Genomic DNA, 144,179 nt, shown 5'->3' with positions numbered 1-144,179 from the left:
GAATTCATATTTGGGGCCCGCTTGCCTTATAAGCAATTGAATAGTGAACTGCGTTCTATAGAACGCAGTTCGCAATTCAAAATTTAGAGTTCATACTTGGGGCCCGCTTGCCTTATATGCAATTGAATAGTGAACTGCGTTCTATAGAACGCAGTTCGCAATTCAAAATCTAGAATTCATACTTGGGGCCCGCTTGCCTTATATGCAATTGAATAGTGAACTGCGTTCTATAGAACGCAGTTCGCAATTCAAAATTTAGAATTCATATTTGGGGCCCGCTTGCCTTATATACAATTGAATAGTGAACTGCGTTCTATAGAACGCAGTTCGCAATTCAAAATTTAGAATTCATACTTGGGGCCCGCTTGCCTTATATGCAATTGAATAGTGAACTGCGTTCTATAGAACGCAGTTCACTATTCAATTGCATATAAGGCAAGCGGGCCCCAAATATGAATTCTAAATTTTGAATTGCGAACTGCGTTCTATAGAACGCAGTTCACTATTCAATTGCATATAAGGCAAGCGGGCCCCAAATATGAATTCTAAATTTTGAATTGCGAACTGCGTTCTATAGAACGCAGTTCACTATTCAATTGCATATAAGGCAAGCGGGCCCCAAGTATGAATTCTAAATTTTGAATTGCGAACTGCGTTCTATAGAACGCAGTTCACTATTCAATTGTATATAAGGCAAGTGTATATAAGGCAAGTATGAATTCTAAATTTTGAATTGCGAACTGCGTTCTATAGAACGCAGTTCACTATTCAATTGCATATAAGGCAAGCAGGCCCCAAGTATGAATTCTAAATTTTGAATTGCGAACTGCGTTCTATAGAACGCAGTTCACTATTCAATCGCACTAAATTTTGAATTGCGAACTGCGTTCTGTAGAACGCAGTTCACTATTCAATTGCGAACTGCGAACTGCGAACTGCGTTCTAAAAACCGATTGCCCTTAGGTGGCACGGGATAGTTTTTTTTTTTTATACATTTCATTGTAGCCAGGGGATGTCTGTCTTCGGAACTCTGTTACTAGAATTTCCTCAGTTCCCATTCAGCACAAATACCTTTAATTCACTCTTTATAAGGCCAATCACCAATTTCTGAAGAAAATTACCAGTCAAATCCTGTAAAATTTTCTACATACTGGTTTTTATGAAATTTTGACCCTTTCATATTTCGCTAATTTTCATAATTTTTCAGCTTTTTAGACCCCCCCCCCCAGCCAATTCCCTGCAGAGAGTTGACCTTCCGTACCCTGTGCATGTTGCACCATCACGTGTCAGAAACTTACCGGTGTATAGTTTACAATGTCCAATCCACCTACTTTTCGTGTTATTTAACCTCACGTCTGTAACTTGCAATTTCACTGTGTAAAGTCAACACAACAGTCATAGCCGCAGGTCTCGCATTTTACTTCTGAATCTCATGTACCTATCATATGGGGCCTACATATTGCATATTAATTTTACAAGAGACATCCCTCTAACTAATGATAATCATAAAAAATCATTTCATGAATTTTAGCGACACTCATAAGCCTTATAGACCGTACAGCAATTCTCAATTTTACAAAAATATTGACCGGGTACTTTATCCGAAACTGTCCCTTGCTACCTTAAAGGAATCTGGGACATAGAAGTGTTTTTATCCGAGTAATTTAAAAAAAATGAGTTTACGAATCCTTTTATTCAATCTTTTACAGTTCATTCGGTAATTTGAATTATTACTAAAAAAAATTCAAAAATGAAAAAAAAAAACGCTCTACGTAATGTTTTTAAAGTGTCGTACAAGCAGTTATAACGCTAGCGGATTGATTAATTGCAGCAAGCAAATGAACGAAACTTTCTTTTTTTTCAGGATTGAATTTAACAAGTATTCACACGAATTAAATTAGGGTTGGGGCATTATACACGTGCAAACCGCATCAGGTTAAATGATTTGTAATGTATAACACTGAATGATGTAAATTTTGAATGCTTTTGGGCCAGCAAAATATTATATATCGCATTACTAGTATTTATTATTTTGGCCGAAATCAAATAAAACTTTTTCGAAGACAGCACTTCTCTGTAAAATCAAGACAGCCCACGAATCCAGACCAATAACAACTAAAAACGGTTGTCAGAAGTGGGATTCGAACCCACGCCCACATTCGTGGACCAGAACACCCGCATTCTCCGAGTGGAGAACGAAGAGTTATCTCTCTTGAGTCTGGCGCCTTAGACCGCTCGGCCATCCTGACAGTTGTATTACTACCCTGATTTATATCATCCAGTGTATTGTGATAAATTGCAATATCATTTATTAAGATATATAGCTGTATGGTCGTCACCATTTATAGGTTATGTTTACTTTCTTTTGACGAAGAGCTCTAGAGATATAAAAAATGTTAAAATTTTCAAGCTAAATAATTTGGATTATTTCTTTACTTATATTATTTTATTGTCAAACATATTTCATCTGAAAAGTTTAAGATGATAATCCGAGTACAATATTTTTTAACAACCCAGTGCCTCCTTAAATTTCGAGTTAATCCTATCAGACATGGGAGTTGTAGAGTACATATTTGTAAGATATACATGTCAAATCAAAATATAATTTATCCAACTAAATGTATTCATTTCATTCAGAATAACCGTACTAGGCTTTTACAATATATGAAATGAGAGAAAATTTACAAAAGAAAAAAGACATTTCGAAAATGACATTAAAAATGCAGATTTCTAATCAGCGATTATATGTACATGTAATATAAGAAATTTTCTCCTCAAGCAGTCTCAGGTAGTAGGAGGGGTTATACTGCAAACTGCTGTAAATTAAACTCATGCCAAATAATAAAGAAAATAAAAACATTGCAATGATCATATCCCCCTCCACCCCCACCCCCCATGACATAGAATAAAGCGGATATCATAACTTATCCATATTTGGGAGGCACGTCCGCGTCATGTCTAACGTCACTTGCATGATTCATATAAAATTATTTCTTACAAAATTAATGCACATTATTTAGATTCGAATCAGGGGTTTTACTTAAAAAAATTATTGAGAAAAAAGCAGAATGCGTCAAATTCTATGAATTTTTTGTGGTGGAAAAGATAATTTCTACCCCATCTAGGTTCCATTGATGATATATATACAGAAAACATACTTCATATGGATAGTCGGTCTTTACTGTAGAATAGAAATTTGACATGCCTCTGACCTACTGGTATCTACAACATTTTATGAAACTGCTCTGTAATTGTTTATCTAAATTGTAGTTGAGTGAAAAAATTTAAGCACCACTTAATTTGTTTTTAATATCATGGTTTATTTTCCCTCTGTACTAAAGGGAATAGAAAATGGTTAATGGGAGGGGATAATCCGATATACTTTCGTCACCTTAATGAAATATACAACAAGGCAATTCACATTACTCGAATTTTTTTTAAAAGTAAAAATAGAAAATCAAATTTAGATTTGATTTAAACTTACACCAATACAACACATGTGTAAAAAATGATTATATTCGAGCTTTGTTTACAAAACAAAGAATTATGACCACTCTATCTTGCTTATAACTTGATATTTGACTTTCAAATTTTGACATAGCATCAAAAACTTCTATATTTATCAGTTTAAACATTGAAAATGGAAAATAAAATTTGAAAATTTTAAGTCAAATCGTGTCCAAGTCCCTTTAATTACATTTTTCACCAATTGATCAAAACTGTTGATACTTTAGAGGCAGCAAAATACATGAATCATGACACAACAATCAAATAGAAATCATTTTGTAGACAGCACTTTAATTACATTTTATACCGATTGATCAAAACTGTTGATACTTTAGAGGCAGCGAAATACATGAATTATGACACAACAATCAAATAGAAATCATTTTGTAGACAGTACTTTTCCGGGAAAGCCCACGCATACCACGAATCCGGACAAAAGTTGTGGCTATTTTTGTGAAGATGAACATGAAGAAGAAAAAAGCTATTTGTCAGAAGTGGGATTCGAACCCACGCCCACATTCGTGGACCAGAACACCCACATTCTCCGATAGGAGAACGAAGAGTAATCTCTCTTGAGTCTGGCACCTTAGACCGCTCGGCCATCCTGACATATATCAATAAAAAACAATATTTACTTCTTTTGATTTAAAATTAATTTTATTAGTCATAGGAGTGATATTGCTGATAAAGAAAGTGTTTGTAAGACAATATATGATAATTTATTACGTCAATATTCTTTTCATTAAAAATTACATGTATCATATAAAGCTTTAATTTCATTCTTTATATGATATCGGAGTTATTATGTGATATTTAAAGAAATATCAACAATATGATCGACGGTCAAGAATAGCACTGAAGTACGAATTATTTCGCACAATTTCCTAATCCTTGAAAAACGAATTAAGATTTTAATTCGTGTGATAAAGTACGGATTTAACCACCGTTTATTTATTTTTTTTTTGTCGTGTGATGGTTTTGAGACATCAGAAATCGATAAATAGCATTAAAGGAAACACAGATTTTCTTCTACGTACGATACAAAATTTATCAGTAATTACATGTATATGTACATGCACAAATAATGTAAAGGGGTTTTCTCTTCTTCAATCTCAGGTAGGGTAAAGGCGTATACTTATCTCAAGTCGAGAAAAAAAAATGAAAATAATAATTGTAAAATATGAAAATGTTTAATAACTGTAAAAATGATATAAGACATCGAAAATAGCTTATTTATATACATATTTGAAATCAGATCATGTATGAAGTCACGTCATATATATATGATCTATATATATATATTTGTACAATATGAGTTTAAAATCAGGGCTTGTTCTGATCATTACAAACACAAGATATATTCACTTGTTAATTTGTTGAAAACGAAGCAACAACAATTATATAATTTTCTTTTTGTGATTAAAAAGACCATATTCACTCCATGTAGATTTCATATTTTAGAAAAGGGAAGAACTCGTTAGGTGTGCGGACTTGCTTTTGATCCTTTTGAATATGTTCCATTCAATTAATATTTTAGAAGACATACCTTTCACCAATAGTCACTCTTTGCAGCTAAATAGAAGCCCGAAACCTTTACTGTCATAGAACTAGAAACCATCAGATATGGTTTTCCAAACCACGGACCAGGGCTGCGTTTAACAAAAGAACTTACGACAATGTCGTACATGTACAAGATAGATATTTTCAACATTATGGAACAAGCTTTAATGTATGAAATTAAAAAAAAACACACCAAAAAACCCAGTAATTTACAGCTATATTTTGAATTCTATTTATTTTGAATTCTATTAATTATAATTATATCTTTTTTTATATTGATTAATATCTGATTTATAAGTATTCAATATTTTGTCATAAGTCGTAAGTTCTTTTGTAAAACGAGGTCCAGATCAGCCCCAACTCGGTCAGCGGACAGAGACGCAAGTTGATCGTTTCTAGTTCTGGCGCTTTAGACCAATCGGCCATCTATGTTCTCGAATAATCCAGCAATGCATTTGAACACTTTTCTGTGAGACTAGTACGCCGCATATATGTGTCCTTAATATTTTTAAATATTTTAAAAGCCTTCATCAATTTGTCCAGAGATGAGATGCGATGTGACATTATATTAGTATACATGTAAAAATGGTTGAGTAGAATAGTTTTTAGAATTTGAGCAATGAATGATTGCATAATAACTGTTATCGTCTAAGTATGAGTACATTTGTGCTTTTTATAATCAAAAGAAAAAGAGAAAATAGTTGTCAGAAGTGGGATTCGAACCCACGCCCACATTCGTGGACCAGAACACCCGCATTCTCTAATAGGAGAATGAAGAGTTATCTCTCTTGAGTCTGGCGCCTTAGACCGCTCGGCCATCCTGACATTGCTGTGAAAGCTTTTTTTGATTGTCAAATTATTGAGACATATTTTTGCAATATTTTTCTTCACTTTTATACGCAGAATTTTAGTTTTTAAGTTACCTGTGTTTAGAAAATATAAGTCGGGCAAAAAGATTAATCGTCACCAAATAAAGGACTAAAATATTTGGTTTAAGACCATACCAAATAAAATCTATCTATCTAGAGTTACATGTACCTTAATGATTCATTATACAAAGCTTCCTAAACACTAGAGTTTTATATCGCATATTAACCGTATATTGGGTTATCTGGTTCATTTTCAACATAGGGTAGCCTAGGAGCCACCCCCACCCCCTAGAAACACCTTTTAGGTTGTATGGGACATCTGTCAATATTAATTTAGATAAAAGTACACGTACATGTTACATTGTAATTTAAATACTTTCACTGGTTTAGATTTTTCAAATTTTACAACATTTCACAAAAAATACGTTTTAAAATTTTTTGGAAAGGTTTAAAATTTAAAATACTGATCGGGATTCGAACATGACTCTCAGATTCGTAATGAACCCCCTAACCCAATGCGCTACACTGTTAGGTAATAATTGCGGGAAATAAAATTACACTTGATTTTACTTTACTGTTTATTCGATAAATAGTACGTTACAACATGGAGGTGTCCCGTACCACCTTTAAAACAAAACATCGGCCCCTCTTAAATTTTATCTTTGTCCTTTCTTAAAATTTCAGATTGTAACAATGGAAAAAAAAATGTTGGTTGTCTTTAGAAAGGATTTTTTAAAATGTGTTTCTATACATGTATCTCTAGTAAAAAAGCATGCGCATTCGGTTTTAGAGTGATTATTAGTGTATCGGATCACCATGCCAGGATTTTTTATTGGTAAAAATTTGAGTTTTTTAAAGTTACAAGCAATGAAGCAATTATATTTGAATACAACAAAAATCGACGAATGAACCAAGTCACGAACATTTAAAATGCCGGCATCAACATGATTTTTAATAATACATTGTAAAATCTGTTTGTCGAATATCAAGCAAATATTAAAATCAATATTCTAATTACATGTACATAAAAGTACATGTTTATATATGGAGTCAAGGAATAAAAGATAAAGGTCATCATGAAACACTTTTAGCTTTCCTATAGACTGAATCATAATTATACGTCGAAGGGAAAGACTAGTCTTGGGTATCTCCACCAGAACCAGATCCATAAGTTATGATTTCCCATGTACATTTGTTATACGGAATTTTTAATTAATATATTTGTGTTCGTATCATGGAAATTTCATTTCAGGGCTATACACTGACAATGTCAGAATGTATAATAATTTTAATACATATTTACATCCACCAAGCATGTATCCCTCTATTTCTAACCACAGATGTTTGAGGACAGGAACCCTACCCTTCAGAGGCTCAGTTGTCGGATAGTGGACTGGAGTTCTTTATTACATTTGTATTTGTTATCGCAGACAAAAATGATTAAAATTAGTAATCTAAAGCGTATTTCTGTGGACAAACTGATCTCACACCGGTGTTAATGCGAGAAACCTTTTACATATATGTACTTATTTTCAATATGATTTCAACTATCTCATCTATTTTTAAAGCTCTTCATAGAATTTTGAATTTGGAGACGAGAACACATATTACCGCATGTAGTCCTTTATCATAATAGTTTGTAAATTCTCGTATAAAAATTATTACATTTCTACATAAATCTAAATATCAATCGAAATGAAAATGAATTTTATGGACCGCATGACTCTCCACAGATTCAGCTATAATTTGTAACAACAGCGATGTTTGGTCGGGGTCACGAAGTAGTGAAAGTGTGAATTTATAGATGGACATACGTCTTTTAAGTGAGAAAAAATAACTGTCAGAAGTGGGATTCGAACCCACGCCCACATTCGTGGACCAGAACACCCGCATTCTCCAAGAGAAGAATGAAGATTTATCTCTCTTGAGTCTGGCGCCTTAGACCGCTCGGCCATCCTGACTGACTAATTTAAACTAATATGTGCGGTTTTTTTTTAAATAATAAAAGCAGCACGTACTTTTAATTTGAATTATTCATTATTCATATACATGTATTGATTTCACTTGTGTATTGCAAAAAAATTATAGTTTTTAGGAAAACAGACGATCGAACCTGCCGTCTTGACAAACATTATTGACGCCAAAGAGTAAGGCATTAATTACATAGATAAACATGGACGAAACAATATAACCAACAACGTTCAATATCAAATGGATTTTAATGAATACATTATGTACGGCCATGATAAGAAGTAAAGGTGATTGTTTTAATAATTCGCGTAGAAAGATTTTGGCACATTAAAGATATCATATTTATTCCTCGGTTATCCGCTAGGTGTCGCCCTCGGATTCAGAAGATGAGCTGTCCGTCAATTTCTTCAATTCCTCTGCTAAATCGCTCTTCGTCCTGAAAGTACGTTTATAGTATTTAAGGAGATGCATGAGCAAATCTAATTACTCAGAACAAATGACACAGGCAGAAAAGTTATATTCAATGCACTCCATACACGATCCATAAAATACCAGAAATGTGTTATGAGTTATCGGGTAACATTTTATCACTTATTTTAAAAAATTGAAAATAAGGCTTTGAAGGTTTAATGTTTCTTGTTTTTTTATATGAGAGACAGCTTTGGTAATTGCATTCATAGTTCATACGCAAAACGCATAATAATACACATGTAATACTTTAATCATCCCTTATACCTACCTTGGTTGCAATAGGTGGTCTGGAACTGTTTTGGGTCGCTCCGTTTTTCTTGATGAGTTAGACATTGGTCTGGCAGACATTTGTGAAGCCGGGCGTGACGTATTTGATGCCGGTCTGGATCTTGCATTTGACATTTTAGAGGCGGGTCGGGAGTTTGACTTCTTGTGTCCAAATGGCAGTTCCGCGCCGATTTTTTCTATGCGCTTGAGGTATTTCTTTTCGCCGAGTTTCAATTCACTAAAATTAAGAAATTAATTCATCATTAGAATTATAGACGTTTATCGTTGAGCTGGATTTTTGATATCTTGTTCAATTATTATTTATTCACGTTTCCATATCAAGAACATTTTAGTTGCAGGCTTTTAGTTTTACGGGAAAATTAGAGTCTGTCAACCCGAATTTCCCCGTAGAGGTATACATGTATATGTCTGCAGATAGAGATGCATTCAAAAGATGGAAACTTTACCCAAAATCGATTTCACCATCAGCATCGACGTCTAACTTTTCCACGAGCTGTTGGATTTGTTCATCGTTCATTGGAATCCCAGCTTTCTGCAAAATATTAACACAAAGCCTTAATTAATGTCGAATTCCACCAGAACACAACAATGAAAAGTCACGTGATTTTGCCCTACCTTGATTCCAGCAACGAACTCCCCCTCACTGATCGTCATACTCCTGTCTGTGTCAAACTGGAAGAACAAGTCGGCTAGTCGGAGTTTCCGTTCATGGACGTACTGCAGTAACCTCATCATGGGGTCATTCAGCACGGTCTCCATTCTCTGCTCCATTGAGTGATGAAGGATGTCAGAGGCGATGACGTAGCCGCCATGTTTGACTTTGAACTGTGGTTTGAATTCGTTAATTTTTGCAAGGATCGGTAGAAACTGTCGAGGAACACACATGTCCTACAAAAGTTTAAAAACATAGGTTTTGATAACTCAAAATTCTTATTTTCTTGTCAACGAAACATGTATTTTATAGATTTTCGATGTAGTTTTCATTCTAGATTATAAGCAATTGCCTTTTACAACTTAGTTACGGTCTAAATAACTATCATTCTCGGTAATTACCCGGAATTCTATAGATTGTAGACCACATTCTGGGTGCTCCAATATTGTTTGGACGGCGACAACTGGTCCTTCAAATGTTATAGGATTTCGACTCACCTATTTGATAGGATAAAAATTAATGATCTCATACAGCTGCACAACTTTTCACATATCATGCACTTAAATTTTTGTCAAAAAAGCTGCTCACATTTAATGATTTTATTGATTTACTGCTAGATAAGGCCTTCAAAACAAGCCCAAGTCCTGTCATTCCAATTCTATTGGCCGATATATTTAAATCAACCATGACGTCATTAGCTGATATTGCTGACGCAATCATCTCCGACCCAACGTCTTCTAATCCGTTCCATGATACATCCAAAACCTTCAGACAAGAATTTTCCTGAACAGAAAAATGAGATCTGTTACAATCATGTAAAAAAATTACGGTGTCTGTTAAGAATTTGCGTCATATTCTTGATAGACATAAAAATAAGCAATCGGAATACCTCTAGTCCTTTAGCGATTGCCTTTGCTCCATTTGGGCCAAATCCATTCCAGCTGATGTTTAGTGTTTCAATTGTGTCATTGTTACCTACGATCAAGTTAAAACATAAGTTAAATTTCAATTTTGATAGAATGGAATATACCTGAGTGTATTCGAAAGGTCTTTCTTGAAAAATCACGTTACAGATCAAATGTGCTTACCAATAGCCTCGCCTATAAGTTTACCACCATATTCTCCAAAATCATTGTGAGAAAGGTCTAATTCCTTTAATGTACATCTCTAAAATTAAGATTGTTAGTTAGTTATATTACGTCATTTATGCAACAGTAATACACAAAGGTCGTATTTTACATTCAATTGCAAGAGGGAAAATCAGACTTGGTATTAAAAGCAAAAGAAATCAGCTTATAGAATTTATTATACATACATAGTAAGACATCATTGTGTGAAATAAATGTGCATCCTGAGGTTTGAAATTGTTCCCTGCAAAAAGATAAATAAGACATTGTGAACACGTAGTGTATATATTGAAGTGCCGTAGTCCATTTAACTCGCATTACATGCAAGTATATGCTTTTTTCGGAGACACTTGATCATTCGGTTCAATAAACCTAATCTATATAAAAATTATTGATTTTGCGCATTACTTATTCCATTTCATTATTCGGCAGTGTTTAATATCAAGTGTCATTTTTAAGTTCACATTTCCAATCATATTCGGCCCATGCTGCGATTTCAACCTGCATTTAATTGTCCCGGTCATATTTTCATACCGAATTATAATTTATGTCGGTGTGTTTACTTGATTTGTACTCTGGTTATAGGTACACACGATCTTTAATCACTACCTGAAACATTGAGGGATATTATTGCGTCGTTTTCATTGAGCACCTCACACAACAGCTGGGCTCCGTACGTCTGCAGCTCATTGTCTGCCAAATTCTGTAAACAAAATCAAACCTGTCACTGCTTAAATCGCAATAGGTTTATTGGATAGAACATCATTCTGAAATATTTCAGTCAAGCTGGAAGGCCACTTAATAAACCAACTCATGTATATATTCGCATGCTACAAATATTCGATCGTTGTTTTCGCGGACATCTTGAAACACTGCAAATACTGATATATGTGTACCAAATTGGTAGGTTTACACTTCAATCGAGAAAAGGACTATATATGATAAGGGCCTAAAATGGCCCCCTAAAATGAACATCATCATTTTCCTATCATTCTTTGTTTTCTTTGTACAGATATGTATGTGATATGTTTACATAATATTCATTTTGGTTCAAGTGCCCACAATTTAGAAATATGACATTGTAAAGACAACCTTTTCCCGCCATTTTGGCATTTTTAGCGTAAAACAGCTTGTTTTCAAGCAGTTTTTCCTTCCGAAAACATAGAGCGCATTCTTGAACAAATAAAATATTTTAATCAGAGATGTATCTAGCCAAGACTAATAAGTGACAAAAATATTTTCCTTGTTCAAGCATGCGCTCTATATTTCCCATTCATAAGTAGATAAGAAAAATGCTAATTTTTGGCTAATTTTGATTGAATTATAGAAATGGCGACACTTCTGACGTCATATACTACCAGTGAGTGCAAATAAATCAAATAAATAGATGAAAAATATGTTTTATATCAACTCTTCTAAAAAATTAGTTAACATTTTATTGTACCCGAAACACTTAAAAATTGGCGAATTATGGGGGCCAAATTTAACTCTTATCATATATAGTTCTTTGTTGCAATTTTGATTTGAAATTGAGAAAAAATTGTTTTGCTTTATAAACGTTGGTTTACAGTAATTGAAAAAAAAATTTTTAAACGAAATAAATCGGATGCAAAATAGCAAGACCGGTGTACAGTTTTCGGGGCAATTTAGATAGACTTCCTTCATCTCCAAATGTGTTTACGGTTTTGGTTTGGAATTTCTTAATATTTCATTCAAACTAATTACTTTTTCAGCTTTTTTAATAGTTAAATAAATCCAAATTTAAAACAATAAAAAACAAATCAAGTTCCATTGACTTTTGACAATAGTGATGCTACCAGCACTGAGACGTTTTATAGACTATTGACAATAGTGATGTTACCAGCACTGAGACAGTCTATTTACTATTGACAATAGTGATGTTACCAGCACTGAGATGTTCTACTGACTATTGACAATAGTGATGTTATCAGCACTGAGACGTTCTATTGACTATTGACAATAGTGGTGTTACCAGCACTGAGATGTTCTATTGACTATTGACAATAGTGATGTTACCAGCACTGAGACGTTCTATTGACTATTGACAATAGTGATGTTACCAGCACTGAGACGTTCTATTGACTATTGACAATAGTGATGTTACCAGCACTGAGACATTCTATTGACTATTGACAATAGTGATGTTACCAGCACTGAGATGTTTTATTGACTATTGACAATAGTGATGTTACCAGCACTGAGATGTTCTATTGACTATTGGTAATAATGGTGTCAACAGCACTGAGATGTTCTGTTGACTACTGGCAACAGTGGTGTTACCAGCAATGAGATATTCTACTGACTACTGACAATAATGGTGTTACCAGCACTGAGATGTCCTATTGACTATTGACAATAGGGGTGTTACCAGCACTGAGATGTTCTATTGACTATTGACAATAGTGATGTTACCAGCACTGAGACGTTCTATTGACTATTGACAATAGTGGTGTTACCAGCACTGAGATGTTCTATTGACTATTGACAATAGTGATGTTACCAGCACTGAGACGTTCTATTGACTATTGACAATAGTGATGTTACCAGCACTGAGACGTTCTATTGACTATTGACAATAGTGATGTTACCAGCACTGAGACGTTCTATTGACTATTGACAATAGTGATGTTACCAGCACTGAGACGTTCTATTGTCTATTGACAATAGTGATGTTACCAGCACTGAGATGTTCTATTGACTATTGGTAATAATGGTGTCAACAGCACTGAGATGTTCTGTTGACTACTGGCAACAGTGGTGTTACCAGCAACGAGATATTCTACTGACTACTGACATTAATGGTGTTACCAGCACTGAGATGTCCTATTGACTATTGACAATAGGGGTGTTACCAGCACTGAGATGTTCTATTGACTATTGACAATAGTGATGTTACCAGCACTGAGAAGTTCTATTGACTATTGACAATAGTGGTGTTACCAGCACTGAGACGTTCTATTGACTATTGACAATAGGGGTGTTACCAGCACTGAGATGTTCTATTGACTATTGGCAATAGGGGTGTTACCAGCACTGAGATATTCTCGTTCTCCCTGAGCATGTCTATCAGGTACTTGATGCCGCTCTGTCCAATGTTGTTGCTGGACATGTGGAGTTCAGAGACCGTCTCACACAGCTACAAGGAAGGAGATATACAATGTACAGACAACAGATATCCTACGTGTTCTCGGTGTTTGTGAAGAGTGTGAAATAGAAGGATAAAAAAAGTATAAGAGATGAAGAAAGGCAGAGAGAGAGAGAGAGAGAGAGAGAGAGAGAGAGAGAGAGAGAGAGAGCAGGAAGAGAGAGAGAGAGAGCAGGAAGAGAGAGAGAACAGGAAGAGAAAGAGAGGGGCGAGTACATTATGTTATGGAAATATGATAATTGCTTATTTGATTATAATAATTACATCTAGTTACAAGTATGTTCAACTGCTAATCAAATGCAATGTGTAGTTTACCACAAGACCAAGGGCAACAGTTCTAGCGCCATCTGGACCCAGGTTCTGGTGGTTCAATTTCACGACCCCTGACGTCAGTCCTTTCAGGAAGGATGAAGATGGCGTCAGGTTAAATTTGTGACATGCTCTCATGTAAATCACTCGGGGACGTTCCTCCATTGGCACCGTATAACACCGAGGGTATTCTAATTAGTCAGAACAATAGCTTGTGAGATTATATTGCAACTGTTTGCTGTAATCATCCTTAATTATAAGAATTATAAATCGGCAAATTACACAAATAAATTGATCTCTTAATCTTCAAATAAAATTGAATATTCTGCTTTCACCTACTAATGAATACAGCTAGAAAAATTTTCTAGTAGTTTGCAGTTTTAGAAGACAACAAAATCAATACAAGTCCAAATCGCCAACAGTACACCCAGAAACCTATCTTCTATGGTCTGTTTTTTTTCCCAAAAGCTTAAGAATATTGAAATGGTTTGAAAAGAATGAAAAAAATGAAACAATATAAATATAATTATATATAAAGGGACTTGGACACGCTTTTAGATCAAAATTTTATTTTTTATTTTTTAGATATAAAATGGTTTACTTGCACATTTTGAATGATTGACCAAAATTTTAATGTTATAATTTAAGTTATAAGAGAGATACAGAGGTAACAATTCATTGTTATGTAAACAAAGCTCGAGTCTTACATTTTTTTACAAATAATGTAAAGTATAGAATTACCATTTCTTTAACTTAATAACTCATAAGAAACAAGGCAATGTGTTTATTAAATATATTATTAATAGAAGAAAGCAACATTTGATTGAAATTTATAACAATAAAACAATAACAGGGCTCGAGCTTTGTTTACAAAACAAAGAATTCCAAACTCCGTATCTTGCTTATAACTCAATACCTGACTTTCAAATTTTAACAAAGCATTAAAAATACCCATATTAACCATTCTAAACATTAAAAATGGAAAAACAAAGTTTGAAATTTTGAGCTCAAATCGTGTCCAAGTCCCTTTAAAAAGTATGCCACTATTGTGATGATGATAAACAATATGCTGGAAATATCAACAAGTTCAATAAAATTTTAAAAGAATTCAATGAAATCTTTTTATGAAATTCTATAAAGATACATGTGCTACAATCACCAGTGCTAGGAAAGCACCATGATTCTGATATACCAAAAATGGGATGAAAAGTGAACTACGACCTTTGAACTATGACCTTTCACCATCATTACCATGTCTCGGTTGTTTGCTCTTTCGGCTGGCCCGAATTAATTTACCTGTGTTTAGAACCTCAAAATAGTCAATGATTTTGTCTCCTAAAAAATCTGATAGCCAAACTTATCTAACAAGGTATTTTTTCTGAGATTTAAAATATCCCTACTCGCGACAGTACGCTGAAAGAAAGTGTTAAAGAAAATATATTTGCATTAAGGGGTCTTCTTACGAGACAAGCTTGTCGATAAATGTTATGACATCAACTTGCTACAAGTGTCCTCCATGTAAGAAATATCACTTTATAACTGGTTATCTGACAACTTTAGCCTCGTTTCGATGAAGGAAAATCGCGAAAGCGTCTCCACAAGAAGCCGTGTACAAATATCAAAGAGAAGGACATATTTCACTACCGACCAAAATTAAATATCACATATACCTGGGATGTATTTTAAGACATGTATTGAAAAACTGTGTCAACATATCTCTAATTCTTTGATCGAATGATATTTCAAAACGGGTCAACTATGTAGATCTTGTCTTTAAAAGGTGTTGTTGTCGTTCCTTTAAAATTGTGTAAAGTCAAACGGTAAAGGTCCTTGTGGAGTTTTTTGCTGTAATGTACTCAATACTTATCGCACTTACAGTTACGTAATAAAAATATCTTGAGTCTTATCAAAAGATTTAAAAGATTAATAGTCAGGTAAAAATCTTTCACCGTCTTTTAAAAAGTAATGAGCTACACGCAAAAATTAGTTATAAATGCTTGCAAAAATCGTCACCTTTTTCAATATGCCTTTGCTGATTATACAGAATATATTCAAATTATTAAATTCGAACTCGATCAGAGGAGGACATTGGGAGAAAAATTAAATATTCAGTCTAAATTCATGTGTCTACCATATAATGCAGCCCGTCATGCACAAAATTTTGATCACTTCAGTATTGAAGGAAAAAAAATTATCTATTGAAATTTTTGTTGGCCGCAGAATGACATGAGAACTGGATAACAACTAGGTTTGTTCTCGATTACTTTGCCAATTAGCGGGTTTAAATTAGTACCGATATTGTGTGTTTTTCTTCTAATAGAAACATTGATTTGCCTATTGTGGTTCCCTTCCTTTACAGTCAAAACCGGCAGTGCTCAGCTGAATCCATTGGTACTTTAGACTAAATCAACTTGTCAATTCTATTTGCACAGAACTCTTGCTTTACAATTTTCGTACATGTAACAAAAGTAAACCTCGATTCTCAACTATAAACACATTTTTACAGGCAAACAAAACTTAACGTTATTGCATAATTAAGCATCAATTGAATATTCTCAACTCTCGTCTAAGATCATGAAATACATAGACAAATATATACTACAAACGTGAACCTTTTCTGACATATGCATGTACGTATAGAAAAGAACAATTAGTCACTTACTCTCTTCCTCTAGATCCGTGTCGTAGTCTTCCGGTTCCGGAACATGTACTTCCGGTGCCCGGTTATTAGCTACGGTCACTTGCTTTATGGCGTTCATTTCTGCTTCCATTTCTTTCGCCACTTCAGGGGCACTTTTCTCATAACCCTTTACAGCACTGGTTTCCGAAATCATAATTCTACACCTCTATAGCTTGTCGTTTTAATTCTTCAGAGATGTCTTTATATTTATCTTTGATTACGATGTTTACACATAATCCATTCGGATGTATGGCGATTTCATTCAAACCTTTGTCACTCGTCGAGCACCTGAAAAGATGGATTTTCATATGATCAGAAAAACATATATTAATTTCCGATTGGGGGTTTAAACAATTTATCGAAGCGTTTAACTAGACAGGTTCCAGATGAAAATATAACGGGTTTGTAATTGCATCAGAATTTCAAGTTCCTTTCTGGGTTTGTCGTTGGTTCTCTATAGGGGGTTAACGATGAGAGAAAGTAGCGTGGAATCAATAAGAAAAGGGCCATTTATTCACCAAAAAGTAACCCGTACGGCGATCTGTTCTCTTCAAAATAAATCGATCACAGGAGGCCGACAGTTTAATACATTGTTTGAACGTGGTATTACTGAGATAAATGCTGAAGTGGGAGCAACCAAGAAGTTTTTGTATCTGAATAATGACTGTTGACTTAGTCCTTCTGTATCTTGTTAAGGTGACAATCCGGTCTATTTTACGCTTGTCTTTTAAAATAGTCAATTTGATAATATATCTTACAAATTAACACAAGGTAAATGTTGAATATACGAGAGTACATACATGTATTTCATTTGATTTCAGCCCCCCTCTCTCCAATACTTTAAAATATCTCTCTCTCTCTCTCTCTCTCTCTCTCTCTCTCTCTCTCTCTGGTATTTTTACTCACCACAAATAGTTAATCCTTGGAATGGTTAGTTTTCCACATAAGTTAACTAGAACTTTATCATCCCTTACTTTTTCGTTAGTTTTTAAATGAAAGTCCTTAAAAGTAGCTCAATATTAAGGCAGTTCGGGTGTTCATTCAACAGCTAAATAAAAAAGAGTAAATGAAGTTGTTCTTTAGAGGAACTTTCCTATCCATTTAAATTTCCGATAACCGTTTACTTATCTCAGGGCGTCCAACTGATCTTTATTAAAAGATTAGAAGACTGAAATATTAAGTCAGCGGCTGACAAATTTATATTACTTCGCACTTTCTATTCAGATATGACTTTTAATATCAAAATGTTCCAAGTAAATCTCTAAATGGAGAAGCATGCTTTATCAAAAAGTGGAGCTTACCGTGTCACATTTGCAAAGAATTCTTACAATCAAATCTGTTTTCTAGAAAAATATTTTTTCATTGCTAAAGCTTGTGTTTAAATACGTTTCATAAATGATCATGAAAACCTCGAAACGTAAAATTGTTCTATACGCAAAACTTCGTCGAGAGAATTTAAAATAAAAAACAACAAAAGAAACCATTCTTACCTGTGGCAGGGGTACATGTATCCCAAAATGACCGCTCCATATCTTTCTTGTATTGTCTACCTGTGTCTGAGGGTATTGAAAATACTTCACAGGGATTTAAGGATACCTTTATAGCTTAAAGAAAGGAAATATATGTTTCAAAGACCCACCTAAGAGAATAAATCAATATTTTCTTTTAAACTTTGTCAATAGTTTCTGCTCGCAGCGACCATGGGAGAATAATAATAGAAATGTACTTCTTTCTTCAAACTGTAATTGAACATAATTATCGTATTTTCCACCCAAGTCTATAAACACTAGCACAATTATAATTATTGGAAAGCAAATTCCTAACAACTCTTCTTGATTCGGGTTTTCGGCCCGTGTGACAAAACGTTAATGAGATGAGTAGAAGCGAAGTACTCAAGCCCATAGTGTGTAATTTACAACGGTTCCCACTAAACCCATATAGAATTTGTAACAAACCTGAAACAAATTCCATTAATATGGAAACATTGCCATGACTCAAGGAAAAATTATGAAATATGTTTACTCTTTTTATAAAATATCCTTTGGAAACTACCTTTGACTAAGAGCTCTGTAAAAAATATACAGGTATAATCCATCTAATTTCTGCTCTTATGGTCAGCTTTCTATAGAAAATTCTTTTATTTTATAATCTTTGATTGCATGAAAGATTAATTCTATAATCCATGCTGGTCCACCATAATCTTTAACCTCTTGTCAAGTAACCGCTTCCAGTCATTCTTACGTCATTTTAAGCGTTAAATACAGCAAGAATTTGATGGATTACTTTAATGTAAGTAAGTGTACGCGGTTTTTTATCATTGCTTCTCTAACCGTGATAATGAACACAGGGCTCAATGAATACATGTAATTGTTCTAGAAATGTTTGAAAACCTTTAAGTTATTATATTTCGGCTTGCAATGCTTGTGGTCTTATTATCAATCTTAAAATACGTTACTGGTTGTTTTCCTTTAATATCACCCGTTTTGAGGTATATTGAACCTCGACAATATCAACCGTAATATTAAACTAAGGTTGTTTTTTGTTTTGGGTCCACGCTTTACAATAAATTATTCCAATACTGTCATATGAGGCTACAGATGTTGTCTATCAAATACACACCGGGGCTGCGCCTTATTTAAATGCATAGGAATTAACTGTTAAGGTATCTAGTAAGGGTCACGTGAATTATGACAAATTCCTGCTAATCTATCTATAATCCTCGTTAAATTTAACCAGTCCAAGGTAAGACTAGTCCTTACAATGTCCGAAATTCTGACTTACAGTGACCACAAATTTCATCCCCCAACCGTCTGTCACCGAGGGGGGTGGGTCAAAACATAATTGATTTCATCAAGTTTTCTGACTTACATGTACATCTGTATCTCAATATTTTATTTATAAGACGATTTAAACTTCCACATAATATCGTAAATACATTAAATAAAACCACAAGATAATTGATTGTGATATGCTAAGCCCGAATAAGATTAAGGTGATTATCAAGTGTAAATATGGTTGGAATATTGCCATTTTTGCAGATATTTTTGTCACAATTTATAATAGAACAAAATTTACAACATGACATATGTTTGTGGAGTCCTGATAAAGATGGCAGCTTTCTGACACAAATTAATTCAGCAGGAATACAGTGGAAGCAATAGTCAGACAACAAGTAGTATTTACTGCCACACAGTAAATTCAAAATTTACAACATGACACATACGTATGTCAAACTATTTTCTTTAAAATGGGTTTTACCGGTAACAACCTCCATTGAAGCAGCTGGTAGCGGTTTTTCATTCAAATCATTTTAGCTGTCACTTCCCAACGTTATTTCCAGTACTTTGATTTTTATTCAGAAAATTTTCAATTCACTTTTCTACTGAATTATTCCGTTGGCGAGAATTTGGAATTTATTTCAATACTTTCATTTCTTTTGTTAAATGCATCAAAGTATTTGATTGCTTTGTTTCTCGATTAATTTTCAACGATGATTTCTAAATAAGAGATATTTTAACAAGACATTGAACTTTCGGTAGGATGTAATTATTTTTTTCTTGCATCAAAACAGGTTAAAAATGACCCTAATTTTGAGTGAAATATGCATAGATTGCATAGTCTTAGCTCAGAAGCCATACAAATCTCGCTGATTTCAAAGAGCCATGGCTTAGTGACCAACAATGAAATAGACAGATCTGCATGTACGTTGTATTGCTGTTTGACACAACTACCCAAAGTCCAAGCTCTTGTTTAGGTTGTTCTAAAAGCATCAATACCAAATCTAAAACATTCCAATTTATGAATTTAGGTCCTTGACCTATACAGATGGCTGCTAGTGTAATATTTTTAGCTACCTGTGTTAATTGCCAACAGTAAGAATGAAATGTTTTTATTAAAATTAAAAATTAATCATAACCCATCGTTGAAAATCGACGGCCAATCTCGCTTACGCTTACTAAAGGTGGAGCTACTCATTAATTTTTTCTCGACTTCATTAATTATTAAAGCTATAATCCGATTGGCTCCTTTACACTTTTGTGAAAGAAATCTGGCCAATCACATGAGCGCCATAATATTTTCATTAAAATTGTTTTGTTTTTTTATAATATGATGTCTTGGTGGTCAAAGGGTTTCGACAGTGACCTTAACCATGCAAATTATGTTGCAAATATATATATATTTTTAAAGCATAAATTGATTCAATTTGTGCGAAGCGAAAAAGAGTTCTAGAAAAACAGTTTTTAAAAAAATCCTCTCTAGTTCCGGCCATTCATGAAAACAATATTTATCAACCTGTTTTAAAAAAAATAAGCATGCAATCTACTTGTATATATGTATTTATTAATGTTACTTAAACACGTGGTAGTGTTTGTTTATTCTTTACATCTATTGGTTGTTATTATTGTCACCTAGTCAGGTGACAATATTGGTATTCATAGCACGGGCTATGAATGACCGTGAAAGTTATTGTGTACTAGTAAAGCCATTCGAAGGCTCTTTTTCGTGCAGTCAAGACACGTTTTGTCATGGACGACTCTGGCGACGAAATTTCCTTATTAGAAAAAGGCGAAACCAACCAAACTCAAAAAGAAGCTGCTGGAAATCCTCCACTGGATATTGCTGATGTGGTGAAGCTCGTCACGGGCGTTTTGCAGACCCAATTTCAAAATTTATCAGGTCAGCTCAAAGCAGAACAGTCGGAGTCTATCACTAAAAAATTAAAAGAAAATTCTATTTTGAAAATTAAATCTGAAGGGAATCGTGCACAGTACGAATTTAATGCCGAGATTTTCGAGGGTCTAGATAAACTAGAAACAAGAGCTTTTGACACTAAAGATAGCGACTCAGTTACTATCATAGGAGATTTGCGGAAAAAATAAAAAACGCGCCAGAAACATATTCGAATCGCCGATTCCTCTCCAGCCGGGTGGAAAACAGTAAATGAATACCAGTCAAGAGAAATTGCGGACAACTCGGATGACGAGAAGAAAATTCGAAGTGCGGAAAACCGCGCCCTCCGACAACAAAAACAAGGGCAGAACAGGCGTTTTCACCCATATGGCACCTACAAGACTCCCCCAGCGGCGGCGGCAGGCTCGGCAGCCCAGCTTAGTTCTTCTGTGCCTTCTGCTACTTCGTTTCAGCCATTCACATACCAGCAACAGCCCTTTCGTGGCAAATCTGCACGGCGTCAACCACAGCCCAGTGACGTGTGCTTCAACTGTTTTTCCACAGGACACTGGAAAACCAACTGTCCCAAAAACAAATTCTGGAATCCTGAATCAGAGGCTGTAGACTGTTTTACAAAAAATTGGGAGGGGGAGAATAATTGGCTAGTTCCTCCCATTCATTTAATAGTCTCTTCCATAAAACATTTACTAAATTGTAAGGCCTACGGTGTTCTTGTAGTACCAAACTGGCCGTCTGCTGTTTTTTGGCCAATGTTATTTGATGAAAATTTATATTATAAGACTTATGTGAAAGACGTGTTATTGTTTAAAGATACAAGGGAGATAATCATTCAAGGTCAGAACAAAAACTGCTTATTTGGTTCTATATTTTTCGGTTCTGGAATACTTGTGGTACGATTGGATGCTACTAATTTGAAATGAATGAAGGTGTATTGCAGATGACATGGGTCCTGGTACATCTTATTTTAAATTATGGTTCTTGCTTATATGTGGCGAATACGAACTGTTGATGTATTGCAGTTGAATAATGGTCCTGATACATCAGAGGGTGTATTGCAGATGATGAAGGTCCTGATACACCACAAATATTGTAATTTGAAATGAAGATATTGATGTTCTGTTTGTACAAACACATTTTTCAGATATATTTAAAGTGGGCAGATGGATGGGCATTAACAACGAAAGTAAAGATCGCCGTCTTGAGGAACTCGCATCAGAACTACCTCGATATTGTATAACATCCAAGGCTGACAACACAGCAAAACAATACAGGTACGCTTTTAACACCTTTTGCAAATGGTGTAACAGCTATAATCCTGTGATTACTCCTCTTCCTGCTTCGGAAACCAACGTTGCATTGTATATCATTCATTTGGCAAAGCAATACAAATCATCGGGGAAAATTCATTCAGCTGCACATGCTATTAGCTGGGCACATAGCCTAGCAGGCTATGTAGACCCATGTGATTCTATCCTCGTCAAAAATATTAAGGAGGGGGCAATCAGAGAAACATCAAAACCTGTGACCAAAAAAGAACCTATTACGCCAGAACATTTGAAGGCCCTGGTTTCTACATTTGGAAAGAATGACAATTAGTATAATTTGAGAACGTTGTGTATGTGTTTTTTAGGTTTTGCTGGGTTCCTGAGATTCTCAGAAATTGTAAATATTCGTTATTTAGATATATGTTTACAGAATAATTGTGTGGAAATTAACATTGTTAAAAGCAAGACAGATGTGTATAAAACTGGTCAAAAAGTTTGTATAGCTAGAACATTCTGTGACACATGTCCTGTGAATATCTTAGAAAAGTTCTTAAGATTGTCAAATGCTGACATGCATTCTTCTCAATACTTGTTTAGATCGGTGTCTTTTTGTAAAAAGTCTAATTCTTATAGACTTAGAACGGATAATCGTCCGATTTCATATACAAGAGCAAGGGAGATAATATTGGACGCACTAGAAAAGATTGGTTTAGAGAAGTCAAAATTTGGTGTACATAGTTTAAGATCGGGCGGTGCTACTTCTGCAGCAGCCGCAGGGGTTTGTGATAGACTGTTTAAAAAGCATGGGCGGTGGCGGTCGGATAGGGCAAAAGATGGCTATGTGAAAGAAAATTTATCTGAAAAACTTAAAGTCACAAAAAATCTTGGCATTTAGCGCGTTTTCTTTTCTTCTTTATCTTCGAATTAATTAAAACTGCACTTTCAGAGCGCTTCACATCCTACTCACGAGTTTGTGTTTATTTCATAAATATTTTATGTTCGTTTGAGTGAAACAAATAAGAACATAAATGTATTTATTAATGTTACTTAAACACGTGGTAGTGTTTGTTTATTCTTTACATCTATTGGTTGTTATTATTGCCACCTAGTCAGGTGACAATATTGGTATTCATAGCACGGGCTATGAATGACCGTGAAAGTTATTGTGTACTAGTAAAGCCATTCGAAGGCTCTTTTTCGTGCAGTCATTTAAGTCCCACCCACCCGCCCTTTGCTTCATATTGTATAATATATAGATGTATCCACTGTCTAAAATTTGCAATTTTATTTTGTAGATGTGGAAGATTTGGTTAAGAAAGAAAGAAATTTTTGTTATATTGAAATTAATTAAAACTGCACTTTCAGAGCGCTTCACATCCTACTCACGAGTTTGTGTTTATTTCATAAATATTTTATGTTCGTTTGAGTGAAACGAATAAGAACATAAACACTGTATATAAACTCTTTCGTTCTCATGTTTGTTTGATTGTTTTGTTTTATTGGTTTGAACTTATTTTATTGTATTAACACAATGGGATTCAGCCCAAGTTCCAAAACTTATTAAGCCCCATTTGTTTTATTACTGTTCCCTGTCAATCGCACGTACACTTTTTATTGCATTTTATCGACTTTTAAATGTTTAAGGTTTTTTTTACAACTTGTACATTCTAAACTCTATTGCTGTTTATCCATAACGGTTGAAATTAAAAGCTTTTGTTCAAAATTTTACTTTATAAATTTCTGTTCGGCATATTTTTGTGAGAAAATAAATTGGTTCGTATATTTCATACTATTAAAACATATATTCCGACGAAATTCGACGATTTATTTTCAATTGTATTTACCATAAAGTTTCTTTTAAGAAATATGATATCATACAACGATATGATATTACTGAAATTATATATAAGATATTTGCATAGTGTATGAATAATTTGAACAAATTACTCAGTAATCAAAGGGAAGAGGGCTTTTCAGGAAAAAAAAACGTCGAAATATTTATTTGTTAGAGTTATCTTTCTTGTTTCAAAGGACAGAAGTAAATCAACGAAAGGGGGAGGGCCGTCTCCTTTAAATATATCCAATATGCCTTATTTTTTAAGAAGATATGAATTATTTTCAACTGTCAGTAGCAGCGCTGAAGCGTGACAAAAGCACACACTCTGACACCAATTCACTAAGATTTCCCCGTCATGCATAACTTGATAAATAATTAGAAGACGTTTAGAAAAAAGGTAAGTTTTTAGCTCGGTCCATTCACTAGAATTACAATTTAACTGGTCAACGAAGAAACTGCTTAATCACAAACAATGTAATCACTAATCTGCAGATGACGGAAGATGAGGATATAGGATTTGCTGATGGTTTAGCGGAGATAAAGAACAAGTGTCGACACCTGATAGTCCTTAATGAGGTTTACCGTGTTGGTTTCTATCAAGGACAATGTGGCAAGCCATTCAGCTCAGGTAAATGACAATATATACAATATCGGTTTTCACTGTAGTACCAAATATCTACATGTGTTTAAATGAGTTACATGTAGCAGAGGAGATGACATTATGCCATGATCTATGAAATACCCAATTATATCATTTAAATTTTAAGTTAGATTTATTAGCAACGATCGTTTAATTGAACAAAAATCACTTATCATTTTTGGACGCACATCTATTGATATTTAATACTGGGCTTGATTATAGACAGAATGAATTTTTACAACTTCCAAAAAAAAAAAGAAGCAAAAAGTTGGAACTTATTAACTAATGAAAACAAATTAACTTGTAACGGACATCAGATCCGTAATAGTAACATTGTATATACGTAATCATCTAAATACTTAGATCTAAGAGCTGAACGCACAGTACATGTACATTCGGTAGATGTATTCCTGATTGCTTGAGTTGTTTCAATATGCAAATTATGTTATGTTATGTTTATGTTAAATATATATGTAGCCGGTGTTTTATAAAGGAAAACAAGTCCGGTTGTGGGTTATCTCACTTTATTGCCTGACCCCAGGACTATATTATATATGGGATCAGCCCTACAATAGTCAACATAAATATTAATATACAATATGACAAACAATAATTTCATTTGCACGCTAACATGTATTTGTTATATAAGTAAAACACACAGTCCCACAGCCTCTAACATTGGTAATAAAAATATTACGTTTATGTTATTGAACTTAATAATTTAAAATGGATATCAGCAACTATATACTCAGTTACTTGCTATAATTGGCTATAAAATAGTGCTCTAGAATTACATATAATATAAATGTAATAATGTGCATATCTAAGGATATCGTACCGATTTATGGAATCGAGCTGAATCTAATCTAACTATATCTGGGCAATGTAGCTGTCACATATACCTGGAACAGTGCCGTATTTCAATTAAAAAGTACATGAAATATTAGAGGATAGAATACAGCGTTACAAGTAAACTTCAACATTACGTTTTCATTATTTATAAAGTAAAATTATCAGAATACTAAATTAATATATACGTCTGGCAGACTATAAAACTATTCATTCATTCACTCATTCAAAAGAGGAAATATTAGTAGGAGATAAAAACTACTTACTGTGCGTTCTGTATGAAACTATTTATATGTACGTAGTGGCTAGAATATGCTCTGCCTACGCCCTGAGTCGTAACTGGTCTGGTCACTCTCAGAACCTGTTGACTGGTTTTTGTAAAATGCACGACCCGCCAAAGTGGCTAGGCCAATCAAATGCGTTGATATTTTTACATACAACTGTCTCGTCGATCAGGTCGTTTAGTTATTAATAGTAACATGCAAAAGAAGAAGATGAATATAGAATGAAATGATGATTTGATGAAAACAACATGAACATGAGCACATATTTTATTTTATTTAAACACACATATTGATCTTTTGATTTAATAAACAAACACACACAAAATCAACACTACCACATACTCCCCCCGACTGGAAAATGACGTCCCAGAGCTAGTAGGAATGCCATATACCTGACTGTTTCCAGAACTTTGCCCCACAGGCATTGGCACTCCAGGAGAGTCGGGACGCCTCTTTCCTTGGAGGGGGACAATGTGGTAGAGTCAGGTATATGGCATTCCTACTAGCTCTGGCTAGCGGGTTAACCCTTTAGCTCGATCGGTAGAGTGCTGGACTGGCGTGCCAGAGGACCTGGGTTCAAACCCCAGCAGAGGCAATAAGTGTCTCTGTTACGTTTGGCGCCCACGTTTGAACCCAGGTCCTCTGGCACGCCAGTCCAGCACTCTACCGATCGAGCTAAAGGGTTAACCCGCTAGCCAGAGCTAGTAGGAATGCCATATACCTGACTCTACCACAATTTAACTACGCATATTATATCGAACACGTTTTATAAGATTATAGTTACGAGGTTATCATATGAAACCATACGCATAACTTTCACTATTTACAGTAAACGCAATTGCTTCTCGCAAACGGTATATTATCATCGGCATAAAAACAGCTAAAAATAAAATCAATGTTTAATAATATCGAGCATCGTTTCGATTATCTTATTCTCAAACCCTTTACAGGTACCTGTTAAAAGCATACTTTGGAGGTATTTCAACTTTTCACCTTGTTTCCACTCCAGATCTTTGGTTTGCTTTTGTTGAATTGTGTTGACGTACTCACCGCTTCTTAACCATGCTGGTTGTTTTCTTGTTCTTGTGCTTCTTCTTACATCTCTTTCTTGTCTCTCTTCATTTTCATATTCCAGTGCTTCCAATTCCTCATCAGATAGAGCATTAACTGCATCTGTTTCTTCTCTTTCCTCAGCTAAAGGTTGCTGATGTTCAGCAAAACGGTTTTCTGTGTCATCAGCTTGTTGGGCGTCCCTAACGTTCTCCCTTTGCTGATCTTCTCCAGTAACATCTTGAACATGTACATCATGTGGTGTGTACTCCTCTGTTACTGCGTATTGTACCGGTACAACTATTTCTGATTCACTTTCACTGGATTCGTCACTAAGTTCTGATTCATCCTCTCTGATTTGATGCTGGTCATTTTGCGGTGTTATAGCAGGTGGTATTTCTTTGGTAGTATATTTCGACTGTTTTTGCCGAAATCCATCCAAATGACCAATGGGAAGAAGTAGATTTCGGTGGAGTGTCCTTTTCCTTCCTTCCCCATTTTCCTTGAATACCATGTAAACAGGAATTGTCGGGTTGGGCTGCTTCTGGACAATGTAAACATCTTCTTCCCACCTATCTGCTATTTTATGTTTACCCTCGAAACTTACAATTTTTACAAGCACCCGATCTCCTTCTCTGATGTTGCATTCCCTTGCTTTCAAATCATAATAATCCTTTTGCTTATCACGTGCTTGTGCTGCTGCTGTTGATGCAAGCTCATATGCCTTCTTCATCCTCCCCCTAAGATCCTCCATGTATTTTGTCAGTGTCTTTTGTTCTTGCACATTGATTCCAAATGCCAAATCAATCGGGAGTCTGGGTTCACGGCCGAACATTAGACAATACGGCGATTCGTTTGTACTCTCATGATGAGTACAGTTGTAAGCGTGAACCAGCGGTGCAACATGGGACTTCCAATTGATTTTCTGATGTGGTTCAAGGGTTCCCAACATATCCAAGAGAGTACGGTTAAATCTCTCAGTCATGCCGTTCCCCATGGCATGGTAGGGTGTTGTCCTCGATTTCACCATCCCCGTGATGTTACATAACTCTTTTATGATCTTGCTCTCAAAGTTGGCCCCTTGGTCGCTATGTATTCTAGATGGTATCCCGTAATATGTTATAAAGTTGTTGTATAAAGCTTCTGCTGTTGTCTTTGCAGTCATGTTGCGTGTAGGTATTGCGTGTGCCAATCTAGTAAAGTGGTCTGTGACTACTAATATGTGTTGGAAACCTCCCTTAGATTTCTCAAGCGTCAAAAAGTCCATACAGACAAGTTCTAACGGGTAGTATGTTTTGATTCCAATAAGTGGGGCTCGCTGATTAGTTGATGTTTTCCTACAGACGCATCTCTGACAATTTCGTATCCAGTCTTCCGTATCTCTAAACATCCTGTTCCAATAGAAACGATCTCTAATCAAGGACATTGTTCTCTCTCTCCCTCCATGTCCAAACCTATTATGCAATTGTTCTAATACAGTATTGACATAACACTTTGGAAGAACAAGTTGTCTTTTCTCATTTCCGTGGACTGTTGTTTTCCTGTACAACACACCATCTTCGATGTACAGTCTTTTGAAGTTCTTGATTAAGGCGTATGAGTCCTGGCCAAATGACAACTGGTGCATCTTAGGTTTCTTCCCCAACTGAACATGATGCTTCCATTCCATAAGTATAGGGTCAGTATCCTGTTTTTCTTTCCAGTCTATTACAGTTGCTACTGCTGAGCTGCTTGTATCACTTTCAAGGGTCTTTGTATTTAAGGATATGCTACAAATCAATCCTTCAAAATACATAGAGTGGCATATGGCTTTGACAGAATCATTACCTATAACCTCTGTATCATGGGTCATTCTGCTAAGTCCATCTGCATCCTGATTTTTCTTGCCTGGTCTGTATACTATGTTAAAATTAAAGTTGGATAGTTCTGCAAGCCACCGATGTCCTGTGGCATCCAGCTTGGCGGAAGTTAACACGTACGTCAGCGGATTATTATCCGTATATACAGTAAAGGAATTTCCATACAAATAGTCTTTAAATTTTTCCGTTATGGCCCATTTGAGCGCAAGAAATTCCATTTTGTGGGCAGGGTAATTCCTTTCCGCTCTGGAGAGACTCCGACTGGCATAGCTTATCACTCGTTTTGTTCCGTTTTGGTTTTGATATAAAACAGCACCGAGTCCCTGTAAACTTGCGTCAGTGTGTACCTCGAACGGTTGAGAGTAGTCTGGAAAACCCAGGATTGGCGGTGATGCTAAGCAATCTTTCAGTCTCTTAAAAGCTTCCTCTTCTGTGTTACCCCATTTCCATTTCTGTTGCGCTGATTGCTTCCCCTTCTTTTTGTCATTTGGTATTGGCATGAGCGCTGTTAATGGCTTGGCTATCTTACTAAAATTTTTAATGAATCGACGATAATAGCCAATGAAGCCTAAAAACCTCCTCACATCCTCAGGTGTCTTTGGTGTTGGCCAATTTCTCACTCTTTCTGTCTTCTCTGGATCTGTCTCTATTCCTTTCTTAGAAACAATGTGTCCTACATATTTGACACGCTGCATCAAAAAGCTGCACTTCTTAGGTGATAGTTTGAGACCTGCTGTTCTTAATCTGTTGAACACTTCTTCTAATCTTTTCATGTGTTCCTCATACGATTTCGCAAAAATGATTATGTCGTCCAGAAAAATCATGCAGGTGTTAAGGTGTAAATCGCCAAGGATCTCTTCCATTAGCCTCTGATACGTCGCAGGACTATTTGACAAGCCAAAGGGCATCCTGTTATATTCGTAAAACCCCAGAGGGCCGACTGTAAATGCAGTGCGCTCTTTGTGCTCCTCTTTGATGTTGACCTGGTGGTAGCCTGACTTTGCATCTAAGACAGTGAAGAAAGAATTTCCACTCAGGTTCTGCAAAATTTCTTCAACTATAGGTAGTGCATAGGCGTCCTTCTTTGTTCTGCTGTTTAATTGCCTATAGTCAACACACATCCGCAGTTCATTATTTTTCTTCCTGCATAGCACGACATTGCTGGTGAATGGAGATTTACTCTTTCTGATGATTCCAGCATTTAGAAGTTGTTGAAGATGGTCCCTCACCTCTTGGTACATAGCAGGAGGAATGCGTCTCGACCTCTGATTAAATGGTGTGTCATTTTCCAGTTCAATGCTGTGTTCTACTGAAGTGACATGTCCAATATCTGTACTGTTCCATGAAAATAAATCCAGATTCCTAGTGAGAAACTCTTTTGCCTCTTTATACTGATTAGCTGTTACATTTTCTATGTCAATATTAAAGCTGTCTACTCTAGGATTGATTTCACTATTTCCAATAGATAAATCCTCTATGTTCACTGCTTGTAATTCGCACAGTATTTCTCTGGGTGAAATGGTTACTGTTGAAGTTGTTATATTACAAATGTGAACAGGTACAGCATCCTTTCTCCCATATTTGTAGTTGATGATAGTAGGAACTATGTCCAAGTCTTTGGGTATACGAGATTCATCTGATGCTTGTAGCATTGCACATGATTCCTGATACCGCATTTGTTTATCAACATATCCCATGACAGTTTTCTGGCTGTTTGGTGGAATAGTGATCTTTGCTTCCTCTGCAGATTTTACAATTCCAAGCTTGTAGCCATTCCTTCTCAGCTCTTTCTCTCTCTTGGACAGACATTGAAAGGCTAAAACCCAGGGTGTATGAAGATTGGCTTTCTGTAAATACCTTTCTCCGTGAATTTCTTTTGTATCTTCTAGCAAAGTTTTTAGAATATTTGTTCCCAATAGTAATGGTACTGATTGGTGATAATTAGTGTCTTGTACTATCAGGAACAAACAAGGATAAACTCTGTCATTCTGCAGTCCGGGAACTATGATCTCTGCTTCTATGTATCCTTCATATGGCAAAGACTTTCCATCCACACCCTGTAATTCTAAGATTCCATCAAAACTTCTTATTTCCGTCTGTGGAAAATTTTCTTTGTAAAATGATAGCGCTAGTGTTGATACTGTCGAACCGGTGTCTAACAATGCTCTTGTCATTTTGTTTTCAATAATCAAATCTACTTCACATGCTTCTCCAACTAAATTTTCTCTGCTGACTTGACGCATCTGCTGTATGCGACCTATCGTCCGCGCCTTGACAAAGGTCGTCTGAAGTTTAAAGCTCTGTTTGAGTGGTCCAGTCTGACTCTACAACCAATAGCTATATGTCCCTTCTGATTGCATCTATGACAGGTAAGTTCTTGGTTATCTTCCGTATTTCCCATGCTTTGCTGATTTCCCATCATGCTTTGCTGAGGATCCCTATCCTGGATATATCCTCCTCTAGGCCTCCACTTCTGGTATCCCCTGTTGTAGGGTCTATTCCACCCTCCTCTGTAATATCCTCTGTATCCATCATTTATCTGTTGTATTTGAGTACAACTGTCCTGTGTACTTTGTTTCCCTTCATTTATATCTTTTTTCATGTCTGTCACATCCAGTGATAGTTTCTGAACCATGTCTTTTAGTTGATCTATGTTAGATTGAGACTCTGTTGTTGTAACTTGTTTTACTTGACCAGATGTGAATGTTTTCCTCTTGTTCATTTCTTCCTCTTTCCTTCTTACAGTTTTTCTGAGTTCATCAAAGTCTCTTATTTTCTCAAAGATGTAACCTGTAGTATCCTGCAATGTTGACTTCATTCCCTCATAGAACATATTCCGGAGCATTTCATTTGCCTCTGATGGTTTGACTTCTTTTAAATGTATGGCCTTATTAATCAGATCTTCTAGTCTGCATCCCCAGCTTGCTACATCTTCATCATCTTTTTGTTTTGCACTAAAAAATTCTGAAAGGATGCTTGACTTTGTGTCAATTGTTCCAAAGATGCTTTCCAGTTTGTACAAAATGTCATCAACTTTTGCATCTGCTCCTAGTCTCATGATGACTCTGGCGGCCTCTCCTCGAACGGATCTACGAATTGCTTGTGTTATTGTGGCATCTGAGTACTTGTCCTTGCATAAACACTCAACTTCGTACTTCCACAGATCAAAGGTGGCATCTCCTTTTTTATCTCCAGAAAAGTTAGGAAGTCTTGGAGTTTGGTATGTATTCGGAGATTTGTCCTGTGTGGATGCGCTGGCAGTTGCCCCATCAGATTTTGGTTTTGCTCCTGTGGAGAAATCAAGTAACCACTTTTGAAATTTTTCTTTAGATTGCAGGTTAGGTTTGACTCCCATCTCTGTAAACCCTTCCGCCATGGTCTTAAGTTCGTCATCCTTGAACTCATCTGTCAGTGGCATTCTTAATTAAGTACAATATTTCTCAATCTAACCCAAAAAACAAAATCAACAATGTGACAATAGAAATAATCAGGTTTCAAACATCAAAAACACACCTGAATCCAGTTCAAAAAAATTAAACAAAATTAATCCTGCTATCAAACAATTGGTTTGGGCTCCGAGTTGATTAAAAATTAATTTCAATCTATGAAGAAAAAAAATTTCTGAATAAAGGAAAAAAATTCCAAAAATATCAATAACAGAAAATAATGGATAAGTTTTTTTCAGGAAAAAATCAAAATAATTTACTGAGTAAATTTAAAATGTGCCTAACAAAATTTAAGTTAACTGATCAAAGGGAGGTAATCCAAAATTTTGCGATGACTCAAGGGTACACAGGTAAAATATTTTCAGAAAAAAATTAAAGAAAAGATAATAAACACAAGATAAGCAAAAAATCAACTATCTCTATCCAAACAATACCTTAAAATAATTTGGTCTTAATCAATAAAGAACAAAATTCTGTGTTACAAAAAAATTGTTTTCAAAATTCAGATTCAATACACACAAGTAGAAAAAATATTTGACCGGTCAGTATTCAAAAAAAATCACCACAAAAAATCTAAATCAAATATGACACAAAACTATCTAATCTACAAAAATATTGGAGAAAAAAATAACTCAATATGAACAACCCAAGTACCTTTTAGAAATTAAAATAGCGCAGCTGTCTTCACTGTCAAAACGCCGATCACGCGAAGTGCACTCAGTCGGAACCGAAGGTCGGAAACTAGAACGATTTTTTTTTCCGATTCGAACACGTTATGGATCTGCGTACAGAATGGATTTGCGATTTAAGCAATACTGATATGGACTACAAGTATGCAAAGTGAATGAAACAATGAAATGATTTAAAACATGCAATTAGAAGGAAATTGTAAGTTTCGTCACAGGTATACTCAATCTATTGACAACAGACAAACTTTAAATCAGACGCTTCCTATCTATTCGCTCTGTCGCTATACAAAGGGCAGTGTACTTGATGTAATGTGGTTTAAGTGCTATGGGATGAAGGATATTAATAGAAAGTATAGTATTTTCGCTATCACCCTCTTTCACTACTTGACAAGTAACAATTATTCGAAATAAAAATATGCTACGATATCAGCCCAGGTGAGACTACAATATATCAATCAGCTGATTCTCTGTGACTCAAGTAAAATGATTACTCTAGCGTAACGATGAACACAATAGTAAACACTGTAAAAAATTACAGACCTTACTCGGTGGGACTGTGGAATTTCACATATTCAATAAAACAATGAATCACAAGAATGCGTGCAATATAAGTTGAAATGTGTCCGTGATGAGAGAAAGTCCGGATCGTCACACGTTCGGGCTCCGCTGCTGATCCGAAGAACGAATCCGTCTTGTCCTCCTATGGCAAGGAAAGTCCACCATTCACGGCCTTCACAAGCTAGTAGTGGGTCGAGTGGATGGTCCTCATAGTCCGTGGTCAATCACGTTGGGCGCCATTTGTAGCCGGTGTTTTATAAAGGAAAACAAGTCCGGTTGTGGGTTATCTCACTTTATTGCCTGACCCCAGGACTATATTATATATGGGATCAGCCCTACAATAGTCAACATAAATATTAATATACAATATGACAAACAATAATTTCATTTGCACGCTAACATGTATTTGTTATATAAGTAAAACACACAGTCCCACAGCCTCTAACATTGGTAATAAAATAATTACGTTTATGTTATTGAACTTAATAATTTAAAATGGATATCAGCAACTATATACTCAGTTACTTGCTATAATTGGCTATAAAATAGTGCTCTAGAATTACATATAATATAAATGTAATAATGTGCATATCTAAGGATATCGTACCGATTTATGGAATCGAGCTGAATCTAATCTAACTATATCTGGGCAATGTAGCTGTCACATATACCTGGAACAGTGCCGTATTTCAATTAAAAAGTACATGAAATATTAGAGGATAGAATACAGCGTTACAAGTAAACTTCAACATTACGTTTTCATTATTTATAAAGTAAAATTATCAGAATACTAAATTAATATATACGTCTGGCAGACTATAAAACTATTCATTCATTCACTCATTCAAAAGAGGAAATATTAGTAGGAGATAAAAACTACTTACTGTGCGTTCTGTATGAAACTATTTATATGTACGTAGTGGCTAGAATATGCTCTGCCTACGCCCTGAGTCGTAACTGGTCTGGTCACTCTCAGAACCTGTTGACTGGTTTTTGTAAAATGCACGACCCGCCAAAGTGGCTAGGCCAATCAAATGCGTTGATATTTTTACATACAACTGTCTCGTCGATCAGGTCGTTTAGTTATTAATAGTAACATGCAAAAGAAGAAGATGAATATAGAATGAAATGATGATTTGATGAAAACAACATGAACATGAGCACATATTTTATTTTATTTAAACACACATATTGATCTTTTGATTTAATAAACAAACACACACAAAATCAACACTACCACATATATCAATCTAAAAATACATAATCGATTTACCGAAACATGGATCTTATAGGCAAGAAATCAAGTTTGCGAATTAAAGGAAAATTTATTTGCTTTTGTTTTTTATATACCTTTCCTTTTAAAAGAAATCCTCCATGTAAAAATATTTTATTGGCAGACGAGAACGAGGTGCTGGATGTACAATATCTTCACCAAGCCGTGTTCGATGGCAACTTGGAACATACTCAGCTATTGATAAAAGCGGGAGAGGATCCAAATCAAAAACTCATGGGAGGACCCAAGATATTCACTTGTGTTCAAGATGGATGGAAGATGATGCACGCCTACTTCGAAGGAACAACCCCTCTGATGATAGCTAGCCAGAGAGGACACCTTAAGATTGTCAAGTTCCTGCGAAACCAAGGGGCAATAATCGGAAAAACAGACTGTTTGGGATTCAATGCGTTCTTAATGGCTTGTGGATCGAATCAGCTTGACGTGTGCCGATATTTATTTCGTCATCGGACGCATTTGGAATTCCGAGACGAGTTGAATGGTATGACGCCTCTTCTTGTCGCCTGCAGGGCTGGAAACGAGGCAGTTGCAAAATGGCTGATAGAGGAAGGCGCCAACGTGCACGTTTGTGATTTTACAGGAAAAGGGGCTTTACATTTTGCAGCGTGGAATTATAACATCCCTCTTATGCAGTTACTTGTGTCTAAATTTGTAAAAATTAACAGCAAAGATCGCGATGGCAACACCCCTCTTCATCTTATGCTGTCTGATTCACCACTGGAACCCCCAGCTACTGAAGAATTTCTGGAGCAGAAGAAAGAAGTGGATACCATTAAAGGCATATTGGAAACAATGGCAAAGATGAAGGAGGCCAATATCATTGTGGATCTTGGATTAACGATTTGCAGAGGAACAGAAGACATAATGGTCAAATCTTACGAGAAATGGAAATCGTTGTCAGTGTTCCTTAAACTGGGCGCCGACCCGAACGTTCGAAACAGGGAAGGGAAAACGCCATTGCAAGTGTTGCTGGAAGGTCTTCCAGAGGCCTATATATCTAAAGGAAGAGTCATCGTCTTCCAGCCAAACAGAAACCAGGAACTGTTGGTTCTGCTGCTCATTCTTCTGAAACTTGGGGAGGATCCAGAAATGAAACTCGCGGGCGGAATTACATCGAACGATTTGTGCCAGCTGCAAAAGAATGCTTTGGCTCAGCGTATTCTAAATAGGTACAAGAACAATGTGGACGATGTTATTGAAAATGACGATGTTGTTCAGAAAACGATTGCTAAGTTTGGTAGTAAATATTTGTTGAAACTGAAACAAGTAGAGAGTGAAATCGAAAGCCTGTCGAACATGATTATAGAACCAGTGAGGCGACGTTCTTTATTTGAATTTATGTACGACGGCATCACAGAGCTCTACCGGTATGTGGACAGTGTTGTGAGCGGTTAGAGTTATCGCGCTTGAATTTGTACAAGGATAGTGTTATAGTTTAAAAACAGCGTATTTACATTTACATATATAATTTACCTTCCAAATCAATGAAAATTCCATCAAGTGGGTAGGTAAACGGACACCTTGCTACCCAGAACGAGCAGATTAATGACACCCGCTGGGTATTTCGATTTTTTAGTTAATATTTGATTTTGGGTTAAACAAAAAGTCACGGACAACAGATATTGAGATTTTTCTCTATGACTTTGTGCCAAAATGTATTAATTACTAATGATGGGCTAAAATGGCCCATACACCATTTGAAGCAAAAAGAAGAATAAACCAAACATAATCTGACATTTGCTCCAACGTATTAAATCTGTGCTTAATTCAAGTATGCTATATTACTGTAAGAACATGATAAGTTATAAAACTCTAAATGAGTATCTATTATTCCAACCCATTTATCAGTGTTTTGTTGTCTTTTCAGATTTTTTTCTAAACATGATCTTTAGAAAAGTACAATCTGTGAACCCTTCATGTCAATGATAAAGTCCATCCAGCCTTCCTAATTAATAAAACATTTTCATCTTTTAACAGAGGGTCTTAATCAAGCTGGTCATGGTTAAATCACAAATGTGTATTAATTTTAAAAAATGTGAAAATAAATTTGCGCTAAACTGTTGCAGTAGATTGGTCCTCGTTTGGCGGTTGCCGTACCATGTATGTAAACCCAGTGTAAAATATACTTAATTGATCATGGCAATCAGTTTACTTTTCATATTCTAACACATCTCATAATTACTATCGCTTTATGATAGAGCCCCATTCTCTTGAAGTGGTTTCTCACTTACATCTCAATCAATTTCCACCCAGAGTAAGATAAACTCGTTGCATATCCAATGATTCGATCATTGTTATGGTGAGATTGTTGCAGAACACGAGCGCTCGATCGATTTGGACATGAAAGCAAGCGCAATACGTCAATAATCGTCTGCCGAAGGATATTTTAAGATTGCATCACACGACATTTGTCATGAAATGTCATTGTTATTTGTATACAGGTTAAAAACCTATATTGATTTAAACAATTATTTATTACTGACATAAATAATGGAAAACAACCCTCCCCAAATGTATCTCAAAATTTTGTAAATCTGGATTTTTTTCCAAACTAAGCAAATCGATACACTGTATACGTATAAATCAACGTTTCTGAGGTATTTGTTTAAAAATGTTTTAAAATTTTAGGTAAATTTCTTGTTTATAAATGGGATGGATTTTGGTGAAAAGAGTAAATATGAACTTTGACAAATTAATATGGCGAAGCTTAATCAATAAGGCCTATAGCAACTAGAAGGAGAGTCTAATAACACACTGTCATTTCACTGTTAATTTTTAAATGTCCGAATTCATTGAAATCGACAAGAACTGTTTGTAGTAACTCGGGTCGTGTGTCAATATTTACTTCTCGCTCAACTAGGTAAAGTCACGCGTGATTTGACCAAAAACACGTATATGTGTCTTATTACATAGATCACACGAGAAGATAAATTGAATGCTAGATTATTTTAAAGAGCACATGTTATTCGATTTAAATTATGCTATCGATGCATTTAAACATAACTTCACATAAAGTCTGTGTCTTATGTTCTTGAGTGCCTGGAATATTCAGCCGCACTGAATTGATTGTAGCAAGAACGGTTTCAGTTGCTGAAGCAAGAGGAAACAGAGGAGCGAAGGCTGATTTTTAATGAATTCCCTCGGTTAGTTATCTTCTGGAATCAATAGAAAATCAGCTTAATGTTATACATCGAGTACCTTTTCTTACCCTGGGACTATTGTTGATAAAAAAAAATGCTTTAATTCAAAAGGAAAACAAATCCGCTGTCAAGATGTGACAAACGTAAGACAGAATTGAGGTTCCTAGCCATGAATACGACTTACGGAGACAAAGTTCCATGATAGTAAGCAGAAGATTTGTGTCGGAGAGGGATTAGATTCCAGTATGGCAGATTCAGAAGAGACAGAACGGTCCGAAAGTTCGGAAAGGACCGGGCAAGATGAAGAGACAAAGGCCAGCATTGCCGAACTCATGGAAAACATGTGGACGGCCGTGGAGACGGGCAAAGACAAAGAACTGCGGAAGTTCTTCTCTAAGAACGAGGAGAGGGACATCCCCCTGAATAGGGACAACGAAGAGTTCGACGAAGATGGAGGCCATATTTTGATATTCTGTGTGAAGGAAGGGTGTAGTAGGGGTAACTCATTCGGCAGGGATTTCGTGCAATGTGTTCGGATATTGTTAAATAATGATAACTTAGATATCGATGTGCAGGATAAATCAGAGAGGACGGCCCTACACTGGGCAGTGCTGGGTAAGAATACCCAATTCACCTCCCTGTTAATGAAAGCAGGGGCAGACCCCACCATTCACGACCATGATGGGCTGTCCCCATTCCACATCGCTGTACAGAAGGGCTACAAGGAACTTCTTAAGATACTCGCCAGCAACCAAGACAAAGAGGTAACGTTACTGATCTGGTTCAAGCCGAAATATAAATTAAACTTTAAGGTTCAAAGGGGTTCAAATAACCTAGCCCAGCACACAATTGGTCGTCATTCCAACCCTTTGCTGGCACAAGAAGTATATCTTGTTTCCAAAGTCTTGTATTAATTAACGGCTGAATAGGATACCGGAGTCGGGGACAATGGCGTGCGGAGATCTGCATTTTGTGTATTAGCCTGCTGTCATCGCAGTCATTAAAGCTTGACCACCCCCTGTATATATGGTTTGTTTTACACGGTGATCGAGGCCAATCGGGCTAATCAATTTGGCGATGATAGTGATTTCAAATCAATCTAGTGTTATGTGGGTCAAGTTTTAAATTGATATGAAAAGCACCATAGAGTACTTATGACGATGCATGTCTGTTGATGAATTGCCCTTTCGGCTTTCAGTGTATGAACAGTTTATATGCCGTTTGGAAACTTCGCTTTTCGGTCTAAACAGCGTGCAAACATTACAATATTGAGAGCGCCCTTTCAGTGTTTACTTTAAATCGCTTGTAATGTCCATAGAATTGATGACATTATTTCCCTTTTTGAACTATCCAACTAATCTAAGCATAATACCCACTACTATAGAACCCTCAGAATTCCTCCTCGATCACGCTGATAAAACACATTGAAAAAACCTGGTTCTAGCTGCCTTCAATGTATATACACCTGATTTTGTTTAGCAAGTACGTGAAGCTTTTTTAAGGAATTAAATTTGAATACATATTGTACAGTTGTTAACATCTTTGATATTTACCGCCCAATACAGTAATCATGCCCATTGTCAAATCGTCAGAAGCAATAGAGAATATGAAAGCTATGTTTCTGCCCTTTTAAGTCCATTCATTTTTATGTCAGATGCACAGCCATCCACAATGCACATTTAAATCGTCGCTGAACTTGTATTGTTCAGATTTATAATTTACATTTGTGCATAGGCTCTAGGTAAAAGACCAGAGTACATGTATGTTTGCATGTGCATGCACTTGAATAAATTGTTCTGCTCGCCTGGAATCAACATATTTACTATTCGACCGGCTAAACAAAGAGCAAACATTTCAATATTTAATTCTCGTTCAGTGTTCAACGTTAAACATTACATGTCTACATATATAGCATGTCATTAAACTACAAGTACACGTGCGTTGTACATGAAGGTGCACTGTCTTTTCAGAATATCCTTCAGTTATTAATATTTTGTACATGTACATTTTGAATCGTCGAGATCGCAACTCTCAGTCAAAGGAGAAATAATATCAGACATGCACGCAAAATCCTAATCGTTTCAGAGATTCTATGGTCCCTTTCTATGGCCATTGGGACCTTTTTCAGACGTTTCTTTTTAAGCCATGGATTGATCCAGCGGCTTTTTATCTTCATTCCTGTGTGGGGTGTTGGAGGTAAAACACCTGGAATAGGTGAAAACGTTCTCTCATAATTGAATACAAGATATTGATTGTCTTGAGGTCGAATTTTTGAGCAGTGGTAGCTGTATGCTTTGACTTAATACATGATCTGAAATTCATTGAAACACTACAAAGATTACGACTCGACAACCAAAAAATAAGTCTAGTGGATGTTTATCCTATAATCTCACCATAATTAAATTTTGTATTGAATTTTATTATCTCATTGTCAATTTACTTTTTAATCAAATGTCAGATATCGATATCGTCTGAGACACCAAAGTTCTGTTCAATGATCGATTCCCCAGATGTTAAACTATTACATATAGTGTGCCTTACCGGTGTTGTATAGCAGTTTTTCCCCCATAGTAGCTTTTCCCCCCGGAAAACCTACTATATAGTAAACTTTCCCCCCGGGGGGAAAAGCTACTATATAGTAAACTTTCCCCCCGGGGGGAAAAGCTACTATATAGTAGCCTTTCCCCCATAGTAGGGTTTCTCCCTCACGTTCTTGGTTCAGATTTTATAAAAAATATTTATGGAAATCCAGTAAGGATTAAAATCAATGTTTCTACACTCCCAGGTTGCATACATGTATATCTGCATTCATCTGTACAGGTTAAGTTTCGTTTTGCCGATTTATTATTTTCATAGACAATGCTGAAAGTTGAACATGTGTGTAACGGAATTACACATAGAACTTAATTTAGTTTTACAAGTTATACACTTATATGCATAATTCTGTGTTTCTGAAATTGAATTAAACGAGAATGTTTTAAGAATTTCTTGATAAATTTATCAGACTGTTTGTCTGTTTGTGAAAATTTCATCAAGGCTAAACCACTGTTTTGGAGAAATTTTGTTTCCGATGTTTCAGAGCCCGATTTTTAAAATCCTATTATAATAATTATAGTGCATATTCTTTAGGGTCCAATGTCTCATAAACTAGAGATGACCATATCACCATATTTTTATAGTGGCAGTGGTTTACCACTTGAAGATGACTCTGAAAATTTCAGTCCTCAGGGTAGGGGCCTTTGATGTTTTAGGGCCCGATGTTTAAAACCCCATTATATTGATTGAATAGTGTTCTATAAGTGTGGACCCGAATCTCAAATTCTAGAGATGACCAATTAACCATATTTTCACAGTGATAGTGGTATACCACTAGTAGATGACACCGAAAATTTAAGCCCCCATGCAGGGTAGGAGCCTTTGTTGTTTTCGAGCCCGGTGTTTGATATCCAATTATAAAGAATATGTATTTTTTTGGGCCCCATATCTCAAAAACTATAGATGACCACATGAACATATTTTTACGGTCATTTAAAAGTAAAGAATCATTTAAAAATACACAATCACTCATATATTTCTTTATCAAAATGATTGAAAATTACGTTTAATTCTGTTGCTTTTTTTTTCGATTTACAAACAAAATTTTTTTTAAAGGTAAGCGGGTAAAATTCATTATTCTTCAAAACATTTAATCAATTCATAAGATGACTAATGATATAATAAATAATTAGATGAATAAATCAATGAACTTTTATTCATAAAAGGAGAAACCGAAAATCAAAAATAAATAACCAACCTAAGCGCATATACGACTTTTTTACTTGTTAGTTGATTAGAAGAACAAGCTTATATTTAAAAAAAGTCAGCTCATCACAATATATGTATTGGTTGTTTTTTGTTGTTTTTTTTTTTAATTACAATTGTTTAATTGTTCGAAGAAATAATATGGTACACAAGTAAATCTTTATTGCAAAAATATGAAACAAATAGTATAAATTTATACTTATATTTATATATTTTGTATATCTTGATTTATATAGCATCGTTTTCAACATTGTATATTTATAAATAACGTTGCAAACTTAAAAGTGAAAAATTAGCAAATAGTGAGTGACAATATAAACATAAAGTTAGTTCAGGCTCCATTTTACATTTTCCAAAGTAACCAGCAAAGATACCGACATTGTTCTGGTTGTGAAGACATTTCATTGTTTTTTAAAATGTTTACATCATAATATCTCGCGTTTCGTAGAAATGTGCTTAAAAATATGAATATGTGTAACTTTACAAATGCTTTTAATACATAATTAAAATACCCCTTAACCATGATTTAGAACCCCATCAATCCAAGTAAAACTAAAACATTTCAGTTTCCCATTATATCATTGCATCCTGTCTCCCGTTTGATATTTAGAAGATGAAATATATAATTGTTTTTAAGATCGTCAATTCTAACGGTATTAATTTAAAATTAATAGCCTTTTGGACGAAGGGAGTAATACATTTCCAGTTTTTATTCCCTTCCTCTACAAAATTAAGTCAAGATTGGTCAGTTAGTTCCCTGGGAGAAGCTTATACATTGATGGCAATACATTGGAAAATTAAATTTCCAAACCGGCGTATTTTCACTCAAATATGTTCTCACGTGTTCATAACGTCGAAGTCAAAACTGTAGATAAGCATCGATTAGATGAAAAAGATTCGAGGTAATTCGAAATCCGTGTAAAAGGTGTTCCAAAAAGGGGTGAGAACAGGTGAAATAAACGATGATGACACATGCATGTTATGAAGGCGCATGCTAAGTTCATATTTGGGGTTGAAAAACCATGTATTTTATTCTATGTATTAATAAATGCCATAATTATTATCCTTTTTTGTGAGAAATTAATATCATATCAGTTATTGCAAATTATTGTCACGAATGGTCCGCAATAAACATGGCCGGAAAGTAAAAATGGGGGAAAATCCACTATATAGTAGGTTTTCCGTGGGGGTAATCTGGCTATAAAAAGGGGGAAAGCCCACTATATAGTCAGCTTTCCGTGGGGGAAAAACTGCTATATAGCCATTTTTCCGCGGGGAAGAACTGCTATATAGCCATTTTTCCGGGGGGAAAGATGGCTAGGGGGAAAAGGCACTATATAACACCGGTATTATATGTTCTTCTATATACATGTATGTATCGCACGTTGTACTGAAGAAATGATATAACCTCATTTTAATTTAGTCCCCGCCATCCTTACCCCTGAATCCTAACGCATGTTAGAAACTTACATTATATTTCTCAGTTTTATTCTCCGTTGTATTTTGACAACAGGGTACATTTACCAAACTTTAAATCAAAAGACTTCAAGTTTTTAAAACATGATAGTTCATATAAACAGTCCCTATACCCATAACTTCTTATACTCGTGAAGTATCGTTAAAATTATTGAATTTAGGCCTTAGCGCATTAGCATGGTACCCGAAAGCTTTTTAAAAGATTTAAAAAGTTCAAAACTATTTGGTTTGTCAAAGCAGAGATATGGCTACTCGTTGTATTTATACTACTTTTGATATTGTGATGTTGCCCGATTCAAAGTTCTAATGATATTTTGACTTCCCGATGCAGTACTGGGAAATAACTGATATTTATTGATATTTCAACGTTGTATTGTCTATTTGTTAAGAGATATACATGAAATGATAGTTACTCGTTTTTTAAACAAGATACAAGGTCTGCAAAACGACAGAAATGACTTCTCATAACGAATTCGAAGTACATGTACTAGTAATTAATTCGTGGACAACACTATAACTATAACTACACTGTAGCTACAACAAAGTATTTATTAATTCGTTATTACGAGATACCTCCTTAATATACTAGTAACGGGATTACGGCATTGTTATCTCTTTATAACAAATTGAATATTATAATATTGTTACCATCACAAAGCAAGTATTATACAATATTGTGAGGAAACACTCTCTCTCTCTCTCTCTCTCTCTCTCTCTCTGCCTGTCTCTCTCTCTCTCTCTGCCTGTCTCTCTCTCTCTCTCTCTCTCTCTCTCTCTCTCTCTCTCTCTCTCTCTCTCTCTCTCTCTCTCTCTCTCTCTCTCTCTCTCTCTGCAATTCATATCACTTTAATTTTTTTTAAAAATATCTTCAGCTGTATGCAAAACATCACTGTAGAAATTAGAAATTTGATTGACTTAATAAAAACCCACTTAAAAACCAATTTCTCTATTAAACAGACGAGAGGGAGAAAACCCTCCTCAGATTGATGCGTGTCAGCTTCCGCCTTGGGTGCTGGGTATTGGGGGTGGTATCAATCAATAATTCAAAGACTGTTTCTATTTACGTTTTACAACTATAAGTAGAATCAAAGAGAATTCCGTCAGTATAGATTTTCTCCATGATCTCCGCAAATATTGATGGATCTTCCCTAGAATGAATCAACTAAAGATAAAGAAACTGAAAAAAAGAATATTCGCTATATTTGTTTAAATTTCTGTTGTTTGTTATGGTATCAACTAGTATTAGTAGCATGAACTTTCTGTAATTGATATCGTTAAAATATAGAGTATTTATTTACAAACCAGGCATATAAAAGTTGGATAGGATTTATCCATTATAACCTGGCACAATTCCTTTGAACAAAACACCTTTTGTTTAATTAAAACATTTAGAATATTTAATATAGAATGTAGATATGCTTGATGCACGGCAGATCGTTCTAATAATGTCCTCCTTTATGACATGGTTCGGTAACTGACATAAAAGGCCCCTAGAAGAATAAGATCACAGGCCCAAAACAATGGCCCTCTAACAATAATCTCTAATAATAATCCACGCTGTATTAAATCCCCATTTATTGGTACTCCGATACCGTGCACAGACATCAAGTTATACATTTATCCTCTGTTGGTTCGTCCGTACTCACCTGTTAGACACTTGGTAACTTTTGTCCCTTTGATAAACAAATATATTCATACAAGAAGTTCATACATAGCGATGGCGAGTTTTTGGACCAGGTCTAGAAATTATAAGATATATTTTTTCTAACTTGGGAGTGTAAATGTTTTAAGTACAGGGGTTTTAATTTCGTTCCTAAACATACATGTATAAAAAGGAAGAATTTAACGAACTCTTACAGCATTGCTGTTTGTGAGAAGCATCATAATTTTTACAACGACCTGCATTGGTGTACACACAAGTACTTGAGGACAGGACCCCTACTCTCCGATTTTGACCCCCGGGGAAGTTGACGCTTTTTTATACAGAAATTCCTTTAAAGTCATGTACACAACATGTTTCATATCAAATATCTGAATATTAGTTAAAAATAAAGGATTTATTAAAACTACACGAACCTGCTTATAATTGTTTATTCTCAGTTAATTTTTAGACATTTAGAATGGAACATTTTGTGTACATGAATTTAAAAGAATTTATTTTAAAAAGCCAACTACCTCGGGGGTCAAAATCGGTGGAGGGGGAGCTGGATCCTGTCCTCATGCACATCTTTGGTGTACGGTATTGTGGGTGGAGTTTTTGCAGACCATTTAAATACAAAAAATACAAATGGCATATGTTGCATTGTATAATATTTTTAAAAAAGAAATACAACAATGAGGTCAAACCAGATTTCTCAATTGGACTAAATTACATTTTTAGCTATACTATTTTATAGTATAAAGTAAAAATCCATATATTTTAGCCTCAACGTTTGAATATTTTTCCCCTCTATCTTCATACCGAACTCTTCTTCTCGAGGAGATCAATATAGTCAAAGATATGGCCACGACCATCCAGCCCCTTAAAGATCTTCTCAAAATATGAATATATTTGTATTGAACCAACATAGATCATTTGTTATAACAAAAACACTTAGAATTGTTTAGGAAGGGTCTGTTGTCGGCTTTAGGCGTACAAAAGGTGGGTCAATATTTGTAAAAATGACTGGGCTTGACTTCTCTATAAACAAAAAATTCGGAAACGTTGATTCTCACATTTGACACTGTGTGTGTTTTTTTTTTAAACAGTGATTACAACTTGAGGGGGATAGGAAGGGAGCTTGATTAAAGTATCGAAATGTTCAAACTGGGAGGAAATAATGCTCGATTTTATATACCTATTAAACCTTAAATCCTGAAATGACTGATATCAGGAACGTTTATATAGGTCCCTGCAAATATTTGGTGAAAATATTCACTTTCGTTCAAGAGAATACTTGATATCATCATTAGTAACTTTATAACCACAAATACTATAGTATATACGATGAGCAAACTATGTTTTCATTCCATTGTACAAACAGCACTTTGAGTCATGCTCAAATCGGCCATCTTTCAATTCACTTATTGAAGAATGGTTTTAAGGCTCACATTCACTTTTTTGGGGATTTGGACTATCGATTTTTTTAGATAAAGTGTATTTTACTAATTAACAATTTTTAATTGTCAATGAGTCCATGACTATGGACCCATTGACAATTAAAAATTGTTAATTAGTAAAAAAACAAAAGTATTGGGGAGTCCTCTCTTAGTCCACAGCGTTATGTTGGCAACAACATTTAATCTGTAATTGTAGACTTGACTTGCAGTCACTGTTAACCATGATGAGTACATATTAAAATGTTTAGAATAAAATGCAATTGATCGTTTTGTTTGAAGGCCATTTGCAAAATGAATTATTGAATAACACACAAATTATGCACCATACTCAATAAGACATTTCTTTTAAGAATTCCACTTTGTTGTCGTCTTTGAATAAATTATGCAGCCATTATACTTGAAAAGGACAAACAAATTTTATTCAGATGGAAAACAAGAAAATATGTTTGTATGAATATTTTTTTTTTATCAAATTCCACTTGTAAATGGTCTGTTTCGTGCTGAATTTTTTATTCTGTGTCTCCTTTCTATATTGCTAAAATTTTCATGTTTATTACCATCCAAAATTAAAACTAATTAGAAGATCAATTTTTAACATATATCCGTTTGCTATCATACACGGGAAATATTTCTGGTGGGAAGCATTCTGTTTATATTCTGCAGAGAACTCGGTAATTATTACTGAAATCAATAATTCACAGCTCTAGAGAGTGACAATTATTAATTCAGAGATTTAAATGATGGGTGATTAATTCATATAGACAATCATAGTGACTATGCGTGTGTATCAACAGCCATTTAAAGCTCCCCCCCCCCCCCCCCCGAAATAAGAGAGATAATCTTTTCCAGAATGCCTGCATTGAGTGAAGAATAAGGGTTACTCACTGCTTGCATTGGATGGCTGCAAATATGAGTAAAGAGTTGCTAAATGCAGGCATGCTCTTAGAGCAGCAAAAACCAGGGTCAGATGTTCAACAAAACTTCCAAAAGCATAGGAAACCGTTATTTTGGGAGGTGCAGAACCCAAGATCAATGCCAACGCAACATCAAAGCAATGTGACCTTGGCCCTTCAAGGTTCAGAGGTCAAGATCAAATTCAACGATAACCATTTGACACGATTCCAAATTGTCAGTCGAGCCAAAGTTTTGGGGTTGGAGATGGTTGATATGCAAAACTGGAACAAACAGAACCTTGTTTGAGTCAATTAGAGTAATAGCAATTATGATGTAATGAAGAATGGGTGGGTTTGGTAGTTGTCATGTTGTGAATTTTGTTTTTACAACCATTCAGTAAATTCAAAATTTACAATATGACAATTGGATTGAAATTGAGATTTTTTAAATTAAATATTTTCCATATTTTCTTTAAATAAATAGCACCAACCTTACTGTGGTCAGTGATTATATGAAAATGGAATTGACTTAATTAAGTGCATATGTCTAATATATACCTAAAGGGAGCCAATGGAAGGGGAAAATGTGCAACTATTGTATATTTGCACTCCTTTGATAACTGAATGTTTTGACTTCACACTTAAAGTATTCATGGAACGTTAATAAAACGTACTTTGTTAGATCGTGATTTAGTTTCGTCAGTAGTAAATGTAGAATGTACACAGTTGGATTTCTTTAGGTCGAGGAGAAACTGTTCAGTGGAGCTACATGTTTCCCTTTTTTAGCAATCAGGGACTTTGAGAAGGATCTACATTGTATGTGTGTCGGTCCGTACTGCAACGCGGGGAAATATTTTTTTCCAACTTTTTAATTTAAACCAAGCGAAGAAGCGTACGTTTGTTAAAGCACATTATCAATATTAATACTTTCAAAATCGAAATAATTTAAAGAATGGAAAAATAATAGATTACAACTTAGCTGTTTTCTTAGGAATGTTATTATTAATTTGTCATTTTCTCTTCTTTCCATTAAAATATTTCCACCCCCGCTAACATATCATGTTCACAGGGAGGTGGAAGACGATGCCAGTAAACAACAGCATGATCACATTGTTGGATGACGTGTACCAAAAGTCTGATATCACACTACGTGATTTACGATTGGAATCAAAATTGCGAACTAGTTGTGTGTATTTTAATTAATTTTATTTTTCAAAAAGATTGAAGGCTGCTCATTTATAAATTTTACACCAGGAAGATCCATAACTTATCCCGAGCAATACTTCATAGTAAAAAGGAAAAACCACGGGGGTTGTCGTTCTTTACATGTGTCCCAAACCATGCAGACCCCTAGCCTCGTTTTTGAAAGGGGAGCGGGATGTAGACTGAACAGAAGACTGATAAACGCATAATAAAAAAAAATCGTCTTGTTAGTTTTGTTAATTTTCTCTCTATTTTTTTTTCATGCTCCAAAAAGTGGTGGAACAGTTTATTTAAAATCTAATATTCTGTATGTAGTTTAAAAAAATGTCTTTTCAAAGACACCGCCCCCCCCCCCCCCCCCCCGAAGCGTAAAATTACTGATGTTTAATATAATAGTTCATTTTGTATTCCAACATAATTATAAAGTACACAAACTGGAGATTGGAGCTAGTTCAAGGTGGCATGGGACCCTGTCGATACTAATAAGGTTAAAAGTATATATAATCGAAATACAATGTTCTTTCACCGGTTTAGAATTTTCAAGGCAACAACAATGGAAAAGAATTCTGTTAAAAATTTTACTTGATTTTAGTTTTTATTTTGATAGGAATACTCAAGAAGGTCACATTATGGAGGTGTCTCATACCACCATAAACCGAATCGACAGCAGATTCAGAGTTGTCGCTCTTTCCAAATATTAACTAATAGCATAGTGGCGAACAGTTTTGCATTCTTTTTGAAATGTTTAATTGTAAAATGAACAGAAGACACAGATATCATGAAAAGCTTAAGAAGCTGTCTTTCGGACGATAAGTAGCACGTTGCTTTGATACAGAACGATATTTGGAACCATTTCCTTTTAGTCCGAGAGTACATAAGATATATATAAGACTTTTGTCAATAAAACTCCTAGTCGCCATCGTCAACCTCAAAGTGGCGAGGTCTTCTCAACCGTCAAAGGGCGAAAATATTGGCACTTGAAATTCCAAAACTGATCAGGGCAACACACAGAATTATAATAGTGAGGGGTATTTAAAAGTGGAAACTGACGATTCCTATATCAAACGAAACTCGTCCAGACTCCCGTGGTTTTTTTTTCTCTTGAATGGTAGAGAAAAGAGCCGTTGTAAAGATACCTGCTTTTATCGCTCTGGAATTAACAATTCTGTCTTTTTTAGAACACGAAGTGTCGCAAGAATTAATCAATGACCGCCCATTATAAAATCAATTGACGATTCAACTTGAGTAATGAAATATCGATAAAAGTTAATTGGCATGAAATTCAGTTTTGGTTTATATGTATTTAAAATCTCTCTCTCTCTCTCTCTCTCTCTCTCTCTCTCTCTCTCTCTCTCTCTCTGGAATACACGGTGGTTATTTTTGTTACCTGCAACGGCCAATAATTTTCACAATTAACTTCATGATATTTCTTTGCATGCCGCTGAACGTTTTCCTAATCATTCTCTGTCTTTTAGACTTAGATCAAATCCCTAAGCTAGTTTCAGTCGGCTGAGGTATTCTCCCGAGTTTCTATGATCACGCTGAATTGATACGAACTGTCTTGTATCAATATTCAATTGCGTTGAATTATCAATATGTCACCGAGACATTTACCGTTAATAAAATACCCGCATTACCTGACAAATATTTTACCTGCACGGTATGCTTTAAAAAATAAACATCAAATTAGATAACTAAGAAGAGCAAGGTGTAATATATAGAGGTATTTGTTTCCAATCCCCGCGCCCATCCGCGGTATTGCATGAACCCAGGTTAACTTAGTGATTTTCTTCATCGGTGCTACGTTTTATTGAGTGGATTTGATTCGCATACCTTCGATAATGTCCCTAACAAACAAGTGTCTGAACATTTTAATAAAGCTCTTCTGACTGGATGAACGCGCTGTGTGAAAGGTATAGGAATTCACAAAAAGAGCTGACAAAGTAATGGCTAAAACCTCACAACACTCACCATTGTTGTTCCAGTAATTACGGCGGAATAAAGTCACGCAATGTAAAGTGTAAATTAGAACGATAAAATTTAAGTGAAAAGTTCGCTTTTTGCACGTTGACAATTAAAACCGTGTCCTGTATTTGGCGCTAGTTTTCGTTCTCAACCCACCTCCCCGTTTTACGCACGCGCTTTTGTTCCTGACCAATCACGGATAGCAGGCCTAGGGTTTGTCACAGTGCAGATCGGCGGGTACAGGCCGGCATTGTTTGCAATCCAGAAACACGGGGTATCGTGTAACGGTCGCTAGCAATTGCCTCAATAAAAGATACCCCGGCACAACATAGAAACCGTTAAGTCGATTCACCAACTTCTGGAGAACACTCGTTTAAATGGCCAACCGATATTAATTGAGATACTTTAATTAAAAAAAATCGCCGTTCCAGATTAGTGTGCCATAAATTGGTGAAAGTGTTTTTTAAATCATTAAGCCCATACGGAATCGTCAAAGCGTTTTAAAAAACGTTTGTGGATACGGTATTTCTTTTGGATTGTGTATTCTCGGGACAATATTGCAATTTGGATTGGTTAATATAAATTACAAGTAAGTTAGATAGATACGATCGTTTTATTGATTTTTAATGTATCGTTTATCGAAAGAAATGAATGAAGGTTGTCACGAATTATGATTTTTTACGGCTTCATGACAGTTCTTGTTGTGTATTGGTAACACATGTTTACAGATATATAAGAAACACGTCCAGCAGTTATTGTGGTCACTGTTTTAGACATGTGAGTAGTTTTATTGAAAGAGAAAATTGTTAAAATTTTGTCGTAGTACCACTACTGTAAAGAAATTGGACTGATATAAAGGGACAAATAAAATAAACCCACAATAAGTTTTCCATTAATGGTGGTTTACCATGCTATGTAGACAGTTAATTTAATGCCGTTGTTACTTATAATTGATACAAACGAGTTGTTATGGACAGGTTTACCACATTTATACTCTGAGTACACAAACGAATAAAAAAAGAAAGAGGGCAAAAGCATATGACACAGAAGTAGATATTTCTGGTATCATGGAGGAGACACCCTAAACTTTCGTAAGATTAGGAATTTGAAGCAATCTCTCGTGTCTTGGACAGGGTATTGTCTCACGTCTGGAAACACGTGATATCACAAACAAGTTTCAAAATCCCCCACTATTTTACTCATTAGTAAAGTTCTCTATGGTAACCTTCTTATTAAACCTAGGGAATATAATTTCTCTCTCTCTCTCTCTCTCTCTCTCTCTCTCTCTCTCTCTCTCTCTCTCTCTCTCTCTCTCTCTCTTCCACCAGCTCTCATTTTTAAGTTTGTAACATCAAAGACACATAACAAATTATTGCGCCTTTGTATTTTTATATTATCAATCAGTAAACTAAAAGAATCATATTTTGTTTTTTTATATATCATTTTAAACGAATCTTATTTTTCTTCTATAAGAAAGAAAGAGAGAAAAAAATAAGTTTTGATGCATGGTGTATACCGAGGTGCACACATGCCTTTTCAATGTCTGTGTTTATATAATGGTTGGTGATATGGTATTTCTCTATTGCATTTATTCTGCAGATTAAAGAGTTGATCCATTGTCAACTCTCGACATTATAAGAATGGCTGACTACATTTGTTAAACGAGTAGTTTTAAATCATATACCCGGATCGGTTTCCTTTGTAATTTCATTTGTTTAACGTAAATTTTTAAAAGAAAAAGCCCCTAAAATTGATTATTGAGCATTATCTTGTGAATTATTCACTACTATCTCGATTATCCATACGCAAAAACGAGAACGACGATTTTGAAATCAGTGTTGTATCGGCAGAGTGCGGGTATATGATAATGAAAAGGGAAGTCAAAATTAATGTATTGTTTTTTTAAATCATTTATACATGTATTCTCTCGGGTATACATCGATTTACTCTATCTGTGATCGGCCGACTATAAATGAAGCTAGCCAGTTTGCTCCATCGTATTATTGACGTCGTTTTAAGATGTGCTGGAAAGGTATGGATACCCATCCAGCGATGTGGGGGTTTAAAAATTGAATGAATTTCAATAGTATGTTGCACGTTCCTTCAGAACAATCAAAACAAGAGTTAAGACAAGTGGAAATCAATGGAAATTTAATGAGATTCTGTCATTGTGTTTTACGAGATAGATACAAAGTGAGAGGGAGGTGAATTTGCCTGACAAAAACGGGAAACAATTTTTTTTTTTTGGTCAACCAGTCTTTCAAAAGTACACACTCAATGGGCCAGTATGGTTGTTTTTCATAAACTTGCATTCGGGAAATTATATGAGTTTTAATCTTTACGCAGACTTACATACGGGGCAAAATATTAATCCGATTCCATTGCCGAGCGAAGGCTGCAAACGGCTCTTAATTGAAAAATATGAAGAATATCTCCACATGACTTCCCAACAACAAAAGAAAGCGGGAGAGATTAATGGTTAGCGTGTATTGCTTAATCACTAACGAAACTTCCTCCAAAAGAAAGAATGAAGAAATATACGCCTCTAACCGTATACATGCCTGTTTATTTTGTTTTACCCACCTGTGCTTACTGCTAGGTCCATGCATCAAGGCCCCAAAAGAGGACACAGTTTGAGGAATATAATAAAACTAGATAACTTAACAAATTTCTTATCCGGATTTTAATTTCTGTTTTGTAAGATGTGTAGCAGTGTACAAAAACTTGCCCAATCGATTTTCGGTTCTGAACGTGCAAATGCCTCCTGTTTGGTGTTTTTTTTCTAATTTTTTTCCATGGCTAGAACACTCGATCATCTTTTGTAACAGCATGATGCATGTTGTAATTTTTCAATGGTCACAAATGTCTATTAGACTGGTGGTTTTTAACGTAAAGAGATGTGATGTAATTCATAAATGAAGAATTATATTCAGCGACAGAATTACGACAATCCCTCGAAATATATAGCTTTCTTTATAAAAGTTACTCAATTCACGTGTCAAACTGCGATGCATTTGTTATAAAACTCTCTAGAAGCAACAAAAAAGCTTTGTCGTGTGTTAGAAAGTTTATCAGCAATAATTCACCAATAAGCTTCTTCTATGGTTAGGACCAGGGCGATTTCTCATATCCTAAAATAGAAAGGCGTAAAAATGTTGTTAGGGCATTGAAAGAATAAAATAATTACATCGAAGTCTTGTATCATATTTTTCCTACAGCTCTAAATTAAATGGATTAGTAAACTGTGAAATTTCTTGAACAGTTAGCGATGTAGCCTGTCAGGATCTTTTTAAATAACTAAAATTTAGAAATTAAGACTTTCATCAATGATATTGTAGCCATAATACCAATAACGTCAAGCAGACAAACCAACGGCACATCGTTGCACCGAGTTACAATTAGAAAATGTCTTGCATGGTATACTGGTATTTATAAATGTTGGATAACACCGAACATGTCGTCTTTGCCATCCAATTTAACCTCTGCAAGAAATCAGCAATATTTAACATCAAATTACGCTACCAAACAGTTCGGATTGGTCACACATCCCCTACGCCTTCGAACCGTGACCACACACATACAATGTACTATCTTGCAATTTTTTTTCTTGGGAAGAGGTTTGCAATATTGATAATCTACTATTCTACAAACATTCAGCTATCTGTATAATTTAGTATCTATGTATAATATATGAGGGGAACTTGGAGCTCGATGATATCATTTTTTTTTTGTTTACAATCTGCGAGCAGGTTTGCAACAAGTTTTTACTGTTAACCTATATGTGTTCATTTTTTCCAGATATTTTCAAAGAAGGATGGCAAGGGGACACCACCCTTGGTGACCGCTGTCAACACTGGCAATCTAGAGATTTGCCGATATCTGCTTGAAAATGGCGCCAAAATTGATGCAACTGATAGACGGTTAAAACGATCCGCTCTCCAGTATGCAATATTGGCCAAAAACTTGGATATTTTTGATTTGTTACTGAAGTAAGTTAACATACATGTATTGTTGTTCGGTTTTTATTTGCTCTCTCTCTCTCTCTCTCTCTCTCTCTCTCTCTCCAAACTGATAGCTACACTATTGAATCTTCCAAACAGACTGCATATCATAAACAGATGATTGCGTCCATAATTCCATGGATGCCATTTCTTCCTTATAGATGTTGAAAATGTGTTTTCTTTCAATCAGAGAATAAAAATAAGACGTAGAACATAATTTTGCACTGAACACAGCTTTGTGAATATCATATTTTGCTGGCACGTTGACCATGTTGTGGTTTTTTTTATTTGCATCATGGAATATGTCAATGGAGCAATTATAGTTCAGTGGTTTTCCATGGATGAAATATGTGTATCAAGTTTATTTTTGTAAAAATCTCTAATAACTAAAATGATAACAAATCGACTGAATAATTGATGAGCAAAAGAGGATTGGTTTTCATAAGCGTCGGAACCGTGGGGTAGGCTTAGCCCCCCCCCCCCCCCCCCCACTTTTTTTTGCACTTGTTCTCGCAGCAAACATACTTTTTCCAAAATTTACCTTAAAAAGATTGAAATATTGAAAAATTGAAGTCATAGGTATACTAGCTCCCCCCCCCCCCCCCCCCCCCCGGATATTAGGGTTTTCATGATTTTGGGAATTAGGGTTTTTTTCTTCTTTTTTTTTTGCTTGTCAAGATTTCTGAGGATTAGTTTACCCCGCCACTGGGTTTATGTTGTGGATATCATGATCAATAACTATTAGTTCCTTAATTACGACTAGTATCATTTTAGTGTATTGAGGTGCGAGATAAGAATTAACAATATTGACCTTTCCTGGTATATTGCGGCGTTATCAATGAATTGGGTTTTTCCCATAAAATATGTTGTTGCCAAGTAACTGTTTATTTGTGACAGCATGCAACAGTCGGCATCAATGAGCTTAAATGATTCCAAAATAATTTATTCAGATCAAGGTATTTGTACGTATTTTATTGGCAAATCCCAAAAAACACCAAGGCCCTCATTTTACATGTACAGGGGTTTGATATCGCAAAAGCTTCATAAAAAAAGAAAACAAGAGAATGAAAAGGTGATTTTCATTCATAGACATACATCATAATAGTAATTTGTAGTAAACAGGCATTTACCATGTAATCTAACCATATTGAGTACCCAGGAATGTATTATAGAGGGAGGGGAAAGGAGGCCAAATCAACAGAATACCCATAATATAATGGGGGTTTTTCATGCTGGCTTTCAAATCACAAAAGGATATAGAAAATTCTCTTTAATATATGGCACAAAAGGAATATGAATATTTTGAACTTCTCAATGCAGATATGATTTAATAATGAGAGCAGTGAAATGCAGTCAGGTGTATTTTTCATATAGAATTGGCGGCATTGGAGCAATCTTCGGGACTTTGCGATTGTCAATACATTTAGATACTGTGTGATGAGTTTGACAATGTTGGGACACTTATCATTGTTAAGATGTTTACTCAACAGGTGATCTGTGTTGATTTTCCTCTTGAGTCATTGTCCGGACCCCCCAAAATGTCCCCCTTCCAGCTAAAACAGGTGTCCTCTTTCTGAATCTACAGACCAGTGGAAACAGTGATTTATTACTTTTCATCTTGAGTGACATCGGGATGTTGTAACTGTAATCATTATACTGTTGGCTTTTGCTACTAGAATTCATCAAGATCTCCTAGATATCAAAAATAAAATGATGGACGGTCATACAAGAGGCTATCAGGTAATAATGTAAATAAAGGTGTTGGACACCAGAGTCCGAGGAACATGATTGAGTGTACACTTCATAAAACAATTTCTTTGATATCGCATTCTTTAAGAAGGATATTTATTAATTCATAATGTTATTTTCTGCGGTGGGGTATGGCATATGATTTGATCGAGCCTATTTTGTGACAACATTTCGTTCATTATATCAAGGAATGCATTAATACCATTCAAATTTTAGAACTGGAGGAAAGAAGAAAAAAGATTTTTTTCGTCATGAGCAGTAACAAAGACGGCTTTATGGGATTGTATTAGAGTTTAATATTGATTTTATTTTCTTTTGTACAATCCCGTAGGTTGATCAGTTCAATAGTGCTTTGGTGATTTTATGAAGTGGTCTGCCTGACTGCCATTTAATGAGGTTTTGTGCATTATTGAGTGATAAAATTCATGAACGTTGCAAAACGGATTGTGTATATACCCATGCTTGAAAGACTGGGACACAGAGTAAAGAAAAGACAGACTGTGTATTAAAAGCAGTTATGTATAAATTTGCAGGGGGTGATTTACAAGCTGGGAACAAGATTTGTTTTTCAGGGAGGTGATGGTTTTGGTGCGTTACTATGGTTCTAAATCTGAAGCACAGTGGATATGTGTTGTTTTACCACATGACATTTTTCAAAGATAAAGATCTCGAACAAAAAAAAAAACTCCCTCCCCCCAATACAGTCTTGGTTTGTTTTACACATAATAATGAAAAGGGAGTTTAAAGTTTTCTCTGTCTTAGTTGAGTCATGAGTAAACAATATGACGCATTGTCATGCAGTTCAATGTTTTAAAGTAATAAGGTTTGTTCATAGACGATATTAAAACTGCATGCATTGTTTAGTTGCATCTATAGGGGATTGATATAGTTTTAGTATATTAAATTAAATGAGAAAGAAAAATAAATGCCCATAATAACTAATCAATACACAAGAACACATTTCTTCAAGGTAAGCTAAAGGAAATTATTATTTGTCGTAACTCCTTATTGTAAAGGAAGAGAGTCTGTTTGTTAGTGTTCACCTTGCAAGTAAGCCAATTATAAGAGCGAAAAGTATTTTAATCTAAAGGTAGATCTTTGTTCTATATGTAGATATTAGATTTCTTTTGTAGCAACCTAGACATTTTAATCTGATCAATGCGAGCAATCAGTGCCTTGACAGACAATGTCATAATATCCCCAATATCATAATTCAAGAATAAGAATCACTGTTGAAACTATTCAACTAAATCCTAAAATGAACAATTTGCCGGCAGGTGCAATCATGTTCTTATATGATAATAAGTACTGGGTATATTTGTCTGGAGTTTAAAATTTATTCTCTATCCAGTTCTTGTATTTGCTCTTTCTGTCTTTAAGGTAGTTTTTTGTGGTCGAAAACATAGATTTAAGAGCAGATTGAAAAGTTTATCCAAGAGATTTACAATGCAATAATAGTGAGCCTTATGAAGGTTACATCGAAGGTCTCTTCTGAACAGGTGTTGTGTTACTGCTAGCTTTCAGAGTTTGTAAGGTGCATGGTTGATAATCCTTTGTGCAATGTCATATTGAACAAGGGAAAGAAACCTGTCAATTCCTGAAACATATTCATACTTGCACGGAAATATAAAAAGAGAAACAGATCGACACTGACGGCAGCTCGCTGCAGAAATGCCTATCCTTTTCCATCCTTGTATAAAATTCAATGTTTAAACACACAACTGCATGCTTGCTTTGGAGGTTTAATTTTATTAATCCAAACAAGACCTGAATGCTAGTGTTGTAGTTGAAGGGGAAAACCCTTTGTTAAGCATACTAGGAAGGTGGGACCTAATTGCATTATGAAATTTAGCAAATGTTGTTATGATTTGTGTATTTAAAAAATGCAACCACGTTGAAAAATGGCTTGGTCCATAATTGGAAAAATCAACCTTGATCACTTATATGATTAGAACACATTCCAATTGTCCCGAATGCATGGTTACATTGGTACAATTTTGAGAGCAAAAAGAGAAAGGAGCTTGAGATTTTTCTTCATGTACAATTTTTTTTACATGAAGCTTTATTAAAATCAAATCAGTCCAAACTTGATAATTAAAAGTCTTTTCATTCATTGTGTAAAGTGCATACAAGGCTTTCTGCTTCATAGCTCCTAGCAATAATGAGAGCTGTCGTATTTAAATATTGATGGTTTTTTAAAAATGATTTATGACATGTATTTTTTATATGGTGATGATATTCAGATTCCAAATCCACGCTTTATTTTAGCTTGAATGCTGGTATTCTTTTGTTAACAATCTTAATCAAGCATTTTCGTTTGTTGTCGATGGGGTTGTTTAAAAAAGTTGTGAAAGGCAGAGACATTATCAAAGAAACCCAAGATGACAGGGCACTTCAGAGAGTGCTTTATTCAAATTAATGGAATCCAGGGTAGATTTTGTACATTTCCAGGTAGCTATGCCTGTGCACAGAAGTTGTAAATAATCATCAAGGTATGCAAGTACAGTGACCACCAACTGACTCTGTCTCTTGCAAAGTCCTTCTCATGATTGCTATGTTGAACAGTTTGCCGAGTTCGCAGAAGAACACACAGTCATATTTATTATACATCATGTCATGTGTTAAAGACATAACAGGCCTAATCTACACCGTAATATCACTTACAGGTATAATCCAAGTTTAGACCAGGGGGATTATCGTGGGAAAACAGCTCTCCATCGGATTTGTGCTATCAAGGACCCCCGGTATTTCCAGAGGGTCATTAAACACTACGGGACGTTTCCGGACCATATCATGGAACAGGAAACGGACGATGGAGTCACTCCTGTCATATCGGCCTGTCAGAGCGGGAACTCACAGCAGCTGAAGGAACTCATAGATCAAGGAGTGAGTTTATCTCAGCTCTCATTTTTCTATAGAACTATAGTTTACTTTCTCAGCTATCAATTTATTCAAATAGATTCATGTATAGCTCATATATACTGTTTGGAAATATGTGTCACAGGCTTGTATGAACCAACAGTTCAGTGATATTTTGTAAAGTATAAATAAGGGCTAGCGTAACTGCCTTTATAGATATTCTAGAAGGTTATACTAGCATGTTGCAATGGGAGGATTATACAGGATTTTTACGGTAGTCTGTTCGATTTTACAACTTACTTGATGGTCAATGACATTTAGAATGAATGGTTTAATAATTAACTCTTATATCACTGTGTATGTATAATTTCCACAGGCTCCAATATCAACCAAAGATGATAATGGAAGAACAGCGCTACATTACTGCGCAGACAATCTGGAGACACAGTGTGCCGAAATGTTACTGGCCAAGGACCCCAGCTTGTTGGAGGTCAAGGACTCACAAGGGTTCACGCCCCTCCACATGTCGGTGATCAGTGGAAATGTGCCTTTACTCAAACTCCTGCTCGCTAAGGGGGCGGATATCAGGAGTCTGGACAGTGAACTACACACCCCCACACACTGGGCCACTGGTAGGTCAAGGTCGTAAATTTCTACCTTTGAAATGTTGAAATGTCTTGTATTTAAAGAGTGTTACTCTGTGCCTTCAGATTTAAAGTCCTTATAAGGACTTAATACATGCGAGGAGTCACTATCCCAGTAAAATTGTGAGAAGCACCCTTTGCAGATATCAAAATCTTGCTGTCATTTTTTCTGACAGTTGTGAGCTATCTGAAATTACAATAAATGGCCTGTGCTAGCGATTTATATTTTCAATATCTAAATCAATATATAATTTCTGCCCTTACAGGTTCCTTGTTGATCCTTGTTGATTATACCATGTAGCCAATGTCACGAGAAGAAACACTATATCAGCTCAAATGTTTCATATTTTAATGACATTTACAAATAACTATCTTTAGTTAAATATCTTCATTCATTTGTAACTATATCCATTTCAATACTGTGCAGGGATCACTGAAGTTCTTTATTTCGGAAATGGTCGTCAGGACAGTGAAGGTCTCGTTGGTTTTGATATCTAGTTTTGTCACTATGGGGATTTTGATTGGGGTGAGAGAAACGTTTTGTCCAGGGTTAATAGAGGTGTAGATATTTTGATAGTAAGATGGGTGGCTTGTGTCGTTTGTTGATAATGCACTTTTGAGCAACTTTGGACGAGAAACATTTTTTATTTTACAATATGTATTTAAATTTGTTCTCGTTTCCTCTCTCCTTTTTTAAATCATTATTAAGTAAATAATGGGATATGTTCATAGTTATGCATGTCTAGTACAGATAGACAAGACTGAAATCTTAGCTATTGGAATTATTCTGAAAGAGTTGAATTTATTTATAGAATATACTCAACTTGATTCAAGTTATATAAAAGGGAAATTCAAACTTACCTCGACTCAGCTTTGAACCCAAATATTTTCTTTCAAGAGTTTGGGGATCTAGTCTTAACACAAGCAACTCGTGAAAAAGGAAAGTGTTTAGTTTTTCAAATTAAAATTAAAAATTTGAAATATTTCATCTTGAATACATTGATTTTGATAGCCAAACACCAAGCATGTATAGTTGATGATGGAGATGGTAAGAGGATCTTGTAGTAGAACAGTCTCTCAGTCCTTATACGGAGCGCAGTCAACAGTGAATTTATATTAATAATATACCTGTTTCATAGCAAACTATCCGCTGTGCTTACGCAGTATTTTTTCTATTTTATCTTCATTTTTATACAATTTATCGTTGAAACTCATCAGCAAATAAGCAAACTAGGCTATAATCACAATTGGCTTTTATAGTTTCTTCAGTGATAAGTTAATTTTTTTATTTCCAGATTCAGGCTTTAAGTTGCAAAAAATATCATAACTTGATGTTTAACATGCTAAAAACATGATTCAGGCACTAGTTCAATTGTTATAAACAGTGCAGACTCTACCTTAAGCTCTTTTACTTCTAATAGTGCAGCTTTGATAGAAGTTTAGTGTTAAGACTAGACTATAGTAACTCTTCTCCATTCTAACAGACTTCCGTCAATGCTTCATCAAGTTTTGAAATTCAAGTTCAAATCTCTCTAATATCTTCCCATATAGTATAATGTTGTTTTTGATCCGCTCCTCGCCTCACTAAACAAACTCCTTAATTAAGTTTCGAAGATTTCTCTACAATTATTAATCATAAGAGTATATCGGCCCATATATTGTCAAAATAATAAGGGAATATATCTAATGCATTTTCTGGGCATCATATCTATATATAGACATATCAAACTGATTTCCTTCAGTATATGTCTGAAAAAACCTTATCAATAGTAATCTGAGGCCTTAAATCGAAAGTGATTTAACCAACCCTGCCCAATCCCACCCCAGAAATTCAATATTTCAATTACCTATACGATAATATATCAGTTAAAATTGCATTGACTATATGTATACACCAAAATAACTGTAATATGATAGGGTTATGGCGGTTTTAATTCCCTTAAAGGAGTAAAATCTATTGATCACTTTATTTAAAGAAATCAATTACTTTTTGTATTTCATATATAATTATACAGTACAATGTTTGTTTTACATCATTTTTTTCTATAATGAGATAAATGGCAATATCAATTAAACTTGTAATCTAAATTTCAATTTAGAGGTTAATATGTAGTTTATATTTTATATGATTACAAAAGTATTAATGAATGGGTAATGCACTTCTAAGCATATATTGTAGATTCATATATCATACAGGAAAAGTCCGGCCATTTTTCGGTTGAAGGACTATATATTTATTCCGAATCTAATTCAGTAATTTTATTGATGTTCAGTGAATTATCTATCACCTAACAGTGTAACATTTATATTATTCAACGAATGGAAAAAAAATTGATTTAAGGTTGCCGATACACATATAACTAATTCAGGTATTAATCATGAGTTGCTAAAGGAAAAAGTTGTTTCTTGTATGATTGACATATGGACACAATGTGATGAGAATATGCACTTCCACAATATATAATGAGGCAAATGCTTAAATTGATTCCATATTATTTACATCTACTGAGTATGATTCCCACTATATCTTACGGAAACTTATAGTTAATTCATAGCTCTATAGAAACTGAATATCTGAAATCTACACGCCCGTTTATCGATTGGTCAAAACCTACAGCGATCTAAGAAAAATCACGAAAAATCATGATTATTTCAGACTCAAATTCCCATAGGAGATATTTCTTTTAGCTAACGTACTGATATACATGAACGGTAATTTAGTTGATTTTACTTACTTTTTATAATCAATTTATTAATTTGTTAAAATGAAATATGTAAATATAAACAATAAAATGCTTTCTTTGATGATTCATACGTGAAGAACATAGCGATCATTGCATAAAAAATTTACATAAACCGCAAACGCGGGATAAGTTTTTTTTATGAAATGTCGCCACCTTCATATTCCGTATGGATCACCAAAGAATGCATTTTATTTTTTAAATAAATAAAAAAAAAAGATGCTTCAAAGAATCTATAGGGTCTCAACAATTAAATGTACCTATCTGTCGTGGATCGATCTGTTTAGGAATTTTTAATTCTTCCCTATTGATTTGTTGATATATATTCATTAATATGCTAATGAATAGAATAAAAAAAGTTTCCTAAATATTATGTGTTAGTTTCCATACTGTTTTATATATAATCTGATTAAGAAAAAAAGTATGAAAAATTAAAAGTGATCAATAAAATATCAATGACTGAGAAATTGTAAAAAAAAAATTTAGCTTCAAGCCAGGTACATGTACAATTACATGTATTGCAGGTCTTTTTCCGGGCCATAGTTCATGTGTTAATTCATTTTAAAGTTTTTGTTTCAATATTTCATATGCTTCCAAAGACTTCATGAACGCACAACTTCTCAAAGCCATTTATAGTGTTAATGTAAATTTACGTCATAAATCCCAGGAATTAAGAAATAATAGTATTTGTTATTGTTTGTGTTGTTTATTTATACAATATTACAGACCAACTGTTTAATCCCGTTGGATTAACATTTCAGACCATTGTAAAAACGGTAACAATTGAGCAATGTAATGCAGAGGGCATATTATTTATTTATAGGAGTTTGTGTGTAATATATTACACAAACAAACAAATAACATATCCGCTTTATAAATTCTCAAGTTCAAAAGGCCAACATGATTTAGAATTCGTTTTTGGGCAATGACTTAATTAATCATGTATTATACAGGAGAGAAATCAGATATGGTACATTTTAGTCAAATAATCTTCAAATATTTGAGAAATTTAATTAAATTTCTCTCTCTCTCTCTCTCTCTCTCTCTCTCTCTCTCTCTCTCTCTCTCGCTCTTGCTTACTATCAACGGGCTTTCCTAATAGAAAGTTTGTATTACCAGGTACTGCAATAATATACATGTATACTGACGTCACTGTATATCCTACTTTTGTACTAATAGACGATAGTTTTCATCAGGCTGCAAGATATTACATTACTAATAATAAATTCTTTTTCACTTCTTTCTCATAAGGTTCATGTGAGTACATTCAAGACATTCAGATATTTAGCATGCTTTTGTGTTAAAATATATTTTATTTGATTAGACCTTTTGATTTTTGATGGTTTTTTTTTTTTAATTTAAACCTGCAATTACGAGCACAATTATTATTACAGTATTATTTCATCACATCATATATCAAAGAATTTGAGTTTAAATTTTGAATTCATCCCTTTATTTTAATTTTCATGTGTATAAATCTACATACTTTAGCAATTATTGGATATATTCATCAAATTGCTACAGATAGTTGATAAAAATAGAATCTGAAAACTTTCTAGACTTTTTTTTATTATTTTGACTCAATCAAGCTGAACTTTGCTGTAGATATTTAATTAACCTTCATAGTTTTTATAGTACTGTTTAATACTTTTTTTCACTAGAAAAATATTTTTTCAACGTCTTAATGGCATACAATGATATATTGTAGTTATTTTGTGTGATATATGTTTGAAAACGCTAAAAGCACTTGCCTTAAAAATATGTTCTGTTTGTTCATTTTAAATCATTTCAGTATGCATATATATTTTTAATGGAATATAATCTACAATTAATATATTGTACCCTTGATATGAATTAAATCATAAGTTTGATGCACACTGCAAAATTACTTTGCTCAAAAAACACTAACATGGATTCAGAGTTTGTTATTTATGAGCTGTTGCTATGGTAACATATGACCTTGACATTTCAGTTTGTGGTCATCTGGAAATTCTTGACATTCTGATTGACAATGGAGCAGAGCTGTCCTCAGCAGACAGTCACAATGCGTACCCGATCCATTACGCTGCCCAGATGAACGGGAAAGACAGCAACCATGCTGATTCCAAGGTCGGGGAGAAGGTTCTCAAAAAACTTCTAGACAGTGGCGTGCCACACGATGTCACAGACAAAGATGGCCGACAACCGCTACTATGGGCTGCAAGTGCAGGTATATAATTTTCAAATTGAAGTTTACTTCACAGCTGGAAAGAGTTTACTCTGTGGGTATAGATAAACAGACATATATCAATGGAGAAGAATAGGAATACCCTGGAAGAGTTTAATCCATATTGATTTCTTCTGCGGGTTATATTTGCACTGTTTGCAAATTGCAGTTGGTTCTGGCTGGATTTAAAGTTTGTAAATATGCAATTAAGGTGCATAAATGATTAGAATAAAATGTTACGACATAAATGTCTGGTTTAAGTGACAGAAACTTTATCGCAACATGCTTATACATTATTAATCTACTCTTATTTTGATTTAATGCAGGAAACACAGAATCCATTAAATTATTAGTCAAAGCTGGTGCTGATGTGAATGCTATTGATAAAGATGGGCTTTCAGGTAATGATCTGTCTCAGGATTAAAGTCTAGCTTGTACAGAAACTACATTGTATAGGGCTCCGGGAGTTGTCCTTCACAATTACAGTTTTATCCATTCTAAGTCGGAGTTGTCTCTCTTGTTCTAGCGTTGCATTGTGCGGCCTCTAGGGGTCACTCTCACTGTATAGAGGAACTGAAGAAGCTGGGAGCAGATGTAAACCTAGCCGATAAAAATAGCTGTACCCCTCTGTTTTATGCTGTCACCCTCGGTAATAAAGACTGTACAAAGACGTTACTCAAACACGGTGCTGATCCAAACCACCAAGATGTCAGGGGGAGAACGTAAGAGACTTTTCAATTTTGACCAAAAAATATAAAGATTGATGAATAAAACAGCATTATTGATATATTAACAAATATTTATCATAATTCTTTTTAAATTATATTTTCATACCACAATTATCATATGAAAAGTATTTTATTCTTGTAAGCCTCAACTTTAAAAATGGTTCTAAGAGTGATTTAATTTCACTTTAAATCTTGCAAAAAAAAAAAGTTTTGATTACATTAACTAACAGTTTCTTTTCCACTTTCAGGCCTAGTCATTGTGCCTCTGTGAAGGGTTGTGTGGAGACACTGAAGATTCTGGACAAGAGTAAAGCCGACCTGTGGGGTAGTAGCGGGCGGGGAGATTTCCCTATCCATGAGGCTGCTCAGGGCGGACATTGCGGTCAGTATACTAATACACATAAAGTCAGATATAAACTTGATAATTATAATGATTCAATTCACAAGACAGATAACACATTTGTAAATGAATGGCTTTAATTCAGATATTGGGTGGACTAGTATTTTAGATTTAAATGGACATTATGGTAACGTTTATATATCCCAGTAAACCTTCATAAGACATTAGCATGGTCTTATAACCTAAAGACAAATTAGATATCACATTTATTTAATGTAATTATGGATTAAATTTAATTACACTGTTTAGCAAAATGCTTTCCATTTATAAGAATTAAGGCAGTATGCCTTTTTCAGTAAGATATGATACGCATGTCTCTGTGGTTAACTTGCAATTATCCTTAAACATTATATTTATATACTTAGTACATGTAAGTTGCTGGACTAAAAAGTACAAACTGGCACCATTAAAAGACCCACCTCCAAAATGCTATTGATTGCCAAAGCAAAATATAGCTACTACACGGAACATTTTGTGTAGCAGTGAATTGGATGCTGACCCAGTTACAAATATATGAGTCTCTTGTGATTAAAGTGCAAAATCCATTAGGGTTCTCTTTCTCAATACAATTAAAGATTCCAGCTATAGTTACATATATTTCATTATTTTTTAAGATGTGGTAAAGTACCTGCTTAAGTGGAAGAACACCCCTGATGCAGTGAATACTCCAAACAACGCTGGCAGAACCTGCCTCCATATTTCTGCCATCATTAACAATCTGCCTCTCTGTAAACTGCTGCTGGACAACGGGGCAGAAAAAAACTCTCTGATGATGCACAAGGTACAAATCTGATCAGTGTCTCAAAAGTGTTTGAAATAAAAAAATATTCATAACTTTAAGTTGTAAGATATAATTGTTATGATTGATTTCAAGTCTTGACTTTTGATATTGCGAAGTAGCTTAGTGTAAAATAAAAGTCTAAAAGTCTAAAAACATAATCAATCAGATAGGAGAATGATTAAGCTAGATATTTTAATATTAATCTACTAAATGCATTATCAAAGCACATATTTCTTGTTACTAAAAATAAAACTGGACAACCATATGCATGTTTATACCTATACCGGTATATTGCAAATTGCATTTATTCAATGCAATTCCAAAACAACTGCATCGTGTATTGTTAAATGATTGTATTTGCTCGGTTAATCTTTCTGTGCAATCCAATGAATGCATTATCAGATCATACACAAATTTCAATGTACATAATATCTTATATTGCATTAAGAAAAACAATTTTAGCAGAAATGCAAAGGCGTTTATGAAAAATTGCAGGTCATTGCGAGGTTAGAGTGCTGTTTATGTAAAAGATTATTGCTTTGGCTATAGAATGATCACATACTATAACTATTTTCTCTTTTATAAAGTAGGATATTAGATATCATATAAAAAAATATCTGCATGCAAATGTTCTGATATTAACATTGAACTTATTATTCTTTTTTTTTAAATCCACTGGTCTTTTGTTGATAAAAAAAATCAAAGATACGTGGAATGTGATTTTCCTTTTTAATCAAGTTTAAATCATTTTATGTAAACAGCCCAAATTTGATGAATTTAACTTTGAGTAGAGCGTTTTCACATTTTGTCTGATTCATAGAATAAGAAAGATTCAAGCAAGGTAAAATATTGTGATGAAAGAGAAAAATAACTTCACATGCTTTGAATTAACAGTTTGGATTTTTACTTGTGCCGTGATAGTTGGTAATTAAGCCCCTCAATGATATTAGAGAAATGCTTCTTTTAAAATTCAGTCCGATGAAATTCTAAGGGCAACTTGTTGAAAATTAAAGGTTTAATCTTCATGAAATAATACCTTACTTTTGTTACACGAAACAAGTTCTCGAAAGGGATAAAGAATATAGATTTTTTCTACAGAAATAGTATATAGACGGCTGTTTGCTCAGAATAATCTAGTCATTTAATCTGTCAAATACGGAAATGTTGAGTGTATTGTGCTTCTTGGGGAATACCGTGCTTTAAACTTAACCCAACTGCCACAAGTGTTGGAAACTATATACTTTGATAAATCATTACCGGGTAAGGAATGTTTCTTGGTAACGTGAATTCATTTAAATATTACGTAATCCTAATCTGCTTGTTTGACAAAAATAACATTTCATTTCTGTGCTCTGTGAATGTTTTGATAACTGATTATTTTGCTTAAACCACTTTTAATACGTTTTAAAGGTAGCATTTAAAGTATCTATCGAACGATCAAAGTTTAAAGAATTTTCAGCAATGTTTATAACACACACACTTGTAACTGTTGTAAATAATTTGTTTCACGTTTAGAAATTGAAACATCACTATCTTTCTTATAAAAATCACCTTTCACAATTAACTTTTTTTTAATTTTGTGTATGTTGAATTAAAGAAAAGCTGAGACTATAATGCCATGTTATATGCATGTTACTTTTGTTGAAAGCAGGAAAATAATTGTCTTCTTCTAATACGGTAGTCTAGGACTCGCTAGATCAATACACTGATTTCGTGCATTTAAAGTTTCAGAAGAAGTCGTCGGTAGTATGTCAAAATTATCAGATAACCTTTTTCATAGGTAGCAGGCAGTAAATATCCGTATAACTCAGTCATTCGTTGTTACACAGACCATAGTCACAGTGTTAAAACACGTAGAAGATTGACAACAAACGAACTAGTGCTTTGTGATCGGAGGTTAACAAACACGACAAAACAATAAACTCATGAGGTGGAATGCATCAGAGAGCAGGTGTAATTTAAGTTAGGATTAGTTTGTGTGTGTTGCTCAGACTGTGATCTTTACCATTCTAATCGGTTTAATTTTTACTTCAGTTTGTCCCAACGGTCGTCTATCTATCCGTGAAGTGACATCTAATTGTGAGATTTATTTGTATTGCGAGTGCCTGACTACCGTCGAATTCGAACGAATCTGTTGTCATTTTAATTGTTTTCAATCACTGTTTGATAGGATAACGTTCTAGATTTAGGATTTAGAATACTTGTGATATTGCCGTAAGATAATCTTTGTTTTCGCTTTCTTCAGGATAAATCGTATACCCCGTACGATGCTGCAATCTTGAAGGACAACAGAGAGACAGCAGAGTATATCAAATCCAAAGGAGGAAATACTGGTGGTGACATTGACAATATATTGAATAAAAAAGATAAAAGGGAAAGTAAATCGGCAAAATCTAGGAAGAGCAATTTGGAAAGTCATAAAGAAGAAGAAGAAAACGCAGAACAGGACAAAAAATCAGAGAAACAGGAGGAGGCTGACAAGGAAGAGAAACCAAAGTCTAAAAAGGAACTAGAAAAAGAGAAAAAGGAAGCTGAAAAAGCAAAAAAGGAAGAAGAGAAGAAGAAGAAAGAAGAGGAATTAAAAACCAAAAAAGAGGAAGAAAAGAAGAAAAAAGAAGAAGAGAAAAAGCAAAAAGAGGAAGAGAAAAAGAAAAAGGAGGAAGAAAAGAAACAAAAAGAGGAAGAGAAGAAGCAGAAGGAAGAGGAGAAAAAACAGAAAGAACAAGAAAGTAAAACATCTCCTGAAGAGACTACTGATAAAAAAGAAGAAGCTGTAGTTGCTGCTGCTGTTGTTGTTGCTGACGAAAAAGAGAAGAAGGAAGAAGACAAGAAAGGAAAGAAAGACAGTAGTAAAGAAGATAAGAACAGCAAAGAAGGAAAGGGAAGCAAAGAAGTAAAGGACAGCAACGAAAAGGAACAGGAGAAGAAAACGAAAGAGAAAGAACAAAAAGACCCAGAGAAGGAGGACCAGTTGGAAAGTGATGAGGAGGTGGTTGTAGTGAAAGGCAAGAAAGTTGTTAGAAAGAAAAAAGGATACGTCAAAAATAAAGAAGCTGAAAAAGCCAGAAAGGAAGCCGAAGAGGCAAAGAAAGATGCAGTAAAGGCAAACCAAGAGGCGGAAAAAGCAAAGGCTAATGCTGAAAAGGCAAAACTAGAAAAGGAACAACAAGATCAAAAGAAGAAGAAATCAGCAAAAGAAAAGAAAGAAGAAAAAGTAGAAAGTAACAAAGCTAAGGATAAGGAAAAAACCAAAAAAGACGAAAAAGCAGTAGCATCAGCTGCTTTAGCGGCTAAAAATAAGAAAGGGAAAAAGGATCCTGATACTATTCAGGAGGAGGACGAAGAGGAAGAAGACGATACAATTAAAGAAAATCCCATTGAAGCAGAGAAAGCGAAACGAGAAACAGAAAAGTCCAAAAAAGAGGCAGAGAAATTGAGAAAGGAAGCAGAAGAAGCAAATTCAGAGGCTGAAAAAATCAAACAGGCTGCTGTTGTTGCAAAAGACACAGAAGAAGGTAAAGATACTTCTAAAAAGAAAGAAAAACAAACAGAAAACGGAGGAAAAGGTAAAGAGGACAAGGCACCTAAAACACCTAGTAAAGGAAAGAAAGATAGTAGTAAAAAAGAAGAAATATCTAAAGATCAAAAAGGCAAGAAGGATACAACAAAAACAGACACAAAACCTGAAGAATCCCAGAAGGAAAAAAGTGCACCTGCTACTCCCAAAACTCCTAAAAAAGACGTCAAGGAACCAGATAAAGATGAGGAGCCAGAGGTAAAAGAAAAAGATAAAAAGGAACAAGACAAAAACTCTTCAAAAGACAAGAAAGATAAACAGGATACAAAAGATCTAGAAAAAGTTGAAAAATCTGCTTATAAAGAAGAAAAGTCATCTGAAAGTAAAAACAAAGAAAAGAAAGGAAAACAGGATTCAAAAGATCAAGAAAAAGTTGACAAATCTGCTCATAAAGAGGAAAAGGAATCTGAGAGTAAGAACAAAAAAGACAACACAGAGAAACCTGGAACTGATAAAAAAATAAAAAACACAAAAGAGGATAAAAGTGAATTACAGAAAGAGAAATCGACTGTTAGTAAAAGTGATAAATCAAAAAAGTCTAGTGAACAGCCTAAAGTAGATAAGGAAAAGACTTCATCTGAACTTAAGGAAGTCGACAAAACTCAGAAGAAAGATTCTCAAAGTAGGTCTGAGAGTGAGGAGAAATCTGATAAGAAAACATCGGTAAAAAATAAAAGTGAGGATAAAAATCAAGAAAAATCGTTAGCCAAACCTAAACTCGAGGAAAAAGACAAAAAATCGTCTGAAAAATCTCAGAAAGATACACCTCAGAAAAAGACTCCTGAGAAAAAACAGCGAGAAGAGAAAAGCCCAAGGAAAACTTCAGGAAAACTTCAACAAGAAGTTGAAGATCAGAGGCAAACATCAGAAAAACTAACTCTTGCAGAGAACTTTAATGAAGACAAAGTTGATGCTGATGATGAAATTGACGAAAGAGAAGACAGTGGAGTAAACACACCAGGATCCCTTGCAGAAGAAGAGGATTTGGAAAAGCATCTGGTTGCAGCAAATACTGCTGCTGAGAGCGAAAAGGGAAAGAAGAAAAACAAGTCCACAAATCAACCGGGACCTTCAACTAGTACTCCAAAAACTAAACACAGACCAAAGAAAGAGGATAATAACAAACAAAAAGTTTCACCTAAAGATAGTAAAAAACCAATTTCAAGAGAAAGAACCGAGTTCCAGGAAGTCGAACTTGTAACAAATAGAGATTCAGGAAATCATTCTCAGTCTGAAGATCGACATTCCCAGACCGAAGATCGACATTCCCAGACCGAAGATCGTCATTCACAGACCGAAGATCGTCATTCACAGACAAAGCATAATCTAGTCTTAAGTCCTTCTCTTTCTCCTGTTGATTATCAGGAACACCAGAAAGACGCCTTTGTTCAAACTCCAAAGTCTAGATCTGCTCATACCGAAAAACAAGACGACGAAGATGAATTTGAATTTCCAGAAAACTCTCATGAAAACCAAGAAGCAGCTTTGAGATTAGCGGAGAGTCGTAAGCAATCAAGACAAGAAACAGTTCCTGACAGTAGTCGGCCTAGCGATTCGCCAGATAGAGAATCTAGAAGCAGACGTAAAGCTTCCAAAATCCCTGACACTGAAGTGATTCAACCAGGACTAAAAAGTCGTGACAATTCTCGATCAAAAACCCCAGTGTTGACAAACGGTCATACTCAGCAAAATAAAGACTATGTCGAAACTTCTGAAGAGGATGACGATGTGATTACTGAAATCAATTTTCAAAATAGACTACGAAGAATAGAAAAAGCGCAACTTGCGAGGAACAAACAAAAAGAACAATATCTTTTACAGCAACTACGAAAAACTCAAAAACCGAATTATAAACTTGCTCCAGTTCGGTCAAAAAATAAATCTAATCTTAGTCTAGCAGATATGGAAAGACTGGATAATTCCGGACGCAGACGAAATGTTCCCAGAAGAGTTGCTTCCATTCAAGAGAGCGTGCGACGGTATCAGGACCAGAGACGTTTTGTCCGCCAAATGCATCAGTTGAAGCGCGCTCAAATATATACGGGTCCAATGCATGACATTGTCTTGTTTAGCAAAATGATGGATGTCTACAAACATAGCACGCCCGGAGGAAGCGAGAACGACTTGGAAATGAGCACAATGGACAACTGGGATAGCTATCTTAGAGGTGAGAATTCTCAACATCTATGATGTCTGTAATCTTATATAGTTGTGTTGGAATATAACAACTTCATTATTAACTAGTTTTATTTAGAAACCTATGTGTTATTTCTGTATTCGCTTAATGTATACGTAGACAGTGTATTCTACAATGTTTAACAATTCGTTAACTTTTACGCAGTAGATTCAGACTTAAACTCGACTGGTCCAGGTAACAGATTTCGGCACTATATACTAACATTTGCGTTTCTTATCTAATAACCAGAAGTTAGAAATGAACGACATTGGTAAAAATTGACCCGGTAACATCCTCAAAAGTAGTTGCACTTTATCCAATATTTTCCCTGTCACGGTTTCCCCACATAACATGAATTCTTGAGAGGAAATATTCTTGCTGTCATTTTTTGTTCATAATCTCATGCACGTTTTTACGATATTTTATATTATAATGAGGTAAAATTGTATCAATTTCTTCACTTAGTCGCTTAAAATCAACGATTTCTTTAATAAATGTTACATGTATACGTATTTAATGTCTTTTAGATCAGCTAAGGTTTGTTTCGCATTATTACGACGAAGATAAGTCTGTCAGGGTAAGTCAATAAGAACAAGTTTTTGTTTTTACAATTTCTTGAAAAAAAAACCACTTTTTTTAAAATCATTTTATGGAAAAAAATATAAATAACATTTCAGGATCAGACGAACAAAGTCAGACGAGAGACTGCAGAAACACGACGTGGAGTAGAGAGTCGATCCGAGTATCTCGCTCATAGCTTTAGACGCAAAGAGGTGTGTTTTTATGTTATGATTTGTGTGAGTGAATGAATGAGCTTTGGGATTCTGATGCAATTTTAACTTATCACTTACTTCATTCAGGAGCAGGATGGCCGAGAAAAGACGGATTTGGATGGAAGGATCTCTACTCTCACTAGAAAGACAGAGGACCTCTATGACAGTGTGAAGGAGAAGGCTGATCAAACGTTACAGGACGCTAAGGAAACAAATGCCAGCTTAGATAAATATTACCGTAAAGAAAGATCGGATCTCCTTCATCATTCAAGGCCTCATAGTCATAAGAAGCTAAAGGATGAAGAAGAGTAAGAAATGCAGCATTTTAAATACTGCAACTTATAAATAAAACGATAGATAAATGGTTTTACTGCTGGTATTTTTATGATCAAGGAAAGAAGGATGATAGTCTACTGTATTATATCTTATGTCAAGAGTGATTTCACTCCTTAATCTTAATATCATAATGTACTTTGAACAATTGTAGAATGGATGAACGTCACAGGATGCACGAAGAGCACGAAAAAGCTCGAAAAGAAAAGCACTCAGAATGGCATAGGAAAAAGGACGAGGAGTTGCGAAGACGACTACTTAAAGTGTATGGAAATGGGTCAGAAATTAATTATGGTGAGTGCTCACCAAATAAATTACATGCTTTAAATTTTTTTACGTATTTTTGTGTGTGTATAAAGCCGTTTTCTGTGCAGAGTTCTTTTTGTCAGTTGGAATATTTCTTTTATCTCTTTTTGCTTAAAATTATTGTATAATATAGACACAAGTATGGAATCCGCCGAAAGCGCATTTTGTAAGTATTATTTTGAAAACAAACAAAAGCAGAGGCAGGTTTTGGTACTTGTATCTTTGATGCAAGGTGGCAGTTTTTTTTGCACCGTGTGACTGTCTGAATGGTGTTGAAGGAAGATGCATATCCATTGATTTTGCAACCAATGAAAAAGACCTAAAATCTCTATCACTCGGTTTAGGCAGATGAATGGATATTATCTTTTTCTTTCTTTCTTTTTTTTGATGCACAATTTGATTGCTTCCACTTAATCATAGGTAAATCACGAAATGTTGGCCACATGAAATCATCAACACCTCGCACCAACAATAGCGTGGGGAATTCCCCGGGTTCTCGACCTAAGTCTATGATGTCCTCCATTAGCGGGTCGCGTGCACAGTATAGCAATTCCACAGATCAAGAGCTCAGTGTTCAGATGACAGAGTTTGGATTCAGACGGGTAAAAAAGACGGACGATGGTTCCTATGGTATGCATGATTAGACTGCTTTTATCTAATAGCATGAGACAACGCGGTAATCTGGCACATGTCGCCAAGAATGATAACTCGTACTGTTTTAAGATTTAAGAAAGTTGTAGCATGTGCCAGACTTAGTAACTCTGGCCCCACCGTCACCAACCTTCCTCAAGTCATTACTCAGCCGAGGTCTGAATTTTGACCTCAGATTTATGCATTTTTCCTCTAAGGATTTGAGTTGAGGACTGAATTGAGTGATTTGAAAATATTGGTGATGGAAGTGCCTGTATGTATTTGGAAATACTAGTAGAATGTATTGTTAAAATATCCTTTCTCGTAAAACCGCATTAATACTATCCCATAGAATTTTGTTTTTAAATTATGTTTCAGTACTCTGTTTTGAGTGCATTTTTTTCCTTTCAAATTTTTTTTCGTTTTTTGTTTTCAAAAAAGTCCCATGTAGTAGGCATGGATGTAAGTATTTTAAAGTTTTGAATAAATTTTGATTTTATTTTCTCCATTTTTCCCAATTAGACGTTGTAGCTATATTTCAAATTTCTTTCAGCAAACACCACTATGCATGCTTCTTGTTCACTCTATTAAACGTGTAGAGGTTCACCATGTAGTTAAAGTAGCATTATATTTCACAGGCAGAGTTTCCAAAGACCCGTCACAGTGTAGTGTCAGATCGCTGTTGTTTCACAAATCTGGCTCACTGTCAGGTATATGTATGGACAATGGCGATGTGGCGTTGTTAGCCAGACGTAACCTAACCTTAAAAGTCTAGCCAAGCTTTATTTGTAGACTTTGCTATCGTTTTGGGATATGTTCCTTGCTTTATATGTTATATCCTCTTTGATTGCTTCGTATTGTCATAATGTTAACTGTAGTTCTTGTTACTTTGATATGATATGTGAATCCGCAATAACTTCTTGCTTCTTCTTCATTAAATGTTTTATTGCAATATACATCAGTTATATCGCATCAAAAATATATCTAAATGTGAAGGTTTTAGATAATTCATAATTCCATAATTTGGTCTTAATTAATTAAAACACTTCAATTTCGTCCGATAGATTCCTCAGTTTGAACTGTACCTAATTGAGGAGGAACTTTGGTATTGATGTAGTTGTCAAGGTATACAGATCGTAAAATTTCCCATATATACGGCATCATGATACCGACACAGAAGCATGAAGCCATGCATTCACTTATAATCTGTATGTATTTTAGATCATTTTGAAGGTGAGTTTGCTACAGGTGGTAAGACCCCTGCATGATGGATAACAAATTACACAATTAAGGCTGCGTCAGAGCTTCAGCATGGCTAAATATCGAAAATATTTTTACAAAATCATAGATTTATGGAATTAAGAATATTAATTAACAGACATTTGTTTGTAGCGATTTTGTCAACAAGGTCTTGATATCTGTAACCGATTTTCCTAATATTTCAATGCATGGACTGTTTGCCGTTTAAAGTCAATTGTAATGTTTCTACGTTTCAAAATATCACGAAAAAAATTAAGTGTCCATTTCTTATTTATACTGTTTAATTCTGTATTGCCTTATTTCAGTCCTGGTTCTTCAGGCTCTTTGGTGAGTTAAGCTGTAGGCAGTCCATGTATATCTGCTGATTACTTCATAATGACGTAACTTCCTGTAGAGCAGACGATGCCGATGTATTATCTAGCATGCGATTAATTCAGAAAATGATGTTCCACTTGTAAATGCTTATATGTACATGGTGCCTCAAATAATAACGTTATGCTTCTAGATTAATAATTGTATATGACTTTTTTGTATATATGTAATGGCGGTATAGTTAAAGCAAGTAATGCATGAGTTTTCACGCCAACATCCAAACCATTAATTTCACTACAAATGTAGTAAATCATATATTAAATGTAATTTTCAGTGATAAATTAAACAAAATATATGATAAAATTGACTAGTTTTTTCTTTTGAATCTAATATTTTTAAATCTGTTATGAAATTGAATCATCTGTGTGATATTTTAAGGAATCTTGAGCAAAACGATTATGACATATTTTACCATGTGCACGACCTCTATTTTTTATGCTTTCAGCCAATTGGACTCCCAAGTTTGACGGTGACGTAAGACCACGAGCAGGCCTCGTTTTCGTGGAGCCCAAACTTTACAACGAGTATCTAAAAGAAGAGGCCCAAGTACGTCATCAGACCGCCATGATGGCGCGTAGTCGTTCCACTAACATCAACACATTAGAGGACGATGCCACGGTTCTAGAAACCGTAGAAACGTGACAAATGGAAACAGTGTAGTTGTTTAGTTTTCATGTTCAAGTTTGCAATTGTTTAAATGTACCAATTGCGTGTAAATCACTATATGACGTCATTTCTAAGTAATACTCAAACTCTGACAATTATCAAATTGAGGATGGGTCAATGTTTGTAACTTGAATGACAAAATCAAACCTTGAAAATAATACTAGGAAATTAATTTATTCATTTTGTTTGTCAGTCTTGATTGGGAAAATTCAAGATTGCCCTGTTCTTAGTTTATCACATTGACATTATACATGAATGGTTTCTACTTATTTAAATTCTCATGCTGGTTGTTTTTAATAATTATTTATCTATGCTGTAACATTCAAATGTTAGGAAATCTCCACGAATCTAGACTTTGATAAGCCACGTTCTTTCGACTAGATCCATTAGAACGTTACAAGAGGTTATCTATCCTTTCCTTTAAACTAGGAGGAAATGTGTGTAATAGTACTGTTGCACGAACTGTAAGTTGTGCATGTACTACGAAAGTTGGATAGCAACTCCATAAGTTTACAATGGTATTATTTAATATATGTCATTTAAACCCAGGTTTCGATAGTGGCATGTGCACTACATATTTCATATCAATATGGACCATGGTTGGCGTTGGTCCTTCTCTGCCATAAAATTGTGACATTTTCCCTTCTAATAAACTGAAGTGCACATCTTGGACTTAAACATTCTAATCAGCGGTGTTCACTTTTGAAATATGAAGAACATTTGTGTATTTATTATTCTCGATAGCCAATCTGTGATATGTGTGTAGGAATCCGTCCAAGCTGATTCATAGAGCAACCCGTGTTGGTTTATATTTTGTTTTTCCTTTTTTCGTTGGATTTTCAAATGATTTCTGTGATAAAACTTGCCAACATCTGTTAAAGTGATCACGATTAATTGTTTCTCCGTTTTAGATAGTAGCTTATTTATTCATGTACATTATAGTAGTTTTTTGAAGGAAAGAAAGAGATGCGTGTATATTTCAAAAATAAAAGATAATGCTCAATTTGTGTTGTTTTCCTTGGTGGGGGTTTCATGACTGATAAACAGATCGTAAATCAAATGTCCTGATCCAGAATATACAGATATTGTCATGGGTTTAATGCTACTGAATTATTATATCTTTTGAACCCTGTCGATGTTTCAAAGATGTTTTGTACTGAAAGTAGTTAACTTAACAAAAAACGATTTTTAAAAAAAATAAACACTAGTAAAAGTGTTTAACAAAAAGAGTTTTTCATTATCGTGAATTCGATTAGAAATGTATAGTATTCCTTGAAAAAAAAATTCAACGCTGCACTGTCTTTTTCCAATTGCAAAAAGGTATAAAAGTAGTCAGCTTAATAAAAATGCATGTCGTCAGAGACGGAAATGTCGGAAAAGGCAGTTTATTGTGTTTAAATTATCTTTCCAAAATGTTTATAGATACCTGCATTATTAGATATCTAAATTAATTGATCTGTTGAAAGAAGTAATTATCCAACACATTTATATATTTGCAACTGTTACAGTCAAAATTTGTATGCATTAAAAAGTCATATACAGCTCGTAAAGAACAAAATACAATAAATTTATCTGTTTTTGTTACAAATTCTAGTTCTTGTGTTCGAAAGTTTGGCATACCTCTGCAGTTTAGAAACAAACACAATGGCTATACAGACTGTGTGTGTGTTTGTGTATATATCTTGTTCTGTACCTCTTGTACCATTTATATAGCTTTGAGAGAATAAATGATTTGAAATTGAAAAAAGGTATGGCATCCCTCTGCAATATGAATGAATCAAGGCAGGTTTGTATGTAAATGGTTCAGTTATGAATATATTATGATAATTTAATATATTAACGAAGTCAAGCCAAGCTGTATAATAAAGTCCCCCTTTTATTTATATCATTAAAATATTGTGAAAAGGTCAAAAGAAATAGGTACAAGTTTATTAACTAAAATATTTGTGAAAATATACTTGTATTACAATGTAATACTGTACATGTGTCTTTGAACCAAAATCAGAAATTAATTTTTTATTTAAAGGGTTATTCTTTTTACAGAATAATAACATATGAAATTAGAATTTGTGTAGATAAAAAACTCATCCCATATCTATTAATTTCTTACTAACGAAAAATATCAGAGAAAGAAACGCAATTCTTCTCATCCATTGATTCCAAATATAGTATGTAGAATTAATAATTTAATTAAGAAAAGAGAAAAAAGTAGAAAAAATCATGTTTACCCATATCTTTAGGAATGGTACTCTTCTTCACACCAAAGTTGTTATCAAGCATAATAGTATTGCGGCACCCTTGTACACTACAATTACATAAGCTTAATCATAGCTTATATATACTCAATAATTTTCTTACCTTTGAATTCTAAAATTAAGTATGAGATATTAATTCGCCTTCCACAATTTTACAAACGTTAAAATACCCAGGCTTGTCAGATATTTTAAAAGATATTTTAAGATTATCCATCTTTTCATTAATATTGATTGAATATTTTTTAAATCTTTTTTCTGATCAAGCTGAATTCATCAGTTCTCATTGTTTAAATATTACGCGTAGTCTAAACAGATTTTCTCCGTAAGTTTGTGTTGTGGGAATTAATAGCATTAAAAGGTTAGTCCAAGATCTCTAGGCGATTTATCGTGAGATAGACTTCTAAACCGAGTCCGATTGATTTAACGATACTGTATATTTTTTAAACTTTTTTTTACTCATGATGGCCGTTAGGATCAACACGTTTTATTTCCAGCGATAATGAACTGTGAAAAACACTTTAAGGACAGTGTAATGTTTTCCTAAACACAAAAATAGGTAAGATTTTAATATGATATCTTGATTTATAATCTCGGGAAGGGGAATTATTGTTGTTAACGTGTTCTTGCTTCCTTCTGAATTCATAAGCAGGTTTTTATATACAATAGTTTAGATTGCTGTCGGAATCAGGGATCAATTAATCAATGTAAAGAATTTATGCGCAATGTTCTCTGGCTGTGGGTTTTCATCTACATGTATTGACATTAATCTGTATCGATAAAAATAGCCGTATAGCATACTGCACGGGTTTAGAACCAATGGGTACGGGTTCATCAGCTATATATACAAGAGAAGAAAAAACCTATGCATTTTAAAATCAAGATTACATAGCAAGGAAGTATATTCCCCTGATAACAATAATCTAATTCAGATTTTGATATTTCAAAACGTGCTAAAATTATTTAGTTTAAGGCGACTTATAATCAATAAAGTAAACTGGATTAAAACGACTGACCCAGAATATACATGTATCAACCTCAATAACAAAAATGATTTTCGGTTTTTCGATTGATATCTAACTTCTGAACATTTTGACTGTGTGCCAACGGCAGATATGAAGTCATTGACATAAATTTTCACAGATAAAAAAATAACGTGTGTAGGATAAGATTTCAATGCATGCTTTATGAAAACCATATTCATCATACTTGCTCTGTCACAACGAGCTAGTTAAAGCCCCGGGTACTAAGGCGATTAAATCCACAGGACCGAGGGTTCATGGTTAATGTTAAAGCAGAAGGCCCGGTGAATGGACACAATTGCTTAATTACTTTTGAAGTGGGGCTTATCTTATAATTTCGTTTACCTTCAATATATGACTCAAACATTCGCAGCGTGACGGTATAACATGGTGAATAATTAGCGATCTCCGTAGCGGGCAATTCTCCCAATTTTATTTTTGCTCGCATTTTAAAAAATGAAAATTAATTTGGGTTTTGAAAACTGGTTTTTGTGGTATTTTAATTAAATTGAAAATATTTCCCGTGTGCGTGTGTTTAGAAGGGGGGGGGGTGTATTGATTAGGTTTATGAATATGTTTAAGGTAGATCGCAGTTAGTGCGCTTTGTCTTCTAACCTAAGATTTCAGTTACATATAAATCTACAAGAAGGATTTTGTTAGTCTTCATGTAAACTAAAATCTGTGGAATTATTCAATTGAAAATAGATGACTGAGTATGAATAACGAAAAATATCAGGAATCAGTGTAATTATTTTAGTCATTATTTTATAGAATTACATCCGCTCTTTACAAATATGGGATCCGGGTGTTTAATTTCTTAATATCTTTAAATGCCAGCTTTACATACGATGACTTCCTCCGATTCTTGACAACTAGGACACGCCAAGGGACGCTTCATTAGAGATTTAATATAACGGTCCCTCGTTCCGAACAGGCCATAACTTAAGCGATGTTTACTCTGGAAATCAATTTGAATTAACCATTGTGATCATTCAAGTACAGAATATATATCTATTATGGGACTGTACACAATTAAAAGACGTCATTTTGTTGCATTTTAACATTCAACAAATAAAGCTAACACACTTTGCAAATGGATTCCGAATTGACAATAAAAAGCACAGCGGCGGCGAGGTCTTCCGACTGTTACACCCTTATTGTCTGCCATTCGTTCAAAACAGATATATTTTATTGAACTGAAAAATTTTAACACCTCTTGTTTGCCCTGATAAAGGGAAATGATGGCCCTCGAAGACTGCTTCTGTGTTGAAAGATTGTCATAAAGCGGACAGATATAACGTTGTTAACGGGTTACTGTGGGGGTTTCCGCGACCATTCAATGCAGGCGTAGTTGGCTACAATACTGTCTCCCCGATCAGGAGAGCGGTCAATATTGTTCACTTCAACTTTACCATCCAATTTGTGGAATGCGCCCGTTCATTTAATCCGCTGATCTACCCCCAGTCTTTGTGGAAATCCTATGTGTATCTGTCGGTTAAAAGAACATTTTATCTACACCGTGTCTGAGTTACTGGAGTTTTAAAATCTGTCCTCACGACCGACTGTTGTTCCTGTAGCCCAGGATGGCACGGGTAGGTACTTTCTCCATTGATTGCATCGTGCGGACAGCTCGTGATGCTGTTGGGTCAGGTTTGACGGACCTTTTGTTCGATTTAGTCATTTCCGTTGACTGTTTTTCAATGACAGGCACGTAGCATCATTTTTTAAAATGGAGAGACCAGATAAGTAGTGCAGGAACTAATTGGCTTGTACTTTTAATTTTCTATACACAAATGTACAAAAAAGATAGATATTTTTAAAATGTGGAGGAAGCTGCCCCCTCCTTGTTGCTATGTGCCTGATTGTTCTTCCATAATGATGTCGCTTATAAGTGGTTTATGGTTTACGAAATGTTTTATGCTGTATATGTTAACCATACTAAATACGGTTATTGTAAAATCATACAGTTACCATGAATGAGTATTTATTGGTGTGGAATAGTCAAGTTGTCAATGCTACACTGTTTTTCTAAAGCTAGTGTTGATATGAGGGTCAAACGTTTAAATATTTGATTAAAATCGTGCAATTGAACATTGATTTTTGATTACGATTTTCGTTTTCTTAATAATATATCCAATGCGAGTGACATTATTGTGTTGTGAAATTCGGTTAGCCCAAGGACAACCACTTTACTAGTTTAGCTATATTCTAACGTGAACTTTTGGATGTCAATTTGTACATTTAAGACCATTATTTAAGCTGTTAATCTGTACATTTAAGAGGGCTAGATGGTTGTGGCCATTTTTAGACCATATATATCTCCTTTAGATGAAGAGCTCTCTATAAAATATTGAAAAACATCTATAATAGTTGGATTATTGTTATACGTTTTACAACGGTCAAAGTCAAACGGTGTCTATATGCCTTTTTATGTTCTTCATTATTTCAAATTTACTGAAATTGATTCCTACTCCAAACAACCTTTGGGGGTCTCGATACGTTTTCAAAATTGGCGAAAATCTGAACTTTAACGGCTTCAAAGAAATATTTCGCTAAATATGCATATATATGACAAAGGTCTGAACAGGCTGTTCCCTTTGCCGCCACATATATTATTATCAGAAATAAAGCCTTGTAAAACTGAGAAACGGTCGCCACTTCTCTACTTGACAATAACGTTAAAAGTTGAGGTTCATTCGAAGATTGGTAAGATGCAGGTGCACTATTTCATTCAATAAAAATCGAATTGACAAATCAAACAAAGCTGGAGAGGTGAAGGATTACTAACTTCATACTTTTATCACGGAACACGATATAGTGGCCTCATAAACATGGTATATTTTATAAGAAATGGACATTAATATCAGCAATACATAAATCACTTGGAAAGGTAAAAGTTTAATACGGGTACTTGAGAAATCTGACCAATCAGCGACCGTTTCCTGATTGAGTGCATCATCCTTCCTTGTCCTGTATCTATCAGTCAAGTAGCTTAAGACAACTGAGAGCTAATGTAAATGTACAAACACAAGAGTGTCTTGGCCGAGACTTTCTCATAGACATACCTTTATACAACATCTTGAATCCACTTTTTTTCCTGAAGAAGCGGGCGTACAAAAGTCGGGGGGGGGGGCGAATTTTCATCAAAACAAATTTAACTTTCATATCCATGTATTTTTGAATATACAAACACGTTTTATTGGTTCAACATTAAAATGATTTTAAACTTTTCTTTCATTAAAGCGGTATAATTTGTTATTGGATGCTTTTAGAAATGACGCATTCAAACAGTATGGAAACTTACCAAGAACGCTACAATTGTAACTTCCTAATTCTAACATAGAATTAAATAAGATTTGGAAGTGAATTTTTGTTGATTTCCATAGATCTTAAATATTAAGGAGGTTGAACAAGTACCAAGTTATTAAGCTTTGTATTCTATATATTCTTTTCCTTTGACACAAACCAAAAATCGCACCATTCTCAAAAATGTTTTCGACAATATTAGCTCACTTTGTTTTCAAAAGCGCCTCTGTTTAACCTTGCAAAATGACGTATGGTGGTTATTAATTTGGTTCACGAATGTCATTTTCGATGGTTTCGAGTCATTTTAAAGTTGAGCAGGTACATTATAAAAGTGTTTGATCGATGAAAAGCTTATATTTTGTTGATAAGATACTCGATATTCTTTGGAGGACTCGCCGTAGGTGACAAAAGTCAAGTCCGTGTTTGTCAGTATAAAACGGAATGTAACGACAGGAACCCTCCACTAAACCGAGGGGACTGCTAGCGCTCGTCTCGGTCGGGAATACTTTATGTGTGTAATAAGGCCGCTTTTATCTCCATTGATGTTGACAATGCTCGTTACAAAACAAGACCGTTCTTGGACTTATTAAATCTTAAGCAAAAAGTGTACGGTTTCGGTAGTCTCATGTTGTCTTTGGTTTTGAAGTGTCCGGGGGAAACCGATTCGATAGATCACTTCGACAGAGAGAAATCAGGGTGTGTCTGATTAACTTTACCATTTTTGTTATTTCATTTTAGACAAAGCTTGGAGAACTGATTTTGGTAAAAGTTTGTCAAGATGAGAGAGTCCCCGTACATAGAGAGGAAAGAAAATAGTTCCAACTACTCAACATCGGAGAGCTATTCAAAAGAAAGGACAAGTTCAATTAAAAGTGAGTGTGGAAAAACAAAGATTTTCAAAGTGAGAGAAGACGTGTATTTGGTGCAAAATAACCTAGTGGATAAAAACCTTCTCAGGAATAGCATTGCCAGTAAATTAAGGCAGGGCATCCCAGGAGAACTGTGTAATCGGACAGAGGTCGTGAATAAACTTAAGAGAGAGAATCTTAAGGAGTACCTTCGGCTTTCTAGTCTGAATAAGAAATTCAATTCCGAAATGCAAATGGAGAAAAGCCGTATCAGCAGCGAGGGCCATCAGCTAATCAAACGCCATGAGCAGATGAGGAGAAACAGTGATACTGTCAGACGGAATCAGGAGAAGATGAAAGTCTTCTTTGATAATCGCAAAAATTCCTCCTCAACACTGCCTCAGATTTCTAACCGCGCCACTACACCAGTTGCTAAGCGCGTGGTTATGGATCACACCAATGGTGAGAGCGCGTTCGTTAAAAGATTGGACCGTCCATCAACTTATCCCCGCGTTCCCATCGACAAAGATGACTCCACTTATGTCAAAGTTTATAAGCAAAAAGGAATTTTCCTACCTCAGAATAAGTATCCTGACAAGCATTCCATCGCCAAACCTGAAACAAGCATCTTGAAGAAAGGCCAAACACCGATGACCCCTGATTATGAAGACTTGACCCTTGGTATGAATGACCTCGACACGTATAGCAACCAGTCCTCGTCACCTCTTCCATCGCCGAAAGAAACTTCTAAACGAAAATCTGCAAGACGAGTTACGTGGAGCGGAGTGGATCGAGAGAAACCCGAGAAAACTGCCCCGAAAAGTGCTGCATATGTGCGGAAAACGCCCGAAATGTATTCACCAGTCCAAGATGGAAGAAGTGAAATAAACTCTACTCCATGTAGTCAGAAAAGTTTCAAAAGTGATTCTTCGTTGTACAAACAAATCTCTTACCGTAAAGGACGCAGTAAGATTGAAACCATAGGAATCCAGTGGAAGCTGCCCCCGGGGGCAAAAGTCGATAACTCGAGATCTCGTTCTGCGGGCCATCTTTCGAAGAATCTGAACCCTTGTTCCACTGGATTAGAAAAAGAAGGAATGTCCATTACTAGAACAAAGTGGCACGTTCCACGAATCCAGTCCCTAGAGACATACGACCTATACAAGGTATGGCTAGAAAAACTAGAGAAACTGAAAACCGGGGAAAACAACCGCATCCCGATGGGACCGCGGATCCATTCCTCTAACCGTAGCATCAGTCTGACAGTTCCTACCATGTCAGAAATCCCCAATCCTTCTTTGATTACTGGATCCAATATGTGATACTTCACTGTTTTGTTCGGGGTTGGAAATAAGAGACGAATTAGTGCTTTTGCGAGTTGCTGCGCCATCATTACGGATAATTATGGTCTCATCATGTTTTGTTTTCTAGTGCCATACATTCTTTTAAAGTGAATATGTGGTTGTTAAATGAACTCGTAAACAATCTGAGGGAATTTTTTCTGACAATTTATTGTAAATCTAAATGCATATTTATCAAATAAAATGAAAAAAAATGATTTTTGTTAAATTTGTTACTTAATAAAAATATGCATTGTATAAAATATCGCAATTTATCGAGATAAATATCTTTTTGGTTTTAGATTATAACAGATCTGTAAGCTTCGTAATCCGGGAGCACGTACGTGAACGGCTGTATTCTCATTGTTTTGAATATCTAATGGACATTAATTGAAAGCAACTTAGTCTCAGCCACATAATCAAGAAGTAAAACATACACGATTAACGACCGTAATTCTTCTGTTTACATCAAAAGTAAAAACAATGTTAAACAAACGTTTTTATGTAAACCGAATTTATCAGATGTTTCTTATTTTAAAAAATCACACGAAATTAAAAACTCACACATGAAGAGTTGGTGACAAATCCTTGAACTGTGGGAGGTTTAGTTCTGTGCTCCCCCAGATAGCCAAACACCTCCTCCGGTCCCCTTTTTGGCCAGCTGTTTAACATTAATCTTTCAAAAAGTCGTTTTAAAATTTGATAAAGTTGTTAACAAATTGTATAGTAACGATTTCAAGTTTAACAATTAACAACAAATCGGACATTTAATTATAGAATGCTATATGCATGTAATCAATCAACGAAGCAGCTGCGAAGATCCTGAGCAAAAATAAAATTTGCTGGATACAACTGCAGGATCTGAAACGTTCTTTTACCTGTACTGGAAGAAGATTGATAAGAGGTTAGCACGGAATCCATATCAAAACATTCATCTACATTTATAAGAGGTTGAGATATTGAAAATCTTAAAACTTTTTAAGCATAGAAAATCAACATTGAACAGAAATAAATGGTCTTTCACAAATTACAGGTTTGACTTCTCAAGATGATATACATTATTACTCATTATCCTTTGATGTGGTTGAGTAAGGGATAAAATTAGATTATAAGTCAGTTTTAGATATGAATAAAATCTTTGTTTATGGAAAACATCTTAGTGCACCAAACTGAACAATGATCAAAACTGACGAATGTCTTTGTCAAGCAAAAAATACACCACGTGACTACAATAGGAAATGGAGGACAAACAAGCGATACCTTTGCCATTTCTTACAGAACTGTATACCTGCAGCAACAATGACGTATACATTTGACCATTGTATACAGGAACCACAGGGCTTCAACGGGGGTTTAAAAACTAAGAGATAGCATCATAACAACAAAGAAAAGCCATATCTATTTATTCCTATCTATCTTTTACTTGAATTTTAATTAACAATATTCAGATTATCTGATAACCAATGGTATCCCAGTATGCAAATACACAGAGGTTCTGTTGGGGAATGGCCATCTAATAGATACAGTCGTCATAAGAATGCAATGCGATCTATTGAAGGACCCCTAAGCGTTGCCAAGTCTTTCCATTGTTCATCCGACTGTTAGAATGACACTTGATTAGCCCTGGTAGATTTAGCAGTATAGAACCAAATCGGAAGGAACAAACATGTACTGAATCTAGTTACTGAATCTCCATACAAAGGGAAAAAAACATACAACCACCAAACATGGATGAGCGAATGTTGTGGAAGAACTGGCAATACCTGAAGAATGAAATCTACGTGGAGGATTTTATTGATGCGATGATGGAGGCTGGGATTTTTACTGCCCAGAATAAGAGAGATATCATGATGGTGCAGCCCAGCACGCGCCAAATGAAGGCCGAAAAGTTCCTGAACGTCCTCATCCAGGCCGGCGAGAAGGGGTACGAGATGTTTACCACCGTGCTCCACGCCATGAGAACAGACAACCGATACACGTCCCTGATGGAGAAACTGAACCTCCCCAGTGGTAACGTGATGGTGGTTCACCCACTGGTGGAAGACGGTAAGGCGGTTTCTTGTCATTATGTATTTCATGTAGCTTTAAAATGGCATCGTACAGTATACAAGTGTATATTTATTTCTAATTTTGCGTAAGAAACTAATAAAATTGAATTGCAAACGCGTGCAAGTTTCATTTTTTCGAGAAAAACTCGCACTGGATTTCACGCAATTTGATATGCATATTGACGTCAGCATTAAATTTAAACTAAGGATTTAAATCACCACTATAAATTATCTTAAACTATTGGGTGGAACCACGTCTCATCGCAAATCACGTGACTTTTATAAATCTGTACAGGTCAATAACAAAAAACAATGGAGATATGATTAATCATACAAACTAGGGAGGAATTCTAGAACAGTAATTGATTTCCACATTTTGATTTTTATTTGATGTGCATCACATTTTTATAACAGCTTCCGCGGCCTCTAGTGATTGCAGGCCAGACACCCGAGGCTCACAAAGACCTTCCACAGCTTCAGTAAGCATTTAAGCACCTTGGTACAATTATTACAAGGCATTTACTAAGGATAAAACAATGCTTTTTAATATTACAAAACTTTCTGAAATGTTGAAAAATAGATCATGTTTAAAATTGAATGTTGTAGAGCGGAAGTACTGATATAAGCAGAGATGGTGAAACCGGAGAGAAAAATCGGCGATCTGCAAGACAAGCATGGCGGTCTCAGAATTCCGGAAGTAACCCCAACAGCGCAAGCTCACGACGTCCAACAAGTAATAGCGGCGCTCGAGGAGGAATGGTCCGTCAGCCCAGCACGGGAGAGGTCAATTCAGTAACTAGATTCCCAAACCAAGCGCAGCCACCTCAACCATCTTACGTGGCAGACGAGCAACCGCCATCAGCCGCTTCTTGCGATGACAAACGACTAAACGAAAAAGACTTGTCAGTGGACATGAACATCTTGGAGCAGGAACTTGTTCGCATCGCACCAACCATTGCTGAGCTCTTCCAAAAGATATCGAAGACGACATCCTCAAATATTCCGGTCAGCGAAGAAGAAATCCGCAAGGTGAAGGAGGAAAACGAGAGGCTGCGAAAAACTAACAGGGCACTGATTGAGAAGCTGAACAACTTCCAGCAAAAAATCATCCAGTTGCAGTTGGAGAATAAGAATCTAAGGGAAAATGGCGAAGGTGCAAAAGAGGCAAAGGAAGAACTTGGGCGCAAAGCTCGGGAATTACAAGACATGGAAAGGAGACTGGAAGAACAGAAAAATGCACTGGAAGAAAAAGAAATGGAGCTTAACATACAGCTGATGAAAATCAAGGAAATTGAAAAGGACATTATCCGCCAGAAACGGCAGATCACGAAACTCGAGATTCTTCACGAGGAGGGCCAGCAAGAAAACGAGCGGCAACAGGAAGAAATCGCCATACTGAAAGAGGACCGTTATAAACAGCAGGAACAGATTCGTCAGCTGGAGCTAAAGCAGAGACAGGGAGACGAACGTCTGCGACGACTGGAGGAAAGACTGAAGCAGATAGAGGAAGCCCCGGTCAACAAAACCAAGAGCATCAAATCCCGGGACCCCAAATTCAGGACGACCAAGCGACTTCTGGGTCAGATGTACAACAGCGAAATCACGTGATAAACATGGCGTCACTCAAACCTGAAAAAAAAATATGCAGACATACAAGCCTTTCCATTTCATTAAAAAATGGCAATTTTAATGTTAATTTTTTTTATCTGTAAGTTGAAATTGTATTTTGTCCAGTGAACCTTTTCATTGAGAGTGTTGTAAATCGTTTCTGCTTAGAATTCTTATGATATTGATGTTCGATTTTATGTACGACGAATTTTTTATCTTATAAAATGAAATATTCAAAATGAACATGAATGTGTATTGTTGTTGTTTTAAATCTCGATACAAAATAGTTTTTGTTCATTATATATACTTTGGTATCTATGTTTTTATCCTGTAGATACAATTAAATGTTGAAAATAACTTCAAACTTTCTTCTCAATCAAAATACCGGTATTCTACGAAACGTTCTTTGACCTACCTCCCTAGTGAAAAAATATCCGTTTCACATTTAACATCTAACATTTGTATTCACTAAAAATATGAACTTAAAATCCAAGTCCATCGCTGAAATTGTAAAACACGAACGAAAATTAACTTATTTCGAACCAGTGGTGTGTAGATGTCAACACGAGATCACCATAAATGATTTAATCAAACAAAGATTGAAAAGTTTAAATCGTATAATTTTAACGATGATAACCATGGTTACACCTTGGCATCATTTTAACAGATATTTACATAATGTTAAAAACCAAATTTTCTCTATATACAATTGATAAATAGCGCTACCATTGACATTAACACAACAAATACATGTAGCAGCTGCTATGGTTGCTTGATAAACAGAGATGGGTATTGTAATTGCGACAACGAGCTCGAGAATCTCGGAAACATTTAAGATTTTATTGCACGTGTAAAAAACCTTGTTTTACAGCATATTGCTGTAAATAATTAGCAACATCTAAGAGATGAAAAAATAGGCGTTTCATTCAAGTATAAAAATATATATATTCATAAGCATACCTTCCGGGATATACATGTACATACATAAATCCAAAGGAAACTGGATAAAACCAATAAGCTAATAGTATCACATATTAACCCAATCGAGTTTATACGACATTCTGGATAACATCTGGATATGAATAATAAAATGAAGATATGAATAAATCTATTAAATTAACTTTTTTATGCATTGATTCATGAATACGAGTCTTAATTCGTTGATTGCATATACAAATCGCCTAACACTTGCATGTTTATATATTTATAATCAGTAAATAAATACAGCGCTAAAGCAACTCTTATCTTCGTACCAGTCAACATCCTTTGCGTTTATTTTTCTTAAACCGTAGTTTTCCCATTAACATTTCGAAAATTAAAAGTAAAATGAAAATAAAAAACCAAAAGTAAACATTGCTAATGTGTTAATGTGCATCACGAATATTGCTAGCATGGCAATTGCAATTTATAACCATTATAATATGGAATTTAAACATGTATCTTGACTTCAAACAATTCGGAATCAAAATCACATGATATATCCCATTCCATTCGCAAATTAATCGTAGAAGGTACCGTTTAAATTCCTGAATTGTCTCCATGCGCGGATCAAGATTTTTTTTTTCCCGGGGGGGGGGGGGGGGGGGTTGATAATTTTTCATGATAAGGGGCCGGGTGTGACATTTTTTTTTTACTTTACTATTTGAATTTAATAAGTTTTATTTTTTAATCTTTTAGAGTGGGGTGTGACCTCTCCCCCTTCTGTAATACTATTATGCTTGTTAGCGTTTAATGTGATTTGTCGATGGTTGTGTGGTCCTTAAAATACACCACAATGCGTCATGTCTTCTCTTATACATCAAGATTTTGCAAATCCCCCCCCCCCCCCAAAAAAAAAGAAAATTCTCCACAGGCAATTGATTCTGCGATAAAGTTGACCCCATTATATTACATTATCATATGTAGATTTAATATTACAATATTGAGTATACTTAATGCAGAAACAAGTGTCTATGAAGTGGCTTCGAATAAACTACCTTTGTGCAGCTTTTTCTAAACAAACAATGTACCTTTTTGCAACCTTAAGAGTGATGCCTTAAAAATGGTGCGGTCTGATTACACCTGGATCTTGATGGTCCAAAAAATGAATGATATTAAACTAGTATACAATAGATAATATTAGATGAAAAGTTAAAGTAATTTAAAACAATGAAACTATGCCCGGTCTTCTATCCCATTCATCCCACCCCCATATCATTTTAAGCATACATGTATATTACCATTGTTCTGCTGTTTATTAGTATATGATATTGTTTGCGAATTTTTGTCTCTGTATTATTTTGTCTGCAAATTAGTACTGCCCGAATCCTTGACATAGGGACGCGCGAGAAATACTCGGCCTCTAATAGTGCAAGATAAAAATGCAGCCTAAATTGCCAAAACCCGAAATAGAGATTTATCTGTAAAAATATTAATTATTAAAACTATATAAACCTCTAACATTGCCAGGCGGTGAGATAAATAAAATATCAAGTGTCGTTGGTATTTGTTCAATTTGACCCCACAGATGACCTTTGTGACATCATCACTATCATTTTAACAACGGAGACTCATCAACAAGAACGCTACTGATCGGATGAATTCAACAGGAGATATCGTTTAAATCCCTAGGAACAAAAGAATACCAAATTAACTTGAACATCTGGAAGCCATTTTGAATTTTGGACGTCGCAGAACTCACATCTGCGATATGAAGCAGAAGAAAAGGAAAACGATTATGATGATTTAAAGAGTGAAAATGAAGCCTGAAAACGAGCGGAAGTTGTGGAGGAACTGGATGTTCCTGAAACAGGAACTTCCGGTTCCGGAAATAACGGATAAAATGATAGCGGCCGGAGTGTTTACGGAGGAAAACAAGAACGATATTAATAATGTGAAGCCCAACACTAAACTAATGAGAGCGGAGAAGTTTCTAAACATTCTTCTGGAGACTGGTGACGAAGGGTATGAGATATTTTGTAAGATTCTCAGCAATGATTCCTCGGGGAAATTTGAAGAAATCAACGAGAAAATGGATATTGTTGAAAAGCCAAAAGCTGTTTCTGCGGGTCGAGAAGACTCCTGTACAAGTAAGAATGAATTAGAATACTTGTTTTGGTTTTAATCTGAAATCATTAATATAATATGAATCTACATCTCTTTTCATACGTTTTGATACAGGCCCTGCGGCCGCAGTTGGATCAGAAGAGCAGGTATGCAATTTGAATTTCTCTGTTTATTTGTAAAGTTATTTATTTTCCCATTCCTTTTGGTCAATTTAGACGTTTTATAAGTATAGCATGGTATTCTTGGACTTTCTTTAAACTTTTGTAATCATGAATATTTAGATTGTAAATGAGGAACCAGAGAAAAATCCTCCACCTGCCCACAGCAGGAGTACATCATCTGTTTCCCGCACTAATACAAACGTGTCGTCTGCTCCTGATCCTGTTGTGGCTGCGGAGTCGGTGCACGCAGCTGCAGCTGCCATGGCAAATGTTGCTGCAGAAAATGCCAGCGTGGACATGAAAACTCTAGAGACTGAACTCGTGCGCATTGCACCAACAATTGCCGAACTCTTCCAAAAAATTGTTCAAACCACACAACACAGCAATCCATCTTGGGATGAACTGCAGCGAGTGAAGGCAGACAATGAGAGACTAAGAAAAATGAACCGAGCTCTCATTGAAAAACTAAACACGTTTCAAAAACAGATTATTCAGCTTCAGTTGGAGAACAAGAAACTTCGCGACAGCGGTGTCTGCGAAACTGAGAGTAAGGCTGACCTGGACAAGAAAGCAGAAGAGTTGGATGAACTGAAGCAGAAGTTAGAGCAACAGAAGCAGCAGCTCATCGAAAAAGACGAGGAGTTGAACGAACAGCTCAAGAAGATAAGAGACATCGAGGACGAAAACGAGCGACAGAAGGTACAGATTCTGAAACTAGAGGTCCTACATGACGAAGGGGTTAGTGAAAGAACTCGCCAGCAAATTCAAATCATTGAGCTTCGAGATGAAAAAGAAAAACAAAGACAAAAGATTGACCATCTAGAAGATATGCAGAGGAAAGACGAGGAACGGTTAGAGCGTCTAGAGGCGCGCCTCCGGCTGTTGGAACAGCTTTCACCAGTCTCAAACCACCGGAACTCGGTCTATGGAGGTAACGCCCGGCGTCGAAGCACACGAGTCGTGTCTCCGCCGCGTTCGATGCCATGGATGAGCGGGGTCGTGAATCGTTCTCATCACGCCAACGTGAAGTTCACGCCGCCACCTCCCAGGGGTGGAAAAGCGCAAGAAAAGGGATGGTCATTTTGAGCAAAAGCGCAAAAAATGCGAAAAACGTAACCTATCAACGGTGAAAAGATCGAAACTATTGCTGCTTTGAATCTTGAAATGTGTACACAATAACTGCCTCTTTTTATATATACTAGATTATATGCTTTAAACTTGAGGCAGCAAATTGGATATTTTTCAGCCATTGGCATCGTTAAACACCATTGTTTCTCACTGATTTAAAATTCCTTCACGTCCTATTGGCACGTTCAACTATTACAATGTATCATTCTGGAACCGTTTGAAACCATTGCACGGAAGTTTGAAGGTCATTCCAATGACAAACTGTACAGAGGATCCTTTGTTAATTATTCGTTTATCATGTTACATCGTATATTTTAAATAAAAATCTTAATTAAATAGCAGCGTTTTGTATTCAAATAATCTGGACCAATGCTTTGTGAAACCTCTGATGTTAAAAACCATTTAATCAATCATATAATTGGTAACACAAAGGTCTGTCGTCCCTTGTACACACAGAACACATGTGGGACGATATATAAAGTACCAGTACAGGAGCACTGTGTATACATGCATGCATCAGGGGGGCATAGTGACACTAGAATGCATGCATCGGGGGGGGGGGGGAGGGAGGGAGTGGGCATGGTGACAATAGAATGCAGGTACATTCGGGCTTAGAAAGCTTGAGAGAATTATTGAAGAAATATCCATAACTGTTAATCTCCTCGAAACCATAATGATATTCTTCAGATTTAAATACAGCAGAATAATATCTACAGGACAATTAAAGTCACAAACAACAGCCTTCTCCCCTCCAAACAAATGAAAAAGCAACTACATGTATTGAGAAAAACACAACAAAAATATACAATTCAGCGAATATTTCACATGGAGTTTTTATCCGATTTTAACATGACAGGTGACAACTTACTAGACTAGTAATATGCATTTCCTATAAACGTGGAAGAAACTCCCTGTAATTTTCACAATACGCAGGAAACGTAAATTCAGCAAGCAGCGATTTACAATCAAAAAACCTGATTTGACATACATTCAGTTGATCTAATTTTAAGTATATTGCTGTCAAACTGAAATCAAGCAAAATTTGACATTGAATTATATTATATATGTAAAAGAATATAAAAATAAAACAGATTTTTGAAGAAGAAAAAAGTTAAAGAAAGTATTAAAATATATAAAAAGGCTTTCTTCGACGTTTTATGCGGTTATGAAGGTAAGATGCGCGGTAAGGCATGACTTTTTTGTAGTTACTAGAATTGCTATTCAGGCTCATTAAAAAAAAAAAGCATCTAACTGTTTATATTTTACAACTATCGAGTATGTTCTCCTTTATTTCTATAAAAATCCAAATTGTTATTTATAGCTTTATAGAAACTAACAGGGCTGAATTATACACGATGCAGTTTTAGCCAGTTTATCGATCGGTCGAAACCTTCAGCAACCTAAGGAAAATCCTAGACTGCACGGAAAACCATGATGATGCCATACTCAAATTCCCATATAAGACGACATGAGCTACTTCGTTTTAGTACATTAATTAACAATAATTTATTTACTTTTACCTACTTTTATGTTCAATTCAAAAATTTGTTTTAAAAAAATGTAAATATAAACCATAAAATGTTTTCTTTGTTGATTTATGCAAGACATGAAGGTACCGATCATTGCAGAAAAAAAATATCATAACCCGCTGACGCGGAATAAATATTTTTTTCTGCAATGCTCGCTACTTTCATACCCGCATGAATCATATTTTAGAAAACATTTTATGTTTATAAAAATAGCAAATATTATCGACCCTTATCATATTGCAATGCAAAACATACATTTCAATTCAAAACTGCTGGTATATAGATCTTGTATTTTTATCAATGTCTTGGGTTTATCGATCAATATCTTTTCAAATGATGAAATGTAATATTCATTGGGTAAGGAAATATTGATCCTATTACGTCAATGCTAATGTCAATGTAGAATGAACAGAGGTTCGACAAATGAACCAAATCATGTCAAAATCTCTATGTAAGATTGTTTAAATATCAAATTATATTTATTAAAATTTTGTTACATATTGAAAGTGTTCATGATCTTGAAATTAAAAAAAAAATATGCAACTATATAATAATATCTGGACATTATTGAAGACTAAAATTTGTATTTTTACGATTTCCGAAAAATGACTTTTGTTAAAGCCCTGTGTTTTTAAGTCTAATTTCCGATTAAACCAAATCACGGTTCCCATCGCAAAAAGGTTCGCACGAGAAAACAAAGCCCCGAATAATAAATGGCAAACCGATCAGCCCGGGAACAATTGAATTCTGTCAACAATACAGTTATCTGTGATTGAAGCGTCAGTACGATAAATGCTTAATCACGGCCGGAGACAGCATGGAGGCTTGCCAAAGTCTGCTCCTGTCTTCTCCATGTTCAATCTCCCTCATAAAACCAGAAGTGTGGGGACGGAACTGCATTAAATGAAAGGTAGAGACAAATCTCAAGTATTTTTTGATTTTTATATTTTGGTAAAACTGCTTTTATCGTAATATGATGTGTATCAAACATCACTTTTATCTGCACAGGCTTTTTAAACGGTACACGCACATGTACTTAGAAATGCAAATAGCCTATCATAAGTCCTTAATTTCCTTTTCTTGGTAAAGCTTGGACGCTTTTCAGTCATTTTAAGATTTTAAAAGTCGTTATGTCATTGTGAAACTGCTGCAAAAAAAAAAAAATTGAAATAAAATCTGTTTTCAAGTAAGTAAAAAGGACATTCTAACCTCCTCATGTTTTCTTAATGGCTATATCATTTCCTAAACAGAATGGAAACAAAAGAAAAGAGAAAAGTGACGTTTGATCCTGATGTCGAACAGACCTATCTCCTTGATGGTAAATGGAGTTTTCTAAGGTATTTTGTATTGATCTCCAAAGGCTGGGTGGTTATGGCCTCTATGACTTCTCTTACTTCCTTTATAAGGAGAGCTGCAACTAAAAGGAGTTGGGATAAAGCTGAACATTAAACATCAACATCTATTCCTTTCGTATCAAATTATGTTTTCTTATTTTTAATGGACTATAAAATATCTTATTGAACTTTCTATAGGAGCTTATTGGTATTTTGTTGACCACCCAGTCTGTTTAAAACCTTAATCTTCATTGGTAAATTTAAGGCCAACTGAAGTTAATATATCAATTCTGTGTTGAGTTTTGTCTTATGGGCGAAGTAATGTGTTGCTTGTACCAGTACATACTGCACGAGTCTCTAATCATGGTTGTGTAAATGATTCAAAATCTTTCGCTAGGTATCTTTTAACTCTCAACGAAGAAATCAATCTCCAAATCGTCTGCGACACGTTGGAGGACCGATGTGTTCTGTCTCCCTCCGACAAAGACGACGTCCTGCAACAAGGGACGTACAAAGATAGGATTGACACGTGCATACAGCGCGTGCTTAAAACGTGCCCGACCGGATTCACCCACTTCTGTGAGGTTCTAAAGGATTGTGGGTACAATCACGTGGTAGAAAACTTAAAAACAGAAACGGAAGACGAGGATTCGATTAGTAAATGTAAGGAATAGATAAGTACAAATTCCTTCACATGATATACTGCTGTTCAAATTCACTCTCTCTCTCTCTCTCTCTCTCTCTCTCTCTCTCTCTCTCTCTCTCTCTCTCTTCTCTCTCTCTCTCTATATATAATCCTCTTTATTTTACAGATACATTAACTTCTGAAGATATCTTCGAAAAGACTGCAAAGGTACCAATACTTTTAATTGTTGCTACATGTATATAATATATGAACAAACTTTTCCAAAACTCAAAACAAGAGTTTATACATGTACATGTACACGATTTATATTTTCATTTTACAGAATAGTTCTAGGCAATGGGATACTAGTACACCTATAAGTACGTCCTATAGTGAACGTGAGGAAAAACTGGCAATTGTCGGCGTCAAAATGTCTCTATCAACACTCTCAAAAGACACAAAAGCCTCTCAAAGGGAATTCAACACAATTATCCAAAGACAATCTGAACTCGAAAAGCAGCTATCAGAAGTGATGAAAACCCTTGATAGTGCTAAAGACGCGCTAATACGTGAAAGGGAAGAAAAAGCACAGCTGCTGCAACAGCTTCAGTTCAAGGATGATGAACTTGTGGACATGCAAAGGAAGTACAGAGACTTGCAGAACGTGATGGGAAAGTTAAAAGAAACCAACAATAAATACCACGAAAGGGTAACAAAGTTGCAAATCGAAAACGAACAATTACGGAAATCAGTCAAAGACAATTCCAACTTGCAGATTGATTTGACTGAAAAAAGTCAGCAAATCAAAGAGTTGAAGAGAACGATCGAGGAGCAAGACAAAGAGATCACAAACCAGGAGACCATGATCAACAAGAAACTGAACATGATCGAGCAGCTAGCGGCCGACCACCAGAGGTTGGCAGACGGACAGATCAAACTGGAGGATTTATTGGTGAAACAGCACGAGGAGATCATGAAACTCGGGGCCGAGAAAGATAGCGCGCACCAACTTCTGACGCAGCAGCAGAAACAGTTAAACTCCCAACAGGCGTCACTGGCTATTCTGCAGGAGAATCTCGAGAGACTTGAAATGACCGTGCTAACGCAGCACGAGCAACAGAACGTGCTAGCGATTCTACCGCCGAGCGATCAAAATTACCGCGGCAAAAAGCAGCCGACAACCACGAAACCGATGATGGTCAGACCATTCAATGCGTCCGGAAAAGTGGAAAATTCAAAGAATTCTTTCTGGAAAAATCCTAACGGAAACAAAATGAAATGATTCTATTTTGAGAGAGATTTATGATCGCAGTGTTAATTGTATGTTTAATGGGAACTTTGAGTATTTGTCAAGACCCATTCGAATTTTTTTTATGTCAATATTAATTGTTCTTCAGGAAAGTTGTTAGTTTCTCATTTATTCAACTTTGGAAGAAAGAAATAACTACAATTACTTTACTGAAAAGTGATAAAAGTAATTGTATTCTAAACATTATATATTTGTGAATTTCGAGTTTTAATTCAATCAAAATTTGCTTTCAAAGCATGACTAGATATTAAATGTACATGTTGCATGACCTGCACTGATTCTGGCGTTCACTTTGTGAACTATCGGCAAATCGCCAACTCCGCCAGACATGGCGACCAAAGTCTTGCGAGATCAGTTTCTGATATAAGCAGACATATTAAATCATCCACGATCTCTATGAAAAAGGTCTGTCAACTTCATGTTGTCAAATCTTGAATGATGTAAAGTCTTCTTGTGAATTTTAAGATCACATGTGTCAGTCATTTTTCATACAAAATAAAATCCTGATGATCCGTGTATTATCTCGGAGATCAGAAAAATATTTTTGTTAAACATTTTGTTTCTATCCAACATAATTTTCTGCTAAGCGATGAATGATTCATGCATATCCATCGTTTCTCTTTAAGATGCAACATTTTGGCGTTCTATATTTTCAGTCAGTAACTTATTTTGATGGTTGTTATTTTTACAGACTTATTGATTATATATAATAATATTCCTTTTTAAAATAAAAAAAAAAAATCAGAACAATGCAGTGAACTAGAGTAATTCGGCTTCAGTAGGTGATTCCATACTTAGAACCATTTTAACAAGAGCTTGGACTTTGGGTAGTTGTGTCAAACAGCAATGTGACGTAGGCCTGTCTATTTCATTGTAGGCCATTCAGCCATTGCTCTTTGAAATCAACAAGATTTGTCTGGCTTTTGAGCCAAGACTACGCAATCGGTGTATATTTCACTCGAAATCAGCGTCATTTTTAACTTGTTTTGACGCAAAAAATGGATAGTTACGTCCTACTGAAAGTCCAAGGCCTTGTTAAAATGGTTCCAATTTTACATTAGCCTGTTACTTCAAAATTTATTATGATATTAATGTAGATAAATCGCAGGCACTTGTTTCTGCGATAAAAACAGAGAAAAAAACGCATGTGAGTTTAATTAATTTTATTATTAAGTTTAATCTTCTTTCATTGACCCCGAATAATAAAAAAAAGTTATTATTTAAAAATTAAAACTCATTTCAAAATAATAATAATAATGATAAAAATCCATTCTATCAATTAATGACTTAAAATTGGTGGTAAAACATCAAGGAATATACAGAAGCGTTGATATGTAAACGTGTACCAGTGATTCTGTTGATAGGGTGCTTACTTGATTTTGATTCAAGGTTTTTCTTTCTAAAAAAAAATGTAGAAACAAGTAAGCCAGCAAAATAAGACCTGTTTCAAAGAGGGCTAGCGAAGTTTATTCTTTAACCGAGTCAAAGTACATGTACATGAAATTATCATTAACAGTAGTCCCATCAAAGTTTTTCATAGTTGACATTGCATAGAAAGAATCAAGGCAACTTACAATTGAACGGTTGAATATTGACATTCCTGGGTTGTAAAAAATTGCAGTCTAAGTGAGAAATACGCATATGTTTACATTTGCAAATATGTTTCCTTATACATGCGCGGATCTAGAGGGGGGTTAGGAGGTCCGGACCCCCCTGTAAAATTCAAATATCTTTAAATTACATTATAAAATTACCAAAAATATGCCTCAGATCCCCCTGGAAAACTCAAATAACCGTCGGACCCCCCTAAAAAATTTCTGGATCCGCGCATGCTTATATGAACCTTTAGAATAGCCAAAACGTTTAATTCTGTGTGAACATTTTCATGACATCACAATGATCATATCACGTACGTGCTTATCGCTTGGATTATTGTAAACATAAAAACTCTGTAATATTAACAATTCTAAACGATTAGCCTTTTTCAGCATAAATAATAAACAGCCATGTTAAAAAGTTCAGCGGGATATGAACTTGGTTGGGACGTGATCAAATCTTCTGAGAAGTCCGAAGGACTCCACAGGATGTGATCACGTGACCAACCCAGTTCATATCCTGGTAAATAGTTAAATATGGATGTTTATTTCTTAAATAACCATGCTCTATGCATTTTCTTTTAATGCAGCTTTTGAAAAAACCATGTCTACAGTATACAAAGGAACGAGGCACGATTATTTAAAAACTACATGGAAATGTGTGGCACTGAACAACAAAATGACGGTCACCAATTTACAACAAATTGTACCCAGAGGAGCAACATAATTATCTGGAAAGATAATTCAAAACAAAAGTGTTAAAATTTTTTTTCTGGAATAGCTCTTCAACTGATCCAGAATCTCATGTATTGTTTTTATTGTTTGGGCCAAAATAAATTGTACAAAACAGAAACGATTTTTTTTAAAGACATCAAAGATATCGGAAGCGACTTGTTGATTTCATGGGATTAACTTTAATCGGTATACGTCAAATAAAATCAAATTACAATTTTTTAATTTATAAACTAATTTTTGGGGACTGAATAAAATGTACAAAACGGAAATGATGATTTTAACATCAAAGATATTGTCGATTTCATTAGATTAACTATTTATCGGAAAACGTCAAATAAAACCAAATAAATATTAGATTTTACATTTTCTTATAAATTTACAAACTTATTCTTGCATTCTTATGCTTCATATAAATTGTAATCACAATATAAACATTTCTCTTCTCCCGATCAAAGGCCCAGTATTTGTAGATAAACGTGCCATGTAAATCTCGTGCCTTGTTTGTTGGGGGAACAATGGAAGAGCTGTCTGTAAGTCTGTGTATAGCCTGCTGCCCTAACACCCGTGCCATAACTCACCGCCACAAAGCAATTTAATGCTGATATAAGATTTAACCTCTGACCCAAGTGTATCAAGGAATATAATGGCCCCCTTGTAAACTGCAGTCTATGCGATGATCCGGGTATCATTCAAAATGCGTTTTGGGATTATGTACGTCTCTACGTCTATATCTCCTCAAACAGAAAAGTGAAAGTAGAAACAGGTACAAGCACACTACCCCTAATCCCTTGATCTTTGGCATTCCTGTGTAATCTTCTCATATATATTCTTTTTCAAATCAATAGGGGAAACAGTGTCACATTAAACTGCATTTATAAACTTTTTAAAATTAAGGAAGTTAAAAAATAAACAGTAAAATTTGTTAAATAAAATAGATTTTCAACGTTCATTATTTCTCGATTTCAATGTGAGGGTATATAGATATGTAGTACATTTTATCGCTATACAATTCTATTAACTTTCATCCTCAATTGTTACCACTGGATGTGATCATATCCTGTAGATTTGAGACAAATGCAGAACTAAAATGTAAGGTATTTCAGGATTTTATTCAAGTCACTTCACAATTTAACCGTATCTCTGTCACAAATAACCATTCAGTATTAAATCATAAATAACAAAATATATCTAAAGACTCTCCTCTTATTAATAAAGGAAGAGATGTTGGTCATTGCCCTGGCTAGCCAAGATGCCTATAATACATTGGTGGCTTGTCACTCCATACATATAATAATGATAAAGTATTAATGCACATTTATTTGCCAATATATGAACACTGTACATGTATAGTATTATTTTCATCTACATGTATGTATAAACATAAATATTATTTTTTTTTAAGTTCTTTAAGGACATTGTTTTTTTCCTGTTATGAAAAAACTGTAAAGAAAGGGGGGGGGGGGGGGGTAAGTTTTACAATGAATAGAACAATGATTTATTTTCTGGTGCCTTTTTGTGAAGAAAACTGATAATATGCACAAATCACAAGTTAACACATGTAAACTTTCATAAAATCAATCACTAGTATTAAAATCAAAATACCGGTATGTAGTGAAAAGTCATAATTGTCACACTCTCTACAAAACTGTAAAAAAGGAGCAACATCACAACTTTCTGTGGTGATGGCCATATCTTTTATAATATATATGTACATGAAAGATATATTGAAAAAGCATCACACAGTAAGTTGCATATCTCCTGAGTATACATAATTATACATATACATATATTAGTGTCACAAACAAATATGTCATTTCAACCATTGAAACCATTGTGCTTGGTTGATTTTTAAGAATTATCCATATTTTCAATTTTTCATCTTTTCCTCCATTTTGGCATACTTTTCTCTTTCCTATAAGAGAAAAAACCCAGAATCATGTTTTTACTCAAACAGTTTCACTGACACAAGAAAATCATTTTTCGTGGTCATTTATCTTTACCTTTGCTTGAACTGATGGTTTAACACGAACAAATGCTTCATCAAAGTGTGATTTGTTGACAATCATAGGTTGTCCCCCTTTATGGAAACTCTTCATTACAGTTCTTAAGGCACAAATGGATGCTTCTCTCACCAAAGCTGCCAGGTCAGCTCCTCTGTTAAAGATATGTCACATGCATATGAAAAGATGACAAAATATGTATTCATTATCACATACATATGTACAGATGACTTATGGATAATTCAACAATTTTGCAGCATTTCTATTGAAACTTGTTAAGCAATGAGATGAATGGTCTCCAATAACTTTTTATTTCAACCTTTTTATTAATTTTTTTTTTTTTCAAATAAATGACAATAGTTTTTTAATTTTCACAAAAATTCCCTCTACTTACGTATAGCAGTCACACTTTGGATGGTTAGCGATTTCTTTCAAATCCACATCATCTGCCAGACGTGGGTGTGTTCCGTCCTGTTTAATTAAAAGACCACAAACAAGAATATTTACAGTGTAATTGCAGATTTTGTATTTGCATACTGCAAGTCATCTATACTCATATTACGTATAACTCTAATTTTGCATTATCTTGGCTATCAAATCACAAACAATAATGGTTTATGCAAATAATCACCATGAAAAATCACTAAATACAGTACATACATTGTACATTTGCGTTCAAAAACTTTAATCCGATTCCTTGAATTATCCAAATGGTAGATTCACATATAGACCCATGTGATTGAATACACTGTATCTTAAATTTTAAGTATTAAAACCATAAAATAGTAACAATATTGAATGGTTCATGATTTTTCAATTTCATTCTGCAAAATAGGTCTTAAAAATTGCAACTTAAATTCAACATTAGTTACACAAATTCATTATTTCATGATAACAGAGGTTTCACAATACCAGAAGTCTACACCACATACTGTAAACGTACTATATTTAGCATGTGCAATATTTGGCATTGTACGATTTTTTAACAAGTTAGCGTGGATTTGATTTAGCGCATTTCTGATTGTACCTATTTATCAACTTATATATTTTACATTTGGTGGTGTACTTGATTTAGTGGATGGCGTTTTCCGCTAAAAATGCTTAATATAATACACAGCCAAATGTAATACGTTTACAGTATCTTGACTATCAAATGATCTTTCCGTTACCTTGGTGATGGTTTTCAGAATTTCCTCTCTGTCGTTAGGAGTGGGTAGTCCAACAAACAGCACCTTGTCCAGTCGCCCAGGCCTGAGGATGGCTGGATCTATGATGTCTGCAATCAGTATAACAAACATACATTCACTAATGGTATTCATATTAAGACCTCTCTGGCATTCAACATTGGTACATCATGTTTTTAGATAAATAAAATAGTATCGCTAAATATACATTAAAATAATTCTGGAGTTCAACAACATAGTTTACTGTTGTAACATGCTATCCATGTAATTTTAAATTTCTTGATCAAATATCTGACAATTTCTGATTTTCTAAAATGTTAAAAAGAATTTATATCAGATATAAAACTGTACATGTCCATGGTTCATTTGGACTCTTATGACCAAATAACTACGGTACTTCATTACAAATAAATAACCCCCAAAGTATGCCAAAATTCCCTAACCTTCTTCTAAAACGATGTAATGTCACTTTGATTCTCAGTTCAATCACAATAAGACATCAAAGTCTCTGTGTACAAATCGGTTCTGACCTGGTCTATTTGTGGCACCCATGATGAATACTTGCTTCCTCTCCTCCAAACCGTCCATCTCTGTCAGCAGCTGGTTCACCACACGTACACTGGAGCCACCCTGTAACCACCACATAGTACAGTTATTACCACACAGTGCAATAAAACAGTACAGTAATCCCCACACGTACACTGGAGCCACCCTGTAACAACCATATAGTACAGTTATTACCACACAGTACAATAAAACAGTACAGTAACCAACATAAAGTACAGTAATCACCACATGTACAATGGAACCACCCAGTTACAACAATGTACCATATATCACGTTTTTTCCCGCATCATGTTTTTCAACGAATCAGAGCCTAGAACGGTATATAAAATTTACGTGAATCAAATTTTCACTATTTCAAGGTCACATTGAAAATATAATTCAAGATTGCTCAAGTTAAACCTGTGAGGTAAGAGGGGAAAAGTATCTAAATTGTCTCTCTATGTAATGTAAAAATTCGGACAATGAAACCATTTACACGATTTCCGTAATGTGAAAAAATTACTGATAATTATTTTCAGAGATACAAACAGTCATAAATAAATAGATCATGTATCGTTACATATACCAGTAGCTCAGGCATAATTAGACATCGGTTTACGCAAGGAATGCGACCGTTTTAATTAGCATGTCAATGGATTATCAAATAAACAAATCTATTATCTGGCGCTTGTCCTCCGATCCTGCAATTTGTACCTCTAACTAAACTAACTGAGCACAGTTTACCATACTTTTACCTACCTGTTTACTTTATCAGGTAAGAGAGAACTCTATTACAAAAACAAAACTTTGCATCAAATTTAAGCTGATTTATTTTCCGCGATTCAGAAATCGTCACGAACAAACTGGAAATTGGATTCACGCAGAAAAAACCTAATATGCGGTAGTACAGTTATTACCACACAGTACAATAAAACAGTACAGTAATCACCATAAAGTACAGTAATCACCATAAAGTACAGTAATCACCACACATACATGTACACTGGAGCCACCCTGTAACAACCACAATGTGTGCAATACACACAATTCAATATAACTCAAAACATTAAGCTTATGCAATGATCATTCTCATATGAAAAAAATAAATGTGACCTCTCGACGCATTTAAAGGTTTATGCAAAATTTAACGTTTTTGCTCTTCATTAGGTTCTTAAAGTGTGGACTTTAACGAATCAAATAAAAATCAATAATTCATTTTACTCATGCAGTTACCATTACCATTATCTCATCCATGGTATATCCTTGAATCAAAAATTGAAATCTTTGACTAAGGAAAGTTTGAAAGAATTACCTCTCCTCCATCAGATCTTTTTGGACATAAAGCGTCCAGTTCATCAAAGAAGATGACACAGGGTGCTGAGTTCCTGGCCCTCTGGAACACCTGTCTGACTGCCCGCTCGCTCTCACCCACGTACTGAAAAGGAACAATAACTCTCTCAGCAACTTAACTCAAAATGAAAGGGAACATGTGTACTATGCAATTTTTTTTTGCCCATTTGCACAAACCCAACTTCAAATTCGCTCTGTGTAATATAAAAGTACATTTTTTTTAAAAATTCTATTGCAGGTTAAAAAATATCTACCTTACCATGTTTAGTAGTTCTGGTCCCTTAACAGATATGAAATTAATTCCTGATTCATTTGCCACAGCCTGAAATTAAAACATGCAAGTAAAAACAATGGGAACTCATCACAAGTTTCAATGGCGATTCAATAACTGTAAATACATTACCAGAAAATTAATGATATATTTTTTCTTACTTTGGCTAACATGGTCTTTCCACATCCTGGGGGTCCAGACAGCAGAATTCCCTGGGCTCTATTTATTCCCAGACTTTGGAATTGGTCTGCATAGCGAACAGGTGCCTGCAAGTAAGAATTCCATTTTTATTGCAAAGAAATAGATGACAAACTCAAATTACTCAACCTTGCTGACAACCATTCTAAAACACCCATCCCCCAACCACCACCCTCAAAATTGTAGGGTGCAAGTGTGCTTACAAGAATGGCTAGCTGGAGAGCTTCCCTGATAGCAGGGTGTAAGTTTACTTACAAGAATGGCTAGCTGGAGATCTTCCCTGACTTCTTTCAATGCTCCAATGTCTTCCCAAGTTACATCAGGAATCGTAGCAAATCCTTCCCTTTTGGCTGAGGGTTGGACATGTTTAATGGATTCCTACAGAGACACATGAAAAACTGCACATTCTAAGACAAATTAACTGAATTATTATCAAAACCCACTTTCAATAACAAACTGCATCGTCGATACTGAACTGTTGATAAGAAATGGCACAGTAAATAAAACAAATGAAGTGCTAGAATTTGTGTAGCTTTTCAGTTTTAGTTCAGTCAGACAACTCTTCTTTACCTGAAAGTCTTGCATAGAAATGGCCATTCCCTGTAGCTGGTCCCCTGACAGAGGTGGCTGGTTCTTTAATAAGTGCAATACTGAAAACATATAGAAGGCATTCAGCACATTTGCAAACTCGCAAATGCTAATACATATACATGTACCGGTATTTGAAACTAACCAGTTAAGACAAATTTGTTGAAGACAATATCAGTGTAATATCAAAATTTGAAATTGATTCTGGCTCTCAGTGAAACATAAAGGTTATGAAGCACAGCAAAGTTGTTGATATCTACTTGCTGTTGACTATATAAATGGGCAACAGTGAAATAAACAGGCCTAAAGCCCTTGGTCAAATCAGAACTACTTTAAAACTTACAATATTCTAGCTGAAGGTTTTTATCAATGGTGGTTTTCTGTCCAGATGAAATATCTTGTTTTAGTGATTCTGAGACATTTCCACATGAGACCACTTCTGAGCTATTGTTAGCATTGTCTGAGTTATCCCCCTTGTTATTGGGAGCAGTCACCGTAATGTCTTGTGTACTGTTACCACCAGTACTTGATTCACTTTGTTTCTTGTCTTTTTCTGTCTGTGATGAGTCCTTAGAATCTGTCTTCTCTATGATCTGAGTTACACACTGACTTGTAGATTCTGTTGTATCAACAGTTGTTCGATTGGACATGTTGGGTTCTGTTGCCTGACCATTTTGTACTGTTTTTACACTGTTGGATTCACCAGAACAACATCCATTAACATTGCTGATAAATCCGGGCTGTGACTGAAGATCCTTGAAAACCCTGAAATATTTGTACACAAATTTCTGTTTACTGATTGCTCAAGTGTAAGAGGGTGTCAAGAATCAAACAGGAATAAATAACTTTGCTAGCTCTATTACAAAAATCAACTTTTCTATATTGGACACTGATGAAATATTTGTGATCTATGGTAACTTCTTTTTAGGTTTAAGCTATACCTTACTCTGCCATATCTATATTTTAGTCAGCCAAGTTTCATTATCTTTATGTCTTAGTATTATAGCATAATGTACATGACTTCAGATTTCTGAAATCATGCATTTTGTAAACTCAAAACCAGCTTAGATATAGACCCTCATTTCATAGCATTTTTTATCTGATATTTGCCTAAAAGGTGAAGTAGCATCAAAGAACTACTGTATAAACAGAAATATTCATTGAGGATTTAATTTCGTTATTTCGTTGGCAGTATAAATCAACGAAATTAAATCCATGACAAATTTTTAACCCAAGTATTGATAAATACTGAGTTGATTCACGATACATTTTAGGGATAACAATATGACAAAAGTAAATGCCAACGAATTTGTGTTTGGTTTAAACACAATGAAATCTTAACCCAATGAAAATGTGTTTTTACAGTATTCAGTTGAAAATGCGTCCTTACTTACAGTATGGTAATGTTTAACTATCCTTCATACCTGTTGACTGCCAACATTGCAGCTTCCCTGGTCAGTGCAGTGAGGTCAGCTCCTACATACCCCGGGGTGTTCTTGGCGATGCTTTCATAGTCAAACTCTGAGCTCAGAGTCAGGTTACGACACAGCACTCTCAATATTCTACAACAATTCATCAAGAACATTTCAACTTCTGTGATTCAAGCAGATGTAGGATTTTAATGCTATCGAAAAGGCAAATATTTATGCCCGAAATTGTCTCTGATATACATGTACTTGTGTGTGCCCTATATAAATTATTCATCATTATATGTAACAAGGATTAAGACCAATATAGACTGAAAGATATATATCTATAATATATATAATCAATTATATGAAAGGACACATCAAATGAAGTTTGGTTCAAAATAAAATGCCCTGTGATTTTCTTGCCTTGCTCTGGCTTTTTCATCTGGAATTCCAAGACAGATCTCCTTGTCAAACCGTCCCGCTCGCCTTAGAGCGGGATCTAGTGAATCTGGACGATTAGTTGAACCTATCACCAATACGTGAGCATCTTCTTTCTTGTTTAAATCTATCAATCAAGAAGTATATTGTATCATGCAATTGCTTCATAATGGAAAAATCAAGAATCTAACAAGACATCTTCTTATAAATTTTAAAGTTTTCTGAATCATGTACCCCAAAATTGTTCTACGTTACAAAGGGATATTAGTTTCAAGACAAATATAACACAGGAAAGTGCCATTGGTCAGAAGTGGCCACTGATTTCAGGTTTTATTGCATTTTTATAAATTAGTTCCAAGAGAAAACACTATGGCATGGTAGCAGTGTATCTGATTGGTGGCAACACTCACCATCCATACAGGACAATAACTGGGCCACGATTCTCCTCTCCATGTCCTTGGAGGCGGTCTCACGTTTAGGGGTAATGGAGTCGATCTCATCAATAAACAGAACGCAAGGAGCAGCAATCTACAGAATAGAAATATAAGTATCAGGAAACACATTTTTTATACCATTAAAACAGTTCACACAGAATTGCATGTCAACCAAAAAGATGGATTACAATATCTTTAAACATTTACATGTTATCTTTTAAATTTTCTGATTTTTTCATATCATGAAGTGGATATGTCAGAAACTATTGGTATCAGTTATTTTTTTTTTTTAATACTAATCATGTTTGAAAGCAGTTAACCAAATGAAATACGAGAATGTATCATACATAAAATGAGGTTATAAAAATAAATGAAAACATCAGATCACTTTTGTTTATACGTCAATATCAAGAAAAAATTCAGTAACATTGAATATAAACGTATATATTTATCTAAATTAGCATCTTAATATCACTCAGAATAAAACACATGTAACAGGTTTGTGATATTCAATTACATGAACAGTTATATATTTACATACATCAAAATAAAGTTAAGAGAAATAGACTCCAAGCTATATCCAAGCCTTGTATTAGAAAGATATATCTTATTCTAATATATATACAGTTACTCATTCTTATACAAATTAATTACAAATCAATTAGGAGTCCAAGCTGTAACCAGGCTTGATGAACCTAATTAAAACCTGACTGCTCTTTCCAGTAATGACCAAGCCAGCTAATGTTAATTATCATTGACCAATAATTAACAATTATTACTGAACAAAAGAACCATCATCACTTTCATCAAGGTAATAATTGCTTTTATTACCTATATCAAAGTGAACATGATTGAAGATGAAAGAAACAATGATCAGCTAATCAAATTCAATAAATTTTCTTGATTGACCAATGAGATCACCTAAAAATCAATTAAATTGCTAGAGCCAATGAAATTTAACAACTATGTATTCTTACACGCAGAGAGAATATAAAAATGGCATACTTTATTGACTTTACAACACAGCTTCAAGCAAACTCATCTGATCACTCGAGGTCTCATTTCTATTGTTCTATACTTATAAACTTGTGTTTCTCTATCTGTTACAGATATGGCTACTATCACAGACTCCCAGCTCCTCCAGTATGCCACAGAGCTCAGGAATCTACTCATCTCTTATGAGAAGGCCAACCAACAGATTTCTACTCTGGGTAAGTGCAACAATGTAGTTTAAAACATCAACATATTTAAATAATGATCTTATATTTTAAATTATTTTAATTGCTTGGAAAATAAAAAAAATATGATCTGAACACTTAAGTATGTATTTACAGTTCACATTAATTGGCACATATGTGCCGTCTATCCAAGTAGTATAATTATATAGTTATTGTGTATGTATTTGTAATATTTTCCATTTTCTTTCCTTGACAGACTCGTACATCCAGCACCTGACCCAGCAGACCTTCAGGTCCACTCTACAAGATTCCACCCCCCTGGCCATCCGCCATCTCACCAAGAAGTCCATCGCCAGCGGAATCAAGAAGGTCTACCAGCAGGTCTCCACCCAGAAGTGGAAGAGAGTTACAGAGTTGTCTGTCCTTGTCCTCCAGCAGCTGGACTCCCCAGACGTCCAGCCAGAACCCCCCACCACCAGTGCAGGAAGGTCAGCTGAGATGGACGAGATGGCCCCCCTCACCACCCAGAGTTTCTGTGAGCTGTACCGTAGTGCCTGATGTCCCTGTGTTTTGTGATTAACTGTCTGTGATTGGAGAAGCCTTCTGTGATTTGTGATATATCTTTGTGAATTGTTGTGATGTGCTGTTCTGAGTTAGTGCTTGTGTTTGTTTGTAAGTGCTCAATTTGTGCTGTTGTCAATATATTATAAATGCCATATTCCAAATGTTCCAAATTCTAATTATTGTACAAATGCATGATTCATAACATTTTATATACATGTTTATATAAAAGTGCTATATCAATAAAATTCAATAAAATAAATGATAAAACTCAGCCCTTAGTCATTATCATAAAACAACCTGAGCCTAAGTAAAAATTATTGTTGAATCATCAATTAATAAAAATGTAAAAGAGAAAGAAGTTGTTGGTTATCATAAACACATGTAATAGAAAGAATGGAATGATTTTGAGTGAAATAGGACCAGAAGCTCTAAGTATCCTTGATAATCCAAATCATGTTCTGTCTTGAATCAATAGCCTACAGGTAATATTAATGTTGCATATCCATAGTTACAAGCACCAAAGACAATTTAAAAGGAGATTAAAACTTCACAGGAGAAGAGAACAAGAGAAAAGCTGTCAATGTGACAGCAAACCGGGTTTTCTTTTATTTGAACTGTATGCATCATTCATGTCATCTCTGAATTGATAAACACTACCAACCGTATCCAGTAAAATGGAGTACCCTATATGCAATATTTTGCCAATAAATGACTCAAAAGTTCAAAAGCTGGTATTTTTTTCAGAATTATCAGAAATCAAAATCCTAGCAATATGCACAGCTCTAATATATGTACAAGTGATCTGCAAAAGAACAACTTCCTATCTTGAAAACTGTAGGAGGAGTAACCTGTACAATGAAGGTACCCTATATTCATTATTTTGCCAAAAAATGACTAAGTTCAAAAGCTGGTATTTTTTTCATTATATATCAGAAATCAAAATCCTAAAAACATGCACACCTCTAGTATATGTACAATTGATCTGCAAAAGAACAAGTTCTTATTTTGAAAACTGTAGGAGGAGTTACCCGTACAATGAGGGAACCCTATATTCAATATTTCCCAAAAATGACCAAGTTCAAAAGCTGGTATTTTTTTCATTAATTATCAAAAATCCAAATCTAGCAATATGCACATCTCTGATATATGTACAATTGATCTGCAAAATAACAACTTCCTATCTTGAAAACTGTAGGAGGATCAAGTTATCCGTACAATGAGGGTACCCTTTGGCAGCCGCCGCCATTTTCACCATTTTAATAACCGGATTTTTCCGTTGGAAAACCCGGTTAAAAATTATATTTAAAGTTGTAAATATATGGTACATATCTTTATCAACCTACAGAAGAGCAAAAACATTCATATCTTAGTCAACTTAGGAGGTCATTTATGAAGTTAGTGAGTCAAGATAAGGCCATATTTTTAATGTCTCAATGGTTTTTTCTTACTGTTAACAATAATGTTCTTCCAATTATTTCTTCAAACATAAATTAAACAAAATATCTGAGACCAATTCTCAATTTTAATAACCCTGCTCTGATGTGAATATACAAAATAAGCCAAGTTGACTCTTGGTTGGTACATCAACGCATCCCACCATATAGAATACTTAAAGAAAGAGAGTGTTAATTTCAAGCATATACAATAAAACACGGTTATAACGAAGTGCTAGGGACGGGTGATTTTGCTTCATTATAAGCGTAATTCGTTATATCCGTCAAGTTTACAACATGTAATATAGTCACAGGGAATGAAAATCACTTCGCTATAAGCGTCAATTCATTATAAGCGTGTTCGCTATAACCGTGTTTTACTGTAAGATTAATAGTTGCTGAAAAATCCTTGACGAAATTATGTTTCAAAATTACGGCTAAAACTGAAGTTTAAAGCTTAAGTTTAAGGTGGAATAACACACCTGGAAAAAGTCACTTAAATAAACAGTAAATTATTTGATTATGAAAGATATGATGATAAATAAACTTTATATATGTCAAATAAGCGAAAAAGTTGCATTTTGGTGATAAAAAATGAATATCTAAATAAATAAATTCAGTAAGTAACAACAAAAGCCTCTGCGGGTTTCGAACTTGGGATGTACAGATCACAAGCCCACTCGGCTATGAAGTAGGTTACATGTTACTGTCGATGAAATCCTTTTTATAAAACAAAATGTCCTTTCGATCAAAGGTCAGCCATTTTGTGATGATGTGTTATTCCATCTTTCAAAAGTTGTCATTTAACAAGAATTTGATGTCCGATTGGTGCAAAAATGAGTCCCACCATATGGCATGCCTTTACTAAGAGTGCGTTAAATTTCAAAAATTTGCACTGAATCGTTGCTGAGAAAAATGTGAAAGAAATTTTGGACATATTGATGAACAGACAGACACATAAGGGTAAAACAGTATATCCCCCCTTCTTATTCAGAATGGGGGTATAAATACTGAATACAATAAGTACCGGGTATTTTGAAATATTATACAATGTGATATTATATAAATAGTGCCTGTTTGGGAGGGTAACAGTTGAAATTGACACCCCGAGAAAACCATTGTCAACCGACGCCAAGCGGAGGTTGACAATGGTTTTCGAGGGGTGTCAATTTCAACTGTTATCCTCCCAAACAGGCACTATTTATTTTGTTATACTGAATGTCTTTTTTAAAATTTTTAAGAAAATTTTATTGCTTTTATATAGGAATAACGTGAATTCTACAGCGAACCATACGCGCATAATTTTCGCGCATGTAACATTTTTTAATGTTACCCGTTGCCAAGTGCGTTGCTAATGCTGAGGGTAATAGTAAATATTATTAACTGCGTCTTAACCAATCAGATTTCAGTATTTAACATGAAAGTATAACAAGATAATATAATACATGTTTATATTTCTATAATACATTAATATCCAATAACATAGACTGTGATGCAATACACCAAGCAAGTTTGAAAATGGTAGGATTAGAATCTTCTATACTATATAACCTTGTTGATAATTTTTTTTAAAATCATGCTGTTTCTGAAGCTACCAACCTTATGAGCAGATATCCAGTTACATGAACCTTGAAGGCATAATTGATTTACACTTGAGATGACTTTCAAACCTGCTTTCAATAAAAAATAGTCTGACCATTGAACTAGGTAAGAGAGAGATCCAGCTCTGCATGAAGCTAACAAAATGTTACACTTCATTTATAGAATCAACTATGTACATCTCAATGGGGTATGACAAATATCTACTTTAATATGTAACTATAGCTATAACATTACAACCCTGTAAGAGTGACTAAAAATCATCAACCTGGCAAAGCATCCAGATAATCAGGATCAAAACTCTCTGAAGCTAGGTCTACAGTTTATATTCATAAAGAATTAACAATGCCAGTGTGTAAGTATATAGGACCAGTATTTATCTGGATATGTGATTAGCCCAAAAAACTTTTAACTTCACACTGAAACGTATGGATCAGATTTAGCATCTATATAAGCCAGTCAATTTCATATATACCGCTACATTGTATTACAATTTCAAAAATACCGGTACAAAGGTATTCGCCATTGCTTTTTACTTTTAAACTTTATTTTATTTCCAAATTTTATTAACATAACTTAATTAGCATTACCAGTAATTTAAAATAATTTGAAAAAATTTAATTCTGGTGGTAACGCGCTTTCCAATTATCTAAAAAATTATTTTATATCGTATAAAGAATGTTGCCTACGTCATAGTAAGACTAACGTCAAAAACGTATCAATACGCCTGATGTTACGTTGGAATTTTGTACAATTTTTCAACATTTTAAAGGTCAAATGACCGTTTTTATCTACAACGAAGAGTAAAAAAATTATAAGCAATGAATTCAATATTTATTAGTTTTATACAATATAAAATATGGTTTGAAAGGGTTTACGCTTTTTTATAAACCGCTTTGCAGTTTATAAAACGTAAACTGCCCCAAACCATTTTATATCGTATAAAACAAATAAATATTGAATTCATTCCTTAATTAAACAAATTAATATATAAATATAATTACATAATAATGAATTATTTAAGATTTAAAACAGCAAAACTAATGTCATGAAGCATGTTAAAATTTTGTATTTTACCAGTTATAATTATATTAAACATGATATTGATTTGTTGAAAGTTTTATCTCTTCTAATTGCACTGGGCCTAAAACCAAATAAGGTAATATCTAAACTCCCTACAGTTGAGTATTCTATGAAGCAAATATGCCAGGATATTATTTTGCTGAACAGAAATAATTAATTAAAGGCAAATAGTTCCATTGAAACTGCATGAATATAAAAGATGATGTCACCAAACTTCACAGACATCACATAACAGATACACTGAAGCAGAATTTGAGGTTGAACTGATGCAAATAAAATGTGAAAATTATTTGCACACTTGTGTTTAAATGAAAAACATTGGAGGGGGTGGTATTAGAAACTGTATTTTGCATTTATTTATATCAGTAATGTCATCTGTCACTCAAATTAAGTGGTAAAGTTAATTTAAAATGTAGGGGGAAAAGAACAAGAATATACTTTTCTTAAAACTATGGCTCAGATTCTGCACCCAAGCCTGATTAGTCCCAAAGAATCCCCAAATGCACTATCAAGCAAGTTTAGTGAAGTTTGGATCATTAATAACTTAGATATGGTAGTTGTTCCAAAATCTTTAACCAGACTTCAACTCAGTGGGTGTAGCATAATCTCCTCTTAACTTTGTGAGCTAAAAGGTCATATAGTTTGCATATTGGTTTTATTAAATTTTTTAAAGATCTATACAGCTATACAAAGGACATTTTTAGAATACTTTACTGTATGAAAACACATAAAAATTCTTCAGAAATGTTGGAGATAAAAAAAATTGCATCAAATAAACAGTATTTTATATACGGACAGGCAAGCATTTACACTCACCAAAATCTATATGATTCTACCTCTTTTTATGTCTCTGCGGACATGCACATGCCACCCCCCCTAGATTTGAACATGGTAGAGAATTTTATTTATTGATAATGAAACCTCATGGATATTGGGACAAAAACTGTTCAGATGGACAAACAATGTCTATTACTATGAAGCACATAAAACTTATATACCGGTAATTGTGCCAATGAAAACAATATCATCATCAAAATGCCTTAATGTGTACCAGGTATAAAAACTTTTTAGAAAAAAAAAACGTTCATCACTTAAAGCTTGTATATCTGGTTGCTCTTGAGATCTTCTTGCAGGAGAAAAATGCCCTGTCCAAGGGTAAGTAGAACCATTGATACTCAGTATGATGAGTCAAAACTATTGTTTCTACCTTTTACATCAAAACAACTTTGGCTCAAGCAAAATATGAACAGTTTAAGTGGGCACAGATATTAAGTCAGACAAAATTTGTGCAATTAAGGCCCACTGATTGAATAAATGTTTTGCATTTAGTGAATCAAACAAAAAAAAATTAATTTTATCATGTCAGTAAACTTATGAATATGAACTAGTTAGTTGTTCAAAATAAAACAATGCCAAATCAAAATAAACTTAATTATAAATGTATTTCTATAAATATAACTTATGCATGTGCATAAAATAACAATACTTGAAATATAAGTGGTTTAATTACAACTAACAGTACATCCCAAGCAGGTACAGCTTATCACCCCAAGCCATGGAATCTGGAAAAGCTGGATAATTATCTCCCAGCCAGATGAGTCAATAATTAACTCATAATTAACAATCAGTGGAAAACAAAAACAATATTTGTCTCTTTCATCATAATAATTATTGAAGGTATTATCTGCATCAAAGTGAACTAGATTGAACTTCAAAGTGACCAATTATTAAAGAAGAATGTATATATCACTAGCCAATCAAAATCAGATTACTCAAACAAACAACCAATTACAGTTTATCAAGACTAATTTAATAAATTCAACCAATAGAAATTGTCCTTCCAGATAATATGTGATGCTTTGCTATAAAAAGGCTGACTGTGGCTACAAATGCATAGCCTGCTTTCAGCAGAAGAAACAACATACCTTGCATATTATAAGCATTTTGAGTTGCTCTGTTGGTTTGAACCACATATTTTATAGTTATATATATTGTACAACTGTATTTATCTGTTACAGATATGGCTACCATCACAGACTCCCAGCTCTTCCAGTATGCCACAGAGCTCAGGAATCTACTCATCTCTTATGAGAAGGCCAACCAACAGATTTCTACTCTGGGTAAGTGCAAAAAAATATATTTTAAAACATCAACATATTAAAATAATGATCTTATATTTTAAATTATGTTAATTGCTTGGAAAAAAAAATATGATCTGAACACTTCAGTATGTATTTACAGTTCACATTAATTGGCACATATGTGCTGTCTATCCAAGTAGTATAATTAGTTATTGTGTATGTATTTGTTGAGGTCTTTTACTAATATTTTCTATTTTCTTGGTAAGAATGAGTAATTTCATTGATCATTTTTTATTGACAGACTCGTACATCCAGCACCTGACCCAGCAGACCTTCTGGTCCACTCTACAAGATTCCACCCCCCTGGCCATCCGCCATCTCACCAAGAAGTCCATCGCCAGCGGAATCAAGAAGGTCTACCAGCAGGTCTCCACCCAGAAATGGAAGAGGGTTACAGAGTTATCTGTCCTTGTCCTCCAGCAGCTGGACTCCCCGGACGTCCAGCCAGAACCCCCCACCACCAGTGCAGGAAGGTCAACTGAGATGGACGAGATGGCCCCCCTCACCAGCCAGAGTTTCTGTGAGTTGTACCGTAGTGCCTGATGTCCCTGTGTTCTGTGATTAACTGTCTGTGATTGGAGAAGCCTTCTGTGATTTGTGATATACCTTTGTGAATTGTTGTGATGTGCTGTTCTGAGTTAGTGCTTGTGTTTGATTGTAAGTGCTCAATTTGTTCTGTTGTCAATATATTATATATGCCATATTCCAAATGTTTACTAATTATTGTACAAATGCATAACATTTTATATACATGTTTATATAAAAGTGCTATATCAATAAAATTCAATAAAATAAATGATAAAACTCAGCCCTTAGTCATTATTATAAAACAACCTGAGCCTAAGTAAAAATTATTGTTGAATCATCAATTAATAAAAATGTAAAAGAGAAAGAAGTTGTTGGTTATCATAAACACATGTAATAGAAAGAATGGAATGATTTTGAGTGGAATAGTAGCAGAAGCTCTAAGTATCCTTGATAATCCAAATCATGTTCTGTCTTGAATCAATAGCCTACAGGTAATATTAATGTTGCATATCCATAGTTACAAGCACCACAGACAATTTAAAAGCAGATTAAAAACTTCACAGGAGAAGAGAACAAGAGAAAAGCTGTCAATGTGACAGCAAACCAGGTTTTCTTTTATTCGAACTGTATGCATCATTCATGTCAACCCTGAATTGATAAATACTACCAACCGTATCCAGTAAAATCGATTACCCTATATGCAATATTTTGCCAAAAAATGACTCAAAAGTTCAAAAGCTGGTATTTTTTTCAGAAATCAAAATCCTAGCAATATGCACAGCTCTAATATATGTACAAGTGATCTGCAAAAGAACAACTTCCTATCTTGAAAACTGTAGGAGGAGTTACCCGTACAATGAAGGTACCCTATATTCAATATTTTGCCAAAAAATGACTAAGTTCAAAAGCAGATATTTTTTTTCATATCATATCAGAAATCAAATTCTTAGAAACATGCACACCTCTAGTATATGTACAATTGATCTGCAAAAGAACAAGTTCTTATTTTGAAAACTGTAGGAGGAGTTACCTGTACAATGAGGGAACCCTATATTCAATTTTCGCCCAAAAATGACTATGTTCAAAATCTGGTATTTTTTTTTATATTTTATCAGAAATCCAAATCCTAGCAATATGCACACCTCTTATATATGTACAAGTGATCTGCAAAAGGACAACTTCGTATCTGGAAAACTGTAGGAGGAGTTATCCGTACAATGAGGGTACCCTATATGCAATATTTTGCCAAAAATGATCAAGTTCAAAAGCTGGTATTTTTTTCATTAATTATCAAAAATCAAAATCCTAGCAATATGCACATCTCTGATATATGTACAATTGATCTGCAAAAGAACAACTTCCTATCTTGAAAACTGTAGGAGGATCAAGTTATCCGTACAATGAGGGTACCCTTTGGCAGCCGCCGCCATTTTCACCATTTTAATAACCAGATTTTTCCGTTGGAAAACCCGGTTAAAAATTATATTTAAAGTTGTAAATATATGGTACATATCTTTATCAACCTACAGAAGAGCAAAAACATTCATATGTTAGTCAACTTAGGAGGTCATTTATGAAGTTAGTGAGTCAAGATAAGGCCATATTTTTAATGTCTCAATGGTTTTTTTTCTTACTGTTAACAATGTTCTTCCAATTATTTCTTCAAACATAAATTACACAAAATATCTGAGACCAATTCTCACTTTTAATAACCCTGCTCTGATGTGAATATACAAAATAAGCCAAGTTGACTCTTGATTGGTACATCAACGCATCCCACCATATAGAATACTTAAAGAAAGAGAGTGTTAATTTCAAGCATATAAGATTAATAGTTGCTGAAAAATCCTTGACGAAATTATGTTACAAAATTACGGCTAAAACTGAAGTTTAAAGCTTAAGTTTAAGGTGGAATAACACACCTGGAAAAAGTCACTCAAATAAACAGTAAATTATTTGATTATGAAAGATATGATGATAAATAAACTTTATATATGTCAAATAAGCGAAAAATTTGCATTTGGGTGATATAAATGAATATCTAAATAAATAAATTCAGTAAGTAACAACAAAAGCCTCTGGGATTCGAATTTGGGATGTACAGATCACAAGCCCACTCGGCTATGAAGTAGGTTACATGTTACTGTCGATGAAATCCTTTTTATAAAACAAAATGTCCTTTCGATCAAAGGTCAGCCATTTTGTGATGATGTGTTATTCCATCTTTACAAAAGTTGTCATTTAACAAGAATTTGATGTCCGATTGGTGCAAAAATGAGTCCCACCATATGGCATGCCTTTACAAAGAGTGCGTTAAATTTCAAAAATTTGCACTGAATCGTTGCTGAGAAAAATGTGAAAGAAATTTTGGACATATTGATGAACAGACAGACACATAAGGGTAAAACAGTATATCCCCCCTTCTTATTCAGAATGGGGGTATAAATACTGAATACAATATGTACCGGGTATTTTGAAATATTATACAATGTAGGATGATAATATAATACATGTTTATATTTCTATAATACATTAATTTCCAATAACATAGACTGTGATGCAATACACCATGCAAGTTTGAAAATGGTAGGACTAGAATCTTCTATACTATATAACCTTGTTGATAATTTTTTAAAAATCATGCTGTTTCTGAAGCTACCAACCTTATGAGCATATATCCAGTTACGTGAACCTTGAAGGCATAATTGATTTACACTTGAGATGACTTTCAAACCTGCTTTCAATAAAAAATAGTCTGACCATTGAACTAGGTAAGAGAGAGATCCAGCTCTGCATGAAGCTAACAAAATGTTACACTTCATTTATAGAATCAACTATGTACATCTCAATGGGGTATGACAAATATCTACTTTAATATGTAACTATAGCTATAACATTACAACCCTGTAAGAGTGACTAAAAATCATCAACCTGGCAAAGCATCCAGATAATCAGGATCAAAACTCTCTGAAGCTAGGTCTACACTTCATATACATAAAGAATTAACAATCCCAGTGTGTAAGTATATAGGACCAGTATTTATCTGGATATGTAATTAGCCCAAAAAACTTTTAACTTCACACTGAAACGTATGGATCAGATTTAGCATCTATATAAGCCAGTCAATTTCATATATACCGGTACATTGTATTACAATTACAAAAATACAAAGGCATTCGCAATTGCTTTTTACTTATAAACTTTATTTTATTTCCAAATTTTATTGACATAATTTAGCAATACCAGTAATTTAAAATAATTTGAAATAATTTAATTCTGGTTGTAACGCGCTTTCTGATTATCTAAAAAATTATTTATATAGTATAAAGAATGTTGCCTACGTCATAGTAAGACTAACATCAAAAACGTATCAATACGCCTGACGTTTCGTTTGAATTTTGTACAATTTAACATAGTTTTACAGGTCAAATGACCGTTTTTATCTACAATGAAGAGTAAAAAAATTAAATTATAAGCAATGAATTCAATATTTATTAGTTTTATACGATATAAAATGGTTTGAAACAGTTTACGCATTTTTATAAACCGCTTCGCGGTATATAAAGCGTAAACTGCCCCAAACAAATAAATATTGAATTCATTCCTTAATTAAACAAATTAATATATAAATATAATTTTATATCATTGAATTATTTTAGATTTAAAACAGCAAAACCGATGTCATGAAGCATGTTAAAATTTTGTATTTTACAAGTTACAATTATATTAAACATGATATTGATTTGTTGAAATTTTTATCTCTTCTAATCGCATTGGGCCTAAAACCAAATAGGGTAATATCTAAACTCCCTACAGTTGAGTATTCTATGAAGCAAATATGCCAGGATATATTATTTTGCTGAACAGAAATAATTAATTAAAGGCAAATAGTTCCATTGAAACTGAATGAATATAAAAGATGATGTCACCAAACTTCACAGACATCACATAACAGATACACTGAAGCAGAATTTGAGGTTGAACTGATGCAAATAAAATGTAAAAAAATTTTGCACATTTGTGTTTAAATGTAAAACATTGGAGGGGGTGGTATTAGAAACCGTATTTTGCATTTATTTATATCAGTAATGTCATCTGTCACTCAAATTAAGTGGTAAAGTTAATTTAAAATGTAGGGGGAAAAGACAAGAATATACTTTCCTGAAAACTATGGCTCAGATTCTGCACCCAAGCCTGATTAGTCCCAAAGAACCCCCAAATGCACTATCAAGCAAGTTTAGTGAAGTTTGGATCATTAATAACTTAGATATGGTAGTTGTTCCAAAATCTTTAACCAGACTTCAACTCAGTGGGTGTAGCATAATCTTCTCTCTGACCTCTCAACTTTGTGAGCTAAAAGGTCATATAGTTTGCATATTGGTTTTATTAAATTTTTTAAAGATCTCTACAGCTATACAAAGGACATTTTTAGAATACTTTACTGTACGAAAACACATGAAAATTCAGAAATGTTGGAGATAAAAAATACGGACAGGCAAGCATTTACGCTCACCAAAATCTATATGATTCTACCTCTTTTTATGCCTCTGCAGACATGCACATGCCACCCCTCTAGATTTGAACATGGTAGAGAATTTTATTTATTGATAATGAAACCTCATGGATATTGGGACAAAAACTGTTCAGATGGACAATGTCTATTACTATGAAGCACATAAAACTTTATATATATGTGCCAATGAAAACAATATCATAATCAAAATGCCTTAATATGTAACAGGTATAAAAACTTTTTAGAAAAAATCACTTAAAGCTTGCATATCTGCTTGCTCTTTAGATCTTCCTGCAGGAGAAAAATGCCCTGTCCAAGGGTAAGTAGAACCATTTTAACATTAAGACCATTGATACTCAGTATGATGAGTCCAAACTATTGTTTCTACCTTTTACACCAAAACAACTTTGGCTCAAGCAAAATATTAACAGTTTAAGTGGGCACAGATATTAAGCAGACAAAATTTGTGCAATTAAGGCCCACTGATTGAATAAATGTTTTGCATTTAGTGAATCAAACAAAAAAAAAATCATTTTATCATGTCAGTTAACTTATGAATATTAACTAGTTAGTTATTCAAAATAAAACAATGCCAAATCAAAATAAACTTCATTATAAATGTATTTCTATAAATATAACTTATGCATGTGCATAAAATAACAATACTTGAAATATAAGTGGTTTCTTAATTACAACTAACAGTAGGAACAGCTTATCACCCCAAGCCATGGAATCTGGAAAAGCTGGATAATTATATCCCAGCCAGAAGAGTCAATAATTAACTCATAATTAACAATCAGTGGAAAACAAAAACAATATTTGTCTCTTTCATCATAATAATTATTGAAGGTATTATCTGCATCAAAGTGAACTAGATTGGACTTCAAAGTGACCAATTATTAAAGATGAATGTATCTATCACTAGCCAATCAAAATCAGATTACTCAAACAAACAACCAATAACAGTTTATCAAGACTAATTTAATAAATTCAACCAATAGAAATTGTCCTTGCAGATAATATGTGATGCTTTGCTATAAAAAGCCTGACTCTGGCTACAAATGCATAGCCTGCTATCAGCAGAAGAAACAACATACCTTGCATATTATAAGCATTTTAAGTTGCTCTGTTGGTTTGAACCACATATTTTATAGTTTTATATATTGTTCAACTGTATTTATCTGTTACAGATATGGCTACCATCACAGACTCCCAGCTCCTCCAGTATGCCACAGAGCTCAGGAATCTACTCATCTCTTATGAGAAGGCCAACCAACAGATTTCTACTCTCGGTAAGTATTTACTCAAAATTTATACTTATTCATTTTAATTGCTGTTTTTTTAAATTATGATATCAGTAATCCAATTTCAAAGTAAAATAACTAAAGTAAACATTTTTAATGCATGTTCATGCATATAGATATGTATGTTATGTTATGGTAAGAATGGGTTATTTCATTGATCATTTTTTATTGACAGACTCGTACATCCAGCACCTGACCCAGCAGACCTTCAGGTCCACTCTACAAGATTCTCCCCCCCTGGCCATCCACCATCTCACCAAGAAGTCCATCGCCAGCGGAATCAAGAAGGTCTACCAGCAGGTCTCCACCCAGAAGTGGAAGAGGGTTACAGAGTTATCTGTCCTTGTCCTCCAGCAGCTGGACTCCCCGGACGTCCAGCCAGAACCCCCCACCACCAGTGCAGGAAGGTCAACTGAGATGGATGAGATGGCCCCCCTCACCACCCAGAGTTTCTGTGAGCTGTACCGTAGTGCCTGATGTCCCTGTGTTCTGTGATCAAGTGTCTGTGATTTGTGATTACTGATGAAATTTCTGTGAATAAGTGCTGTGTGACAATGCATTCAGTGTTTTTTGTGCCAATATATTTCTGACAATTAATGCTCAAGAAAAACATTCAACGATGTATATTGCATGTTTTAGTCTTAGTGAAGTGCTATAGAATTTTAATATGAATTGTACATATCAATGAAGTTTGTGTGTTAATGAAGAAGTGCTTATCAATTTGACTACCTAGATGGCAATATATCTTTTACTCTAATGCTTTGTATTTGATATGTCTCTTAGGATTGTTTTGTAATTATTGTTTTGTTTATATGTAATAACAATAAAAAAATAAAAATTAAAAACTTGTTTTTCTTCATATAACAAATTGTCTGAAAATCTATATTTATTAAAAGACAGGATGAAAACAACTTGATACATAGATTTTATATAGGATGAGTAAATCAAGTAAACCACTAATTGCTAGCACTCTCTAGCGCTAGCAACTACGTTAGTTTTTTTACAGGAATACGCATGCTCGACTTCATGGTAGGGATTTCTGGGAATACTGTACTACTGTTGATAAACTGTACCATTAGAATTTTGTTTTGTCATCTACACATGATCTGAAGTTTTGTATTTTATTATAAATGTCAACAAGAATAGAATTCCTGGGTCCCCTGCCGGTCAAGCAGTATACTAGCATCGACCAAGGCTGATTTAGAAACTTGACCAAGGTATTAGTGTTATAAACATTTGGTATAAATTTAATGAAAATCCGTCAAAATTTGTAGGCATGAGAGCGCTTACAAGGTCAATTTTTTGATAAAAAGGAGTCATTATTGTGGTCAAAGTCCCATACCTCAAACAAAAAGTATTGACCAATGCTGATTTTCGAACTTGACCAAGGTAATAGTAAAATAAACATTTGGTATAAATTTAATCAAAATCCGTCAAAATTTGTAGGCATGAGAGCGCTTACAAGGTCAATTTTTGGATAAAACGGAGTCATTATAGTGGTCAAAGTCCCATACCTCAAACAAAAAGTATCGACCAATGCTGATTTTCAAACTTGACCAAGGTAATAGTGGTAAAAACATTTGGTATAAATTTAATGAAAATCCGTCAAAATTTGTAGGCACGAGAGCGCTTACAAGGTCAATTTTTGGATAAAACGGAGTCATAAAAGTGGTCAAAGTCCCATTACTCCAACAAAAAGTAACGACCAATGCTGATTTTCGAACTTGACCAAGGTATTAGTGGTATAAACATTTGGTATAAATTTAATGAAAATCCGTCAAAATTTGTAGGCACGAGAGCGCTTACAAAAAAGTGTGACTAACGGAAACACGGACACAAGGACGGACGCCCGGCATTTCTATGTCCCCGCTCCGCGTTGCGGCGGGGGACAAAAAGTAAAGTAGCTGAGGTTTAAAATCTAATAAATAGCTAGTTCTATCTTCACTGCCTTCTAGCTTGGAAAACAACCTTGGATATGTTTTCTGAGCTTGCCGGATAGACCCGAGAAGATACGATTTCTACAAAACAGTACCAATGATTCTACTGATCTTTAAAATTTTCACCTCAAAATTGTAGAGACAGAATGATTTAAGCACAGTGAATGAGCTATGCCATTGCCAATGTGAAGCCTACTCTAGATTTGCAATTCTAAATTGAGAGCCCCACCCCCACACAACCCAGTACACCACTGGGCCCTCCTATTAAAAAGCAATCAATTAAGAATATTAAACCAATGGTTTAGAAATCTATTTTGCTACAGCACTAGCTCATCAATCTTTTTAAAAGATAAGCTTGTAAGTTATCTCAGTGTATATTCATAATAGAAGAACACATCATCCCAATATAGAAGAAAATGTGATGAATATGTTGGTCCAGTTCATAACTCAGCATACTACTAGGATATACATGTACATTAACCTGGCTTGTAGTTTTAATCAAGATAACAAACATGTAAAATATCTTAACACAAGGTGATCCAAAAAGCATAGAACAAGTCTATGACTGTCTGAAACAGAAGTAAATGAAGGCCTCTAGCCATACACAATGCAAAAGATGCACTGTCCAAAAAATAACTAAACAATAAACATACACAATATAATGTGCAAAAATTGTAATATTAAAATGTACTGGTTGACAAACTGACTTACCACAGCTTGCTCAAAAAGGTCGCGGATCTTCTCCTCAGATTCTCCTGATACACCAGACACTATCTCAGTGGCCGCTATTTTCAGGAACGGTAAACTCAGCTCCTACAAAAACCAATTGCAATATTCTATGATATTGATATCATGAAACAAATCAGTAGTTTAAAGTTTAAATCTTTTGTTTAAATACATACAATCCAATTTTAATACCACTCTTTAAGGTGAATAAAAATTTACAATATAAAATAAGAGAAAAGCTGTGCAATATTTTGCGAAAAACCAACGAAGTTCTACAGCAGGTATTTTTTCATGAATTATCAAAAGTCAAAATCCAAGTAATATGCACATCTCCGAAATATTTACCATTGATCTGCAAAACAACAACTTCCTATCGAAAACTGAAGGAGGAATTGTCCATACAATAGGGGTACTCTTAGTCATTATGTATATCAGTTTAAAAAAGCTAAATCAGTAAAAGAAATAGAGGTTTTCAAAATTATAAAACATAAGTCATAGATATTGAAAGCTGCTTGAAAAACAATTTCACAAAGCAACCAGTATGTTATCTGAATTAAATGTAAACTTTACCCCTGCAATGGCATGAGCCAGCAGTGTTTTCCCACAGCCTGGTGGTCCGTGAAGAAGAATGCCCCGTGGAGGGATGATTCCGAGTTGTTTGTAGACCTCCGGATGTCTCATATGTACCAACAGCTTACAGATATCCTGTCAAAAGATTCAATCAAATCAAGAATCCAAAAATAAAACTTAGAGGCATTGCTCAATGGTGTAGATATTACTCAACCATTTCATTTTTCATTCCAGAAAGAAAAAGAACTTACCATTAACACATTATCATTGCCTCCTACATCAGCAAATGTCACACCAGATGTCTGAACCTCAATGCCTGCAACAGATAATGATCAGTGTATTAATATTTGTATAGCATGTATGTACTTTTGCATTTGGGCCAATTTCAATGAACTCTGTATTTGCAGTAACACTGAAAACAACTAACGAAAAATATAACAAAGTTCATGGTGACTCAACATTAACAGATCTCTATGAATATCACTCATGCACATCAACTTCATTAGAAGTTGCATACTTGAATAGAGTTAGATACATGTATATTTCTCCTTTCCAGAAAAATTGCACGTAAAAATACATCCACAAAAACCAGTATTTTAATACCGGTATCTAAAAAGTTTTTTTCACTAATAGAGCAATAATTATGTACATTATAAAAATATTCCTATATGTTGTAAATTTTTAAGTAACAGGTTCATGTATTTACAAAATTCACAGGTCCCTACATGAACATAGTAATGAGCAGTGGTACACATTGTAATCATGATTATCATGATTAAGTTCCTTACCAGACTTTGATTTTTTCTCTTTTTTGTCACCATCTGCACTGGATTTCTTCCCTTTCTAATGAAAAACATTTTAAAACATTTTAGATTAATTAAAAAAATTATTAATATGTTAACAAAGACAATCCAAAATTCCTATGTAAAAAATGTTGAAGCCTTGTACATTCTAAAATAACTGATCATTAATGAAATCACATGTCAGAAAATAGTTAATTCAAAGTTATTGATGCATTGATCTTTCTTACAGTTGTCTTCGGAGTTTTCCTTCCTGAGTCCACATCCTCATTCTCTTTCCTCTTTTCTTCCTTTTCATTTTTTTCATCTAGTTTCTCATACTTTTTCTTATTTTTTAGTTTTTCTGTTGATTGCACCTTCAGTAAAGGAGGAGGAGGCAGACAAACAGAGACATCCAATATCTCACCCTGGGGACTTGTATCACCTAACCCAGAGTCCTTGACCCCAGTTAATTGAGGTCGCTCTCCAACTCTATCCACAAAGAAGGCAGTGGAGGATTTCTGGCTAGTAGAAGCAACTTCACTATCCGACTCTGAGGAATCATCAATAGTGATACAGGCATCAGACCCCCCCGACTGTGACATTCTGAAGTCAGGGTCAAGAACCAAATCACCCGGACCTATCATGGATGAAGGCATGGCAGATGTGCTGGGTCCTGCCACGTTTCTGTAGAAGCTAGACATCATGTTGTTCATGGCATTAGATTCCTACAATAACAAGTACCATGTTCCAATCAAGTATATTACAGATATTAGATAACATTTCAGTAACAAAATCAAGTATCAGTAATATTTTTCAAAAATTGTCAAAGCATCTTATTTTGAAAGTACAAAGATTCCTCGCTTTGTTCCCCCAATTATGATGCCATTCCACATCACCAGAAAAATTCAAAGTACTACAGGTACAGTTTGTTAAAATACAGTTACAATCACCGCCTGTTCATTATTGAAAATACATGACAAAATTTCAGGGTTAAAGGCAATGCATAATTAGTTTCCAAGCAGGAAAGTTTGGAGTAGATAATACTTCAGCATCTAAATATTTGAGTTTTAATCTTTAGTTGTGTTTTTGAAATTTAAACATGGGAGACAAGACTGAAATCTATATATGAAGATGAAATCAAACTGAGTAAAATTTTTCATATTTCTTGGGATTGATGTAAATATATCCTTTCTTTCTATAATAACCAAAGATCAAATAGGTTATCACCATTTTTAATAAATTGAAACTTACCTGGTAGTTGATGTAGTCCGGATTGTCATCTGAAAAGCTTGCCTCGCTGTCATCCGCGATTACATCTGAATCCGAGTCCGACTCACTGCAAAACCACATCATATCATTACACCCAGTGAAAACTAATGTATTTTCTAATAGCCAGTATTATAACTTTTTAACTTGACACAATAAACATACAGCACTTGCTCTAAGTATATGTCATATTTATAAAGCTTTCCTCTTTTGGATGCAACATTCATCAATCAAACCTTATACATAGATATGGGTCTAAGAAAAAGCATGTTTTAGAGTTATTACATTAAAACTAAAATATACCTGTAATTGATAATTCTAACAATGAAATTTATTTTTAAATTTTTAATAGACTATTTTTTAGATAAACATCACAAAAGTTTTAGCTCTAAGCAGCCAGGCTACATGTACATCCTCTGGGTGCAAATGTACATCTAAATATAGATGCACTAAGACCTGACGATTCGTGATGCTACATTTTTAAACAGTAAATCATTTATTTTTTACACTGAAACTTACTGGACTGAGTGAAATCATTCATATTAATGATGAAAAAGAACAAAATACCATATATCCGGGGGTTTTTTGTGTGTCACAAAATTTGCGGAAATGGGGAAAATCTGTGAAATTTTTAATTTGCGTCAGTAATTTTTTGCGATTTAAATTTTTTTAATAGAAAATGATACAGGATATAAATTCTGTGTATTCAATTATTTGCGATTCAAAACAGATTGCGAAAAACAGCGAAAATTAGGTCATCGTGAAAATTACCGGATATACAATAAATACATGTATACATATACCGGTACAATTAGAGTTACAACTACTCCTGTTGTACCTCCAACAAAAACTTGTGAGAGAGTTGTTACCCTTTGAATGTGACAATTGAGAGGAAAACACAACAGTTGTAAGTGTACCGTAAGAAACTTTGGGATAACATTACAAATTAACTTGTTAAATCCATACAAGTTGCATGCGTCCAGCCAATAGAATACACTTCCTACCTGGAGGATGTGGTCCTCCTCTTGCCTAAATGCTTTTGTTCTAATCTTGACAAGTTGTCAGAGTCTTTCCTTCTTATTATTTCATATGCTGAAAGTTAAGACATAAAAAAAATTGAATTCAACTCTTTGCATTTAGCAAAAAATAATTCTGTTAAATTTGACAACATCAACATCAAAAGTTTTACTTCACTCAAAGTGACTTTTCCAATTTCAATTTCCAATGCAAATTGTAAAAGGTCAAAAATTTTATACCTTTCTCCACAGACTTATAAAATGCATTTTTCTTCTTTCTTCCATACTCCCTAAGAATAGAAACAAGAGTTTTCAGAATCCCCAAGCTCAACATAAGACAAATCTTCAAAACAAATACCCTTATTGGTTTGATCTGAACAAAATTTTATTGTAAGTGTGATAGTACGATGATTTTATAAAACGATCTGGTACAAAGTCTGAAATTTAGGAAAACAAAATTTCTTGTCCATATTTCTTATTTCCAATGAATTAAACATACAGCAGTTCATATTTTGAAGTAATGCAAAGATTTATTGTGAGCATTTTTTCAACTCTTACATCATCAGCAGACTGTACTTTAATTAACTTACCCATACTGTCTCTGGAGGTCTTCTGCCATTGAGCTGACATTGACATTTTTGGACTTCTGAGCAGCCAGGTACTAAAAAATACAAACAACACTTATTGATTTTTTTTATTTCATCTGTTACTCTTCTTTTTTCAGAATACATTTTTTTTTACATAAATACAACATCACAAAATAAATCTTAACTTTGATATATAAGATGACTGCAAGACAAAAATAACCCCAATCCAACTTGCTCCACACTTTGGCAACCTCTCCTACCAAATTACAAACTTAAATGTTCACAGCCTATAACCAATATGTTTGTATTAAAGATTTAATTGTAGTGGGATTTTTTTAATTACATACGAGGGTCAATCAAAAAATACGAAGACAATGCGGCTGTCTATCATATATTTTTCATGAAAGTCATACTAAACAAATTAATCTGTGCACCAACACTTATGTTACTGATAAGTGAAGTTTTAGTCCATTTGATGAAACGGTATTTTTGTAACCCCTTTTTAAAAACAACATGTTTTGTCACCACGGCGCACGGTAACGTTCTAACATGACGTCAAAATTAAACACGCACAGTTTATAGATATAACCCATCTATATATCACGCTTAGTCTCTTGTGCCTTTCTTCTTACAATTTAAAATGGCACTGAACCACTTAACATCTTATTTGCACACATTTGCTCGAGAATCTTAAGTTAGTTCTTCAAAGTTTTCATTTTCTAACCGTGTATCTCTTAGTTTACAGTAAGGATAACCCTGAACGTCGGTTGACGTTACTTCTTTTATGACCAAATATTTACATATAGTCTACTCTCTTTCGGACTGTTTTATATTCAAACAACAATGACCACCATCCCCACAAATTTTATTACAGTTAAACACAAACTTGCAAATATTTGTTGACTTATTTTTTGCACCATTGAGCATTTTCACAGCTTGTATCGGCTTTTTCCTGAGTTAAATCCATTTTATTTGTACTTCTCGTTGCGCCGTGACGTCAGGCGACGTCGGTGTTTTTAGTCAATTCTAAAGAGGACTATCTGACTTAAGTTACTAATATCTGTTCGACAAAACAATATATCCCGTCATTATTTGGTACAGAGAATACCATGATTATACTAAATTTGAAGTTTCAATATAATTTGGTTTTAAGCCAAATCTATTGAGATAATACTTTCAACATTATATGGTTTATTGTTGACATAACACATATTTTGACCGTGCGCCGTGACCTCATTTTTGCAGGATTAAATTCTAAATAATTCTTAAAAATAAAGAAATTTATTAACTTTTTTTCTTGCAAATTGTCTGAAACTATTGCTAAATTATGTCTACCAAATTAAGTAATGATATGACGTTAAATAACATAGCTATGACAAAAGTCTTCGTATTTTTTGATTGACCCTCATATTAAATATTTCAACAAATTACCATAAATTTTTATTTATCAGGACATGTTGACATTAAATTGGTGCAAGTTGGTAAAAGGACTTATGCATGTTGAAATAATGATTATAATCTATCCCAGGTTATTGTTTCCATTAATTTTTGTTGATTTTCTTACACTTACACATCAGTGGAAAACAACTAAAATCAATGTGTGGAAAAAAGATTTCTTCTATCTTATGTTCCCTTTTTATACCTCGAAAAATACACTTCCAATTGGGATTTTTAAAGGAAAAATCTGACATCTTTTATACATCTGGAAATTCTCAGAACTCCTTGCAAAATTTTTCACTACTAACATCTGTGTACTTTTCATATCATTTGTAATCCCTGTAGACTTTTTTTTTTTGTGGTTGTGCATTGAAACCCAGAGCAATAAAGCAATGAGGGGGTTATTTTAAAACAGAAAAACTGATTTTTTTAATTCTAGTGAATGAATGTAGCTTGAACATAAAAGTAGAAAAGTAGTTGTAATAATTGAAATAATAAGTTATAAATCTGGTAGGGTTAAGTTGATGTTTGGATGGAACTCTCAAGTCTTAACATCACAATGGCTGTTAAAATGGCTGTTTATCGAAACAACAAAACAGATTTTATAGAAAAGTGTTAGAAATTGTACTTGGCGAGACTGGTCGGATGCTAGTAGAGGTGACCTGTATGGTAAAAGCTTATTTGCAATGCCATTTGGGGCAGTTTGTATTTGGATGAGGGCAAGGGGTACAAAGTGGACGCAAACTGACCAGGTGCCAGTTCACAACAAGACGATCAAGTTACCTGGAATTCAAAAAGACTGAAAATGAACTTGTCATCAAACATTTTTGTTTCTGCCCCCTCTGTAAAGACTAATGCCCACACATTTGTAATATCAACGTTAACGTTCAACCACTTATATTTTCATACAAATATAATTCAGTTTTACAAGTTAATGATAATACAAAGATCTGTTTTGAGAATACAAGTCGCTGCCCAGGATGCTTACTTGTCTCACACGTGGGACAAGCCTTGGGTCTCCAATGTAACCCGATTGGCTCCTTGGTCGTTTCTGCTCAGGGTTCTGTGCGCCCTTTCCTTCGTTGAATTTTCGTTTCATCATAATCTGAGAATTTTTGGTGACAATTTAGATCTAAATCATGTCAGCGTGCGACACCATTCGTAATTTCTTGTTGCGAAAACCAGCGAATTCGAAACAGGATTTAGTGGACTGAATATAAAAAGAAAGTTAACGCGGTGAACATAGGATTTCCCGGCGCAATTTCTTAGCCGAACGCAAGGGATAGCAACAAGCAAGCAACATTAAAGGAGAGCATGAGAGGCCTCTTCCTCGCACTCCTCTTTTTCTGCAAATCGACCTATTTTCATTTTCACAAATAAAAAATCATTTTATAACACTAAAATGTCCCATCCATTTTTGGTACTTTTCTATACCTCAACCCCCACCCCACCCCCGCCGGCCAAAAAAGGAAACAAACAAATATAGATATTTATAGGACTTTTTTCAAGTATTTTGTGAAAAATAAGTATGTCCCCATCCTTTAAATCAGTAGTAAAAATAAATAATTTAAACTGTATTAACTTCGGCTGTTAATTTTTTATTTGATTTATTTTTTTATTTGAGTTATGTAGAGGCCCTGTTTGAATTGATTGTTAACAATTATTGCCGCCTTAGTCTGTACAAAAATTGATTTTCTATATACATGTACATGTATATTCCTTAATGTAGAACATCTTTGCTATGAAATTTATAAATGATTTATTTAAATCTTATCAAGTTACACGAAGAATTAGTTATTCTAGAAGGATAGCAGGTTTTTGCAGCAAATTAATAGATTGCTATTTTTTTGTTAAATACAGCTCGTATTACTTTAATCTCTTGGTTAAAAATATTTTTGGGCATCGAATCACCCACACATTCTTTTGCATTTTGCTTTAAACATTGCATGAGCTTTATTCATGTATAAGTTTGGTAATAAATCGGTGCTCATCAACGCTATTTATGAATGGTTTTAAATTCGGATGGTATCCAAAAATCAAATGCTTGGAACAATTAATTAAACTCGTGCATATATCTGTACATGTATCTTGGTTCTTTTATATGATCGATCTATATATCTTGGATCAATCTATATTTCATAAATATGAATCAGTAATCTATAGTACCAACGTTGACCTCAATTTTGTATAGTATGCACTCTCTGCTTCAGTTGTTGTCATCATTGTATCAGTAATCCGCACACATATTCCTTTCATTATTAGGTAGCTGGGTGGCTGGGAGCTTTGGGGATGACATTATTCATGTACTAACATAGTATATCCTGTTTAATCTTTGATCATGTACAAACTTGGTACCTTTTCGGAAGGAGTGGAATTTCATCTTCTATCTGAACACAGGGCTGTTAAGTTCTTTAAATGGATTTTATACGCAATTTTTGCAAAGACAAGCTGCGAAAGCATTTAATGATTTTTAAAATTCAATCTTTTCAGTACTGACTTTGTTGTGGTCTTAAGTTATTATTGTTTGGTTGGTTTCTATGTATAGATGTGTTTACTTCAGAGTTTAAATACCCCGGTTTGTCAGCTATAATTCAATGGAAGCCTCAATGTGTTCACTGTAATTTAGACCAATCTCCGCCAATATGTCAAGTAAGTATATGATTCTTTTGGTGTATATACATATAAAAACTAATTAAACATGAATATCTGTTGAATTAAAATAAATTACATTTTTGTACGCCGAATCAAATGACCAGAGGTACATTTCATGCATAACAGAAAAGATTGTCAATTACTAAGCCGTAGGTCGAGTTTGCTCGATTGACCGCACGTTGGTTTTGTTTTGTTTTGTTTAGGGGTTTTGGGGTTTGGTTTTTCTTTCTTTCTTATAGTGTGTATGTTAACAGTTTATTTTTTGGAGGGTGAGGGATGCAACTACTTTCATTGGTCTGCACTTAAGGAAAATAATGCAAATATTATTCTTACCATCATCTTGATTTTCAAAATTGTATGCATTTCAGGTTATCAAAGCTAAAGTTCCATACAATTCGATCCTCAAATTGCCAGAATTCTGTTAGTTTCAGGAATCTGGGTGGTCCACAAATAACCCATCAGATCTCCCTTAAATTTTTTATATGATTTTTCAGCTATAATTATATAGGAATGAAAATTTCAATAAATTTTAGCTTTTAAATTTAATTTTTTTTTGGGGGGGGGGGGGGTTCGAGGCATATTTACGATAATTTTACTATGTAAATTTAAAAAAATTTCATTTCCCAGGGGGGGGGGGGGGGGGGGGGTCGGGACCCCCTCCCCCTCTAGATCCGCGCATGTTGTGCATGCTACCTTCATACCCGCATGAATCACCAAAGAAATCATTCTATCGTTCTAAGAGGGCTGGTTGGTCGTGGCAATTTTTAGACCATATCAACCTCCCTTACAAAAAGCTCTATTAACATTTTCAATGCAAACATAAGTCTTATGATCTTGGGAATATGTATACTGAATTTAGATACTAGTATTGTCTTACGCCATTGGATACATTAGCATCTGCTGGTTAATTCAATTTAATTTATTTTGACATATTTTAAACATATTTTATTGAAATTAAAGGAATCTGTTTGTTTGTTAATTCCCTCTTTATGCCGTTTTATACACACGTGCTTGGTTGGTAATTCACTGTTGCATGACATGTCACTCTAAAAAAAGTTTTACTATACATTTTTAAAATAAGTATTTGAATTTAGAAAAACTATAAATATTAAGTAATACAATTAGTCAGAATAGCAAGTAAAAGGCAATCTCGTTTAGTAATTGGAATCGTAATTAGTAAATACCACTAATACAATTACTTATGATTTATTTTACTCATCATTTCTGCAATTACTTAAATGTATATACAGATTGGTTATTTATTTACTCAATTTAATTCTTATTTTAAGTAATCAAAATCATTTTGTTATAAGTAATCTAATTACTTGTAGTAGACCATTTACTTTTTTGCAATTACTAAAATGTATATAAATATGTTTTTTATTTACTCAATATCATTCTCATTTCAAGTAATTAAATTCATTTATTTTCATTAGTTTATCTAATATGGTTTGTTATAAGTAATTTAATTACTTGTAGTAGACAAATTTATTACTCACTATTTACTTTTTTTTTGCAATTACTAAAATGTATATAAATACTTGTTATTTATTTACTCAATATAATTCTCATTTCAAGTAATCAAATTCATTTATTTAAAAATATGCTATAATTAAGTAATAGCAATACTTATCTTTATATCTAAATAATTTACTTATTTCATACCAATATGGTTTACCCATTTGTTTTTACTTGTTGTAGACATATTATTCTCCAAATATTATATAACATTGTTTTTAAAAATTGAACGCCTAAAATTCTGTTTCCTTGCACTCGCTGATAACTGTGAACTAAGAAAATTTTAGGGGAAAAAAACACCAAACAACTGTGTAAATCAATAAATCTGTAATACCATAACACATATAAATAAAGTGGCTAACAAAATGTTATGTGTACAAGGTTTCTAATTTGACTAGCTTGGATTTACAACAAATGTGCACTTGAGAGAACAGTTATTACTTCAAGCAATCATAAGCATTGCAATTAATTTTCCAGATAAGAAAGTTCTTTAAAAAAGCTACAGTATATAGAAAATCTGTTGGTAATAATTGCAATTTAAAGCTTTACTGAAAAAAAAAATAATGGATAGAAAAATTTTATATACACTTGAAAGGAAATTCTCTCGTTTCCTTCACAACAACCAAAATATTAGTTCTATAACATACCTCAACATTGCATTTTTAAACATTTTGCAGGATATGCATGGCAAAATACGTAATGACTCACAACTATATGTACATTATTTATATTTGTAAACAATCAAACTATTCAAACATGCACGGAAATATAAATAGCCATATAAAAACAATAAAAATAAGGAAAAAATAGATATACCTAGGAAGAAATTAAATTAATTCCAGAAAATTTTATATTTAACAACTTAAATCAGAAAATAAGGCCCATTTATTAATAAAATGACATTAATTTGTACAACATTTTAATACAACGTCAATTTTGCAGAGAGTTTGCTGCAAATTTGCAAGAAACAGTTGCCACAAGCTTACAGATAAACATAGCAACTTTAAGATATTACAACATAAAAACAATTAATAAACACTTAATATAATAATTTAATAATGAGTTACTCATACATGTACCATACTATGCTTTTTAATCAATTTACAAATAACTTCTACTGGTGATTAACAAAGATGTTTAACTTAAAACAGTTGCAGCAAAATTAGAGATAAAGGACACAAGTTAAAATTATTAACTTTAAATTTTGCACATTTTATAAATTTCAAAAATAAACACAAAATTGATGAACAAACCATAATGAAATTTGACAAATAGTACTCAACCAATCGGTGATGATTTGTTGCTGCAGATTGTTAAACTTGAATGCAGTTTGATCACAACATGCATGCACAGATGGACTTGGACAACAGTTCACAATGAGCGAAGTTCAAACCATATAGTTCACAATTAAGCCCTGCAAGGTCACTGGTCATATTACAATTAATCACGGCAATCTTTAAGGCATTCTTGATGTCTTTTTTGTGACAGTCTCCTATATGTGCTCTCCGATATAATTTCACACATAAACAATATCACAGAAATAGCCGAATATCACAATAATGTCCACAATGGAATGGTCAGACTTCAGCACTGTTATATGCTTTTCTACGTAGACGGTAGTCCTACACAAATTCTGTCTTCACTCTTTTTTGTTTGCATCATTTGATCATAAAATCAGTGAGTTAGTTGTTCATGCAAGGTTTTCTTTAGGTCTGTGTAACCCGGTCACCAGGGCAGACACCTATTGGGAAGATAAATAGATTTCATATAAGCACAATTTTTTTTCAAATTTAAAGCAGTTTCTAAGAAATATAAGTTAGTCTATCATATATCTACTCCATCTACTGATCTTTTAATCAATATAGCTACAAATTTGCACTACTAACTCTGACTATGTGAGTAGAACATGAATTCTTAAAAATCTTTTATTTATGTATTTAAAAAAATGAAAGTCATATAAAATGTACTTAAACACTATGTAATGATAATTCACTAAATTTGGCGTTGTTTAAATAAATTTTGAATTCAAACTATTTGTTCATGCATCACAACGATGTCAATAACGAGCGTTTTGCTTGATTCGACACCCGGCATTGTCATAGGGACGGTCTTAAACTGTTAAACCATAGGCGTCGGAACCGGGGGGGGGGGGTTAGAGGGGGGGCTTAGCCCCCCCCCCCACTTTTTTTGCAAAGTTAGACCTAATCATTCGGGACATATCATCATAGAGGGTTCAGCCCCCCCCCCCCACTTTTTCTCACAGCAATGATAATTGTTCCTAAATTTACCTTGAAAGATTGAGAAGTTGGAGTCATAGGCATACTAGCCCCCCCCCCCCCCCCCCTCCATGGATTAGGAATTTCATGTTTTGGGTAAAAAAAATTCGTAGGTAAGATTTTTGGGGGGGAAGTATAGGTATACCTCCCCTCCTCCCTCCTCCCCCCCCCCCCCCCCCCCCCCCCCCCGCACACGGATTAGGATTTCCATGATTTTGGGAATTAGTTTTTTTTTCCTCAATTTTCTGAGGATTAGTCTAGCCCCCCCCCCCCCCCCACCATACACTTTCAATTTGCTTCCGACGCCAGTGTAAACTCATTATAAAAGTTCACAGTCTTTCGTTTTATATTCCAATAACTGTTTAAACTGCCATTCAACGAATATATTTTCATTACTTCACTTACTTTTTCAAAAACGTGCTCATGATCATGCACGAGATGGTGCATGCAGTGGCCTTGGGTGTTGAGACTCGATTCATTCACTTATATTCGTCCTTTGTTTAGCCGTGGATATTCCAAAAGTAAACACTCCATTGACAATCATTCTTTTACCTTGTGCACAGCCTTATTCCCTTATTTTCATTCAATGTACCATCTCGGTGATGGCAGACAACATGGCAGCATCGAATGTGAAAATTGGCGGCTAGCTATCGATCGACCAATCAGCGCGCGCGTAGCTTAACATTGAAACAAAAGTAAAAGTAGAAACAAACACTGAACAGCATACGAAAAAATTCTTTAATCTTCATGATTCAACATCTAGCGGTTTAGACACTTCAATATAAGTTAACTGATATTTGAAAGTAGGAAAAAAGAATATAGCATAACAAAAGAACAGACAGGTTGGTGTTCACGTAATACGTGGGGTCTGGAGGGGGGGGGGGGGGGGGGGGGGGGGGGTCATAATGAAACATCATGCGATTAAAGTTGATCTTATTTTCGTAATAATAGAAACTTTTATTGAGACTATCTTAGAATTATATAATTCATAATATACTTATATAGTAAGTCTTTTTTTTTTTGCTTTAAGTATATGATAGTTCTTTATCATAACAAATATCAGTAAAGGAATTGTTAAGTATATGATAGTTCCTTATTATAACAAATATCAGTAAAAGATTTACTTAGTAAATCATGTTTTGTTTTTAGTAAATGATTGTCCCTTTTTTCATAACAATAATCAGTAAAAAGGAATTACTTAGTAAAACATTTCTACACATTAAGTAAATGTAAGTAAAATATTTTTATTTAGTAATTGACATGAAGTTCAGTAATTGTTTTAAACATGTAAGTAAATGTTAAGTAATTACCTATTACTTATTAATATGATTTTAAGTAAAAAATGATTACTAAGTAAAACTTTTTTTAGAGTGGTACTAATTCACCGTTGTGTGACTTTATAAACAGCTGCTTGGTTGGTACTGAGGGACATTTGGAAAGACGTCATCGTCTGTAACGGTAAGGAAGTACCCATTGTCGGGGGATTCCGGGGATTTAGAAACGTACCCCCGGGGGCACATACAATAGAGAACCACGGAGCGAAGCTTGAAGTTGAATTGGAGGCAGGGGAGGTCAAAGTGTTTGTTCTGGATTCAAGTGAAAACGTAAGTGCTATATACACAGACTACTGTGGAATTCACCTCCTAATGTGAGGTACAGCTGCCTGTGTATTTTATTCATAAACAACATGGTTGTAAATAGAGATCGTCATCTCAAGTAAAATTGTTCGAGTACCTGATAACGGGTGCACAAATTATATTATACAATTAATGAAAGACAGTGAAATAATTCCATTAAAATTCAATATTGCAGATTTTTAGTATACTGGACGAAAGCGACGACGATTTCGGTTTTCATCAGTTAGCCAAGAGCGGCGCTATGGACAATGCATTGTATGAATGGCCTGTCTGATTCCATGTCATTTAGAGTTTTTAAAATTTCAGGAAAACTCGACCATTATTTGAATAACATTTACGCTGACTGTGGAAAGGCATATTACCGTTTACCCACATATAACTGAAAATTTTTGGTCATCTTTATGAGTTCACCACTTTGAATAAACTTTGGTTTTGATCATATACTTTATTATTTGATATACATGTAATACATATAGATAATGTATAGATTAAATTTTCAAAAGTTTCTTTATTTCCATTCTTTACCTTAAGGGGGTTTAAAAGTAAGTAGAGATTATATAAATAGTGCCTGTTTGGGAGGGTAACAGTTGAAATTGACACCCCGAGAAAACCATTGTCAACCGACGCGAAGCGAAAATTATGCGCGTACGGTTCGCTGTAGAATTCACATTATTCCTATATAAAAGCAGTAAAATTTTCTTAAAAATTTTAAAAAAAGACATTCAGTATATCAAAATAAATAGTGCCTGTTTGGGAGGATAACAGTTGAAATTGACACCCCTCGAAAACCATTGTCAACCTCCGCTTCGCGTCGATTGACAATGGTTTTCTCGGGGTGTCAATTTCAACTGTTACCCTCCCAAACAGGCACTATTTATATAATGTTACCCGTTGCTAAGTGCGTTGCTAACGCTGGGGGTAATAGAAAATATTATTAACTGCGTCTTAACCAATCAGATTTCAGTATTTAACATGAAAGTATAACAATATATATTATCATATGATGTACGTGCACGGAAAGTACATTTTAACCCGTGCTTACATATGTTTTATATAATTTTTGCAATATCATAATAATTTTTGTGGCTGTGGTGGTTATAAGGAATTGTGTTAGGCCTTCGTTTTAAAACGAATACTTTTACAGCTAGTTACCCTTTAAAGGGACTTGGACACGATTTGACTTAAAATTTTCAAATTTTATTTTTTCATTTTCAATGTTTATGTTGATAATTATAGAAGTTTATAATGCTATGTCAAAATTTGAAAGTCAAACATCAAGATATAAGCAAGATACAGAGTTCATAATTCTTTGTTTTGTAAACAAATCTCAAATATTGTCATTTTTTACATATGTGTTGTATTGGTGCAAGTTTCAATCAAATGTATTTTTCTTCTGTTGATAAAAGTATTTATGAAGATATTGAATAAGTTTAAATTGTTTATTACATGTCATTTTGTCTAAGAAATGGTTATTCTCTACATTACATTTTTTGTAAACAACTATAAGACTCGAGCTTTGTTTACATAACAATCAATTCTTCCTTCTGTATCTCGCTTGTAACTTGACTTTAACATTCAATATTTTGGTCAATCATATAAAATGCACCAGTAAACCATTTAATACAGGAAAAAAAAAGAAATAAAATTTTTGATCTAAAATCGTGTCCAAGTCCCTTTAAGAAAAATTAGTAATTTAGTATAACAGGAAATCTATCTGCGTTGAAAATGCATCGTTTTATTGCCCGATCATAACAATATTAACAAATGTAACAAATATGTGTTTCAAAATATTCAACATGTGGTGAAAATTTGGAATTTACGATTGCTTGTTCAAGTATTAAGAGAAACAAGTCATATAGCGAAAAATTCCTTTCGAACACCCCAATGTCAGTATTTTGATTTGCGTAGGTTATTGCTTCGTCATTTCATGTCCGCCTATCACTTTCTTAAATTCTACTTTTAAATCAAATGCGTAAAACCAGACCGCTGGTAGCGTTTACTGCTCATGAAACGTTCACGTGTCTGCAGAGCTATTTTGACTTTGTCACATTGTGGCACTTCCATTCTGGGCGGATCCTCTTTTTGATAATCAACTTCCTCTTCCTGTTTCATATTCACTTCCTGCTGTTCGGAAAGATCCTCCTTGTCTTCTTTAACATCCGCTGTCGACATTGGGACCTTGAATACAATATATGAAGATAAAAATCTATATGTAAACTACAACATTTCCGCACACGAGGCAATATGAAAATGACAATTACATCAAAGAGATGTAGAATTTGATTTGCTCGAAAATACAATTAATGTAAGTTATTTAGATTTCTGAATACACAATGTAACACGAACACAGTTGTCACTATTTTATACAGTTCCGATTCCCTTCAAATAATTAATCAACTTAGTAATGTGATCAAAGTTGATGATGCCGTGATTGTGACCATTAAGCTGTAGGTAAATATTGATATTCTAGGTGTATATGATTTGATGGGAGACACATTAACACTTAGGATCATGTATATTGCAAATCGATGATCTCAAATGGTAAAGGATCCTTGGGCCGGTCACTGGCTTAATGACCATCTATTCTCTGGAGAGAGAGAGAGAGAGAGAGAGAGAGAGCGAGAGAGAGAGAGAGAGAGAGAGAGAGAGAATGACCACACACAGTAACATGCATTCTCCAATAAATATATCACGTGTGGGTGAGAAATAGAGAGAAACTATGTGCATAAAGGCAACAAATATAGAGACCCATCGCGTGTTACTTGTTTACCCTAAGTCTTTCAGATAATTTCAAAGCACTGGTAGCAAACTCTTAGAAATTTAAATCGATACAATTTTAACCAAACATAGTACACCGTTTACATAATATTTACACTAAAACTTGACTAAACTATATAGACACGTGGATTTAACTTTCACAAATCAATAGGCATATATAGCTGATTTCGTTGAAGTATTGTCTTGATCAAAGTTTCATTAGATTTCAAGGTCTAAAGCATATATCTGTAGCTAAAGTCAGCCGTTTCCAAATGAAATGGGGGACCGAGGACAAACAACAGATGCCAAAAAAAAAATGTATTGGTAAAAAGATAAAAATTACCTGGTGTTCACCTCAGAATCGTTGAGAACTCTTCAAAATCTTTCAAACAAAATTTCGCAACTTCTGAATAAGTTGTCTCGTACAATCGTCTCATAAACAGCGTATAATAAATCTTATAGGACTTCACAAATCCCAGTTAAAGGTTCGCGGTGGTAAGATTGCCTGGGTCTCCCTGCTATAATGATCGCTCGCACGTCAGACTATAAGAGGATTTGACGAGGTCGATACACTCCGAGGGCCACCATTGAGTGTTAGCATTTGTTCTGAATTGTCGGAGTTTGTTATTTTTTCCCTCATATACCCGGCTAATTATAAGTGTCACTTTAAACGTCCTTGCTAAAGCAATATAAGATCTATGTTTAAAGGTAATAATATTACGACCCAGATGCATTTAATGTGATGTGTGTATGAATGGGGATGGAGGAGAGGGGGTGGGGTCTCGTTAATGGAATAGAAGAGTTCATTTCGACTCATGGATCAATTAAAGCATAACAAAAAATAAAAGTATAAGTTATAGATATATAACAAAGACATAAGTGACAAAGGAAAATTTAATATACACCAATGTAGCAAAGATGACCAAGCGAGGAAAGGAAAGGGTTTTGAAGGCACGTAGCATCGTTTTTGAAAGGGGAGAGGGGAGGCAGACTCATCCAAATAAAATCATGACAAGCAAATGCTTCAATTTCACTACAATTTTTTTTACATGCTCCCCCCCCCCCCCAAAAAAAAAGTGGGGGGGGGACTTCAAGTTAATTCACTTTTTTTACGCTGGGAAATATTCGCCCCGTTTTATTCCCCCCCCCCTTTCGCCCTCGTTGTCAGAGGGCGATTTAAGGACGTTGGATCCTGCGATCAAAAGTCTGGGCGAACTCTACATTACAAATATCTCTGTGAACACCACCGCATATGGGCGAATTCAAGACGGGGCGAAACCGTTTGCAATTGTTAAAGGGTGAAAATTACACCAGGCGAAATAACCCTGTATAAAGTATGTAAATTTAAGAAATTTGTTTGCTGCGAGAAAAAATGATGGGGCCCCCCTGTCCCCCCCCCACCCCCGGGATGCTACGTGCCTGTTTTGAATATATCTTATACCTATACCACTGGCGTCGGAAGCAAATTGAAAGTGGGGGGGGGGGGCTAGACTAATCCTCAGAAATATTGAGAAAAAAGTAATTCCC

The 144,179-nt window shown here is 34.5% G+C and overlaps 12 protein-coding genes, 1 long non-coding RNA gene and 4 other non-coding genes across 34 annotated transcripts; 10 read left to right on the top strand and 7 right to left on the bottom strand.

The window, feature by feature from the left end:
* Positions 1-2,126: 2,126 nt before the first annotated feature.
* On the bottom strand, positions 2,127-2,249 carry Trnal-caa (transfer RNA leucine (anticodon CAA)). Its single transcript has 2 exons — positions 2,212-2,249; positions 2,127-2,172 (listed from the first exon to the last, which is right to left on the bottom strand). It is a non-coding gene; the product is annotated as a tRNA-Leu (tRNA).
* Positions 2,250-3,993: 1,744 nt separating this feature from the next.
* On the bottom strand, positions 3,994-4,116 carry Trnal-caa (transfer RNA leucine (anticodon CAA)). The gene is made up of 2 exons: positions 4,079-4,116; positions 3,994-4,039 (listed from the first exon to the last, which is right to left on the bottom strand). It is a non-coding gene; the product is annotated as a tRNA-Leu (tRNA).
* A 1,653-nt stretch (positions 4,117-5,769) lies between these two features.
* Trnal-caa (transfer RNA leucine (anticodon CAA)) lies at positions 5,770-5,892 on the bottom strand. The gene is made up of 2 exons: positions 5,855-5,892; positions 5,770-5,815 (listed from the first exon to the last, which is right to left on the bottom strand). It is a non-coding gene; the product is annotated as a tRNA-Leu (tRNA).
* Positions 5,893-7,774: 1,882 nt separating this feature from the next.
* Positions 7,775-7,897, bottom strand: Trnal-caa (transfer RNA leucine (anticodon CAA)). The gene is made up of 2 exons: positions 7,860-7,897; positions 7,775-7,820 (listed from the first exon to the last, which is right to left on the bottom strand). It is a non-coding gene; the product is annotated as a tRNA-Leu (tRNA).
* Positions 7,898-8,136: 239 nt separating this feature from the next.
* On the bottom strand, positions 8,137-18,220 carry LOC128178476 (leucine-rich repeat-containing protein 74B-like). 3 transcript variants are annotated; one of them, XM_052845664.1, is made up of 16 exons: positions 18,091-18,204; positions 17,507-17,648; positions 16,583-16,888; positions 15,172-15,216; positions 13,927-14,111; positions 13,495-13,602; positions 11,055-11,148; positions 10,634-10,689; positions 10,407-10,485; positions 10,208-10,293; positions 9,907-10,101; positions 9,720-9,815; positions 9,282-9,554; positions 9,113-9,198; positions 8,647-8,883; positions 8,137-8,343 (listed from the first exon to the last, which is right to left on the bottom strand). In XM_052845664.1, the coding sequence occupies exons 3-16, from the start codon at positions 16,752-16,754 to the stop codon at positions 8,268-8,270; spliced, it is 1,788 nt and encodes a 595-aa protein (XP_052701624.1). In that variant the 5' UTR covers positions 16,755-16,888; positions 17,507-17,648; positions 18,091-18,204; the 3' UTR covers positions 8,137-8,267. The 3 variants fall into 3 exon arrangements, with proteins under 3 accessions (XP_052701624.1, XP_052701626.1, XP_052701627.1); XM_052845666.1 differs by lacking the exon at positions 17,507-17,648 and having other exon boundaries at positions 18,091-18,220; XM_052845667.1 differs by lacking the exon at positions 15,172-15,216.
* Positions 18,221-24,689: 6,469 nt separating this feature from the next.
* LOC128178695 (putative ankyrin repeat protein RF_0381) lies at positions 24,690-36,971 on the top strand. The gene is made up of 3 exons (XM_052845985.1): positions 24,690-24,791; positions 24,887-25,022; positions 35,167-36,971. The coding sequence occupies exons 2-3, from the start codon at positions 24,887-24,889 to the stop codon at positions 36,456-36,458; spliced, it is 1,428 nt and encodes a 475-aa protein (XP_052701945.1). The 5' UTR covers positions 24,690-24,791; the 3' UTR covers positions 36,459-36,971.
* Positions 36,972-38,036: 1,065 nt separating this feature from the next.
* LOC128175241 (trichohyalin-like) lies at positions 38,037-77,845 on the top strand. Of its 12 annotated transcripts, none has more exons than XM_052840714.1 (22): positions 38,037-38,967; positions 54,439-54,629; positions 59,057-59,276; positions 59,626-59,881; positions 60,906-60,941; positions 64,607-64,843; positions 65,167-65,241; positions 65,367-65,562; positions 65,817-65,950; positions 66,583-66,749; positions 67,570-67,590; positions 68,995-72,493; positions 72,671-72,697; positions 73,030-73,079; positions 73,180-73,275; positions 73,363-73,583; positions 73,763-73,902; positions 74,048-74,080; positions 74,335-74,544; positions 74,986-75,006; positions 75,183-75,254; positions 76,622-77,845. In XM_052840714.1, the coding sequence occupies exons 1-22, from the start codon at positions 38,449-38,451 to the stop codon at positions 76,816-76,818; spliced, it is 6,618 nt and encodes a 2,205-aa protein (XP_052696674.1). In that variant the 5' UTR covers positions 38,037-38,448; the 3' UTR covers positions 76,819-77,845. The 12 variants fall into 12 exon arrangements, with proteins under 12 accessions (XP_052696674.1, XP_052696673.1, XP_052696679.1 ...); XM_052840713.1 differs by having other exon boundaries at positions 72,668-72,697; XM_052840724.1 differs by lacking the exon at positions 38,037-38,967 and adding an exon at positions 50,872-51,229 and having other exon boundaries at positions 72,668-72,697.
* Positions 77,846-79,492: 1,647 nt separating this feature from the next.
* On the top strand, positions 79,493-85,835 carry LOC128178267 (uncharacterized). 3 transcript variants are annotated; one of them, XM_052845364.1, is made up of 2 exons: positions 79,493-79,653; positions 84,161-85,835. In XM_052845364.1, the coding sequence occupies exon 2, from the start codon at positions 84,201-84,203 to the stop codon at positions 85,590-85,592; it is 1,392 nt and encodes a 463-aa protein (XP_052701324.1). In that variant the 5' UTR covers positions 79,493-79,653; positions 84,161-84,200; the 3' UTR covers positions 85,593-85,835. The 3 variants fall into 3 exon arrangements, with proteins under 3 accessions (XP_052701324.1, XP_052701323.1, XP_052701325.1); XM_052845363.1 differs by lacking the exon at positions 79,493-79,653 and adding an exon at positions 81,058-81,708 and having other exon boundaries at positions 84,161-85,834; XM_052845365.1 differs by lacking the exon at positions 79,493-79,653 and adding an exon at positions 81,747-81,766.
* A 1,377-nt stretch (positions 85,836-87,212) lies between these two features.
* LOC128178597 (golgin subfamily A member 6-like protein 25) lies at positions 87,213-89,509 on the top strand. The gene is made up of 3 exons (XM_052845849.1): positions 87,213-87,656; positions 88,073-88,137; positions 88,265-89,509. Exons 1-3 carry the CDS (start codon positions 87,338-87,340, stop codon positions 89,264-89,266), a joined length of 1,386 nt encoding a protein of 461 aa, XP_052701809.1. The 5' UTR covers positions 87,213-87,337; the 3' UTR covers positions 89,267-89,509.
* A 2,351-nt stretch (positions 89,510-91,860) lies between these two features.
* LOC128176743 (golgin subfamily A member 6-like protein 6) lies at positions 91,861-93,932 on the top strand. The gene is made up of 3 exons (XM_052843258.1): positions 91,861-92,334; positions 92,426-92,457; positions 92,593-93,932. Exons 1-3 carry the CDS (start codon positions 92,004-92,006, stop codon positions 93,556-93,558), a joined length of 1,329 nt encoding a protein of 442 aa, XP_052699218.1. The 5' UTR covers positions 91,861-92,003; the 3' UTR covers positions 93,559-93,932.
* A 1,987-nt stretch (positions 93,933-95,919) lies between these two features.
* Positions 95,920-98,940, top strand: LOC128177096 (interaptin-like). The gene is made up of 5 exons (XM_052843646.1): positions 95,920-96,039; positions 96,380-96,466; positions 96,861-97,126; positions 97,276-97,316; positions 97,432-98,940. The coding sequence occupies exons 2-5, from the start codon at positions 96,381-96,383 to the stop codon at positions 98,368-98,370; spliced, it is 1,332 nt and encodes a 443-aa protein (XP_052699606.1). The 5' UTR covers positions 95,920-96,039; position 96,380; the 3' UTR covers positions 98,371-98,940.
* Positions 98,941-101,815: 2,875 nt separating this feature from the next.
* LOC128177222 (nuclear valosin-containing protein-like) lies at positions 101,816-133,013 on the bottom strand. 3 transcript variants are annotated; one of them, XM_052843850.1, is made up of 24 exons: positions 132,801-133,013; positions 130,379-130,449; positions 130,029-130,078; positions 129,777-129,864; positions 128,758-128,842; positions 127,755-128,231; positions 127,513-127,567; positions 126,976-127,040; positions 126,725-126,859; positions 126,140-126,241; positions 109,125-109,242; positions 108,700-108,841; positions 108,289-108,426; positions 107,208-107,629; positions 106,847-106,926; positions 106,532-106,654; positions 106,240-106,344; positions 106,067-106,129; positions 105,770-105,892; positions 104,442-104,541; positions 103,897-104,003; positions 103,122-103,198; positions 102,728-102,881; positions 101,816-102,639 (listed from the first exon to the last, which is right to left on the bottom strand). In XM_052843850.1, exons 1-24 carry the CDS (start codon positions 132,912-132,914, stop codon positions 102,595-102,597), a joined length of 3,039 nt encoding a protein of 1,012 aa, XP_052699810.1. In that variant the 5' UTR covers positions 132,915-133,013; the 3' UTR covers positions 101,816-102,594. The 3 variants fall into 3 exon arrangements, with proteins under 3 accessions (XP_052699810.1, XP_052699812.1, XP_052699811.1); XM_052843852.1 differs by lacking the exons at positions 101,816-102,639; positions 102,728-102,881; positions 103,122-103,198; positions 103,897-104,003 and having other exon boundaries at positions 104,518-104,623; XM_052843851.1 differs by lacking the exons at positions 101,816-102,639; positions 102,728-102,881; positions 103,122-103,198; positions 103,897-104,003; positions 104,442-104,541 and adding an exon at positions 105,137-105,471.
* On the top strand, positions 109,519-111,042 carry LOC128177223 (uncharacterized). The gene is made up of 2 exons (XM_052843853.1): positions 109,519-110,359; positions 110,583-111,042. Exons 1-2 carry the CDS (start codon positions 110,260-110,262, stop codon positions 110,882-110,884), a joined length of 402 nt encoding a protein of 133 aa, XP_052699813.1. The 5' UTR covers positions 109,519-110,259; the 3' UTR covers positions 110,885-111,042.
* On the top strand, positions 116,369-117,961 carry LOC128177224 (uncharacterized). Its single transcript, XM_052843855.1, has 2 exons — positions 116,369-117,125; positions 117,388-117,961. The coding sequence occupies exons 1-2, from the start codon at positions 117,026-117,028 to the stop codon at positions 117,687-117,689; spliced, it is 402 nt and encodes a 133-aa protein (XP_052699815.1). The 5' UTR covers positions 116,369-117,025; the 3' UTR covers positions 117,690-117,961.
* Positions 123,533-124,027, top strand: LOC128177225 (uncharacterized). The gene has a single exon (XM_052843856.1). The coding sequence runs from the start codon at positions 123,588-123,590 to the stop codon at positions 123,966-123,968; it is 381 nt and encodes a 126-aa protein (XP_052699816.1). The 5' UTR covers positions 123,533-123,587; the 3' UTR covers positions 123,969-124,027.
* A 1,289-nt stretch (positions 133,014-134,302) lies between the features above and the next one.
* Positions 134,303-140,400, top strand: LOC128178930 (uncharacterized). The gene is made up of 3 exons (XM_052846366.1): positions 134,303-134,461; positions 139,666-139,862; positions 140,071-140,400. Exons 1-3 carry the CDS (start codon positions 134,455-134,457, stop codon positions 140,167-140,169), a joined length of 303 nt encoding a protein of 100 aa, XP_052702326.1. The 5' UTR covers positions 134,303-134,454; the 3' UTR covers positions 140,170-140,400.
* A 1,210-nt stretch (positions 140,401-141,610) lies between these two features.
* Positions 141,611-143,279, bottom strand: LOC128178931 (uncharacterized). Its single transcript, XR_008243020.1, has 2 exons — positions 142,996-143,279; positions 141,611-142,073 (listed from the first exon to the last, which is right to left on the bottom strand). It is a non-coding gene; the product is annotated as an uncharacterized LOC128178931 (long non-coding RNA).
* Positions 143,280-144,179: the final 900 nt, after the last annotated feature.

The sequence above is a fragment of the Crassostrea angulata genome, chromosome 3 (assembly GCF_025612915.1).
Source record: "Crassostrea angulata isolate pt1a10 chromosome 3, ASM2561291v2, whole genome shotgun sequence".
NCBI classification, from domain to species: Eukaryota; Metazoa; Mollusca; class Bivalvia; order Ostreida; family Ostreidae; genus Magallana; species Magallana angulata.
The sequence above is the reverse complement of the archived record's forward strand: the minus strand, read 5'-3'. Positions and strand labels throughout refer to the sequence as shown.

Bases quoted from the DNA above. Each gene is read 5' to 3' on its own strand.
- LOC128177222 (XM_052843850.1), bottom strand. From the start codon at position 132,914: ATGATGAAACGAAAATTCAACGAAGGAAAGGGCGCACAGAACCCTGAG. The intron at 128,843-129,776 runs GTAGGAAGTGTA...GTGGTTTTGCAG, and splicing joins AGGAGGACCACATCCTCCAG to TGAGTCGGACTCGGATTCAG. The intron at 102,640-102,727 runs GTAAAGATAAAT...TTTCTCTTATAG, and splicing joins AACCATCAGTTCAAGCAAAG to GAAAGAGAAAAGTATGCCAA.
- LOC128178597 (XM_052845849.1), top strand. From the start codon at position 87,338: ATGGATGAGCGAATGTTGTGGAAGAACTGGCAATACCTGAAGAATGAA. The intron at 87,657-88,072 runs GTAAGGCGGTTT...TTTTTATAACAG, and splicing joins TCACCCACTGGTGGAAGACG to CTTCCGCGGCCTCTAGTGAT. The intron at 88,138-88,264 runs GTAAGCATTTAA...TGAATGTTGTAG, and splicing joins AAAGACCTTCCACAGCTTCA to AGCGGAAGTACTGATATAAG.
- LOC128177225 (XM_052843856.1), top strand. From the start codon at position 123,588: ATGCATGTTCATGCATATAGATATGTATGTTATGTTATGGTAAGAATG.
- LOC128177224 (XM_052843855.1), top strand. From the start codon at position 117,026: ATGGCTACCATCACAGACTCCCAGCTCTTCCAGTATGCCACAGAGCTC. The intron at 117,126-117,387 runs GTAAGTGCAAAA...TTTTATTGACAG, and splicing joins CCAACAGATTTCTACTCTGG to ACTCGTACATCCAGCACCTG.
- LOC128176743 (XM_052843258.1), top strand. From the start codon at position 92,004: ATGAAGCCTGAAAACGAGCGGAAGTTGTGGAGGAACTGGATGTTCCTG. The intron at 92,335-92,425 runs GTAAGAATGAAT...GTTTTGATACAG, and splicing joins TCGAGAAGACTCCTGTACAA to GCCCTGCGGCCGCAGTTGGA. The intron at 92,458-92,592 runs GTATGCAATTTG...ATGAATATTTAG, and splicing joins CAGTTGGATCAGAAGAGCAG to ATTGTAAATGAGGAACCAGA.
- LOC128178476 (XM_052845666.1), bottom strand. From the start codon at position 16,754: ATGATTTCGGAAACCAGTGCTGTAAAGGGTTATGAGAAAAGTGCCCCT. The intron at 13,603-13,926 runs GTAAACTACACA...CCTTCCTTGTAG, and splicing joins CTGTTGCCCTTGGTCTTGTG to CTGTGTGAGACGGTCTCTGA. The intron at 10,486-10,633 runs GTATGTATAATA...TCTTAATTTTAG, and splicing joins ACACAATGATGTCTTACTAT to AGATGTACATTAAAGGAATT.
- LOC128175241 (XM_052840713.1), top strand. From the start codon at position 38,449: ATGGCAGATTCAGAAGAGACAGAACGGTCCGAAAGTTCGGAAAGGACC. The intron at 59,882-60,905 runs GTAGGTCAAGGT...TGATTTTGATAG, and splicing joins CCCCACACACTGGGCCACTG to CCAAACACCAAGCATGTATA. The intron at 65,242-65,366 runs GTAATGATCTGT...CTCTTGTTCTAG, and splicing joins TGATAAAGATGGGCTTTCAG to CGTTGCATTGTGCGGCCTCT.
- LOC128177096 (XM_052843646.1), top strand. From the start codon at position 96,381: ATGGAAACAAAAGAAAAGAGAAAAGTGACGTTTGATCCTGATGTCGAA. The intron at 97,127-97,275 runs GTAAGGAATAGA...TTTATTTTACAG, and splicing joins CGAGGATTCGATTAGTAAAT to ATACATTAACTTCTGAAGAT. The intron at 97,317-97,431 runs GTACCAATACTT...TTCATTTTACAG, and splicing joins TCTTCGAAAAGACTGCAAAG to AATAGTTCTAGGCAATGGGA.
- LOC128177223 (XM_052843853.1), top strand. From the start codon at position 110,260: ATGGCTACTATCACAGACTCCCAGCTCCTCCAGTATGCCACAGAGCTC. The intron at 110,360-110,582 runs GTAAGTGCAACA...TTTCCTTGACAG, and splicing joins CCAACAGATTTCTACTCTGG to ACTCGTACATCCAGCACCTG.
- LOC128178695 (XM_052845985.1), top strand. From the start codon at position 24,887: ATGACGGAAGATGAGGATATAGGATTTGCTGATGGTTTAGCGGAGATA. The intron at 25,023-35,166 runs GTAAATGACAAT...TTTTATTGGCAG, and splicing joins TGGCAAGCCATTCAGCTCAG to ACGAGAACGAGGTGCTGGAT.
- LOC128178267 (XM_052845364.1), top strand. From the start codon at position 84,201: ATGAGAGAGTCCCCGTACATAGAGAGGAAAGAAAATAGTTCCAACTAC.
- LOC128178930 (XM_052846366.1), top strand. The intron at 139,863-140,070 runs GTAAGTGCTATA...TCAATATTGCAG, and splicing joins TTCTGGATTCAAGTGAAAAC to ATTTTTAGTATACTGGACGA.